General features: G+C 32.8%; 15 protein-coding genes, 1 long non-coding RNA gene and 3 other non-coding genes across 40 annotated transcripts; 10 read left to right on the plus strand and 9 right to left on the minus strand.

The window, feature by feature from the left end:
- The first annotated feature begins 3,230 nt into the window (after positions 1-3,230).
- TRNAN-GUU (transfer RNA asparagine (anticodon GUU)) lies at positions 3,231-3,304 on the plus strand. Its single transcript has one exon. It is a non-coding gene; the product is annotated as a tRNA-Asn (tRNA).
- A 795-nt stretch (positions 3,305-4,099) lies between these two features.
- LOC108487522 (uncharacterized) lies at positions 4,100-8,214 on the plus strand. Of its 12 annotated transcripts, none has more exons than XM_053029094.1 (8): positions 4,783-4,979; positions 5,138-5,334; positions 5,423-5,463; positions 5,556-5,619; positions 5,754-5,944; positions 6,246-6,317; positions 7,012-7,070; positions 7,886-8,214. In XM_053029094.1, exons 4-8 carry the CDS (start codon positions 5,595-5,597, stop codon positions 7,887-7,889), a joined length of 351 nt encoding a protein of 116 aa, XP_052885054.1. In that variant the 5' UTR covers positions 4,783-4,979; positions 5,138-5,334; positions 5,423-5,463; positions 5,556-5,594; the 3' UTR covers positions 7,890-8,214. The 12 variants fall into 12 exon arrangements, with proteins under 12 accessions (XP_017647371.1, XP_017647370.1, XP_017647375.1 ...); XM_017791880.2 differs by having other exon boundaries at positions 5,561-5,619; XM_053029095.1 differs by having other exon boundaries at positions 4,784-4,979; positions 5,811-5,944.
- Positions 8,215-11,472: 3,258 nt separating this feature from the next.
- On the plus strand, positions 11,473-11,546 carry TRNAN-GUU (transfer RNA asparagine (anticodon GUU)). The gene has a single exon. It is a non-coding gene; the product is annotated as a tRNA-Asn (tRNA).
- Positions 11,547-12,149: 603 nt separating this feature from the next.
- On the minus strand, positions 12,150-15,235 carry LOC108487959 (receptor like protein 28-like). Its single transcript, XM_017792288.2, has one exon. The coding sequence runs from the start codon at positions 15,227-15,229 to the stop codon at positions 12,407-12,409; it is 2,823 nt and encodes a 940-aa protein (XP_017647777.2). The 5' UTR covers positions 15,230-15,235; the 3' UTR covers positions 12,150-12,406.
- Positions 15,236-18,596: 3,361 nt separating this feature from the next.
- On the minus strand, positions 18,597-19,984 carry LOC108487958 (receptor-like protein 9DC3). The gene has a single exon (XM_017792287.2). It carries the CDS (start codon positions 19,878-19,880, stop codon positions 19,125-19,127), a length of 756 nt encoding a protein of 251 aa, XP_017647776.1. The 5' UTR covers positions 19,881-19,984; the 3' UTR covers positions 18,597-19,124.
- Positions 19,985-32,752: 12,768 nt separating this feature from the next.
- On the plus strand, positions 32,753-32,826 carry TRNAN-GUU (transfer RNA asparagine (anticodon GUU)). Its single transcript has one exon. It is a non-coding gene; the product is annotated as a tRNA-Asn (tRNA).
- Positions 32,827-33,393: 567 nt separating this feature from the next.
- Positions 33,394-35,576, minus strand: LOC108487589 (uncharacterized). Of its 5 annotated transcripts, none has more exons than XM_017791959.2 (4): positions 34,922-35,576; positions 34,720-34,808; positions 34,431-34,467; positions 33,394-34,285 (listed from the first exon to the last, which is right to left on the minus strand). In XM_017791959.2, exons 1-4 carry the CDS (start codon positions 35,235-35,237, stop codon positions 34,239-34,241), a joined length of 489 nt encoding a protein of 162 aa, XP_017647448.1. In that variant the 5' UTR covers positions 35,238-35,576; the 3' UTR covers positions 33,394-34,238. The 5 variants fall into 5 exon arrangements, with proteins under 5 accessions (XP_017647448.1, XP_052883992.1, XP_017647450.1 ...); XM_053028032.1 differs by having other exon boundaries at positions 33,394-33,985; positions 34,922-35,421; XM_017791961.2 differs by having other exon boundaries at positions 33,394-34,308; positions 34,922-35,410.
- A 19,554-nt stretch (positions 35,577-55,130) lies between these two features.
- Positions 55,131-60,458, minus strand: LOC108487216 (receptor-like protein 9DC1). 4 transcript variants are annotated; one of them, XR_008283019.1, is made up of 6 exons: positions 59,935-60,449; positions 59,757-59,837; positions 59,320-59,666; positions 58,869-58,919; positions 58,506-58,628; positions 58,127-58,394 (listed from the first exon to the last, which is right to left on the minus strand). XR_008283019.1 is itself a non-coding variant. In XM_017791501.2 (4 exons), exon 4 carries the CDS (start codon positions 57,281-57,283, stop codon positions 55,487-55,489), a length of 1,797 nt encoding a protein of 598 aa, XP_017646990.1. In that variant the 5' UTR covers positions 57,284-58,394; positions 58,506-58,628; positions 59,320-59,666; positions 59,935-60,458; the 3' UTR covers positions 55,330-55,486. The 4 variants fall into 4 exon arrangements, 2 of the variants coding, with proteins under 2 accessions (XP_052883990.1, XP_017646990.1); XM_017791501.2 differs by lacking the exons at positions 58,869-58,919; positions 59,757-59,837 and having other exon boundaries at positions 55,330-58,394; positions 59,935-60,458; XR_008283020.1 differs by lacking the exons at positions 58,869-58,919; positions 59,320-59,666; positions 59,757-59,837 and having other exon boundaries at positions 59,935-60,441.
- Positions 60,459-60,752: 294 nt separating this feature from the next.
- On the minus strand, positions 60,753-64,251 carry LOC108487586 (mitochondrial import inner membrane translocase subunit TIM50). Its single transcript, XM_017791957.2, has 10 exons — positions 63,803-64,251; positions 63,607-63,695; positions 63,320-63,356; positions 62,617-62,678; positions 62,410-62,523; positions 62,230-62,334; positions 62,029-62,127; positions 61,365-61,521; positions 61,154-61,256; positions 60,753-61,081 (listed from the first exon to the last, which is right to left on the minus strand). The coding sequence occupies exons 1-10, from the start codon at positions 64,083-64,085 to the stop codon at positions 61,036-61,038; spliced, it is 1,095 nt and encodes a 364-aa protein (XP_017647446.1). The 5' UTR covers positions 64,086-64,251; the 3' UTR covers positions 60,753-61,035.
- Positions 64,252-66,243: 1,992 nt separating this feature from the next.
- On the plus strand, positions 66,244-67,204 carry LOC128293014 (uncharacterized). Its single transcript, XR_008283031.1, has 2 exons — positions 66,244-66,292; positions 66,990-67,204. It is a non-coding gene; the product is annotated as an uncharacterized LOC128293014 (long non-coding RNA).
- Positions 67,205-74,054: 6,850 nt separating this feature from the next.
- On the plus strand, positions 74,055-74,666 carry LOC108488410 (uncharacterized). The gene has a single exon (XM_017792690.2). It carries the CDS (start codon positions 74,115-74,117, stop codon positions 74,460-74,462), a length of 348 nt encoding a protein of 115 aa, XP_017648179.1. The 5' UTR covers positions 74,055-74,114; the 3' UTR covers positions 74,463-74,666.
- A 5,663-nt stretch (positions 74,667-80,329) lies between these two features.
- Positions 80,330-81,028, plus strand: LOC108487955 (uncharacterized). The gene has a single exon (XM_017792285.1). The coding sequence runs from the start codon at positions 80,330-80,332 to the stop codon at positions 81,026-81,028; it is 699 nt and encodes a 232-aa protein (XP_017647774.1).
- A 6,774-nt stretch (positions 81,029-87,802) lies between these two features.
- Positions 87,803-88,526, minus strand: LOC108487954 (uncharacterized). The gene is made up of 3 exons (XM_017792284.1): positions 88,506-88,526; positions 88,349-88,424; positions 87,803-88,230 (listed from the first exon to the last, which is right to left on the minus strand). The coding sequence occupies exons 1-3, from the start codon at positions 88,524-88,526 to the stop codon at positions 87,803-87,805; spliced, it is 525 nt and encodes a 174-aa protein (XP_017647773.1).
- Positions 88,527-90,392: 1,866 nt separating this feature from the next.
- On the plus strand, positions 90,393-93,644 carry LOC108489559 (cysteine synthase 2). 2 transcript variants are annotated; one of them, XM_017794197.2, is made up of 6 exons: positions 90,393-90,749; positions 91,010-91,084; positions 92,121-92,264; positions 92,375-92,764; positions 92,850-93,085; positions 93,231-93,644. In XM_017794197.2, exons 1-6 carry the CDS (start codon positions 90,537-90,539, stop codon positions 93,451-93,453), a joined length of 1,281 nt encoding a protein of 426 aa, XP_017649686.1. In that variant the 5' UTR covers positions 90,393-90,536; the 3' UTR covers positions 93,454-93,644. The 2 variants fall into 2 exon arrangements, with proteins under 2 accessions (XP_017649686.1, XP_052884374.1); XM_053028414.1 differs by having other exon boundaries at positions 90,542-90,696.
- A 127-nt stretch (positions 93,645-93,771) lies between these two features.
- On the minus strand, positions 93,772-96,828 carry LOC108489560 (uncharacterized). The gene is made up of 3 exons (XM_017794198.2): positions 96,346-96,828; positions 94,683-94,783; positions 93,772-94,237 (listed from the first exon to the last, which is right to left on the minus strand). The coding sequence occupies exons 1-3, from the start codon at positions 96,401-96,403 to the stop codon at positions 93,956-93,958; spliced, it is 441 nt and encodes a 146-aa protein (XP_017649687.1). The 5' UTR covers positions 96,404-96,828; the 3' UTR covers positions 93,772-93,955.
- Positions 96,829-103,585: 6,757 nt separating this feature from the next.
- On the plus strand, positions 103,586-109,890 carry LOC108489230 (DEK domain-containing chromatin-associated protein 4-like). The gene is made up of 12 exons (XM_017793608.2): positions 103,586-103,755; positions 104,775-105,532; positions 105,649-105,682; positions 106,043-106,122; positions 106,336-106,395; positions 106,595-106,705; positions 107,320-107,400; positions 107,486-107,551; positions 107,817-108,312; positions 108,454-108,566; positions 109,064-109,094; positions 109,430-109,890. The coding sequence occupies exons 2-12, from the start codon at positions 104,837-104,839 to the stop codon at positions 109,588-109,590; spliced, it is 1,929 nt and encodes a 642-aa protein (XP_017649097.1). The 5' UTR covers positions 103,586-103,755; positions 104,775-104,836; the 3' UTR covers positions 109,591-109,890.
- A 1,304-nt stretch (positions 109,891-111,194) lies between these two features.
- Positions 111,195-112,036, plus strand: LOC108488447 (classical arabinogalactan protein 5-like). Its single transcript, XM_017792727.2, has one exon. The coding sequence runs from the start codon at positions 111,257-111,259 to the stop codon at positions 111,893-111,895; it is 639 nt and encodes a 212-aa protein (XP_017648216.1). The 5' UTR covers positions 111,195-111,256; the 3' UTR covers positions 111,896-112,036.
- An 8,804-nt stretch (positions 112,037-120,840) lies between these two features.
- LOC108489711 (putative pectate lyase 21) lies at positions 120,841-122,664 on the minus strand. Its single transcript, XM_017794416.2, has 4 exons — positions 122,372-122,664; positions 121,551-122,273; positions 121,331-121,469; positions 120,841-121,196 (listed from the first exon to the last, which is right to left on the minus strand). The coding sequence occupies exons 1-4, from the start codon at positions 122,533-122,535 to the stop codon at positions 120,978-120,980; spliced, it is 1,245 nt and encodes a 414-aa protein (XP_017649905.2). The 5' UTR covers positions 122,536-122,664; the 3' UTR covers positions 120,841-120,977.
- Positions 122,665-126,521: 3,857 nt separating this feature from the next.
- On the minus strand, positions 126,522-129,927 carry LOC108489712 (calcineurin B-like protein 2). Of its 3 annotated transcripts, XR_008283192.1 has the most exons (11): positions 129,699-129,825; positions 129,026-129,081; positions 128,783-128,937; positions 128,584-128,666; positions 127,895-127,954; positions 127,644-127,752; positions 127,403-127,455; positions 127,231-127,311; positions 127,036-127,148; positions 126,824-126,944; positions 126,522-126,724 (listed from the first exon to the last, which is right to left on the minus strand). XR_008283192.1 is itself a non-coding variant. In XM_017794418.2 (10 exons), the coding sequence occupies exons 3-10, from the start codon at positions 128,904-128,906 to the stop codon at positions 126,887-126,889; spliced, it is 681 nt and encodes a 226-aa protein (XP_017649907.1). In that variant the 5' UTR covers positions 128,907-128,937; positions 129,026-129,081; positions 129,804-129,927; the 3' UTR covers positions 126,522-126,886. The 3 variants fall into 3 exon arrangements, 2 of the variants coding, with proteins under 2 accessions (XP_017649907.1, XP_052884534.1); XM_017794418.2 differs by having other exon boundaries at positions 126,522-126,944; positions 129,804-129,927; XM_053028574.1 differs by having other exon boundaries at positions 126,522-126,944.
- Between the last annotated feature and the right edge of the window lie 1,168 nt (positions 129,928-131,095).

The raw sequence follows: 131,095 nt of genomic DNA on the forward strand, positions 1-131,095 counted from the left end.
TCAAATTCATATCATTGCCCGGTCGGTCAGCACAAGGATTTCTAGTTTAAATGTACTCATTTGGGAAAAAAAACTAGTTTAAATGATATTTCTCACCATCACGATGGAAAAAAATTTATATAATTTAAGTATGAATTTATGGGTTAAACTTTTGTAGTATTAATTCTTATTTCAGAATATTTATGTTTAGAACAACTCTTATTTAGAACAATTGTATTATTGTTCTAGAAGAGATATTAAGTAAAACGTGATGCTAGTTGTTTCACACTTAATAGTATAACTTCCTGACATATAATTATTTATCTCAAAAAAGAGATAAAAATGTTAATAACTAAAACCGAGTATCTACGGTGTTAAAGAAGAAATTAATCCTATATCGTCACCTTTTTGCTAGTGAGATATCTTTTCTCAAAAGATAAATTTGCGAAGATAATCTTTACCTCTAAAATAGATAATACATGGTAATGAATAGAGGTGTTCATGGGCCGATCTAGGTTCGGACTAGTCCCAACCAAAATCTTAAATATATATAACACATCAAAAATACTAAAAACATTAAAATAATTATTTCCCAACAAATTGAAAATAAATTTTTAAAAAATATATATAGTTAAGTAACACAAAGATAGATGTAACTTAGCAAACAAATGCTTTTAAAATAATAACAAAATTAACAATAAAACAAATGTTATTCAATATTCAAATAATAACAATAAAATGGTAGCAACATAATAGTAAAATGATAGCAAAATAGGGAGAAAACAAGAAAATAACATTAAAACATCACTTTTTTATCTTTTTGTGAATTCCGGCCGGGCTCGAGCAAAAGATGTCTTACTCGAGACCCGATCCGTTTAAAAAATGGGCCTTATTTTTGTGCCCAAACTCATTTTTCAAGCCTATATTTTTACCCAAACCCTCTCAATTTTTCGGCGGGCTCAATCCGGCCATGAACAATTGTTAAACTAACATTTTTTGTAATCTTTTATAATTTAAAAAATCTTAAAAATTTCAAACTAAATTCCATTCACCTTCAATTGCATCAACTTCGTGTTAAGGGCAACTGCAGCTCAAGTCAAGGGCAATAACATGAGCATTTAGGTGATGGCAAGTGACCCCATCCCATGAGCAGCAACTTGCACCCTCCTTCCATGAATTTGTCTTGGGATAAAATTTAAGACCTCTAAAATGATAGCAAGAAAAAGAAGCATCCTGTGTTATGGAAAAAGATATTGCTGTCCGTGTCAACTAAAGATAATCCACATACAATGTGGGACATTTACATTATGTAGAATTCAACATATATATGAAAATTTTGCAGTATTGACTATGTATACTTTACTCCACAAAAAAAGACTAAGACTATCAGCTGTCTATTGACTTCACTTGCTGTTGCGTCCTCCTATCACTCTCACCCAAACTTAATTTACAAGCAATGTGGAAATTTCGGAGATTTGCAGCACAATGTACAATAATTCCACACAATTTGCAGTATTGACTACATTTACTTGAGGGAAGCTACCTAAAAGCCATTAAACATTCATTATTGATTGCAATTATAATTGTAACATCATTAAAAGAAACACATTATCTCAATTTATTGCTTAAAATTCAAGGTGGATGTGGAAATATTTCATTGGTTGGCACTATATGTGTGTCATTTTCTATTAAAATAGATGGAAATGTTAATATTTATTAATTTTATTGACATGACATTCATGTGACAATCCATGTGTAGGCCACATCAGCAATTAATTAATTTTTAAAATTTAAAATATTTTTTATACTTTTATTTTAAAATTTTAAAATTAATTAATTACTAGTGTGACAATTTTGTTAAAAAATTATTTAATTGTTACAATATAATTAATTTCTGCATATTATATAAATCAATTTTGTTATATTTGAATTCTGACTTTTCATTAAATTGGAGTTTATTTCTGTTTTAGCTAACTAGAAAATTAAAATAGAAAAAAGAACTCATACCAAAAGAATATAAGACGTAAAGTTTGGTCCAACACTGTTAGCGTCTATTGACTTCAACTGCTCTTACTGGTTGTGTCAACCAAAGATAACCCATTAGGTGAGAAAATTTCACATTGATGCATTCAAGGTCGAGTTACATGCTTGGTCTTATATGTAGGCATTTCAAAGCTCAAAATTATTCTGATGGTCTTTTACGTAGGCATTTCTAATAATTATTATAGATTTTAATGATTTTTTTATTTTTTTATAATTTCGGAATGAATCTAAATCATTGTTCATATTCAATTTAATTTTGACAATCATTTGATATTCGTGTTGAAAGTATAACGGAACATATATATGAATATCCTTTTTTTTTTTTTAAAATATCATTATATGTAACAATATAAACACTTGAACATCATTTCCACTAACTACATCCTTATTCGTCCATTGCTGCGATTTCCATTCTTTGACTTTTTTCTTCTCCTCTTCTCATGTTGGTTTTCAACCAAATTCACCAACCATTTCAGCTTACCAATTTGGAAAACAACATATCCCACGACCATTCCAAACACTACTCCGCATCCATAACCTATCGACACCACTTTCCAACCTAAAGTGATGTTTGATTCTAAACCATCTTTTTCAAGCACATTTGGACAAAAACAAATTATTTTATTTAATCGGTTATAAGCTCCTTAGTCATTGTGATGTAATCATATCACATCTCACTTAGAATTAGGTATGTATATTTCTAGACTTTCACAGATTTAGTTTGTGCATTCATAATGTTACCATGATCGTCATTTCTCTGCTTTTTTTTTTTTTATCTCTAGTCCCAAATTTGAGGGTGACACAATGACATCGAAACTAAATCTATTTTTTTAAGTAAAAAATAGTTTGATTCATTCTTCACATAATTGATGTTTTTGTTGAGGAAGTATTGTATTTTCAGTATTAATCCATTAAGTATATCCAGTGTTTGATACAATAGATTTGGATTTTATTATTGTATTTTGTGGAAGGATTGTTTATTTATTTTTGTAACTACTAAGTTTTTTATCTTCATTTCTTGCTAACCTATTTTATTTTTTGCATTACTAAATTTCAGTAATTAATTGATGTTGGTTTTGCCAAACTTTGAGAGGTGTTAGTTCATCTTGAATTAAGAGATTATGAATAATCTCTGAAAGAAAATGAGCCCCTAACACCATCCCAAAAATGTATTCTGTACACATAACAATAACAAATTTTTTCTCGAAGCTGGAATAGCTCAGTTGGCTAGAGCGTGTGGCTGTTAACCACAAGGTCGGAGGTTCAAGCCCTCCTTCTAGCGTCTTACTTTTGGTTAAATTTCATCTTTGGTCCCTTTAAATTCCATTTTGCTTTAATTTGATTGCTTTCTAGCATTGCAAATTACACAACACTCTTCAAATTTCTTATTAAATTCTCACTTTTACGACTGCTATGTTACTCCACTAAAATTCCTCTTAGTTTATATTTGAATTTAAAATTTAATAAAATTAAATTTCTTAAATTATTGATATATGTTTAGACATTATTACTGCCTTTCATTGTCTAATCTTAAAATTTCTAACAAGTTTAAACATTATTAAGAAAGGAAATTGGGGACATGGGATCCACCAATTGTACCTCTCATTTCACATCAACTTTGTTACCGAACTATGTTTACTCAACATCTTGATTTCCATGTTAGCTATAAACTTAACATGTTAATTCATTAGCTTGTCAAGTGATTCATGAACAAGCCATCACTGGGAATACACCATGCACAATGCTAAAGATAAAGAAGTATGGTTAAATTGGTCAAGGCAAAACATTAGACACACCAGCAAAAAAATTTATGAAAATACAACGGAGATCACTGAGACATTTTGTTCTCCTTTAGTGAGCAGTAGCAAAGATTATTGAGACTGAATTGAAAGTCATGAAAGAAGACATAAACAACAACACATACAAAATGTTACACTCAAACAAACCATTACAGACAATACGAAATGTAATGAAAGACAGAGGAATTGGTACAATAATAAAGACAGACAGATACCAATACAACCCTTCACCATAGGCAAAACGGTCTACAAAACAAGAAATTGTGAAAATACTACGCTAATGCTTGAACATCATTTGCAGTAATTAGATCCTTCTTCGTCTATTGTTGCGATTGCCTTTCTTTGACTTTCTTCTTCGCCTCTTTTCATGTTGGTTTTCAACCAAATTCACCAACCATTTCGGCTTACCAGTTTGGAAAACAACATATCCCACCGACATTCCTAACACCACTCGGCATCCATAACCTATCAACACCACTTTCCAACCAAAAGCATTGTTTGATTTTCAGCCATCTTTTTCAAGCACATTTGGAGGTGCTGGCTCAATGATGTTGCAAACTTTCGAGACCGGAAACCCACATAGTCCCTTATTCCCTTCATATGAATCATTTCCAAATATGTTGAATTGTTGGCCTTGAGGAATCTGACCATGGAGTTGATTTTCAGAAACATTTAAGGACGAAAGAAATGGCAGATCTACCAATCTATTTGGAATCGTCCCAGACAACCTGTTTGATGATAGGTCCAACCATTCAAGACTGTCAAATTCCCTATTGAGGTGGGGATACCACCATTAAGGTTATTATGAGAAAGGTTGAGCCCTTTCAGTAAGTTAAGCTTCCCAATGACCTTCGAAATACCCCCTTCAAACTGACAGCATGTTTGGTTCAATGTAATGGCATAGCCATTACAACCCTATTCCATGGGCCCACCCTAAACACTTGTTTGGTTCAATGGAATGCCCTATTACGGGCTTATTCCATTACGTGCCTATGCAGAGAAATTGCCTTATTTCTATTCCGTTTCCTCAGCACCGATTACTGATTCGGTGTTTAAGGAAACGCTTCCTTTCAAAGACGATCCCCACTTTGCCCTCTCCCCCTCTCCCACTTTCTCACCTGAAAAAAACAGACAGACAATCCTTCATCGCAGGGTCAGGTAAAACATTTTCTCCCTTTGTTCCTTCCATATTCCTCTCTTCCAAATTTTTTGCCCTCTTTTTTCTGCTTTCTTTTTCTTTCTCTCAATAAAGTTTTTCTTTTCCTCTCTTCCGTTTCTTTTTCTTCATCTATAAAATTCCATCTATTGTTGGACAGAGCAAGAGGGTTCTGAGAGGGGGAATTGAAATCTAAATCAAAAACTGAAAATGTTGACGGTAAACTGAATGATAAACCGGGCACGATCTTCGATTTCAAATTGTCAATACCTCCTAAGACATGACCCAAAGATTTCCCCTTCACCTCCTCAACATTTTGCTTCAAAATCATCCATTCGCTTCTTCGATATTTACACGGCAATTCCTTCATCTCCCCCTTTTTAACTCTAAAATATTTGATTTTTTAAGTTATTGTTCTTTTTAACTTTTTGTCTTGTGTGTGCAGCTTGCAAGCAAGGAAAAAATCGAGAAAGAACGAGCAAGACTGTAAGTTTAAGCTTTGTTTGTTTATTGAAATTTTGTTACGTGCTCTTTTTTCCATTAAATTTAATATAAATAATTGTTTTAATTTGATTTAGGGCAGTGCTGATGAATTGAATAGAGGATAATTTGATGATATGTCTGAGCTAAAACAACATGGTGGTAAGGTATTAACTGATTTGTTCTTTTTATATACATATAGGCTATATCATTTGCAAATCTGTTCAAATGAGTTGAATTGCAATTGATTTCTGAGTAAAATTAATGTTACTTTCTGTAAATATTTTAATTGTTAGGTTTTTTTTCCTGGAAAATTGCACTGGTAAATAAGATTCTAATTCCCAGAATTGCAGCCAGGAAGTTTCATGCCGTGGATGTTATATATTCTGATGGTAGAAAATCAAAGCTGCCGATTGTTTTTGATGCTAGCAAGTTGGCGGTCCCTGAAGCATCTTTAGTCTGTTTATCATTTAGAGTAAACTCTCAGGTATGATTTCTTTTTTCTATGTTTGTTTTGGATTAAATTAATGTATTTCTTAATGATGTTATAAATCTTCCATTTTTATCATGATAAGAGAATGTTGAATAGATAGTGCATTGCTTTAAAATTGTGATAAGAGGCATATCAGCAACTCCATGGCAATGGAGGAGTTAGCACTAAATTGCAATCATGAAAACAGCAAAAACATGAGAAACAAAAGATGTTGTTGGTTGCTAACTTTTCTTTTCTCTTGTTTCTGGTTATTGTTGTTGATGATGCATTTTAACTCCTTTTCCTGACTTGTCAGGCTATCGTCGATTCTTGGGGCAAGCCTTTTTATGACACCTTTAGTGAGTCTAAGAGCGTGCAACTATATGAGGTTCTATATTTTTGCGATTTAACTTTTCATTCCTTTTTGGCATGTGTGGTGAATCAACTATTCTCAATTTTCTGTTGCTAGAAAGAACTTATAGTTACATGCATCTGTAGTCAATAATAATAAGAAACAAATAAAATAGCGAACAAGAATAGAAGATAACCATGCTACTATGATAAATCATATTACTTGGGACACAAATATGTCTGAACCAGTTTTAGAGGTTGATGTGAAGTTGAATCTATGTCTTGAGGTTGTTATCTTATTGGCTTCAAAGATCATGATAGTTACCTGGATATTTAACTTCAATTCTGCCCTGTGACAAAATATTGTTCTTTTGGGTTGTCCAGAATATCCATCTGTATATGTTTTTGCATTCCAAAATAATATGAAATTGTTAAGTTTTGCAGTTCCTTTTAGGTTTATTGGATTTCAAAATTTTCAGGCTTTTGGTGCGTTACTTAAATTTGAGAGCCCCTTTGACTAGACAGTTCTGGCTCATATGATTCGATTTATATTTTACTTCTGTAGAATCTTGATTCTAGTCATATTTTTTAGAATGTCAGCATGATAATGTGATTGTATTTCTGTTCTAGTATGCTAACGTGTTTAATTATCTCATCTTTCTAGCTGTTTAAGCAATGGTTTTTTATTTTACTTTGACAACATTATGGATGAGGTTGATTTTTGTAAACAGACTTACACGCGACCTTTTATTTTACTGCCAACTTCAGCCGTTGAGGGTCCGGGAAATATGTAAGTATATCATGTTTAATTGCAGCATACAAATGCTAGGGTTATGTTTATGTATCCTATCTTATCCATTTTCACATTTATCTTTTGGGGCTTGCAAGATTTAAGGAGCCTCTCTAACTATACTATTATTTCATTCATTACTTTAGTATATTCATTTAATATATATTGAAGGATAATTAGTATGGTTGATTAAATCGCATTACATAGTGTCTGACACAAACTTAATCCTCTACCTCAAATATTGTTATTAGTACGGGAGGGGGGATTTTCATTTTCACTTTCTAATTTTTCCATGCATATATTATAAAATGGATTTGTTATTAATACGGAATGATATAAGCTCTACTGGATAGACTTGTTCCTTTGCTTCTTCAGCAACTAGTGCAAGATTACAGCAACTGGGTTCAACTCCAAAAGCAACTGATAAATTAGCTTCTTTGTTCTTATCGGCTAGTTTCACCTGTTAACTGTTTTATTTTCCCTAATTTGTGTTTCTTTGTCTTAGTTAAGTCCATGATGATAAACCATATTCTTTTTAATCTGAATCAATGGCAACCGGTTTTAATCTGAGAAAAAAATAGGGAGGGGAGGGGGGAATAGCATTTTCAGATATATTGGCTAGGGCTGGCTATTTAACAAATTAATGATCTTATTCGCCAAAGGTAGCTGTATTTTGTTCTGTCAGATTAAAGTGATATAATGAAGGATGTTAACCTCTCACTGCTAGCAATAGTATTCGTTTTAATTACCTTAAATAGTGATTTTCTTTTCTTGGATGTTCTAACCTTGCCTTTGTGTTAAATTACTAATAACAGGTAAACTAGCAAAGGCAAGGCCGAGTAACTCAATAAATTTGATATTTCAGCAGAGAAGGCATTGTTGAGATTCGCAAACTCAATAAATTTTGACATCTTTGGTTAGAAAGAGTTGGAATCTTTATCGCAATATGGGTTAAGTTTTGACATCATTTTATTATGATTTCGGATTGTCCCCAATTGGTCTCTTTGGAAATAGAAGAGATATTGCAACTTGATGACAAGATTTCGAGTGTTGAATATATAGAAATAAAATGTTTTTGCCTTTTCTTTTCGATGCTGCAGTGATCCTAATACCAATGGATAAGTAGAAAATTAAAAATTTCAAACTATTTATATAAATTTATTATGTTGGTACCATATTTCAGACTATTTATACAAATGTTTCAGGAATACTAATACCAATGGTGGACAAGTAGAAAATAAAAAGATAACACTTTTTCTTTTCAGTGCTTTGTGCCTTTTTCTTTTAATAAAAATTTCATGTTTAATACAATTTATCAATTTTAGATAATAACACAGATAAAATAATTATATAAAAATTATGTAAATAACAAATGAAACTTTAGTTGAAACTATAAATTTGGGATTAATTTATAGGAAGATAATGACATAAGTTATTATAGTCTAAATGAAACTTTAGATGATACCATAAAATTGAGATTAATTTATAGGAAGATTAATTTATAGAAGATAATTAAATTATTTGTTTCGCTAATGATATTCTAACACATTAAATATGCATTGTAGTTTAAAAATAATAAAATAATTATATATTATTTTTAATATTATATATTATGATTTTTATTCATTCATATTTTAATAATAATTATATTAAGAATGTTATTAAATTATATATTATTATCTTTATTAAATTATATTTAATAATAATTATATTAAAGTATAATTAAATTATTTATTATTTATTATTAAATTATATTTAATAATAATCCTATTATAAATTAATAACAATAACAATAATCATTTACCTAAAAAATTCTGCTAAGAGTATTCTAGTCATTTTAGTTTTTCTCCTTATGCTATTACAATATCATTCCATTCAACCAAACACAAGAATACTATTACAGTACTATTCCATTCCATTCAACCAAACAGTTGAATTACTGATTAAAGCTCTATTCCATTACAGCCCTATTCTATTACAGTCAACCAAACGTACCCTTACATTGAAAAGCTATGGATATTAGATTTTCAAAATTTTTGTATTTTTCACAATCATCAACAACCACTTCCTTTTTACCGTATATTTTTCATTCTTTAAATTGGATGTTTTTTTTTTAGCAAAATCTTGTATTTTATTTGAACTCTCTAAACAAACAAAAAAATTAAGATTGATGAGATTAGAAAGTAAATTGACTTAGTCTACTTCTCTATAACACGTAAAGAATGTGAGTGTTTATTTACTTGGCTGTCAACCAAAGCTACTTAATGTGGAAATTATTTTCCACACAAAAGAACAAAATTGTGCTCTATTCACTACGTTTGAGGAAGAAGACTGCTGGAAATTTAATCCACCGATTCCATAAAAACGTGTTTACTTATATATATATACCTCATAATTCAAATCTAAAATCTCATTTGTTATAAATTTTGATAAATTTATTTGGGAATAGTTATTTTTCATTCGTTAATTATTTCTCTGTTAATCAAGTAAAAAAATTAAAACAAAAAAGACAATGATTTATTTGGCATTTTTTAACTTTACGAACAAAAAGTTATTTTAGCTTTCCGTATAATTTTTTTTTTTGTCTCATTCAGCCTTGAAATTTGTATGATTTGTTAAATCACCCAAAAAAAATGATGAAAAAGTTAACATTTGTTAAATAACAAAACTAGCACCAATATGGCTGATGTTAACGATTAGTAGTTAATGGCAACACCTACGTGGTTGTTAACAGATACCACACCAACACTGTTTGTTGACGTGACAATGCCATATGATCAATAATCGTTGACATGGTAGCGCCACACGATCGCCCATTGGTGACATATTAAGAGTATAACTAGTTTTGATGGGAATGGTTACTTTCATTAACTCAGTTTAAAGGACTTAACACGTAAAGTTTTGTTCTATTGCAGAATTCACATCCAATGTGGGATATTTATATTATGCAAAATTCAACACATATATGAGAATTTTTGTATTTCCACAATCATCGTGTTGTTAGTGATCACCAACCACTTCCTTTTTACCATATATTTTTCATTCATAAAATTGATTACTTTTTTTACTAAAATTTTGTATTTCATTTGAACTCCCCAAAGAAGTAAAATAATTAACATTCATGAGATTACAAAGTCTTCTTCCCTATAACACCTCAAGTTTGGTCCCAAATTGTTTTCCACACAAAAGGACAAAGAGGAAGAAGACTGCTATAAATTTAACTATCAATTGTCTATTCACTGTAACTCCACAAAAAAAGACTAAGACTAAGACTATCAATTGTCTATTTACTAAGACTATCAATTGTCTATTGACTGTACTTTACTCGACAAAAAAAGACTAAGACTATCAATTGTCCATTGACTACACTTTAACTCGATAAAAACAGACTAAGACTAAGACTATCAATTGTCTTTTGACTAAGACTATCAATTGTCTATTGACTATACTTTAACTCCACAAAAAATGACTAAGACTATCTATTGACTTCACACTTGCTGTCGCTTCCTCCTATCTCTCTCACCCAAACTTAATTTATGAGCAATGAGGAAATTTCGGACATTTGCGGCACAATGTACAATAATTCCACACCATTTGCAGTATTGACTACGTTTACTGGAGGGAGAACAAAGACATGAATGCTGGAAATTTTAACTAGTTTGTACCGTCAATGAAGCTACCTCAATTCCTGTAATTGGATTAATCTCATGGTTGCTGCAATGTTTTGACAGTGTAATCGAATGTTAAATATGTTACTCTGCAATGCCATTGTAAATATTACTGTTAAATTTGTTGATTGATATATAGGTTTGGCACAAAATTAAGAATACACAGGCAGGTTGAACTATTCCATGTATGAACCTCTGCAACGTAAATGCATATGGCACAAAGGCTCAAACCATACCTTATGTTCTTGAATTCTCATCATCACATGCTTATAAATGCAATTCAAACTTACCTAATTGAATCTTTTTGTAATTCAAAATGTATTTTTTCTTTTATGGTGAGCAGTATAAGGACATTAGATCCACCAATTTATGTTTGAATCCATTACATCATTCAGCTCTGCTATGTACTATTATTTCCAAAAATCTTGAAAGGAGACATCCTCCAATTTAAAGACAAGAAATGAGAAAGAACATGCACCAACAAAGAATCGATTATTGTTTTGTATTTGGTAAATACAATTTGAATTAAATAATCAAGAATGGCAGTGAATAAATATGGAAAAACAATCTATATTCAGTAATTAATTGATGTTGTTTTTGCCAAACTTTGAGAAGTGTTAGTTCATCTTGAATTAAGAGATTATGAATAATCTCTGAATGAAAGTGAGCCCCCAACACCATATTTCCCCAAAAATGTATTCTATTCAAATAATAATAACAAAACTATTCTCGAAGCTGGAATAGCTCAGGTGGCTAGAGCGTGTGGCTGTTAACCACAAGGTAGGAGGTTCAAGCCCTCCTTCTAGCGTTTTACTTTTGGTTAAATTTCATCTTTGGTCCCTTTAAATTCCTTTTTGCTTTAATTTGATTGCTTTCTAGCGTTGCAATTTACACAACAGTCTTCAAATGTCTTATTAAATTCTCACTTTTACGAGTGATATGTTACTCCAATAAAATTCCTCACAGTTTATATTTGAAATTCAAACTTAATAAAATTAAATTTCTTAAATTATTGATAGATGTTTAGACATTATTACTGCCTTGATTGTCAAATCTTAAAATTTCAAACATTAAATATAAAATAGTTAAATTTCAATTAAGCCTACTTAAAGGAAATTAGGGACATGGGATCCACCAATTGTACATCAATTCACATCAACTTTGTTACCGAACTACGTTTACTCTAGAAATAAAAGGGAAAAAGAGACATGAACGCTTGAAATTATAACTTTGTCTGCACCATCTACATCTTGATTTCCATGTTAGCTATAAACTTAACCTGTTAATTCGTTAGCTTGTCAAATATTTCATGAACATGCCATCACTGGGAATACACCATGCACAATGCTAAAGATAAAAGACATATGGTTAAATTGGTCAATGCAAAACATTAGACACACTTGTAAAAAGATTATAAAAATACAATAGAGATTATTGAGACTGAATTGAAAGCCATGAAAGAAGACATAAACAACACCACCATACAAAATGTTACACTCAAACAAACAATTACTGATAGTACAAAATGCAATAAAAGACAGAGGAATTGGTACAATAATAACAACATACACATACCAATGCAACCCTCCACCATAGGCAAAATGGTCTACAATTAAAACAAGAAATTATGAAAATACAACACTAATTCTTCAACATCATTTGCAGTAATTAGATCCTTCTTCGTCTATTGTTGCGATTTCCTTTCTTTGACTTTCTTCTTCGCTTCTTCTCATGTTGGTTTTCAACCAAATTCACCAACCATCTCAGCTTACCAGTTTGGAAAACAACATATCCCATGGCCATTCCGAACACTACTCCGCATCCATAACCTATCAACACCACTTTCCAACCACAAGCAATGTTTGATTTTGAGCCATCTTTTTCAAGCACATTTGGAGGGGCTGGCTCAATGATTTTGCAACCTTTCGAGACCGGAAACCCACATAGTCCCTTATTTCCTTCATATGAATCATTTCCAAATGTGTTGAATTGTTTTCCTTGAGGAATCTGACCATGGAGTTGATTTTCAGAAACATTTAAGGACGAAAGAAATGGCAGATCTGCCAATCTATTTGGAATCGTCCCAGACAACCTGTTTGAAGATAGGTCCAACCATTCCAGACTTGTCAAATTCCCTATTGAGGTGGGGATACCACCATTAAGGTTATTATGAGAAAGGTTGAGCCCTTTCAGTAAGTTAAGCTTCCCAATAACCTTTGGAATCTCCCCTTCAAACTGATTGTTTGATAGATCAATGATCATCCACATGGTGAAAATTTTCACCAAATCCACATCTCGTCCTTTCAGAACAATTCCAATGGAATAGGTATAGAAGGCACTACCTCCCTGAACATACACCCCCATGTACGACACTGTACTACCAATCGTCTCTAGATTTATGATAGCCTTGAAGCTGTTGATGTATCTCACTGGTAGGGGTCCAGAAAAATAATTACTTGAGAGATCAAAAATTTGGATTTTAGAGAAAACAGGGCTAGACTTGGAGCTATTGACACACAAGGAACCATGCATATGATTTGACTTCAATACAAGAACTTGTAGCTGTGGAAGACTTCCCAACCAATGAGGAAATGTATCATTGATCTTGTTGTTACCAAGATCTAGCACTTCCAGACCATTACAATTAAGGATGGATGGTGTTAAAGGCCCTTCTAACAGATTTCCATTTAAGTTCAAATTACTCAATTGGCATCCCTTTGCAAATGTTGGAGGAATCGTCCCATAAAACTTGTTCTTCTTCAGATTCAAGAATTCAAGGCTGTCGCTCAAATTTCCTAAACATCGCGGAATTGTTCCACTCAAGTTATTGTGGGACAAATCAAGAATTTGAAGAGAAGTGACATTGCAGATTAAAGAAGAGACCTCTCCATTGAAACTATTATTTGAGATCAGAAAGGTATTGATCGACGAAGCTGGAATCGGAAGATTTCCACGGATCAAATTGGAGCTTAAGTCAAGAACTGCAATATTCTTCCATGAAAATTGCTTAACTTCTGTCAAAGAGTTATGAGATACATTTAAGTAAGTCAAAGAGTCATTCCCCACCTCTTGCATCCACTGTGGAATCTTGCCTTCAATTCTGTTGTAAGAGAGGTCTAAGCTTCCCAAACTTTTAAGCCCTTTCAAAAAATGGGGGAATTCACTAAGATTGCAAGATGAAAAAAATAAGCCTGTAAGATTAGGCAATATATGGTTAACACTAGAAATGCTATTAGATGTTAAGGATAGGCTGTTATATGAAAGGCCAAGATAATTGAGATTTGAAAGGTTTGAGAACATGCTCAACTCTATGACACCATTAAGATTATTTGAGGATAAAATAAGGTCGGTAAGATTGAGAAGTTGGGATATTGAAGATGGAAGAGGACCTTGGAGTTTATTATTTGCTATATCTAAATATTCTAGTGATTTGGATTGGAATTCTTTGATATGCCCACTGAATTGATTTTGAGAGAGTTCCACTACCTTTAAGGAGGGAGCAGTATACAACCATGACGGAAGTGTTCCATTGAGTAAATTGTCATATAAGTATAAATATTTTAGATTAGGAAAAGCGGCTACCTCATCTGGAATGGAACCTTCTAATGAATTTTGAGCTATATCCAAGAATTCAAGCTGCGTTAGGTTTGGAATTGATAATGGAATTTGTCCACTTAATTGGTTGTCTGACAAGTCTAAATGAGTGAGTTGCAAGAGGTTCCCCAATGATCTTGGAATTTGTCCAGTCAATTGGTTGCCTCTTAAGTTGAGGAAATTGAGGTTTGGCAAATCAAAAATGTGTTTTTGGAATTTTCCTTGCAAATCACAATAAGCAAGACTGAGAGACCTTAGAGAAGAGGATAGATTCATAAAGACATGAGGATTAATAGAAGACATGTTGATTCTATTCAAAAACAGATGTCTGACCTCGGTTAGGTTGTGAACAAGTCCCTCCAGAGCATGTTGGTCAATTGTAAATTGCTCAGAGTCATAATTCCAAGATGAGAGATCAAGTGAAACCAATTTTGACAGAGGGGAGACTTGGGATGGGACCTCTCCTACGAAATTGGTGTGAGAAAGGTTGAGATATACTAGACTTTCAAACCGACCAAACTCAGATGGAATTTTGGAAAGATTAAAATCATTGTAGGCAAGGTTGAGTTTTTGAAGGTGAGGAAGAAGGACGAGAGTGGTATTGGAAGGGAAGTTGCCATATAGCCAACTGCAGCTCAAGTCAAGGGCAATCACATGAGCATTTAGGTGGTCACAAGTGACCCCATCCCATGAGCAGCAATCTGTACCCTCCTCCCATGAATATGTCTTGGGATAAGATTTAAGGCCAGCAATATCATCGCAATGCCAAGAAACATACTTTGTTATGGAAAAAGAGTTCTTAAACTGGATTAGTGAAGAGCAGGAATGAGATCTTGAAGAAGAAGCATAAAGATGGGGAAAGAAGAGAAATAGGCAGAGAAAGAGATAGGAGGCCATGTTATGTTTGTAGAGTAAGATGAAGGATAGGAATGGTATTTATAGGCAACAAATAATACAGTCTTTTTTGCTTTTACATTGAAAAGCTATGGATATTAGATGTTCAAAATTTTTGTATTTTTCACAATCATAAGCAACCACTTCCTTTTTACCATATATTTTTTATTCTTAAAACTGGATGCTTTTAAATTTAAAAAAAAAATTCAAAAAAAAACTAAATGCTTTCTTTTTAGTAAAATCTTGTATTTCATTTGAGCTCCCTAAACAACTAAAAAAATTAAGATTGATAGATTATAAAGTAGATTGACTTAGGGCGGGTTTGGATGGGCGATTGGGTGTCGTGCGGTACATTTAGCTTACTTTTTATTTCACGCTACAATATAGCTACAGTATCTAATCTCACTGCCATCGCTATTTTTACACTAACCGCAAGAAAACGCACCGCCAATCCAAACTCACATTTAATCTTCTTCCCTATAACACATAAAGAATATGTGTATCTCACTTGACTGTCAACCAAAGCTAATTAATGTGGAAATTATTTTTCACACAAAAGAATAAAATTGTGCTCTATTCACTACGTTTGAGGAAGAAGACTGCTGAAAATTTAATCCACATATTCCATAAGTGTATACTATATATATATATATATATATATATATATATATATAACCTCATAATTCAAATCTAAAATCTTATTTATTGTAATAAATTTATTTGGGAATAGTTATTTTTCATTCGTTAATTATTTCTTTTTAATCAAGTAAAAAATTAAAACCAAAAATACATAATGATTTATTTGGCATTTTTAACTTTACAAATAAAAAGTCATTTTAGCTTTTCATTTATTTATTTATTTATTTATTTATTTATTTGTTTGTTTGTTTGTCTCTTTTAGCCTTGAAACTTGTACGGTTTGTTAAATCATCCAAAAAAAATGATGAAAAAATTAACATTTGTTAACTAACAAAACTAGCACCTATGCGGCTGATGTTGACCGTTAATAGTTGATGGTAACACCTACGTGACTGTTAATAAATATTACACCAACACTATTTGTTGACGTGACAATGCCATATGATCAATAATTGCTAACATGGTAGCGCCATGCCATCACCCATTGGTGACATATTAACCTTTGAGTTCAACTCAAATTACTCTTTCCTTAGTTATAAATTAAGAGTATAACTAATTTTGATGGGAATGGTTACTTTCATTAACTCAATTTAAAGGATTTAACACTTAAAGTTTAGTCCTATTACAGAATTCACATGCAATATGGGACATTTACATTATGCAGAATTCAACACATATATAGGAATTTTTGTATTTTCATAATCATCGTGTTGTTAGTGATCAACAACCACTTCCTTTTCATCATATATTTTTCATTCAGAAAATTGATTACCTTTTTTTACCAAAATTTTGTATTTCATTTTGAACTCCCCAAAAAAATAAAATAATTAACATTCATGAGATTACAAAGTCTTATTCCTTATAACACGTCAAGTTTGGTCCCAAATTATCTTCCACACAAAAGAATAAAGAGGAAGAAGACTGCTACAAATTTAATTACCGATTGTCTATTGACCATACTTTAGGGCCGCAAAAAAAAGACTAAGACTATCAATTGTCTATTGACTTCACACTTGCTGTTGCTTCCTCCTATCTCTCTCACCCAATCTTAATTTACAAGCAATGTGGAAATTTCGGACATTTGCCCCACAATGTACACTACTTCCACACCATTTGCAGTATTCACTACGTTTACTTGAGGGAAAACAAAGACATGAATGCTGGAAATTTTAACTAGTTTGTACGGTCACTGAAGCTACCTCAATGCCATTAAGGATATCAATTCCTGTAATTGGATTAATCTCATCGTTGCTGCAATATTTTGACAGTATATTCGAACGTTAAATATGTTACTCTGCAATGCTATTGTAAATATTACTGTTAAATTTGTTGATAGATATATAGGTGTGGCACAAAATTAAGAATACACAAAGGCAAGTTGAATTATTCCATGTGTGAACTTCTGCAACATAAATGCATATGGCACAAAGGCTCAAACCATACCTTATGTTCATGAATTCTCATCATCACATGTTTATAAATGCAACTCAAACTTGAATAATTGAAATTCTTTTGTAATTCTAAATGTATTTTTTTTTATGGTGAGCAGTATAATGTTTACTAAAAATTGAAATTCAAGAAAGAAGACATACATAGTTGCACCATACAAGATGTTACACTCGAACTAAACCCTTACAAATAGTACGAAATGCAATGAAATACAGAGGAATTGGTACAATCATAAAAACAGACACATACCAATGCAACTTTTCACCATAGGAAAAACATTCTGACAGACTACTAAACCAGAAATTATGAAGACACAGCAGAAATGCTTTAACTTCATTTGCACCAACTAGATCCTTCTTCATCCATTGATGCGATTGCTCTATTTTGGCTTTCTTCTTCGCCTCTTCTCATGTTGGTCTTCAACCAAATTCACAAACCTTTTCGCCTTACCGGTTTGGAAAACAGCACATCCCATGGCCATTCCAAACACTACCCCGCATCCATAACCTATCAACAGTACTTTCCAACCAAAAGCAATGTTTGCTTTTGAGCCATCCTTTTCCAGCACATTTGGAGGTGGTGTCTCATTGATGCTGCAACCTTTGGAGACTGGAAACCCACATAGTCTCTGCTTCCTTCATATGAATTGTTTCCAAATGTGTTGAACTGTTTGCCTTGAGGAATCTGACCATGGAGTTGATTTTCAGAAACGTTTAAGAAGGAAAGAAATGCCAGATCTGCCAATATCTCTGGAATTAACTCAGTTCAAAAGACTATATAACTCGTAAAGTTTGGTCCAAGAGTTGCAGCGTCTATTGACTTCAACTCTTGCTATTACCTCAAGAAGAAAGACTGCTACAATTCTATCATCTTTAAACCAGCAATTTAAAAGCAATAAGGGCATCAGATCCACCAATTTATGTTTGAATTCATTCATCATGCAGGTCTGCTATGTTCTATTATTGGAAAAAATCTTGAAAGGAGACAACCTCAAATTTAAAGACAACAAATGAGAAAGAACATGCACCAACAAAGAATCGATTATTGTTTTGTATTTGGTAAATACAATTTGAGTTAAATAATCAAGAATGGTAGTGAATAAATAAGGAAATACAATGTAGATTCAGAACCACAATAAATCATATTAAGCTCATGAGTTTAAAATATATATCTCTGCAGCTTGATTGTCTTGTTAGCTATAAACATAACCTGTTAATTCCATCATTAATACCATTAGATATATTTCGATGGGGGAGATTTTTTAGTAGGAAAACAGTTGAAGTCATTCAAAAAGACATAAATAGCTGCAACTATGTAAGAGTACATTGAGAATAGATCTTTACACGTTATTGAAATACTATACTAAAAGATAAAGACATATAGCTAAACGTTAGACACACCATAAAAATATATATATGAAAATACAACAGAAATGCTTGAACATCATTTGCTCTGCCTAATCCTTCTTCCTCCATTGCTGCGATTCCCGGTCATTGGCTCTCTTCTCTGCCTCTTCTGAATATGATCTTCAACCAAACTCACTATCCACTTTGGCTTACCAGTTTGGAAAATAACATATCCCACGCCCAATCCTAACACCACTCCACATCCATAACCCAATAACCCTACTTTCCACCCAAAATCAATGTTTGATTTTGATCCACCTTCTTCTGATAAGTTTGAAGGTGGTGGTAGCTCATTATTGTTGCAATCACTTGACAATGGAAAACCATGTAATCCTTTGTTGCCTTCATAGGAAGTATTTTCAAAGGTATTGAATTGTTTTCCTTGAGGGATGCACCCAACCAATTCATTCATTGAAAGGTTTAACATAGAAAGAGCCATCAAATTTAGCAGTTCTCTTGCAATCCTTCCTCCCAGCTTGTTTGGAAACCATATAATTCTTTGACTTTTTTCTTCGCCTCTTCTCATTTTGGTTTTCAACCAAATTCACCAACCATTTCGGCTTACCAGTTTGGGAAACAACATATCCCACCGACATTCCGAGCACTATTCCGCATCCATAACCTATCAACACCACTTTCCAACCAAAAGCAATGTTTGATTTTGAGCCATCTTTTTCAAGCACATTTGGAGGTGCTGGCTCAATGATGTTGCAAACTTTCGAGACCGGAAACCCGCATAGTCCCTTATTTCCTTCATATGAATCATTTCCAAATCTATTGTATTGTTTTCCTTGAGGAATCTGACCATGGAGTTGATTTTCAGAAACATTTAAGGACGAAAGAAATGGAAGATCTGCCAATCTATTTGGAATCGTCCCAGACAACCTGTTTGAAGATAGGTCCAACCATTCAAGACTTGTCAAATTCCCTACTGATGTGGGGATCCTACCATTAAGGTTATTATGAGAAAGGCTAAGCCCTTTCAGTAAGTTAAGCTTCCCAATAACCTTTGGAATCTCTCCTTCAAACTGATTGTTTGAGAGATCAATGATCATCCACATGGTGAAAATTTTTTCCAATTCCATATGGGTTCCTTTCATAATAATTCCGATGGAATAGGTATAGAATCCACTATGGATAGAAGCATACTTCAAGCCCATGTATGACCTTGCACTACCATTTTTCTTGAGATTTATGATAGCCTTGAAGTTGTTGATGTATCTCACAGGTAGTGGCTCAATGATGTTGCACAAATATCTCAATTTGATTTGATTATAATCAATTTGATTAGATTCTAATTAAACTGATTTAAAGGCACCTTTAATGCAGATTTGTATCTTTATTCATGAAAATTTTAAAAATTTCTTTATATTGAATGCCTATAAAAGTCTCAAGAATTCTTGAGAATTTTTTCCAAAATTATTGCTGCAGTCTCCATATAACCAACCCTTTTACTGCTAACTTGTAAAAAAATTATGAAAATACAACAGAGATCATTGAGGCATTTGGTTCTCCTTTAGCGAGCAGTAGCAAAGATTATTGAGACTAAGTTCAAAGTCATGAAAGAAGATATAAACAACAGCACCATACAAAATGTTACACTCAAACAAACCATTACAGATAGTACGAAATGCAATGAAAGACGGAGGAATTGGTACAATAATAAAGACAGACAGATACCAATGCAACCCTTAACCATAGGCAAATACAACACTAATTCTTGAACATCATTTGCAGTAATTAGATCCTTCTTCGTCTATTGCTGCGATTGCCTTTCTTTGACATTCTTCTTCGCCTCTTCTCATGTTGGCTTTCAACCAAATTCACCAACCATTTTGGCTTACCGATTTGGAAAACAACATATCCCACCGACATTTCGAGCACTATTCCGTATCCATAACCTATCAACACCACTTTCCAACCACAAGCAATGTTTGATTTTGAGCCATCCTTTTCAAGCACATTTGGAGGTGCTAGCTCAATGATGTTGCAACCTTTCGAGACCGGAAACCCACATAGTTCCTTATTTCCTTCATATGAATCATTTCCAAATGTGTTGAATTGTTTTCCTTAAGGAATCTGACCATGGAGTTGATTTTTAGAAACATTTAAGGACGAAAGAAATGGCAGATCTGTCAATCTATTTGGAATCGTCCCGGACAACCTATTTGAAGATAGGTCCAACCATTCAAGACTTGTCAAATTCCCTATTGAGGTGGGGATACCACCATTTAGGTTATTATGAGAAAGGTTGAGCCCTTTTAGTAAGTTAAACTTCCCAATAACCTTTGGAATCTCCCCTTCAAACTGATTGTTTGATAGATCAATGATCATCCATGTTGAAGTTAGTTCCCATGCAGCCCATGCAGATTCAAGCACGTGAAAATTAATGCACTTATGTTATCCGGGTAAAGTATGTGCAAGAATTCATACACACAAGTTACCCGGGTAAAATACATGCAACCTGAAGGGGTTGATGCTTCTTTTTCTGTCTCGATTACATTTTGTTACCGTTTAACTATGCTTTTGTAATCTAGTTCATTTTGAACTTAGTTTAGTTTATGTTTGATGTAATTTGATGGTGATAGAGCTGATCACCAGCTTTGTTTATGTTTGCAAGCAAAATCACCTAGTCCCTATGTAACTAGAGGAGTTACGTAGTGTTTAGGTAAAGGATTTGTTAATCTTTTGACCAGCCAAATAACTGGTATATGTAATGGCTTTATGCCAATGTTTCAAATGAATGAAATCATCAGATTTTCTTCCATATGCTCCATCTTTCTTTGCCTTCTAAAATCTTCTAAGTTCTGTTCTTCATTCTTGACAGTAGCTAAAAGCTTGAACTCCAAGCATTTTTCCTTCATATTTTATCCGGGTATAACACGTTCTTCTTAGGTGCTTCTGTTTGAAATTCTTACTTTACCCGGTTAAAGTGTGTCAAAAACCTAACAATTGGTATCAAGAGCTTTCATCTTAGAGGACCTGTTAAATGGCTTCATCAGGCTTTTCTCCTGCTGCACCACCAGTCTTTAATGGTGAAGGGTTCCACATATGGCAGGTTAAGATGAGGACTTACCTGTAGGCCTTCGATCTGTGGGAAGTTGTCAACACAGATGCTGAGCCAGCTCCACTTAGAGCCAACCCAACAGTGGCTCAAATCAGAGAACATGCAGATGAGAAGACCAAAAGGCACAAGGCCATGTCATGCATTCAGAACTGTGTTTCTGATGTTATTTTCACCAAAATCATGGCTTGTGAGACTCCCAAGCAAGCCTGGGACAAGCTCAAGGAGGAGTTCCAAGGCACTGAAAGAACTAGGCAGCAGCAGTTACTAAACTTGAGAAAAGATTTTGAAAATCTCAAGATGAAGGAAGAAGAGACAGTAAAGCAGTACTCAGACAGGATAATGGCTGTGGTCAACAGCATAAGATTGCTAGGAGAATAGTTCAATGAGGCAAGAATTGTGGAGAAAGTACTCTCAACATTGCCTGAAAGATATGAGGCAAAGATCTCATCTTTAGAGGATTCGAGAGACCTGGCAACAATCTCCCTAACTGAGCTCATTAATGCCCTCTATGCTCAGGAACAAAGGAGAGCCAGTAGAATGGAGGAGCACCAGGAGGGAGCTTTTCAAGCCAAAGCTAAAGCAACCTCAAGTACCACTGCCTATAAGGGCAAGAAGAACTGGAAAAACAGGTCTAAGCCTGATGCTGCAAGTGGAGGAGATCGACTCTGCAGATTTTGCAAAAGACCTGGTCATCCAGAGGCCAGATGCTAGTTCAGACCAGATGCTGTGTGTCAACACTGCAAAAAGAAAGGCCATGTTAAAAGGGTCTGCAAAGAAAAAGGCAGACCTGGCCAAAACCAACAACACAAGGCTGAGGCTCGGGTAGCTGAAGAAGGCAGTGATAATGAGGAGCAAGTCTTTGTAGTCTCCTGTTCAGCTGCTCAGAAGAAAGACTCAAATGGTTGGCTCCTTGACAGTGGCTGCACCAACCATATGTCATCAGATGCAGCTATTTTCAAGTCCTTAGACAGAAGCTGTAAAATACAAGTTAAAGTTGGCAATGGCCACTTTATCAAGGCAGAAGAAAAGGGAGATGTGGTTATTCACACTCCAACAGGTAACAAAATCATTTCAAATGTTTTGTTAGTTCACAAATTAATGAAACACATTAAGTATAGCTCGATTAGTTGAAAAAGGCTATCTGGTGGTGTTCAAAGGAAATGAATGTCGATTAGTGATCCAAGTGGATCCATGCTCATGTCGATAGCCATGACGAGAAAAGAGCTTTGTTGTGGACTGGAATAAAGGCTTTGATAATGCCTATGCTGTTTCTTCTGAAGACTCCAAGCTTTGGCACCAAAGGCTTGGGCATGCCAACTTTAAGTCTATGGCTCAGATGGTCAGTAAGGAAATGGTTGAAAACTTCACCAAGACAGTTCAGAATGAAGATGTTTGTGAAGTCTGTCAGATGGGAAAGCAAGTTAGGCTTCCATTTCCTGCAAACACCGCCTGGAGAGCATCAAGCAAGCTGGAACTAGTGCACACTGATGTTTGTGGCCCCATGAGGACTGAATCACTTAGTGGCAACAGGTACTTTATTCTCTTCATTGATGATTTTACCAGATACTGCTGGGTTTATTTTTTGAAGCATAAGTCTGAGGTTGCTCAAGTGTTTATAAAGTTTAAAGCTACAGTGGAAATAGAAACAGGCTGCAAGATAAAGACCATTAGGTCAGATAATGGAACTGAATACACTTCAGCTCAGTTCCAATCTTTGTGCAAAGATGCTGGCATCAAACACCAGCTAACCAATGTCTACACACCCCAGCAAAATGGGGTTAGTGAAAGGAAGAACAGGAGTTTGATGGATATGGCCAGATACTTATTGTTTGAGAAAAATCTACCCAAGACAATGTGGGCTGAAGCTGTCAATACTGCTGTCTACATTCAGAATAGGCTTCCAACCAAAGCACTTGCTCACAAGACACCTTTTGAAGCCTGGTTCGGGTTCAAGCCATCATTGGCTTATATAAAAGTCTTTGGTTGCCTATGTTACAGCCAAGTACCAGCTGTTAAGAGGCACAAGTTGTCCAAAAGGGCTATTCCTGGTATTTTAACCGGGTATAGTATGGTAAAAAAGGGTTATAGGATCCTGGATCCTTTAACCAACAAAATCCAAGTGAGCAGAGATGTAGTGTTTGATGAGAAGGCTTGTTGGAATTGGGACAAGAATGAACCTGAAGCTGTCTCTGAAGAACTTGTGGTTGATCAAACAGAGCCTGAAGAAAATAGTCCTGATATGGACATTGATGACATGCCAGTCAGAGGCACTAGACCTTTGGCTGAAATTTATGAAAGGGCTCAAGTTGCCATAGTGGAGCCATGCAGTTTTGAAGAAGCTGAAGCTGATGAAGCTGAAAACAGGCAATGGTTGATGAAATTGCCATGATTGAGAAGAACCAGACATGGGAATTGGTTCCTAGACCAGCCAAGAGGATGGTTATTGGGGTAAAGTGGGTCTATCGAGCCAAGCAAAATGCTGATGGGAGCTTGAACAAACTAAAGGCCAGGCTTGTAGTCAAAGGATTCAGCCAGAAATATGGTCTGGACTACCTGGAAACATTTGCACCAGTGGCCAGGCTAGACACCATTAGATTACTGATTGCCTTGGCAGCTCAGAAGCAGTGGAAAATCTACCAGCTTGATGTGAAGTCTGCATTTCTTAATAGCTTCCTTGAAGAAGAGATCTACATGATCAGCCACAAGGATTTGTTGTGTCTGGCAAAGAACAAATGGTGTACAGGCTTAAGAAGGCATTATATGGCCTAAAACAGGCTCCCAGAGCCTGGTATGCTCGAATTGACAGCTACTTGGTCAGTTTGGGATTTAACAGAAGTGTTAATGAGCCAACACTATATGTCGAGAAGAATGAAGCTGAAATACAGCTTATTGTATCCCTCTATGTCGATGACCTTTTGGTGACTAGAGGAGATCAAAATATGTTGGCTGAATTCAAAGCCAAAATGATGAACATGTTTGAAATGTCTGACTTGGGGCTAATGACATACTTTTTGGGAATGGAGGTACGCCAAATAGAAGGAAAAATCTTCTTGGGACAGAGAACATTTGCCTTGAAGGTTTTGTCCAAGTTCTCGATGGAGAATTGTAAGCCAACAAGCACTCCTATTGCTGTTGGAATGAAGCTGTCAAGCCAAGGAGATCATGAACCAGTCAATGAGTCTACTTACAGGAGCCTAGTTGGCTGCTTGTTATATTTGACAGCAACTAGGCCAGATATCTTGTTTGCTGTGAGTATGTTATCAAGGTTTATGCATTGCTGTAATGTCCAGCATTTTCAAGCAGTAAAGAGAGTGCTAAGGTACATCAAAGGCACTCTTGACTATGGAGTGTTATTCAACAAAGCTGAAAGCTTGAAATTGAGAGACTATACTGATAGTGACTGGGCTGGTTCAAGTGATGATATGAAAAGCACCTCTGGATATGCTTTTACCCTTGGCTCAACCATGTTTTGTTGGAGCTCAAAGAAACAATCGATTGTGGCTCAATCAACAGCAGAAGCTAAATATGTTGCAGCTGCAAATGCTGTAAATCAAGCCATATGGCTGAGAAAAATTCTAGTTGATCTTAACCTACATCAAAGGGAAGCAACAGAGATCTTTTGTGACAACAAGTCTGCTGTTGCAATTGCAAAGAATCCTGTCTTCCATGGCAGAACGAAGCACTTCAGCATCAAGTTACATGTGATAAGGGAGATGGAACAAGCTCGAGAGGTGGAGCTGATTCATTGCAATTCAAAGGAACAAGTTGCTGATATCTTCACAAAGGCCCTTGGTGTGTTAAGGTTTATAAAACTGAGAAAGCAGCTAGGTGTTACAAGCATGGAAACTAAGGAGGAGTGTTGAAGTTAGTTCCCATGCAGCCTATGCAGATTCAAGCACGTGAAAATTAATGCACTTATGTTATCCGGGTAAAGTATGTGCAAGAATTCATACACACAAGTTACCCGGGTAAAATACATGCAACTGAAGGGGTTGATGCTTCTTTTCTGTCTCAGTTACATTTTGTTACCGTTTAACTATGCTTTTGTAATCTAGTTCATTTTGAACTTAGTTTAGTTTATGTTTGATGTAATTTGATGGTGATAGAGCTGATCACCAGCTTTGTTTATGTTTGCAAGCAAAATCACCTAGTCCCTATGTAACTAGTGGAGTTAGGTAGTGTTTAGGTAAAGGATTTGTTAATCTTTTGACCAGCCAAAATAACTGGTATATGTAATGGCTTTATGCCAATGTTTCAAATGAATGAAATCATCAGATTTTCTTCCATATGCTCCATCTTTCTTTGCCTTCTAAAAACTTCTAAGTTCTGTTCTTCATTCTTAACAGTAGCTAAAAGCTTGAACTCCAAGCATTTTTCCTTCATATTTTATCCAGGTATAATACGTTGCTGCCGGTGCTCTGTTTGAAATTCTTACTTTACCCGGTTAAAGTGTGTCAAAAACCTAACAATTGGTATCAAGAGCTTTCATCTTAGAGGACCTGTTAAATGGCTTCATCAGGCTTTTCTCCTGCTGCACCACCAGTCTTTAATGGTGAAGGGTTCCACATATGGCAGGTTAAGATGAGGACTTACCTGCAGGCCTTCGATCTGTGGGAAGTTGTCAACACAGATGCTGAGCCAGCTCCACTCAGAGCCAACCCAACAGTGGCTCAAATCAGAGAACATGCAGATGAGAGGACCAAAAGGCACAAGGCCATGTCATGCATTCAGAACTTTGCTAAACCCTAAAAATATATAGAAAAGTTAATGTTTATTAACTTTGCTGACGTGACATCCACATGACAGTACATGTGTATGTCACGTCAACAATCAATTAATTTTTAAAAATTAAAATATTTTTAATAATTTTAATAATTTTAAAAATTAATTAATTATTGATGTGGCTTTCATATGATAATCCTCAAAAATTAATTAATTATAGAAAGTTGTGTTACATTAAAATTAGTTTGTGTATATTATATAAATTAGTTTGTTAGACTGGGATTCTAATAAATTTATTTGGGAATGATTATTTTTCCTTAAAGTGGAGTCAATATTACTTGGTTAACTATTTTCTTTTGGCCAACTATAATATTCAAGTCTATTATAAAATTGTAAAGGGACTAAATTTTTAAAAATAAAAGTATAGAAATTAAACTTCAAATATACAAAGAGTGCAAGAAATTTGAGTATATTACAATTATTAAATATTTCCTCTATAATGTAGTTAAAATAAATAAATAATTACCTCAACGCGAAACGTGGATAATAAATATACTTTTTAATGTATATTTTTTGGTATACACTTTTTTTTTTTAGTAAGAGCATATCACTGCCATGTCAGCAATTTTATGATGATGTGGTAGTGCCACGTATTACTATTTCTCTTTTAGCAAACTAGAAAAGTAAAATAGAAAAAAAGATCTCATATCAAAAGAATATAAGACGTAAAGTTTGGTCCAACACTGTTAGCGTCTATTGACTTATACTGCTCTTACTGTTTGTGTCAACCAAAGATAACCCACAAGCGATGTGGGACATCTGCATAATGCAGAATTCTACACAAATAATATGAAAATTTTGCAATATTGACTGCATGCATTTACTCGAGAAAACCGCAATTAGGTGAGAAAATTTCACATTCATGCATTGAAGTTCGAGATACCTTTAGAATTTATTGGCAAAATGGTAATTTTTGAAAAATTTGAGGCATATTTGTGATTCGTAAAAGTAGAGGGCTTGAATCATAAAACTATGAGACATTTACAACGGTACTCTACTTGTGACTTGTGTTGAGGAAAATGAGAAGCATTAGTCCTATGTTGAATCATAAAACTATGTAGAACTTGTATATATATGTGTGTGTAAATCAACTTAATAGCTATTTAATGACTAAAGCTCAAAACCCTGTCTCGTGCGCAATGGGGGTATAGATCTAAATCCATTGAGGTTAGGGCGCACCCGCAAAACATTGGTGACACAAAATGTCTGGACATCGGGCCCAAGAAGAGGATGCTGATATTTTAGCCCAATATAAAAGATATTATACGGAATCTATTTAAAAAGACAAATATCTCAATTTGATTTGATTTTATTCAAATTGATTTTATTCATTGAAATATCTAAAATTCCTCCATATTGAATGTTTATAAAAGCCTAAAGAATTCTTCAAAATTTTTTACACACAACGAATTTATTTCACTCTCAAGAATTCTTTTATTTTTCCCTCAAAAATTTTCAAATGTTTCAGTGATAGAAGAAGGCAATGTTTGTTCGTTGATCACTACATAGGTACTATTGCTGCGATTATTTTGTTGTTCTATCCTGAGAGACAGATGACCTGCGTTTCTCCAAGTGCCATAGGAGCGACCGAATCGGTCTTTAAGGAAACTATAAAAACATGCCTCAACATCTAATAAAACTTGATTCCCTTATTCGATTGTTGGTTTTTCAAAAACTTGTTTATTTAATTATTTTCAGATTTAATGCTTTAAATTAATATAAATATTTATTTAATTTGTTTTATTTAGATCTAGTGTTTTTGCATAAATATAAATATTTGTTTATATTATTTGTTTAGATCTTATATTTAACATTTATATTTGTTCGTCAACATGTTTTGTCCAATAAAATTATCTTTATGGTAGATCCACTTTTTGAATTATATTAACACTGCAAATTATTCTGATGAGTCTTACTGAAAATTGTTCTTTTGATGAAATTGTGGGTCAATGTTATTTCGTAATTTCTCTTTTTAACCCATAATATATATATATATATATATATATATATATATATATATCTGCAATGCTATTGTATATATTATTGTTACTCAAATATGTTGATAGATATATAGGTTTAATTTGGGACAAAATTATGAACATATAAATGCAGGTAAAAAAAAACATTTAAATTTTAAGTTCCATATGACACTAAAATGGTTAGAAATTGGGTGTGTTTAAGTGTCCTCAACCACAAACATTCCGCTTGGTCTTGTTTCCGTGGAATTTCAAATTATGGAAAATTTTCAGTATTGACTATACTGGGCATTTTACAAGGAAACTCCCTTTTTTTTCTAAAATTACGGATTAGGCCGTTTTCTCCGGATTAGGCCGGATTAGGCCGTTTTACCGGATTACTTTTTAATTATTTACCGGATTAGGCCGTTTTCTCCGAAATCGCATCCACGTCAGCGACTTTATTGTCCACGTCAGCAAAACGCTCCCCCAGGGAAGCGTTTTTGCCCGTTCAACTGTCAAAAATTTGACCGTGATACTTCCAACGGTCAGGAAAAAAAAACTATAAAATGGCCCCCCTAATTCATTTTTTCACACAAACCACTTTCAAATTCTCTAATTCTCTCAAAATTTCAATCCCCTCCTTTATTTTTCACACAATTCTTTGTTTAATCTCGATTTTCTTTCAATATTCCCTTAAAAAATCTATCAATTTTTAGTGAACATTTCTTAAAATTCCATCAAAATTTTACCAAATTTCTCTGTTTAAAATTTTTTTGAATTTAATATTTTTAAATTAAAAAATTACCATCATGCTAGCAATGGCCAGAGAACTAATTCGTCTTGATAATAAGCACATCTCCGTTGAGCAAATGAATCGCATTGAATCGACATTATGCATGTGGGCTGGAGGCGAGTACGCCTTGAATCGCACATTTTCTTCTTCATCATCTGAACCCCCTTCGACATCTTCAGGTATGGTTGGAACAGTCTCTGGTTCAGAAAATAATGCAATTTCTGCACCATCGAGGCCAGCCTCTCGAGGTGGATCCGCATCGGACTCATCATCTGACCGATCATCAAGTGCAACATACGAGGTCCCCTCACCGGTAGACGTCGTGGGGAGTACATCATCCCTCCTTGTGGACGTTTCACAACGTCTCCAATCAGATGTGGATTGCCAACCACTTGAAGTTGATGTCATTCCCCAGTACGTATTTCCAGCATCAAACATCGACCCACTAAGGTGCATGTCCCATCCACTAACGGAGTGTCATGTAGGAGTCGGGTGTTCCATGCTGCTACCAAATACGGGCGCTTCCGTGTTTTGCCACCCACTAACGGAGTGCCGGGCAGGGGTCATGTATTCCTCTCCACCAGTAGTAAATGTTGAAGTTCCAAATGCATCATTTGGCAATGAAAATTGTACATATAACTCAAGATAGGGTGATCCACTATCGAGATGAGTCTACACCATTGCCTCTAAGCTCCGATCACCTTTGATGTCGAATGATTCGTATGTCACCGGATCAACAGAAGCACAAAATCGATACTTAATACACAAAACTTTCATTGGCGTCGTTCCAAAGATTTTGTGCCTAATTCTTTTACGAAGTTCTGTCAAATCTATGTTCTGGTTAAAAACCAGTCTTGCTGTGTACTCCGATAAAAAAACAACACTGTTCTCGGTGTTACAGACCTCACCATCATAGTAAATAACAATACTAATACATTCACTAATCTTAGATTTCTATTCTTGTTTATCTCTCAATTTTTTTTTTACTGTAAGTTATGCAACCTGAGAATAAAATTTGGCTCATTTATAGCCTCAGTTTTTCTACGAACTACTGTAGCAAAAGCCCGTCCACGTGGGAGTTTTTTTCCGAAATTTTGCCGTGATGCATCCTCGCTTGAAGCGTTTTGACACTATTTATTCGAAACGTCTACTCGTAATTATTTTTCACGAACTCATCAGTAGTAAAAGCGCCTCCCGTGGGAGCTTTTTTCCAAATTTTCTTGTGATTGCATCCCGCTTGAAGCGTTTTGACACTATTTGTTCGAAATGTCTACTCGTAATTATTTTTCTACGAACCATCAGAGCAAAAGCACGTCCACGTGGGAGCTTTTTTCCGAAATTTTGCTGACAGTGCATCCTGCTTGAAGCGTTTTTGACACTATTTGTTCAGAAACGTCTACTCAGAATTATTTTTCTACGAACTATTGTAGCAAAAGCGCGTCCACGTGGGAGCTTTTTTCCAAAATTTTGCTGACAGTGCATCCTGCTTGAAGCATTTTTGACACTATTTGTTCAGAAACGTCTACTCAATTAACCTAAACTAACCCTAAGTTAATCAATTAACGCTCATTTAATCAAATGATTAATCGAAACGCTGAAGTAATCGAATTATTTTTCTAATATTAAAATAGTATGTGTAAATCATTATGTATCAATTAACCCTAAATTAATCAATTAACGCTCATTTAATCGAATAACCCTAATTTAATTAACTAACCATAAACCCAAAACTCTAATTTAGCATTTAGTATTTAAAATTAATAGTTAATTTTATGAATTAACCTTAAAATCCTAAACCACTAACCATAAACCCTAAAATACTAACCCTAAACCCTAAACCACTAACCATAAACCCTAAAACAACTAATTGAAAAAAGGGGCAAAAACGCTCCCCGGGGAAGCGTTTTACTGACGTGGACAATAAGTCGCGCTGACGTGGACGCGATTTCAGGAAAAATGGCCTAATCCGGTAAATAATTAAAAAGTCGGCCTATTTCCATAATTTTAGAAAAAAAAAGGGATTTTCCTTGTAAAATGCTCGACTATACTTTTACTCCACAAAAAATGGTGATTAGGTGAGAAAGACTATGACTATCAATTGTCTATTCACTCCACACTTGCTGTTGCTTCCTCCTATCACTCTCACCCAAACTTAACTTACAAGCAATGTGGAAGTTTCGGACATTTGTGGGACAATGTACAATAATTCCACACCATTTACAGTATTGACTACGTTTACTTGAGGGAAAAGAAAGACATGAAAGCTGGAAATTTTAACTAGTTTGTACGGTCAATGAAGCTAACTAAAAGCCATTTAGGATATCAATTCCTGTAATTGGATTAATCTCATGGTTGCTGCAATGTTTTGACAGTGTAATCGAATGATAAATATGTTACTCTGCAATACTATTGTAAATATTACTCTTAAATTTGTTGATAGATATATAGGTTTGGCACGAAATTAAGAATACGCAAAGGCTTAAACCATACGTTATATTCATGAATTCTCATCATCACATGTTTATAAATGGAACTCAAACTTGAATAATTGAATCTTCTGTAATTCAAAATGTCTTTGTTGGACTACTCATTGAGTTGTTATCTGCAGGTTTAAGTATATGCTTGTAGTTCCCAACTGATTATGGTAAGGCATTGGAGGTCAATAGATAATGAAATTCAATCCTACTTTATTCATATGTGGGTTTGCTTTGTTTAGTGTTTACTACCATTTTATAGCTAACAACAATCTGCAGTGTGTTCCAATTCACTGTTTAATTTCTCATGCTTTCTTTTTCTTTTCCCCATCTTTTATGAGACATTTATGGTGAGCATTAGCAGAGATTATGAGACCAAAAAAAAAAAAATTTACTTTATTTAATTGGTTATAAGCCTAAGATTAACAATTATGAGATAACTATTGCAATTCTTTTCCTTAGGTATCGTGATGTAGTCATATCACATCTCAATTGGATATGTATATTTATAGACTTTCACAGTTTTGGTTTGTACATTAATAATGATACCATGATAGTCATTTCTTCGCTTTTTTTATTTATTTATAGCTAGTCCCAATTTTGGGCGTGACACAATTACTTAGAAACTAAATCTATTTTTGTAAGTAAAAAATAGTTTGATTCATTCTTCACATAATTAATGTTTCTGTTGTGGAAATATTGTATTTTGTGGAAGGATTGTTTATCTATTTTTTGTAACTACTAAATTTGTTATCTTCATTTCTTGCTAACCTATTTTGTTTTTTACATTACTAAGTTTCAGTAATTAATTGATGTTGTTTTTGCCAAACTTTGAGAAGTGTTAGTTCATCTTTAATTAAGAGATTATGAATAATCTCTTAATGAAAATGAGACCCTAACACCATATTTCCCCAAAACTATATTCTGTACAGATAAAAGTAGCAAAACTTCTTTCAAAGCTGGAATAGCTCAGTTGGCTAGAGCGTGTGGCTGTTAACCACAAGGTCGGAGGTTCAAGCCCTCCTTCTAGCGTCTTCCTTTTTGGTTAAATTTCATCTTTGGTCCCTTTAAATTCCTTTTTGCTTTAATTTGATTGCTTTCTAGCGTTGCAAATTACACAACAGTCTTCAAATGTCTTATTAAATTCTCACTTTTATGAGTGCTCCAATAAAATTCCTCTTAGTTTATATTTGAATTTCAAACTTAATAAAATTAAATTTCTTAAATTATTGATATATGTTTAGACATTATTACTGCCTTCTTTCTCAAATCTTAAAGTTTCTAATATAAAATGGTTAAAATTCAATTAAGCTTGAAATTAGGGACATGGGATCCACCAATTGTACCTCAATTCACATCAACTTTGTTACCGATACCTTTACTCTAGAAATAGAGGGAAAAAAGAGACATGCATGCTTGAAATTCCAACTTTTTCTGCACCATCAACATCTTGATTTCCATGTTAGCTATAAACTTAAACTGTTAATTCATTAGATTGTCAAATATTTCATGAACATGCCATCACTGGGAATACACCATGCACAATGCTAAAGATAAAAACATATGGTTAAATTGGTCAAGGCAAAACATTAGACACACTTGTAAAAAAAATTATGAAAATACAACAGAGATCACTCAAGACATTTTGTTCTCCTTTAGTGAGCAGTTGCAAAGATTATTGAGACTAAATTGAAAGCCATGAAAGAAGACATAAACAACACCGCCATACAAAATGTTACACTCAAACAAACCATTACAGATAGTACGAAATGCAATGAAAGACAGAGGAATTGGTACAATAATAAAGACAGAGACATACCAATGCAACCCTTCACCATAGGCAAAACGGTCTACAAAACAAGAAATTATGAAAATACAACACTAATTCTTCAACATCATTTGCAGTAATTAGATCCATCTTCGTCTATTGATGCGATTTCCTTTCTTTGACTTTCTTCTTCGCCTCTTCTTATGTTGGTTTTCAACCAAATTCACCAACCATTTCGGCTTACCAGTTTGGAAAACAACATATCCCATGGACATTCCGAACACTACTCCGCATCCATAACCTATCAACACTACTTTCCAGCCAAAAGCAATATTTGATTTTGAGCCGTCTTTTTCAAGCACATTTGGAGGTGCTGGCTCAATGATGTTGCAACCTTTCGAGATTGGAAACCCACATAGTCCCCTATTTCCTTCATATGAATCAGTTCCAAATGAGTTGAATTGTTTGCCTTGAGGAATCTGACCATGGAGTTGATTTTCAGAAACATTTAAGGACGAAAGAAATGGCAAATCTGCCAATCTATTTGGAATCGTCCCAGACAACCTGACTAATTTGCCAATCTAATGTACAATGACTAATTTGGAATCTGCCAATCTAATGTACAATGACTAATTTGCTCATTTTTTGGTAGAGGGGATAAAATGCAATCTGACACCTAGTGCAGGGGCCTCCATGGTATTTTTACCGGAATATCTCCAGGCACTAGACAATGCAAACCAAATGCCCTGTTATGCAAATATTGTGCTAGTAATTAAGTTGACATACAGAACAAAGACTTTAGAGACAATTGTAACCATGAACAAACAAAGAAGCAATAAGAGATAGAGAAACACAATAAGGTCATCACCTGTCATTGCAGCAGAGTAAAGCAAGCCTCCATATTTCTGAAAAATATATGAAAAAAAAAAAAAGGATCATTACTTTCATATCTAATTTCTTCATAGTATTAGGACAAACTAAACAATGGATATATCACATTATTAAGACTTAGCTAAGGTACCGCAGATTACATTCAAATGATCAATCATAAAGGATGAACTAGGAGGCCCAATGATCAATCAAAATTACACCTAAACAACTAAAATAAATAGACAAAATCCTTTAAAAAATCAATTTCTAAACAAAATCAAACTCACATCATTAGCAGAAGCATCTTCACTAGGAGTATAACTCGCCGCAGCCCGCAATGCCTTTGCTTTATGATCTACTTCCTCACATGAACACTCTGCAAATCATATTAAATTCTTTTTTTTAAAAAAAAAACCACTTTTAATCATATAAAAAAAACCAAAAATCACAAATGATCCGATCTTTTTAAAAGGGGAAAAAGAAACTTACTATAAGAGAGATAACCAGCATAGCCAGTAGTTCCAGTAACAGCTGCAATGAGTCCGTACTTAACAAAGCTCCAAATTTTCCCTCCCGAAACCTGTGGGGCAACTTCCGGCGCCGGAGGAGGAGGTGTCGACCGATCAGAGAGAATGGATTTTGAAGAAATTATTGTTCCTTTAGAAGGATCCGAAGAAGAAGAAACCACTCCTGAACATAAACCCCTTTGAGAAATAATCTTTGAACTGAAATTATTTGAAATTGTTCGAGATCTAAGAACAATGGAAGACATTTTTATTAGAGTTTTTGAAACACTACTCCGCATCCATAACCTATCGACACCACTTTCCAACCTAAAGTGATGTTTGATTCTAAACCATCTTTTTCAAGCACATTTGGACAAAAACAAATTATTTTATTTAATCGGTTATAAATTCCTTAGTCATTGTGATGTAATCATATCACATCTCACTTAGAATTAGATATGTATATTTTTAGACTTTCACAGATTTAATTTATGCATTCATAATGATATCATGATCGTCATTTCTCTATTTTTTTTTTTTATTATCCCTAGTCCCAAATTTGGGGATGACACAATGACTTAGAAACTAAATCTATTTTTTAAGCAAAAAATAGTTTGATTCATTCTTCACATAATTGATGTTTTTGTTGTGGAAGTATTGTATTTTTAGTAATCTATCAAGTATATTCAGTGTTTTATACAACAGATTTGGATTTTATTATTGTATTTTGTGGAAGGATCGTTTATTTATTTTTTGTAACTACTAAGTTTTTTTATCTTCATTTCTTGCTAACCTATTTTATTTTTTGCATTACTAAATTTCAGTAATTAATTGATGTTGTTTTTGCCAAACTTTGAGAGGTGTTGGTTCATCTTTAATTAAGAGTATGAATAATCTCTAAATGAAAATGAGCCCCTAACACCATATTTCCCCAAAAATGTATTATGTACACATAACAATAACAAAATTTTTCTCGAAGCTGGAGCGTGTGGCTGTTAACCACAAGGTCGGAGGTTCAAGCCCTCTTTCTACTGTCTTACTTTTTTTGGTAAAATTTCATCTTTGGCCACTTTAAATTCCTTTTTGCTTTAATTTGATTGCTTTCTAGCTTTGTAAATTACACAACACTCTTCAAACGTCTTATTAAATTCTCGCTTTTAGGAGTGCTATGTTACTCCAATAAAATTCTTCTTAGTTTATATTTGAATTTCAAACTTAATAAAATTAAATTTCTTAAATTATTGATATATTTTTTGTTGGGTATGGGTCCCACTATGTGGAGAACCCATAATTTCTGCTGTCTCTTTTTGGATTTGTCAAAAGCCATTTGTTTTTGCTTTTACGTGGATGTGGGCAGCATTTCTTCAGAGAGCCAAAATCTCAATTTCAAACAGAGAGAAAGAGAGAAGAGAAAAAATCAGTTTTTCAAGTTTGGTGCAGTAGTGATCAACTCTTCGATCAAAGGTCCATCCGTGGTTCGATTGAGCTGATTTTTGGGCAGCAACTAGGCGATAAGGTGTTCTTGACTTTTTACGGTCGGATTTTTCATCCGAGTCTTGTAGCGTCGGAAATAACCGTTTTTCAGCAGCTGCATTTTTGGTGATGTCCTCTCATTTTTCTCTCTTTTGCTAAAGATTACATATTGTTGGCTAGGGGTGTGCAAAATTCGGGTAAAACTGAAAAATTTTGATTAATAGACTGAATTCGGTTAATCGATCAGTTAACCGAATTAATTCGGTAGGGGGTCGATTAATAATTTTTTGACTTTTCGGTTAACGGTTAATTCGGTTCGAAACCGATCGGTTAACCGAATATTTTTGGTTAACCGAAAATATTAATAAATAAATTTATAATATATAAATAATCCACTCTTTATTCAAACTCAATTCAACATAAACTCAAATATCCAATCTAATATATATTAACCCAAGTACCCAACCCAACCTAATCATAAAAATTACAAAATATGTAACAAATAAAGATAAAAATCTAAAAATAAAAATAAAAATATAAAAATATAATTTTATACAAATAATTCGATTAATTCGGGTAATTCGGGTAATTCGATTAATTCGATTAATTTGGTTAATTCGGTTAATTTTATACTTATTTTAACCAAAAATAAAAATATATATTTTTCGGTTAATTCGGTTAACCGACCGAATTAACCGAAAAAATTTCGGTTCGGTTAATTTTTTTGAAAAAATTTTGGTTCGGTTAACGGTTAAAAATTTTAAAGGGTCGGTTAATTCGGTTAATGTTATTTCGGGTTGGTTAATTGATTGAACACCCTTATTGTTGGCCTTGTTGAAGCTGAATGCTTGTTGTAGGCTTGATATTGTGATTTTGTAGCTGAACATTTGATGATAGTGGAGCTTTTGATCACACTCTAAAGTCTCGTGGTTTTTACCCTTGATTGAGAAGGGTTTTCCACGTAAAAATACCGATGTCTCTACTTATTTTTATTGTGGTTGCATTAGTTGATTTGTGGTTGATTAAGGCTGCTAGAGAACATATTTTGTGCTATTGTGCTTGCTATAATTTTTGACAGGAGTTATAGGGAGAGAAAGAACACCGATTGTGCTTCGCTTTGTTTCGATTGTTCGGTTTCTTCCCAACAAACTGGTATCGGAGCTTGGTTTTGTGTCAGATAATTATGGAAATTAATACGAGCAAGATGATTATGTTGAATGGCACAAATTATCAACTTTGGCGGAATAAAATGAAGGATTTGTTATTTGTGAAGGCTTTGCATCTTCCTGTCTTTACTACTCAAAAACCCGATTCGAAAAGTGATGAAGAATAGGAATTTAAGCATCAACAAGTATGTGGCTTTATTCGGCAATTTGTTGAAAAAAATGTTTACAACCACATTGATTAGGAGACACATGCTCGAACATTGTGAGAGAAGCTTAAAGCTTGTATGCTTCGAGGTCAGGCAATAACAAGTTGTTTTTGCTAAAGAAAATGATGGCATTAAAATACAAAGAAGGAATGTCTATAGCTGACCACGTTAGTGAATTTCAGAGTGTGATGAATTAGTTGCTTGGTATGGGTGTCAAATTTGATGACGAGATTTTAGGGCTTTGGTTGCTTGCTACTTTACAGACTCTTGGGAGACCTTTCGAGACCCGCTCATTAATTTTGACCCACAGGGTATTATTACTTTGGATTTGGCTAAGAGTGGTGTGTTGAATGAAGATGTTAGAAGAAGATCTCAGGGTTCTATATCACAGTCCGAGGTGTTGGTTATCGAGAACAAGGGGAAGAATAGAGATAAAAATGGAAAGGGTAGAGATAAAGCCGAAGCAAGTCAAGATCGAGATACAAGAATTTTGAGTGCCATCATTGTGGTAAAAAAGGTCATATCAAGAAATATTGCTTCAAGTGGAAGAAAGAGAACAAAAGTTGTGGTGATAAACACAATCGGAATGATGATGAAAAATCCGAGCGTGTTGCTACGGTTACTCGTGAAAATCTGTTAGTTATTTGTGATGAAAATTTGGTCAACCTAGCATTTGACGAGACTAGTTGGGTGATTGATACTGGTGCATCACTTCATGTCACGTCGAGGAAGGAATTATTCACATCTTATACTCCTGGTTATTTTGGGGTATTGAAAATGGGTAATGACGGTTTGGTTTCGGTTATTGGTATGGGAGATGTTAGCCTGGTGAGTAACAATGGAACAAAGTTAACTCTCAAGGATGTCGGACATACACGGATATCCGTTTGAATTTGATTCTGCGGGAAAGATTGATGATGAGGATTACGTAACACCTTGGTGAAGGCGGTGGAAGGCGACTAAAGGCTCCTTGGTTGTGGCTCGAGAAAAAGAGCTCAAATTTGTACTTGATGCAAGCTTTGACTTCTCGAGGCGTGAATGTGACGATGAATGCGGCTCAAGCGAGTTGTGACATAAGCGACTTCGATCACATGAGTGAGAAGGGTTTAAGCTTGTTTAGCGAAGAAGAATCAACTTTCGGGTTTGAAGAATACTACTTTGAAGAATTGTGCTCATTGTCTAGCGAGGAAAAGCAGAGAAGAGTTTCATTTAGAAGCCATCCTCCTCATAAAAATCGAGTTGCTAGAGTTGGTCCATTCGGATGTTTGTGGTCAGATAAAGTAAGATCACATGGTGGTGCACTTTATTTTGTGACTTTCATTTATATTTGTTCAAGAAAGCTATGGGTTTACGTTGAAGTCTAAAATCAAGTCTATGAGGTGTTTAAACAATTTCAAGCATCGATCGAAGGAAGCAGGGAAAAAGTTAAAGTGCATTCGATAATGGTGGCGAGTGCACAGGGTCGTTTCATGAGTATTGTCTGCGACAGGGAATCAGACATCAGAGAACACCACCAAAAACTTCACAGTTAAATAGGTTAGTTGAAAGAATGAACCGAACATTGATTGAGAGAGTTAGATTTTTGTTGTCAGATGCAAAGTTGCCAATATCGTTTTAGGCTGAAGCTTTGAATACAATGACACATGTGATAAATCTGTCTCCTAGTGTTCCTATGAAAGGTGATGTGCCAGATAGAGTTTGGTTTGGTAAAGACGTGTCATATGATCACCTACGTGTGTTCAATTGTAAAACATTTGTTCATGTTCCAAAGGATAAAAGATCCAAGTTGGATGTCAAGGCTCGACAATGCATTTTTATTGGTTATGGTCTAGATGGTGAGTTTGGTTATAGACTCTATGATCCAGTTCAGAAGAAACTCGTAAGAAGCAGAGATGTTGTCTTCATTGAGGATCAAACCATTGATGACATTGATAAGACAGAGAAAGTGGATTCACAATATAGCGGTGAGTTGATCGATATGAATCTGGTTCCCCCAGATTCTTCACCAGATCCTATCTAGGATAATGTACATGGTGATGTTAGTGATGACCATCAGAATATAGGTGACTTTGATACTCCCATAGATGATGTTGTGAATGATCAACAACAACAACCTATAGTTCCACCAGCAGTTTCACTTCGAAGATCTTCCAGAGATCGACGATCTTCTGTCAAGTATTCTTCTGATGAATATGTTCTTTTGAGTGACGGGGGAGAACCTGAATGTTATGAAGAGGCTATGGAGAGTGAATGCAAAGATTAGTGGGTTGAAGCGATGAAAGACGAACTTCAATCCTTGCATGAGAACCATACCTTTGAATTGGTGAAACTACCTAAGGTAAAAGAGCTTTGAAGAATCGATGGGTTTACAGGTTCAAGCAAGAAGAGAAGTCTTCATCTCCACGATACAAGGCTAGATTGGTCGTCAAGGGTTATAGCCAGAAAAAGGGGGTTGATTTTGAAGAAATATTTTCTCCGATTGTGAAGATGTCCTCTATCAGAACTATACTGAGTTTGGCAGCTTATTATGACTTAGAGGTTGAACAAATGGATGTGAAAACTGCTTTTCTTCATGGTGACTTTGAAGAAGAGCTTTACATGGAGCAGCTATAGAGTTTTGTTGCACAAGGGAAAAAGGACTATGTGTGCAGATTGAAGAAGAGCTTGTATTGTTTGAAGTAAGCTCCAAGGCAATGGTACAAGAAGTTTGAGTCTGTTATGGGAGAGCAAGGCTACAAGAAGACTACTTATGATCATTGTGTATTTGTTAAGAGATTCTCTGGTGATGATTTTATTATCTTTTGCTCTATGTTGATGATATGCTTATTGTTGGTCAGAATGCTTCTAGAATTGAGAAGTTGAAACAAGAGTTGAGTAAATCATTTGCAATGAAAGATTTGAGGCCAGCAAAGTAAATTATTGGCATAAGATTAACACGTGATAGAAAGGCCAAGAAATTATGGTTATCACAAGAGAGTTGCATTGAGAAAGTACTTAAAAGGTTTAGTATGGACAAAGCTAAAGCGGTGAATACTCCCTTTGCTATGCACTTCAGATTGAGTGTTCAGCATAGTCTTTCCACAGAAAAGGAGAAGGAAGAGATGTAAAAAATTCCTTACTCTTCAATTTGGGTAGTTTGATGTATGCAATGGTTTGCACGAGACCAGACTTGGCTTATGCTGTTGGTACATTTAATCGATTTCTTTCTAATCCAGGCAGAGAGCATTGGAATGCAGTGAAGTGGATTATGAGATATCTTTGTAGCACTTCCAACATGAAACTTTGATTCGGCAATGAGAAACCTATTCTTGTTGGGTATACAGATCCAGACATGGCCGGAGACATTGACTCGAGGAGATCTACTTTAGGTTACTTAATCACTTATGCAGGGGGAGCTGTGGCATGGCAATCGAGACTGCAAAAGTGTGTTGCATTGTCCACCACCGAATTAGAGTTTATTGCAGCAACCAAAGCGTGTAAGGAGATGCTTTGGATGAAGAAGTTTGTGCATGAGCTTAGTTTTACTCAGGAGAAGTATGTCCTGTATTGTGATAGCCAAAGTGCTATTCATCTTAGTAAGAACTCAACTTTCCATACTAGATATAGGCATATTGATGTGAGGTACCATTGGATACGAGAAGTTCTTGAAGCTAAGCTGTTAGAGCTTGAGAAGATACACACTAATGATAATGGTGCTGATATGTTGACAAAGGCCTTACCAAGAGGAACGTTTGAAGCATGTTGTTTGACCTCCGGCATGAAGGCATTCCCCACATAGTTGGAGGGGGAGAATTGTTGGGTATAGGTCCCACTATGTGAGGAATCTATATTTTCTTCCACAATGTATTGTCTTTTTTTTGGATTTGTCAAAAGCCCTTTTTTTGGGCTCCACACACCCATAAAAGCCCCCAAAAAATGGCTTTTGACAAAACAAAAAAAAAGACAATACATTAATAAAATATAGGTTCCCATAGTGAGACCCATTTGTGAATTCACCAGTGAGGATTCAGGACATTCATTGGTGTGAGTCAGTGAAGGTGACATGAATCACATTCACCATCTCTTTAGAAATCAAAGTTTGCATCAAGTACAAATTTGAGCTCTTCTTTCCTCGAGCCACAACCAAGAGCCTTTAGTCATTTCCACCGCCTCACCGAAGGTGTTACGTAATCCTCATCATCAAACTTTCTTGCGTAAATCAAATTCAAACGGATATCCGGTGCATGTCCGACATCCTTGAGAGTTAACTTTGTCCCATTGTTACTCACCGTGCTAACATCTCCCATACCAATAATCAAACCAAACCGTCATTACCAATCTTCAATACCCCAAAATCGCCAGGAGTATAAGATGAATAATTCTTCCTCGACGTGACATGAAGTGATGCACCAAGATCAATCACCCAACTAGTCTCGCCGCATGCTAGGTTGACCAAATTCTCATCACAAATAACTAATGATCTTCACGAGTAACAAGAGTAACACGCCAATTTTTATCATCATTCGATTGTGTTTATCACCACCACTTTTGTTCTCTTTCTTCCACTTGAAGCAATATTTCTTGATATGACCTTTCTTACCACAGTGATGGCACTCAAAATTCTTGTATCTCGATCTTGACTTGCTTCGGCTTTTATCTCTACCCTTTCTATTTTTGTCTCTGTTCCTCCCCCTGTTCTCGATAACCAACACATCGGACTGTGATGTAGAACCCTGAGATCTTCTTCTAATATCTTCATTCAACACACCACTCTTAACCAAATCCAAAATAATAATACCCTGTGGGGCAGAATTAATGAGCAAGTCCCGAAAGGTCTCCCAAGAGTCTGTAAAGTAGCAAGCAACCAAAGCCCTAAGATCTCATCATCAAATTTGACAACCATACCAAGCAACTAATTCATCATACTCTTAAATTCACTAACGTGGTCAGCTATAGACATTCCTTCTTTATATTTCAATGCCATCATTTTCTTTAGCAAAAACTTGTTATTGCCCGACCTCGAAGCATACAAGCTTTCAAGCTTCTCCCATAATGTTCGAGCATGTGTCTCCTGATCAATGTGGTTGTAAATATTTTTTTCAACAAATTGTCGAATAAAGCCACACTTGTTGATGCTGAAATTCCCATTCTATATCACTTTTCGAATCGGCTTTTTGAGTAGTAAAGACCGGAAGATGCAAAGCCTTCACAAACAACAAATCCTTCATTTTATTCCGCCAAAGTTGATAATTTGTGCCATTCAACATAATCATCTTGCTCGTATTAATTTTCATGATTATCTGACACAATAACCAAGCTTCGATACCAATTTGTTGGGAAAAAACCGAACAACCGAAACAAAGCGAAAGCACAACCGGTGTTCTTTCTCTCCCTATAACTTCTGTAAAAAATTATGGTAAGCACAATATCACAAAATATGTTCTCTAGCAACCTTAATCAACCACAAATCAACTAATGCAACCACAACAAAAATAAATAGAGACACCGATATTTTTACGTGCAAAACCCCTCTAAATCAAGGGTAAAAACCACGGGACTTTAGAGTCCGATCAAAAGCTCCACTATCATCAAATGTTCAACTACAAGATCACAATTTCTAGCCTACAACAAGCATTCAACTCCAACAAGGCTAACAATATGTAATCTTTAGCAAAAGAGAGAAAAATGAGAGAACAATCACCAAAAACGCAGCTGGTGAAAAACGGTTATTTCTGACGATACAAGACTAAGATGAAAAATTCGACCGTCCAAAGTCAAAAACACCTTATCGCCTAGCTGCTGTCTAAAAATCAGCTCAATCGAACCACAGATAAACCTTCGATCGAAGAGTTGATCACTGCTGCACCAAACTTAAAAAAGTAATATTTTTTTCTCTCTGTCTCTGTTTGAAATTGAGATTTTGGCTCTCTCAAGCTTTTTGCCCACACACCTGTAAAAGCCCCAAAAAAATAGCTTTTGATAAAACAAAAAAAAAAAAGACAACACATTGTGGCAGAAAATATGGGTTCCCCACATAGTGGGACCCATACCCAACACTTGATTGTCTTGTTAGCTATAAACTTAATCTGTTAATTCAACTTTAATTTATTTTTTTTAATTCCATCATTAATACCAGTAGATATAATTTCATGGAGGAGATTTGCTTTTTCTTGATTACTTTAGGAGAGTTGTAAGATGGATTTTTTAGTAAGAAAACAACTGAAGTCATTCAAGAAGATATAAACAGCTGCAACTGTGTAAGAGTAACATTGAGAATAGATCCTTACACGTTATTGAAATACCATACTAAAGATAAAGACATATAGCTGAACATTAGACACACCATATATCTATACATACTAAAGGTAAAGACATATAGCTGAACATTAGACACACATATATATATATATATATATATATATATATATATATATATATTATGAAAATACAACAGAAATGCTTGAACATCATTTGCTCTGCCTAGATCCTTCTTCCTCCATTGCTGCGATTCCTGGTCATTGGCTTTCTTCTCCGCCTCATTTCAATATGATCTTCAACCAAACTCACAATCCACTTTGGCTTACCAGTTTGGAAAACAACACATCCCACACCCAATCCTAACACCACTCCACATCCATAACCAACAACACTATTTTCCACCCAAAATCAATGTTTGATTTTGATCCACCTTCTTCTGATAAGTTTGAAGGTGGCGGAGGTGGTGGTAGCTCATTATTGTTGCAATCACTTGACAATGGAAAACCATGTAATCCTTAGATCCCTTCATAGGAAGCATTTCCAAAGGTATTGAATTGTTTTCCTTGAGGGATGCACCCAACCAATTCATTCATTGAAAGGTTTAACATAGAAAGAGCCGTTAAATTTAGCAGTTCTCTTGGAATCCTTCCAACAGCTTGTTTGAAGAGAGGTCTAGCCATTCAAGGTTAGTCAAACTACTTATTGATGTGGGAATGTAACCATTAAGGCTATTATGAGAAAGGTATAGCCTTTTGAATGATCTAAGCTTTCCAATAACCTTGGGAAGCTCTCCATCGAACTTATTATTTGAAAGATCAATGATCGCCCACATGACGAAAATTTTATTCAATGCTATATCTTGTCCTCTCATCACAATTCCAATGGAATAGCTATAAAAGCCACCACTACCATTAACATCTTGCACGCCCATGTATGCCATCGTACTTGCATCTTTAGTGAGATTTATGATAGCCTTGAAGCTGTTGATGTATCTCCTAGGTAGGGGTCCAGAAAAATAATTACTTGAAAGGTTAAAAATTTGGAATTTAGAGAAACAAGGGCTAAACTTGGAGCTATGGTCATGCAAGGAACCATGCATTTGATTTGACTTTTGTTGCGTGGAAGCGTGTAAAAGAGTAAAATTATTGTACTAAAAAATCACACTAAGTTCAATTCCCACGAAAGAGATGTGGATCACGAGGATCACTTAAATACCAGGTCTTTTCTAATCAGAATATCCCTCTATCATAATTTAATCGCACAATAAATCACTATAATCACACTCACAAAATATACAAAAATAAATAGTAAAGAACACCAAAATTTTAACGAGGTTCAGTAAATTTTACCTACGTCCTCGGGCACTACCAAATATATTTCACTCCAAAATACAAGTGAAAATTTACAAATAGGGAGAGAGAACAATGCCTTAAGTAGAGAATGGCAAATGTTGGGGATGATTTGAATGATAAATGGTTAGGCCTATTTATCGTTGAGGTTCAAGGGCCAACTTGCAAAGTCCCTATACAATTAGGGACCAAAATTGCAATTATTCCATGCTAAATTCCAAATCAACTTTTGATGCGCATATCTTTGACTTTTTAAAGGTATGGGTAGATATGGGCAAGGTATGGGTAGATTTTAATAATCTCCACCTTGAAGATTTGATTAGGATAATCTTATTTTCACACGATTCTTTCTGCCTTTGACAACAATACTTGATAGTGCCTTCTTTAACTGTTAAACTTGCAGGATATTGATCAAGTTCAAACAATGTTTGAACTTGGTTGCTGTTACCGCCTTGGTCATCATATCTGCGGGATTATCTGCAGTCTTGATCTTCTGAAGACAAATGTTCCCCTCATCAAAAATTTCCCGCACAAAATGGAATCATACGTCGATATGCTTTGTACGTGCATTATAGACTTGATTTTTTGCTAAATGAATAGCACTTTGACTATCACAATACACGTTAATATGCTCCTAAACCAATCCCAAGGTTTTAATCATACCTTGTAGCCAAATAGCTTCCTTCTGACCTCGATTCTGACTATTTATTAAACTTACGTGATTGACAATACAAGCATGTGAGGCGTAGTGTAGACTTTCAACTTATTGGTCCTCCAGCAAGTGTAAACACATAACCAGTAGTTGATCTTCGCTTGTCCATATCATCGGCATAGTTAGAATCAACGTACCAATAACACCTTTACCAAGTGTATTATCCTGCTTGAACAGTAATCCAATATCCACGGTCTTCTGAATATACTGTAGAATCAATTTCACAGCTTGCCAATGTCCTTTTCCAAGATTATGCATATACCTACTCACTATATTAACTGCCTGTGAAATGTCAGGTCTTGTACACACCATTGCATACATCAAGCTACCCACTGCATTAGAATATGAAACTTGCAACATATATTCTCGTTCTATATTCGTCGAAGGAGATAGTTATGCAAAAAACTTGAAATGAGAAGCCAATGGGGTACTTACAAGTTTTGTCTGCTCGTTCATGCCAAATTGTTGTAGTACCTTCTTTAAATACTGCTTCTGGGAAAAGCTAACTCTATCATGAGCTCTATCTCTCCATATTTCTATGCCGAGAATCTTTTTAGCTTCACCTAGATCTTTCATCTCAAACTCGAAATTGAGTTGAGTCTTTAATCTTTCAATCTCAACTTTGCTCTTAGATGCTATTAGCATATCATCAACATATAAAGCAAGTATATGAAAGTTCCTTCTTGTAGCTTACGAAAATACGCATAATGATCAAATTTACTTCTTGTGAACCTTTGCCCTTTCATGAACTAATCAAATCGCTTGTACCACTGCCTCGGAGATTGCTTCAATCCATAAAGCGACTTTGTCAGTTTGCAGACCCAATTTTCTTTACCAATAACCTTGAATCCATCTGGCTGAGTTATATAGATTTCCTCTTCCAAATAACCGTGTAAAAACACGGTCTTCACATCAAGCTGAATTAGTTCAAGATCATATTGCGCAACCAAGGCTAGCAAAATTCGAATAGACGAATGCTTCACAACTGGAGAAAACACATCATTATAGTCTATTCCTTCTTTCTGAGAGTAACCTTTTACTACCAATCTAACCTTGTATCGAATTTCATTTTTACCAGGAAATCCTTCCTTCTTTGCATACACCCATTTGCATCCAATTGCCTTTTTTCCCTTGGGTAGTGTCACCAACTCCCAAGTCTTATTTTTACGAAGAGATTGCATTTCTTCATTCATGACTTACTTCCACTTTACACCATCAGGGTTACTTATTGCTTCTGTGTAAATAGACAGAACATCATCATCTACAATTGGAAGTGCATAGGCTATTATATCATCAAAGCGAGCATGCTTACGAATCTCTCTTCTTAGCATCCTATATGCAATTGAATCTTGTTGCTGTAGAGGTTCTTCGGTCGAAACGTCTTCATCATTTGTCCCCCCAATATTAGCTGGATTATCGTTAACCTTTTCAAGCTCCACCTGCTGCAAAGTACTACTGGTTTTATCATACTTTTGTGAATCCTTGTACTTTAACATGGTTGATTCATCAAAAGTCACATCTCTACTAAAAACAATCTTCCTTATATCAGGACACTAGAGACGGTATCTTTTTGCTCCATCAGTTATACCCAAGAATAATGTTTTCTTTGCTCTAACTTAGATTCTTTTACATGATAATATGCAGTGAAACCAAATACATGTAAAAAATCATAATCAGTAGTAGATTTACCAGTTCACATCTACATAAGATTTTTTCCATTTATTGCAACTGATGGCAAACGGTTAATTAGATGTCACGCATATGTAACTGTCTCAGCCCAAAATTCATTGCCCAATCCAGCATTGGACAACATACATCGAACTTTCTCCAGTATAGTCTGATTCATGCATTCTGCCACCCCATTCTACTGTGGTATATCCCGAATAGTGAAATGTCGCACAATACCCTCATCTTAACATACTTGTAGAAATGGATCATTTTTGTACTCAGCAGCATTACCTGATCGAAGTCGTTTGACCTTTCGACCAGTCTGAGTCTCCACCATCTTCTTCCATTTCAAAAATGCATCCAAAACTTCATTTTTTTCTTTTCATTAGATATATCTATACTTTTCTTGAATAATCATTAACAAATGTAATAAAATAGTGCATACCTCCTAAAGAAGCCACTTTGGCAAGTCCCTACACATCACTGTGAACGTTGTCCATAATTCATTTCGTATTGTGAATTACTAGACTAAATTTTACCCTCGTTTGCTTGCCCAGAACATAATGTTTACAAAATTTCAATTTGTAAGAATTTGCACCTTTCAACAAGCCTTGCTTTGCCAAAGTCTGCAAAGTTTTTTCAGCAGCATGTCCCAATCGCATATGCCATAATCTGGTAGCCTCTAAATCTACATTTTTCGCAGAAATTGTCGATGTTGATCCAATAACTGTACTTCCATTTAAAAAATACAAGTTATTTCTTCTTGTGTCGTTCATCACCGTCAATTCCCGGACTACTACCTTTAGTAAATCTCTCAAAGTGATTATGAGCCCTTTAAATTCTAGGGCCCCTAATGAGATGAGATTTTTCTTTAGGCTAGGTACGTAGCGAACATCTATCAAGACTTGGATTGAGCCGTCGTGATTCTTCAATTGGATTGTACCCACTCCCATTGTCTTACAAGCACTATCATTGCCCATAAGAACAACTTCACCTCTTTAAGATTAGAAAACCAATCCTTATTAGGACACATATGGTAAGTACATCCTGAATCCAAAATCCACTCATCCGTATGACATGCCATTGCCATGCCAACCAAGCTAAAAGTCTGACTCGTCATCATACTCCGCTACACGTGCATTAGAAATAGCCTTGCCCTTTTGTAGCTTAGGACAATTCTTTTTCCAATGCCCTTTCTCACGGTAAAAGGCACATTCATCTTTAGTGGGTATCCCTTTGGACTTTCTCCTTCTACCAGATTTGCTGTTGTGTGAACGACCTCTTACTGTTAAGACTTCTGCAGTTGTATCTTTATGATCTCTTTTATCTTTCTTTCGAGTATCAGATTTATACAATGCACTACAGACTGCATCAAATGTGATCGTGTCCTTCTCATGAAGCAATATGGTGGTAAGATGATCATATTCATCATGAAGAGAATTCAACAACAATAATGCATTGTCTTCATCTTCAAATTTCTCATCCAAATTTAACAAGTTTGCTAAAATTTTATTGAATGAGTTCACATAGTCATTCATCGACATACCGGGTGCATACGTGAATCGATAAAAAAAATTTTCATATAAAGCCTATTTTCAAGACTTTTCGTTAAAAAATTTTCTTCTAGTGTATCCTACAACTTTTTCATATAAAGCCTCTGCCATTTTTCTCCTTAATCCTAACTACTGTATACGTGGACAGTGCCGTATACGTGAGTAGTGCCGTAAATGATCGTATTCCCCAAGTACAAATCTAGCTCTGATACCAATTGTTGTGCGGAAGCGTGTAAAAAAGTAAAATTATTGTACTAAAAAATCACACTAAGCTCAATTCTCAGGAAAGAGAGGTGGATCACGAGAATCACTTAAGTACCAGGTCTTTCTTAGCCAGAATATCCCTCTATCATAATTTAATAGTACAATAAATCACTACAATCACACTCACAAAATATGTAAAAATAAATAATAAAGAACACTAGAATTTTAACGAGGTTCAACAAATTTTGCCTACGTCCTCGGGCACTACCAAATATATTTCTCCAAAATACAAGTAAAAATTTACAAATAGGGAGAGAAAACAATGCTTTAAGTAGAGAATGGCAAATGTTGGGGATGATTAGAATGAGAAATGGTTAGGCCTATTTATAGTTGAGATTCAATGGCCAACTTACAAAGTCCCTATATAATTAAGGACCAAAATTGCAATTATTCCATGCCAAATTCCAAATCAACTTTTGGTGCCCATATCTTTGACCAAATCAACTTTTGGTGCCCATATATTTGACTTTTTTAAAAGTCAAATATATGGGCACCAAAAGTTGATTTGGAATTTGGCATGGAATAATTGCAATTTTGGTCCCTAATTGTATAGGGACTTTGTAAGTTGGCCCTTGAATCTCAACTATAAATAGGCCTAATCATTTCTCATTCTAATCATCCCCAACATTTGCCATTCTCTACTTAAGGCATTGTTCTCTCTCCCTATTTGTAAATTTTCACTTGTATTTTGGAGTGAAATATATCTGGTAGTACCCGAGAACGTAGGCAAAATTTGCTGAACCTCGTTAAAATTCTAGTGTTCTTTACTATTTATTTTTGCATATTTTGTGAGTGTAATTGTAGTGATTTATTATACTATTAAATTACGATAAAGGGATATTCTGGCTAGGAAAGACCTGGTACTTAAGTGATCCTCGTGATCCACCTCTCTTTCCTGGGAATTAAACTTAGTGTGATTTTTTAGTACAATAATTTTACTTTTTTACACACTTCCGCGCAACAATTGGTATCGTAGCTAGATTCAGATTTTAGAATACGACCGCTTACAAGACTACTCACGATATCCAGACCGTCTACATATACGATGAGTTGAGATTGAGGAAAAATGATGAGGCATCGTCATCAGCAAGGACTACTGTGACCAATGCAAAATTTGAAGTAGAGAAATTTGACGGTACCAATAATTTTGGTATGTGGCAATGTGAGATACTGGATGTCTTATGTCAGCAAGAGCTAGATATAGCCCTTGAAGAAAAACTTGACAAGATGGATGACAAGGAGTGGGCCAAGATCAATAGACAGACGTGTGGTACAATCCACTTATGTTTGGCCAAAGAGCAAAAGTACTCTGTCATGAGGGAGACATCAGCGAAGAAGTTGTGGGATACACTAGAAGAAAAACTTCTAACGAAAAGTCTTGAAAATAGGCTTTATATGAAAAAGAAACTTTATCGATTCATGTATGCACCCGGTATGTCGATGTATGACCATATGAACTCATTCAATAAAATTTTAGCAGACTTGCTAAATTGGATGACAAATTTGAAGATGAAGACAAGACATTATTGTTGTTGAATTCCCTTCTTGGTAAATATGATCATCTTACCACCACATTGCTTTATGGGAAGAACACGATCACATTTGATGCAGTCTGTAGTGCGTTGTATAGATCTGAGACTCGAATGAAAGATAAAAGAGATCACAGAGATACAATTGCAGAAGTCTTAACAGTAAGAGGTCGTTCACACAACAGCAAATCTGGTAGAAGGAGAAAATCCAAAGGGAGACCCACTAAAGATGAATGTGCCTTTTGTCGTAAGAAAGGGCATTGGAAAAAGAATTGTCTTAAGCTACAAAAGGGCAAGGCTATTTCTAATGCATGTGTAGCGGAGCATAATGAGGAGTCAGACTTTAGCTTGATTGGCATGGTAGTGGCATGTCATACGGATGAGTGAATTTTAGATTCAGGATGTACTTACCATATGTGTCCTAATAAGGACTGATTTTCTAGTCTTAAAGAGCTAGAAGGTGGAGTTGTTATGGGCAATGATATTGCTTGTAAGACAATGGGAGTGGGTACAGTCCAATTGAAAAATCACGACGGCTCAATCCAAGTCTTGACAGATATTCGCTACGTACCTAACCTGAAGAAAAATCTCATCTCATTAGGGGCTCTAGAATCTAAAGGGCTCACAATCACTTTGAGAGATAGATTACTAAAGGTAGTAGCCCAAGAATTGACGGTGATGAAAGGAACAAGAAGAAATAACTTGTATTTTTTAAATAAAAGTACAGTTATTGAATCAACATCGATAATTTCTGCGAAAGATGTAGATTCAGAGGCTACCAGATTATGGCATATGCGATTGGGAACATGCTGGTGAAAAAGCTTTGCAAACTTTGGCAAAACAAGGTTTGTTGAAAGGTGCAAATTCTTGCAAATTGAAATTCTGTGAACATTGTGTTCTAGGCAAGCAAACGAGAGTAAAATTTGGTCCAACAATTCACAATACGAAATGAATTATGGACTACGTTCACAGTGATGTGTAGGGACCTACCAAAGTGGCTTCTTTGGGAGGTATGCACTATTTTGTTATTTTTATTGATGATTATTCAAGAAAAGTATAGGTGTATCTAATGAAAAGAAAAAATGAAGTTTTAGATGCACTTCTGAAATGGTAAAAGATGGTGGAGACTCAGACTAGTCGAAAGGTCAAACGACTTCGATTAGATAATGGTACTGAGTACAAAAATGATCTATTTCTACAAGTATGTCAAGATGAGGGCATTGTGCGACACTTCACTGTTCGAGATACACCACAACAGAATGGGGTGGTAGAACGCATGAATCGGACTATACTGGAGAGAGTTTGATGTATGTTGTCCAATGCTGAATTGGGTAAGGAATTTTGGGCTAAGGCAGTTACATATGCGTGACATCTAATTAACCGTTTGCCATCAGCTGCAACAAATGGAAAAACTCTTATGGAAATGTGGACTGGTAAATCTTCTACTGATTATGATTCTTTACATGTATTTGGTTCTATTGCATATTATCATGTAAAAGAATCTAAGTTAGACCCGAGAATAAAAAAAACATTATTCTTGGGTATAACTGATGGAGTAAAAAGATACCGTCTCTGGTGTCCTGATAAAAAGAAGATTGTTTTCAGTAGAGATGTGACTTTTGATGAATCAACCATGTTAAAGTACAAGGATTCACAAAAGAATGACAAAACCAGTAGTACTTTGCAGCCGGTGGAGCTTAAAAAGGTTAACGATAATCCAGCTAATATTGGAAGGACAAATGATGAAGAAGTTCTGACCGAAGAACCTCTACAGCAACAAGATTCAATTGCATATAGGATGCTAAGAAGAGAGATTCGTAAGCATGCTCGCTTTGATGATATAGTGGCCTATGCACTTCCAATTGCAGATGATGATGTTCCGTCTACTTACACAGAAGCAATAAGTAACCCTGATGGTGTAAAGTGGAAGCAAGCCATGAATGAAGAAATGCAGTCTCTTCGTAAAAATAGGACTTGAGAGTTGGTGATACTACCTAAGGGAAAGAAGGCAATTTGATGCAAATGGGTGTATGCAAATAAGAAAGGATTTCCTGGTAAAAATGAAATTTGATACAAGGCTAGATTGGTAGCAAAGGGTTACGTTCAGAAAGAAGGAATAGACTACAATGAAGTGTTTTCTCCAGTTGTGAAGCATTCGTCTATTCGAATTTTGCTAGCCTTGGTTGCGCAATATGATCTTGAACTAATTCAGCTTGATGTGAAGACCGCGTTTTTACACGGTGATTTGGAAGAGAAAATCTATATGACTTAGCCAGATGGATTCAAGGTTGCTGGTAAAGAAAATTGGGTTTACAAACTAACAAAGTCGTTTTATGGATTGAAGCAATCTCCGAGGCAGTGGTACAAGCGATTTGATTAGTTCATAAAAGGGCAAAGGTACACAAGAAGTAAATTTGATCATTACGTGTATTTTCAGAAGCTACAAGAAGAAACTTTCATATACTTGCTCTTATATGTTGATGATAGGCTAATAGCATCTAAGAGCAAAATTGAGAGTGAAAGAATGAAGACTCAACTCAATCTCGAGTTTGAGATGAAAGATCTAAGTGAAGCTAAAAAGATTCTCGGCATGGAAATATGGAGAGATAGAGCTCATGATGGAGTTAGTTTGTCCCAGAAGCGTATTTGAAGAAGGTACTACAGCAGTTTGGCATGAATGAGTAGACAAAACCTGTAAGTACCCCATTGGCTTATCATTTCAAGCTTTCTGCACAACTATCTCTTTCGACAAATACAGAACGAGAATACATGTTGCAAGTTCCGTATTCTAATGCAGTGGGCAGATTGATGTATGCAATGATGTGTACAAGACCCGATATTTCACAAGCGATTAGTATAGTGAGCCAGATATGCATAATCTCGAAAAGGACATTGGCAAGCTGTGAAATGGATTCTATGGTATATTCAGAAGACCGTGGATGTTAGATTACTGTTCAAGCAGGATAATATACTTGGTAAATGTGTTATTGGGTACGTTGATTCTGACTATGCCGGTGATTTGGACGCGAAGACCAACCACCGGTTATGTGTTTACACTTGCTAGAGGGACTAATAAGTTGGAAGTCTACACTACAGTCTACAGTTGCATTGTCAACCATAGAAGTTGAATACATAGTTGTAACCGAGGCTGTAAAGGAAGCTATTTGGCTACAAAGTATGGTTAAAACCTTGGGATTGGTTCAGGAGCATATTAACGTGCATTGTGATAGTCAAAGTACTATTCATTTAGCAAAGAATCAAGTCTATCATGCACGTACAAAGCATATCGACGTACGATTCCATTTTGTGCGGGAAATTATTGATGAGGAAAAAATTTATCTTCAGAAGATCAAGACTACAGATAATCCCGCAGATATGATGACCAAGGTGGTAACAGCAACCACGTTCGAACATTGTTTGAACTTGATCAATATCCTACAAGTTTAACAGTTGAAAAAGGCACTATCAAGTATTGTTGTCAAAGGCAGAAAGAATTGTGTGAAGATAAGATTATCCTAATCAAATCTTCAAGGTAGAGATTATTAGAAGCTATCCATACCTTGCCCATATCTACCCATACAATTCCTATATCTACCCATACCTTTAAAAAGTCAAAGATATGGTACCAAAAGTTTTAGAATTTGGCATGGAATAATTACAATTTTGGTCCCTAATTATATAGAGACTTTACAAGTTGGCCCTTGAACCTCAACTATAAATAGGCCTAACCATTTCTCATTCTAATCATCCCCAACATTTGCCATTCTCTACGTAAGGCATTGTTCTCTCTCTATTTGTAAATTTTCACTTGTATTTTAGAGTGAAATATATTTGGTAGTGCTCGAGGACGCAGGCAAAATTTGCTGAACCTCGTTAAAATTCTGGTATTCTTTACTATTTATTTTTGCATATTTTATGAGTGTAATTGTAGTGATTTATTGTGCTATTAAATTACGATAGAGGGATATTCTGGCTAAGAAAGACCTGATACTTAAGTGATCATCGTGATCCACCTATCTTTCCTGGGAATTGAACTTAGTGTGATTTTTTAGTATAATAATTTTACTCTTTTACACGCTTCCGCGCAACAATATGGATAGATATGGGCAAGGTATAGGTAGCTTCTAATAACTTTAGTACAAGAACTTGTCGCCGTGGAAGACTTCCCAACCAATGAGGAAATGTATCATTGATCTTGTTGTTCCCAAGATCTAGCATTTCCAAAGACCTACAATTAAGGATGGATGGTTACAAAGGCACTTCAAATTGATTTCCATTTAAGTTAAGATTACTCAATTGACATCCCTTGACAATGTTGGAGGAATCATTCCATAAAACTTGTTCTTTTTTAGATTCAAAAATTCAAGGTTGTTGCTCAAATTTCCAAAACATTATGGAATAGTTCCATTCAATTTATTGTGAGACAAGTCAAGAATTTGGAGAGCACTCACATTGCATATCAAAGAAGAGACCTCTCCACCTAAACTATTGTTTGAGATCAAAAACACATTGACTGTCAAAGATGGAATTGGAAGGTTTCCATGGATCAAATTGGAGCTTAAGTCAAGAATATTAATATTCTTCCATGGGAGTTGCTCAACTTCTGTCAATGAGTTGTGAGATAAATTTAAGTAACTCAAAAAGTCACAAGTCACCTCTTGCAGCCATTGTGGAATCTTTCTTTCAATTCTATTGTTAGAAAGGTCTAAAGTTTTCAACTTTTTTGACCCTCTCAAAAATGGGGAGAATTGGCTGACATTATTTGAGCTTAAGGATAGGCTGTTTAGAGAAAGGTCAAGATATTTAAGATTTGGGAGATTTGAGAACATGCCAAACTCTATAACACCACTGAGATTATTTGAGTATAAAAGGAGCCAGGTAAGGTTGAGAAATTGGAATATTAAAGATGGAAGAGGACCTTCGAGTTTATTATTCCCTAACACTATCATTTCTAGTGATTTGGATTGGAATTGTTTGATGTGTCCACTGAATTGATTTTGAGAGAGAGAGATTTCCATTAAGGAGGAAGCAACATACAACCATGACGGAAGTTTTCCATTTAGTAAATTGTTAGATAAGTCTAAAGATATTAGATTAGGGAAAGCAGCTTTTTCATCTAGAATGGGACCTTTTAAAGAATTTTCAGCTATTCTCAAATGTTGAAGCTGTGTCAGGTTTAGAATTGACAATGGAACTTCTCCACTCAATTGGTTCCATGACAAGTCTAAATAAGTGAGTTGCAAGAGGTTCCCCAATGATCTCGAAATTGATCCCTGTAAATTGGAATGAGACAGATCCAAATATTTCAGGACATGTAGGTTGTCAATCGAATCAATCAATTTTGTATAGGACATCCATGACAGATCCAAATGTTCAAGATTACTGCTCTGATTGAAGTTCAGATGATCAAGACTAAGGTTTCGGTTGTATCCTAAGTTGAGCAAATTGAGCTTTGGCAAATGAAGAATGTTACTTGGGAATTTTCCTTGCAAATCACAACCACCAAGACTGAGAGACTTTATAGAAGAGGATAGATTCATGAAAACATTAAGATTAATAGAAGGCATGATAATTCTATCAAGAAAAAGATGTCTCACCTCAGTTAGGTTGTGAACAAGTCCCTCCAAAGTATTTCTGTCAATTGTTAATTGGTCAAAAAAAACATTGTGAGAGAGATCAAGTGAAACCAATTTTGACGAGTGGGAGATTTGGGATGGGACTTTTCTTGCAAATAACGTTTCTGAGATGTTAAAATACACCAGCCTTGTAAACTGACCAAACTCAGAGGGCATCTTGGAATAATTAAAATCATTGTAGGCAATGTTGAGTTTTTGAATATGAGGAAGAAGGAAAAGTGTACTATTGGAAGGGAAGTTGCCATACAACCAACTGCAACTCAAGTCAAGGGCAATAACATGAGCATTTAGGTGATCACAAGTGACCCCATCCCATGAGCAGCAATTTGTACCCTCTTTCCATGAATTTGTCTTAGGATAAGATTTAAGGCCAGCAATATCGTCACAAAGAAAAGAAGTAAACTCTGTTTTGATGATGGAAAATGAGTTCTTGAAATGGATCAAAGCAGTAGCTTCGTGATGAGAGCACAAGTGCGTTACTGAAGAGGCAAAAAGATGAGGGAAGAAGAAAAATAGATAAAGGAAGTGATAGGGTGTGGTAAATGAGGCCATGTTATGTTTTCAAATAAGGTTAACATGGTATGAATTATGAGAACCCTATTTATAGGCAGAACAAAACTGATATGAAACTAAGAATTTTAATGGTATAGTCCATTGATAATGAAGAATCTAAGAAATTTTATGGAAATTGTGGATAACCATCATGTTTTTATTTCTGATGGAGAAAAGCTAAGAGTGTGAAGAAGACCAAAACTGTCAATTTCACCCAAACCTAATCTACAAGTCACCACAATGTACAGTAATTCCACACACACACACACGAAAAGACTAATAATTTTGTCCCCACATATTCAAAGCAGGAAAAGAAGTTCAAAGTTTCAGAGTAAATAACACTTGAATGATTGTATTATAGAAAACACTTCAATGATATATAATCCCTTATCACTTGTCTTCTATATATTCAAAGTTCACTGCTTGAAAATTCAAACCATGTGTATCCTATATATGTTGAACAATAGTATCTAACAAACATATTTTCCACAAGACTAGAAAATTTGTATGCCATTTTCTATTACTTGCAAGAAAACTACCAGGGAAATTGCATTTCTAATTCATCCATAGGCTTTAAATTCAAACAATAAAAACGAAAAAGAAACAGGAAACTTCTAGGAAAGAAATTTTATTACATCAATTTTCCAGTTATTTAATCTTTACCCAATGTTGGTTCTAGATTAAATTTGAAAAAAAAAATGAGGGCAGATATTTTTATTTTTGAAAAGTAAAGGATTATAACTCAGCCCAATAAAAAAGCCACAATGCAAAGCACACAATAAGCAAGCAGAAAAACCAACAACATTGAAAACAAAAGGCAATAACAGATCATGCACCGCACCAGGCCCAGAAAACCACGTTGCATTATTGTAGTGTCATTTATATTATCAAGTCATGATATCCATATTACTTTCCCACTAATTAATTCAGTTCAATAGACATAATTTGAATTAATGGCCTAAATTTTAAACTTTGAAGAAACATAAGGCAACTAAATGAAAATTAAAAACCTCCATCACCAGAGCTGCCCGCGCTTGTCTTCGTACATGTCCTCCAAGTAAGCAAGATAATGATTTTCTCCTTTAGAGATCATGAAGATAAAAGATTGAACCTAAACATCAGGAGAATATGTCAGTGGACGTTACATTCAGAAAAAACAGATGATAAAGTACAGCATCCAAAATCCATGCCATCATTCTTTTTCTTAGATGTCAATGCTTACTGCTTCTGAGGTCCCATTGAGGCAAAATGCTGGGAAATGTTTGAGCCTTTTACCACATGTCCATGCAGTGCCTGCTCACACAATATCTGAACTTTGTTCAGTCAAGTTCCTCAAAAGATAGCCCTGCAATATGCAACATATGAATCAGTGTCAGAAAAGGCCAAGGAAAGAGTAAGGAACTGAACTAGTAGAAAATCAAGATAGTATACCATATTATCCAGTGCTTGGGCTTTCCAAGCACTAATCTCAATCATTTCACAATCAGGAAACGTAAAGCTAGCAGCATATCATGTTTAGGTGACTCTGTCACAGAAAGTTCTATAAGAAAATGTAAATTTCAGAGATGTTTGACATGGTGCTTACTTTCCAAGGAAACATGAATTCCAAAGATCAACAACTCTGCCAAGTTTGTCGCTTCAATCAAAAATGGTAAGAACAACAAGACCAGTCAACAATAATCGATAATAACACTTTCTATAACACTAAAAATGACTTGTAGGGATTATAAATTTGAGGGGGAAATGGATGAACGATGGGATCAAGTTACAACTTACAAGCATGTGATAACTAGCAGACATACAAGACCTAGATGTATTATTGAGCTCTTATATAAAAGACAACTGAAGATGCAAAGCTTAATTTTTAAGCTTTTCTGACGCTTGATAAGCATAGTTTTAGTTCAGTTCCCAAGTCTAAACTGCTTTGCTATGGTATTATTTTTATAAGTACATTGAGACCGATGCATGCTATTGCGATTTATCATCTTTGAAGCCAAGAAAATGACAGAATTCAGACCAAAGGTTCGGTTACATACTAGATCGATCTCCCTAAAACTACTGCTTTGAGAGCATGGATGTAAGCCAATCAACAACCTCTCTCCTCAACCTCCATTTGAAACCAGCATGAATTGAATTCTCAGCACCATATACCCTCACAAACTCCTCTGCAACAACATAACATATGCCTAACACTCCTCTGAGAACCGATAACTGCACAGACAGATTACCGCGCTCCTGTGAAATAAACTCCTCCATCCACTCAAAACAATGACCATTTCCAGACATTTTGATATGCAATAAGCAATCTGCTTCACTACTTGTTCACATAGCTAAAAGATGTCCGATGAAACTGGCAAAGGGTTCTTCTAAAATCGTACATTAGCTGCCAAGAAGACAACCACCATACATTCATTCATTCAGTAAACAGCTTCAATATGGAAATAAGCTATTATCTTAAAAATGCTCTTTCTACCACAGAGGAATAAGAACTAGGCATCTCAGAAAACTTGCTAAATTAATGACTTTGCCCACTTCAAAATGAACAAATGATTAACTGCATTAACCCCAAAGAGGTCACCATCAATCTCCAGTTGAACTTTCAAGGAATAATAATAAACAATAGAAGGAAATTGGGAAAAAGAAAAACTAACCAGAACTCAGTAAAAGCTGATCCGTGAAGATCTGCAATTAGTAAGAGATAAACCCCATGACTAAAGTCCAAGCTTGAAAGAACCAAAAGGGAGCAAATATGGCTATGACTCACTAAACCAAGAGAATCACCAATGAATAAAGGAAAATGGGTACTTTCCTTTAAACCTAAACATACAATATTTAGCCTCGAAACAAGATCCTCTTTGGGAAAAATTCAGGTTTTCACAAAGGGTGAAAGTTAAAGAACTTGTCTTTGTTTTGATGTATGGAACACGAGATAGTGAAGGAAAATAGAGGCGGGGAAATAAGATGGAGTAAATGGTGAAAAAGGAGAGCCTAAAAGAGACATTTTTGAAGGGTAGTTTAGAAGTTGCAGAGGCTTTGGCATACAGCAGCTGATAATGAGAGAAGACAAACCAGAAATGTAAGTAAGACGACGACAAAAATAAAGTTGAAAATTTTTTAAGAATTGATGAAATAACATTTTGTAGCTTAGCGAATTGGGACGAAGTCCACTAGTTTGATGCCCATAGAACCATACCTGGCTTTTTCTATTTGGGATAAATTTTTCTCCCACCTAGTCCTTGAAGTTTTTTTTTTTGCATTAGTCTTGAAACATTGCACATTTTTTCAATTACATTGCAGATGTTTCAATTTGATACTTAAGCTTGAATTCCATTAAACTTAAAAAAGATTAATTTTTTTAAAATTAAAAAAAATAACGAAACTAAATTTCAAGCATGCAAAGTACAAATGAAACAACTGTTTTTATAAAAGATGCGTTGATTCACTCAGATTGGAGTACCCTTAGACAAGCTTATTCTTGTAGAGAAAGAAACTGAATTTTGATTTCATTTGCTGTGGCAAAAATTTTTAGTTTCAACAACATATTGAAAGCCTGCCTACATCTCGGCAGAAAAAAATTACAAATTGTTTCATCAGACAATTTAAATGATGCAATGCAAAGAGTCATCAATGTATGATCTTTTTATCATAAAATAGCCTTTTTACTGGAAAACTTGATATGTATTGTCTTTCACATTCTTCTATGCTAAATGATCTCCGTAAACTGCAATCATCGACTTTACGTAACCCTTTCGTCAGCGCCGCCAAAGCCGACCTTGTTGTTTCTGTTCTTGAACTCGCCTGTATCATCAAAGGCAATGAGCATTTATCAATGTTATAAAAACAATACACAAATGTATGAAGATACTTCACCTTTGATACTCTTTAGAACGCTCGAGAAACTCTTTTGCGATATCTTTTCTTTCATAGGATTGCAATACTTGTCTGATATCAGCCGGACTATTGCGGGCTACATCTGTGGACAAATCAAAACAAATGGTACTATAATCAACAAACGAATATAGGAAACATAAAATTTGAACAAAGGCACCATGCAGAGGAAAAAGCAACAACATAGACTTACATTCAAGAAATGGAATAAGGTCTAAAAGTGCGGTATCATCTGTCTCGAGCTTATATGGCTTAATAGGGACACAATTTTCTGGTTGAAGGCTAGAATCAAATGCATGAGCACTCACATATAAAATCTTGGCTGGATCCCTGTTTAGCTTTGAAAGATCCTGCCAACAGGAACTATTTGTTAACAATAAGGCCATAGATTAATACACATAGTATTGTAGAAACTAAGGAGGCGAAAACCAAAAACAAAATGTTTTGAAGGGAAGAGATTGACTATAACATGGTAAAAGTATCATGGAAACCCATATATTAGGAGTCAGATTGCATTTTGCCTCCTTCACTCAAAAACTAGACAAATTAGTACCTATATATTATATTAAAGAGCAAACTGGTCCTTTTTGTTAAAAATTTCATTCATTGCTACTGTTATTGGTGTAGTTGATAGAATAACTAGACAATTGCGCGTGATGTGTCACGTGTACCTCATGCTAGTATACAAGGACCAATTTTTAATTGTAAAAATGGATGGAATTTGTAACAGAAAGACTAGTTTACTTTTTAATCTAACATACAGAGACTAATTTGCCCATTTTTTTAGTAGAGGGGGCAAAATGCAATTTGACTCCTAGTATAGAGGCCTCCACGGTACTTTTACCACTATAACATACTCTATAATGCTTGCCATCCTGATATTTAGTAGCACCCCTTGATAGCCTATATCGTATACAATGGTTAGTGTCCAACCTTTCACAAACAGGATCAACATACTGCACAGTCGAAAACAAACTAATTATGAACTTGCAGGCAACATCAGTTATCATATACTTGTGTATTTAAAATGGTAGCCACAATGAAAAATATCAAATTACCATATTCATCTGGTCAGAATAGACGACAATTTCATAGAATTTTGCTAGATGTTCCAGAAAGGCATCAACTCCAGGTCTTTTGAAGGTACGCCAGCCTCTCTCTCGCTTTGCCAACCAAAAAGGGAAGGTTTTAGATTTCATAAAGGTGAAATGGAAAATAATTTTAAGTCAAATTCTTACCCTCCAGTCTGTATAAAGTAATGTCTCGTTCAGATCTAGGACAAGAGTAAAAACATGCTGTTCTAGAGGATGCAAATCAGGAAGAAGCTTATCTGATGTTGGTTCAGTATATTCCTGAAAATACGAGATAGAATTATAAGAACAAAACAAAAGATAGGCTGTCAGTAATAGAAAACCGGAAACAAGAGAAAAAAGAATGCTTCTCACCAGCAAATGCTCTTCCACTAACCTCCTGAGATCCAAATAAGATTCAAGTGCTTTAGCCGGAACTGAAATGTTACAAGCAAAAAAAACAAGGAATAAATTGGGGTTGAACCAGAACATGTAAATAAATCAATAATTGACCAACATAATAGACAGCAATCAGCACCAATTGAATTTTCTTTTCTGTCTCAATGAATCCATTCATAATAAAGCAGACCAAATTTTCTAAAGGAATATTTTGGTAAAAATACTATGGAGGCCCTTGTACTAAGAGCTGAATTGAATTTTGACCCCTCTACTCAAATAATTGACAAATTAGTACCTATATGTTAGATCAAAAAGTAAATTGGTCCATCTATTAAAAACTGTTCAGTTATTCTGTCAACCATGCTAGTTTTTAACAGTAGAAAATGAATGAAATTTTTAAAAGAAAGGACCATTTTGCTCTTTGATCTAATGTACAAGGACTAATTTACTCATTTTTTAGTAGAGGGGATAAAATGCAATCTGACACCTGGTACAGGGGCCTCCATGGTATTTTTACCAGAATATCTCCAAGCACTAGGCAATGCAAACCAAATGCCCGGTTATGCAAATATTGTGCTAGTAATAAGGTTGACATACAGAACAAAGACTTTAGAGATAATTGTAACCATGAACAAACAAAGAAGCAATAAGACATAGAGAAACACAATAAGGTCATCACCTGTCATTGCAGCAGAGTAGAGCAAGCCTCCATATTTCTGAAAAATATATGAAAAAAAAAAAGAATCATTTCTTTCATATCTAATTTCTTCATAGTATTAGGACAAACTAAAGAATGGATATATCACATTATTAAGACTTAGCTAAGGTACCGCAGATATACATTCAAATAATCAATCATAAAGGATGAACTAGGAGGCCATTGATCAATCAAAATTACACCTAAACAACTAAAATAAATAGAGAAAATCCTTTAAAAAATCAATTTCTAAACAAAATCAAACTCACATCAATAGCAGAAGCATCTTCACTATGAGTATAACTCGCTGCAGCCCGCAATGCCTTTGCTTTATGATCTACTTCCTCACATGAACACTCTGCAAATCATATTAAATTCTTTTTTTAAAAAACCACTTTTAATCATATAAAAAAACCCAAAATCACAAATGATCCGATCTTTTTAAAAGGGGAAAAAGAAACATACTATAAGAGAGATAACCAGCATAGCCAGTAGTTCCAGTAACACCTGCAATGAGTCCGTACTTGACAAAGCTCCAAATTTTCCCTCCCGAAACCTGTGGGGCAACTTCTGGCGCCGGAGGAGGAGGTGTCGACTGATCGGAGAGAATAGATTGTGAAGAAATTATTGTTCCTTTAGAAGGATCCGAAGAAGAAGAAACCACTCCTGAACATAAACCCCTTTGAGAAATAATCTTTGAACTGAAATTATTTGAAATTGTTCCAGATCTAAGAACAATGGAAGACATTTTTATTAGAGTTTTTGATTTTCTTTCTTTCTTTTTTTTTTTATTGATGGAGATTTTAAATTAATTAGGGTTTAGGGTTTTAGAAATCGAAAGTGAGCGATGAAATCGAAATGTTGAATTTAAGGAGAGTGTTTGGAAGTTGGTGTTGAACTATTCTATCTGAGTCTAGAATGGGGATTGTGAATTCATCGTTTGGTAGTTGACTGTTTTTCTTTTTGGGTAAACTACAGTTTTAGTCACTTACATACTGTTAAATTATAGTTTTGTCACTAACTTTTAAAAAGTTATGATATGGTCACAATAATTATCGATTTGTTACGTTTTGGTTACTAAGCCGTTAACAATGTAACAACAAGCTGACTTGGCACGTTATATCATCATTTCGAACGAAAACTTTAAGTCAAATTGGACAAGTAATCCTTATACATTTTCTTTTTGAACACTTTAATTTTTTTCTTTTATTTTCTTTGTTCCTTTTTCTTTTATTTCTTTATTTCTTTTCTTACCTTGTTCTTCACTTGTAAAATTATCAAATGAAACATCATAAAAGTATGTTTTTGTGAACTTCTCAATTTCCTTTTACTAAATTATTACAATATCTTCGTGTTTTATATTTATGCCATGTTTGACAATCATGATTAGACTCTGAAACTACTTCCGGATCATGGTATCTTCCTTCTCCTAGCAAAAAAGATATCGAAAGAAAGGATACTCACTTCATATGTGCATGTGAACAAGCAATAGGTGTAGCAAATAGAGTTGGTGGCTAGGAATTATGTAAGTGTTGATAGAAGTCAGTATTATTTGAAACTCATGTCTAGATTTACAGTTGCTAACTTAGAGGAGTTTATCGGCCCGATCGCACTCACATAAAAGCAACAAATATAATCAATAATATCAACAGTACAAGCATGACGGTATCAAATTATAACATAGCAGCTTACAATGAAACACTTTAGTAAATATTCTAAGGATCGATCTTCCATTGGGATTGGTTAATTGATTAACCCATGTAAAAGGTAATTACTAATTTAATTGACTCAAGAATTATTTGTAACGGCCTAATTTTTAGTGGAGTCGGAAATGGTGATTTGAGATCACTAAATTCGACAAATAAGATTGAACAAGATAGTAATTTAATATTTATGAGTCAAGTAAGAATTTAGAAGAATTTGTGAATGGTGAAATTAGTGAATTAAAAGAATTTATTAGGTCAAACGGGTCAAAAATGAGGTATCGAGACCTCAAAGTTGAAAATCAAGCTATAAATATTTTTATAAATATTTATGGAGTGTCATTGAGTTAGTATTAAAGTTTCGTTAGAAAATTTTAACGTTTGGATGGCTAATTAATTAAAAAGGACTAAATTGAAAATAGCACAAAATTTGTTAAATTGTGAGTAAATAGCTTAAGTATTTAAAAAGATGGATTTAAGGAGCAATTAGACCCAAAGGTTAATGGCTGGACGGTTTGGGTATGAAATAAGCAAGAAAACAATGTGAACAAGGGGCAAAATTGAAAATAGCATAAAAGTTAATAGTTAAATAATGATGTAATTGAAAAATCTAGACATTTCTTCATATTTTCTCAGCCAAAACGCCATAGAAGGTCTGGAGAAAGATGGTTTTTCATATTTTTACATCATGTGAGTTTAATTCTTACTTTTCTTGATAATTTTTATGTTTTTATGACTTTTACAATTAGGTCCACTTGTAGAATTCATTAGTTTTTGATTTTATGGGTGAAATTGGAAGTTACCCTGGATGGATAGGGAAATTTTATGATGAATTATTACGAAATTTAAGTTCTAATTTCATATTAAGGTGGTTTTATTAAGTGATTTTGATAGGAAATGATATTTAGGACCTAATTGTGAAAAAGTTGTGAATTGAAGGTTTCTGTTGAAATTAAGAATATAAAAGGTTTTGAAATAGTTTATAATGATAAAATAAAGTGTTAATTGAGAAAAATTAGTTCAATTGATGGGTGAATTGAGTAGGGACTAAATTGTGAAAACTGTAAATTTTGGGGTAAAAGTGCAATTTCAAAATTTGAACAGCATAAATTGTGAAGTGAAATAGAATTGAAATGGATGCTAATGAAGGAATGATTTTATAATTATAGATCAAGAAAACGAACTGAATCGTGGAAATGAGAAAATTCAAGAATAGTCCCTGAATTTCTACGACTTTTGCAAATTAGTCCAGGTAAGTTCATATGGCAAAGTTAAATGTTTTGATATGAAAATCTTATGATTGTTAAAGTATTTTATTGTTGATGAATACTATCAATTTGCATTAACTAATGAATAATGTGTAACTAAAAGTACAAATTAGTAGGAACAATGGATTTGAGTGCTTCTATTCTGTGACCCTGATGAATTGACGAAAAATATGTGATAAGTGTGCCCGTTTAAGACCATAGCTGGGCTATGGCATCGGTGCAATGTGATAATGTGACTCCGTATAAGACCATAGCTGGGCTATGGCAATGGTATAATGTGATAATGTGATTCCGTATAAGACCATGTCTGGGATATGGCTTCGGTATGATATGTGAACCGTGTAAGACCATGGCAAGGCTATGGCTTTGGTGTGTGATGCGTAACAATGTGAAAGTCCATAGTTTACTATGGCAATGTAATAATGAAGCACTCAATTCCCTTATTGTTCCCTAATTTGACAATGAAGTAAATGAGAAATGGGCCTAAGGGAGTTAAGTTGTGAGTAGCCATATGGAAATTATTCCAATGAGTTATTAATGAAATTGTGATTTGGAGGATGAAATAGTTAAACTAATAGATACATGATTGTGTACGATATTTGATATGATTTGTGTTTATATGCCTATGAGCTTACTAAGCTTCAATAAGCTTACTTGTGTGTGTTTAATATTTTTATGTAGATTGACTTGAAGTGAAGTGGGTAGATCGGATCAACACAACAGGGCACACTATTCAGATCAATTCTGGTAGTTTTTGTTTTATGTTTAAAGATTTATATGGCATGTATAGAGTTTGAATGAATTGAAGTAAAGATGTTATGAACTAGTTAACAATATTTGTACTAAAACAGTTTTTGGTAAGTAGCAGTAGTTTGACTTTGAAAATTCACCATAAATTGTGGAAATTGAGTTAAGGGCTAAAAAAAATGAGATCAAAGCCTAATGAGTCTAGTTTCATATAGAGGAAACGGTGCATGCAATTGGATTTTATGTTATGAGATATTTAAATTGTGGTGAGACAGAGTCTGAATGACTTCGAGTTCTCCTGTTCTGATTTTAGAAAATCATTAAAAATTGCACAAAATAAATTATGAGTCATACTGTATATGTATGGATTCCTCATTGGGTCTATTTTTAATAGAAACAAACGGCATGGTTATTTGAATTTTGTACAGAGAGAAATTTGGTTCGTAGTGCATAGGGGTCAAAGTAGCCAAACCCTGAAAAAGGGGAGGATTTAACTAATAAACTGTACTAATTGGACCAACCAAAAATTATATAAAAAAATTGGTAAGTAGATATATGAGTATAAATTCGGGGAAAATTTACGGATTTGGGTTTCGAGTTTTATAACTCAAGATATGAATTATTTAGCAACTATGACGCAGTTGGACAGCTTGTCTGAAAAGTAGGATATCAATTATCTAAATTTGGTTAAGTGCTCAAATAAGTTTAGTAGTGCCTTGTGCTCGACTCCGGCAACGGTCTCGGGTAAGGGGCGTTACATTATTAGTCCAAATTGAATGAAAATCATAAAGAAAGTAACCTAGCTTAACAATCAAACAAATTAACCAAATTTCCCTCTTTCTTGTCTTAGACTATACAAATTATCAAGGTGATGGTTGATTCGTTAACTAAATACTTATAAAGCTAATGTGCATATCGATTATTACTCCTAAATAAGTATCTTCTCTCAATCTCACCCTAACATAATCTCACCATAATGTAAGAATTACCGCCTAAGATCTCCTCTCGATCACACCATTTGCCACAATTTTATCAAAATTCTATATGATAGAATCTCATCTTGGTCTCATCTATCTAGATATTTCACTAGAGGCGTCAATTCTAATGTATCAAGCAATTTGATACCATTGAACAAGCAAATAATCAAGATCATGCATATCAGATTACCACTTATATTTAATTAACCCTATAATAGTATTAGAGAAAGTTGACTCTAACATAAAGCCTAAATGTTCCTCAATAGCATGCATCATAGCACTCATAGACTAGGTAAGCCTTTTTGGGCACTTGTTTATCATGTTAAGTTTCAAAGTCCAAAATGGGTTGCTTTTTCCTAAAATAATTATTTGAAATTAAGCCTACTCATTTGTCACATTTTTTAAAGTTACTCAACCTTACTCTATAAAAAAACTTTACCCTCTTTCCAAAAACTTTTCCTTGGACTGCTCCACCTCTAGACTAAGATTCACACTATCCATCACCTTGGCCATTTTCCATACTTCTTCCTTTAACTTATCAATGGACTCTCTAACTTTCTTTTAAGATTCCTTGAGGGATTTAGCTCTTTTTTTCTTCGAGTCTTTTAGTACAATTATATACTATTTGCCTACAACTAAATGTTGTAGCTAAAAGGGCCATTGCAAGCAACATTTGGAGGGATCTACTAATTTTGGAGGGATCTACTAATTTCACTCAAGTAGCAATTTCTCCATTTCAATTACCTTCTTACCCACATTAAATAAGAGTCCTTCAGTGTAATATGTCTAAATTTTTCCGATCTTGTAAATTGTGTAATTTTAGAAAAATATAAAAAAAATTCCAAGAATGTGTATCGAGTTAATTGTATGATATTGTTGGGATAAAATAGATATAAAAAATTAATAGTAAAGTTTAGCTTGAAATGCTAAGAATAGAGTAAGGACTAAATTGCTAAGAATTAAAAATTGAGGGACTAAAGTATAATTATAATATTTAGTAAAAATATTAGTAATTATTACAATGTACACATAATCTCATAAAATAAAGAAAAAGTGATGAAGATGGAGGACAAGTGGTCGAATTTGATTGGTTATTGAGTTAATAATTTAAAAAGGAAAAGAAATGGAAATGGAAAGGAAATTTGGCCTTTCCATGAGACACACGGAGTAGAAAGGAAAAGAAAAAACAAAAAGTTTCCTGAGAAAATTTCACATCTCTCGAGTTTAAATTGAATCTTAACTCTGTATTTAATTCTATTAAATTTTAAAATATTTTATATGAGATTATTTAACATTAATTTATTATATTTATATATGTAATTAAGATTATATGAAAATTATTATAATTGACTGTTGAATTATTTAATATAATAAAATAAATTAATTTAAATTACTCCGATAATATAATATAATGTTATGTATTTGAATTTAATGGCTAAATTAAGTATGGAGTGTCACGAAAAATTTTGTTACTATTTTAGAGGTATTATTTGTGAAATTGTAACTATTTTAGTGTTATTTAAATATAAAATTTTTAATGTATTTTTAATTTATTTTTAATTTATTGAGAAATATTTGTTTTGATGTTTTTAGTGTATTTGATGTATTTTATTTTTAATTTTGTTTTTATGCAAAATTTTAAATTAATTTTTTAATCAAATAAAACCCAAACTTAAAACGAGCCTAAAATTTTATCCTTACTCAACCCCATTATGATGTCTAATAAAAAAAAAATTCTAAGCATCACAAACTATGCCAACACATTATCTCCCTCTCGTTAGACTATAAGTTTACCTCCCAAATTAAGAGTTCACCCTGCTACAACACATTGTCTTAATCTCTCCTTTATCAACACCTCTCTCTTCTAAGTTTAGCATACGAATCATGGCTAAATCAGATCAAGATTTGTCACTAGGCCGCTCTATAGCAGGATCACAAGTCCTTCAATCTTAGCCAATACACATGCAAATAGTTTATCATGATTCAACCATCAATTTCCTTAGTAAAACATCTGTTCAGGTGACTTGCATCTGGCTAGATACTTCTCCATTGTTGAACCACACCTCTTTTAGAACCTTTCGTTTCCTCTCCAAGCTCATTAAAACCACCACAAGTGGCTTTAAAATAGAGATGGACTTAGGGGGCAGTCAAAAGAATTTTGGCAAATCAGAATTAAATTATATATTTTTATAATAATAAAAATGTAAATTTATCATATTAATAATTTATATTTTTATAATTTCTAAAGCATTAATTCAAATTTTTATCTTTTTTTGGAGGAACCAAAATGTAATTTTATTATTACTAATAGTTTTATAAATTATGAAAGAGCTTAAATGGAAAATTTTCCGTTTCAAAGGGGATCAGAAACCTACCAGTACCCAACTTTGCCACTAAGGTAAATAGAAATTAAATTGTTAAACATGATTGAGGAAAGGTCTCAAATATTGTTTTCCGTAAATAATTTTTTTTAATAATTTTATTATAGATTATGATCATCTATTTTTTCCTCATAGTACTTAAAATTCCTCATAATTTTTTCTCAATCATAAATAAGAGAATAATACACTTCAACATACTCAAACTCACGCTCTTTTTTTTTATCAATAATGTCCATATTAATCAGACTAATCCTCGATAAAAATCCAAGTTTTAAATTTTAAAATGTTGGAGGAAAGGTTTTGAATTTTGTCCTTGATTCAACATTGATGAAGATGAAATGGTTGGAGATGGCTTAATAAATCTGTGTTCCAACCTCATTAATGAATAAGAATCATAGCCACAAGCTTTTTTTCAAAGCATTGAATGCAATGCAATTTAATTTGTAATTTGTAACCTCCAAAACCCATAGAAACCCGTCATGTGGTGTTCATGATTCATCCATGCAACGCTTTAGATGGTGACACGTCTTATTTTAATATAATTGTAATAACTAAAAATATTTTTTAAAAATTAAATTAAATGATAAATGATTGTGTTAAGTATATCTTGTTTAAGGTTAAATTATAGTTACAATACTTCTATTATGTTTAAATTTTAGAGTATATATACTTTAATTTAACATGATTTGGTTCCTCTAATCAGGGGCGAAGTTAAGGGGCTGACAACGCCCAAATGAAAATTTTTCCATTTAAGCTCCTTTATAATTTTTAAATTTATAAATTAGTAATGGTAAAATTACACTTTGACCCTCTAATTGATAAAAATTTGATTTAATCATTTAAAAATTATAAAGATATAAGCTATTAAAATGGTGAAATTAAATTTTTACTAATCATAAAAATATACAATTTAATTATGCCCGTACCTCTACTTTTATAACATCATTAGTTAAGCCAATAGTTGACACCCTTAATTATTTCGGTACGCTTAAGCTAGACTTTTTCTTAAAAATATTACAACTTGTCATGTCAATATAGATCATTTTTATTTTTTTTGGGTATGTTAGAAAGGTGATTTAAATCAAATTTCACATTAACATGCCAAGTAGAATAGTTAAGGATGTTAACTATCTGGACTAACTAGTGTCATTGTAAAAGTAGAAGACCAAATTATGTCGAATTAAGACATAAAAACTAAATTCCAAATGTGAGCATAATAAGAGATCAAAATTATAATCTAATCATTATCTTATAATGAACAAAAGAAACGGAAAAAAAGATGGGTATATATGTTCATGAATCGGTAAAAGTATTATAGCAATCATTGTACTATACCCCGGATTGCATCTTGTTTCTACTGAAAATTTGGTAAATTGGTCTTTATACTATAGTAGATGTGGCAAATTGAATAAATGTGTAAAGGTTGAAGGCTAAATTTGTTATTTTATCGACACAATTTTAACAAAGGGACTATTTTACTCATTCATCTAACGTATAAAAATCAATTTGTCTATTTTTTTAGTAGAGTGACCAAACCCAATATGAAGTATAGTACAAGGACTGCTATGATACTTCTATGGTCATGAATCTCCTTTATAATGATTAATCTATATATACTATTATTTAAAGCTTCGACTTGACTAAGTTGATGTCACCCTCAATCTGCTTCCAACTCAATTATGAAATTAACAAAAAAAAAACCCAATATTTTTATAAAGCAACAAATAATTTAAGAGTATTTTGTCTTTTAGATAGAGATAAATCTCAAAACTATATATAAAGTATGGTTTAATGTGCAATTGTATACATTAAATTTTGATTTGATTCAATTCTTATAAATTATTAACACAATTATTGATATAAACATCATTTTATGTTTATATATTGCATACATAAATAATTATCTTTATCCAATATAAAGATAAACTGATGTATTTATTTCTTTAAATGTATATGATTAAATCAAAATTAAAGTTTTAAGTATACATTTGAACTATAATTAGAGTTTCACGTGTATAATTACATCAAATTAAAATTCATGTATACAATTACGCATTAAATCAAAGTTCATACATAATTTTAAGATTTATCCCTTTTAAATACAATTTAGAAAAACACATTCACATGATAGAGTTTAAACCAAAAACCTCTAAAACTTTCTTACTCCAATTTTACCATTTCAACAAAAGTTATAATTAATTTTCATATAAATTATTTTTATAAAATTCCTATATAATTTCTTTTACCCACGTCGTGAATTTCGCATGGTCTAATGTACATGGTAGGTACCTTTTATGACATTTATTAGCAATCTTTTTTTCTTTTTTTTTTTGTCAATGTTAGAGGTGAGTGTTCAATCGAGTTAAGTAGAATCAAATCGAGTAAAAAAATTTGAGTTAATCGAGTTTTTGAGTCTTATTTTATCATCCTAGCTGAATTTGAATTTATTTTTTTGAATAAAGTCAAGTGAAATGAAATTCGAGTCGAATCGAATCGAATCAAATGAAATTATTCGAGTTAAATTAAAAATTTAAACATGTCAAATAAAAATATTGTTACAATATAAATAATTCCATGTTAGAGTACATAAATTTGAAACCATATATATTTGAAATTTTTAAAAAAATGATAATAATAAGATACTTGAGTATGATAAATTTGAATCATTAATTAGATCGTAAAATTATTATTTTAGAAAATTTTAAAATTTTAGCTTTTTATATATTTTCTATAAAATTTTAAAATTTTTAAATATAAATTTTGAAATTTTTATAAATATTTTGAATTTTAAAATTATTAGAATTTTAAAAAAATTGAAATTTTTTTTAAATTTTTATTTAGAGGACCAATTTGCTTATTTTTAAAGTTGACAGGGACCGAAAGGGTATTTGAATTTCAAAATTCAAATAACTCGAATAATTTGAATAATTGAATAATTCGATTCGATTAACTCGAAATTCAGAATTATTTTCAATTTTTTCAAATCGAATCGAGTTTTGTTCACCTCTACTCAAGATATTTATCAGAGCGAACCCAGTAACTAATCCTCCACATTATGTAGACCCATTAAGGGTTAGATGCTGGCCACGAGTTTTAAAACTGCTTCATACCCAAAGTGAGAAACGAACTCTCAATCACTGGTTAAAGTAGCAGAAACCATTACCATCCAAGCTAACTCTCGTCGTTATTTATTAGCAATCCATAAACCTTAAAATCAAAATAATAATAATAATAAACCCACTAAACCCTTTAATTTACCACATAAATTATAAATTATTCATTTATCAAGTTTTAATTTCCCATTTATATATTTAAGGAATTGTAATTACTCATATCTAATTATACTTTGATACACTTAATCTTACGCAATTACTTTATAAAGACAAAACCCTGAATAGCATTGATTACTTAAAATACTAAAATAAGGTGCAAATTTTTAAAGATCAAAAGCGACATAAAACTACCACATTAATGCAAACCATGGACGTGGCCTTCATATCAGCCAATACATACAATTTCTTGCAGAACAAGGCACTATTTTTAAAACCACCCCTTAATGATGGAGTCCCCAAGATATTTCTCATGTAACTTTCTAGAAATAAATTGATACAAATAATTGAACCCTCATCATATTTACATATAAATACTAGCCCCTCCTTTGCAGTAAAGCTTTGAGTTTCCTGCTCCAAACTTCCAAAAATATGGCTCTCAAATGGTTTCTCAGTTCGGCATTTACTCAAGTTTTTGGCCATACCGATGGCGGTAACTTGCATGCCAAGGCAGTGGTATCGTGCCCAAACGAAGGACTTATCGGTTGCAAGGAAATGGAAGGAGGGATTACCAGCATCAAAACCTGCAAGGAAGACTACCCTAATGGCTTCCAAATGCCAGTTCATTATCCTCGATACTCGAAGGCTGATTACGAGAAGATGGAAGAATGGAGGATCGATATGTTGTTGAAGGAATATGGATTCAGCTTTAATGGTGGCACCGTCGATGAGAAAAGGGCTTTTGCCATGGGAGCTTTTCTTTGGCCTGACCAACTTTAAGTTACATATATACATGTATGTAGATTATGTTTGTTCGGTAGATTGTGTGATTAGGAAGTGCTTGCAAAAGGGATGCTTTTATTTATGCTTTGGTGATGTTGAGGTGTAGTAATTAACCATGCCTAAGCATGATTTGTATGGAAATTATGTGTTTAATTAGCTAATCTTAATATAGTTTTTCTATATTTTTTTTTCCTTAGAAAATCTAATCTTGGACGTGTATGGTATTTTTTTGTAGTAAAGAATCCTTAATTAACGTATCATAATACAAATTGTAAGCCTTGTTTAGAGAAAGAAACATATAAATCAACTCCATTAATTAAAACCCAAATCCAATTCAACCTAATTTAATAATAAAATAATAACAACTCGAATCCAACTGCTTCAAATCCAAAATTGATTTAAACCCAATAAAATTAACCATGCCTAAGCATGACTTGTATGGAAATTATGTGTTCAATTAGCTAATCTTAATATAGAATATATATATATATATATATATATACATGCTAAAATTTTCATGAAACAGAGAAGGGTAATATAATTTTTGTCTAATATGAGGTTGATTTTAGACTTTGTATTTTTTTATTAATTTTAACATTTGAACTTGATAACTAAATTTATTTTGGTCCCTAAACTTGAAAAATGATGGCATGAAATTTTTAATATTGTGCTACATCATCACTTGAAAACTAAAAAATTTATATAAATTTTCAGGTGATGACAGTGGTACAATCATAGAGTGTAACATATAATAATCTAATAATCGAACTAGTGGTTAAACCGATTAGACCACTAGTGTTCAATTAGATCAATTTGATCAATTCAACTACTAGACCAACAATGATTAAATAAATAATTAAAAATTCATAAAAAATAAAAAATAAAATTTTTTATTAAACATGTTCAACTATCAATTTTCAGTTTTGTCAGTTTTGAGTTGTTTTTTATTCAATCAGTTCGACCATTTTGTTTGGACCAATATATCAATCAATTCTCGATTCAATCAGTTTCGATCAGCCTATCCAGTCATGTTCCAAGAACACTAGTTACATAATCAAATATTGACGGAATCCAAGTTCAAGGATCAAAATGGATCTAGTTATTAAATTCAAGTACCAAAGTAAACAAAAAAAAAGTACAAGTATCAAAGTGAACTTAATTGCCAAGTTCAAGGCTGTTTTAGAAGAAGATATTAACATATAACAAGTAAACCATCAAGTGGTTAGGTGCAATGATTTCAAATCTTAGAGACAACATTGTTCAAAGGAGCAGTCACTAACCCGAACTCAAACTATAAAATGCAAAGTAAAAGAAAACCGTATAACAAGTAAATATGCAGAAACTGAACCCTTTGTTCTCCATTGTCAGCCATGGCTACCAACTTTGATCCCAAGTTGAAGATATTCTCATTTTGCATCACTTTCGGAGGAGACCTTTGGGGTGTTACTGAGGAGAAGAATATGAAAGCTTTTCTAAAAGCTACTTTGTTGTTAGACACTGAAATATAAAAGTATGTAAACCAAGCAAAAAGAATATTATTGTGAAACTTGGAGAATGAGAAAAAAAATTTGTTTGAAGGAAAGGTTTGGAGCCGTGCTATATATGATGAATGTTTTTTTTTTTTTTGTCGATGAAGAGGCTTATAATAATTTAAATTAGAGTTGTTCATGGGTCGGGCTATCCGGCCTGAAGGTCTGCCTGAAAATGAGAAGATTTGGATAAAAATGTAGACTCGAAAAATAGATTTTGGCAAAAAAAAAGGCCTGTTTAGAAAATGAATTAGGCCTTGGGTAAGGTTTTTCGGCCAATGCCTGACTCGGCCTGAATTTGCAATAAAACCCTGCTATTTTGTTGCTATTTTTTCATGTTTTACTGTTGTTTTTCCATTTTTTCCCACTATTTTGCTACTATTTCACTATTATGTTATTACTATTTTGTTGTTAATGTTTAGATATTGTATAACACTTGTTTTATTGTTAATTTTAGTACTATTTTAGAGGCATTTGCTTGTTAAGTTGCATTTATCTTAGTGTTATTTAAGTATAAATACTTTTTTAAAAATTTATTTTTAATTTGTTGGGAAACATTTATTTTAATATTTGTAGTGTATTTGGTGTATTATATTTTTAATTTTTATTTAAAAATAAAATTAAAAAATTAATCTGGGCAAGTTAGGTCGGGCTAGAATTTTAGCATTTTTATCTGGGTTAAGTTTGAGTAAAAATTTAGGCTCATTTTTCGAATCGAGCCTGGGCCTACCAATTGGGCCTAAAATTTTGTTAGAAGCTGATCTGGCCCATTAACAACTCTAGCCTAAACTATAAATTCAATAGCATCTTCTAAAAAAAGAGGCCAAAAATAAATTAAAGGGCTAAAATGACTTTTTTCATAAAGTTGGAAAGCCGAATAACTCATTATGCCATTAAAAAGATAAGATCATGCATAGTCTTCATATAATGCCTTAAATTTTTTGTCCAAGTCCATTTTTCAAGCCTTATATTTTTGCCCAAACCCTTTTAAATTTTAGATATACCTTTAAGTCTAAACAGATAGCCTGACCCAAGAATAGATGTATTCCCCGTTAATCTAATCAATCAACTATAAAATCAAACATTAATTCACTAACAAAGATAGCATTAATAACATAAAAACATGTATCATGGCAAATAGTAAACATTATTAACATATAAACTTTAAGTACATGACCATTAAAAGTTGACCAATAAACCATCAAAAACCAAACAAAAATAATAAAAGTATCACCAGCATCCAATTATTAATTGAATTAATCAAAATTTTAAAAATTTTATCTGTTAATTAAATTAAAAATTTTCAAAAATAATTAATTAAATTAACCAAAATTAATTCATAACATATTTCTTCCTGTCTCGAGTATAAAATACAATAAAAATTAATCTAAATGCTAAAATTAGTTCTTAAATTAATAACATGTTTCTTTTGCTAGTAATTTTTTAGTATGGAGCCTTCCAAAATCCATGAAGGCATCGAAGAATGGCGCAGTAGTGAATCAGGGTTGACGATGTTTGGCGCCTTGGAACCTTGATAAAGTTACAAAGAGTAAACACAATCTAACCAACAAGGTCCAGAAAAGCCAGTGGGTGGACAATGTATATTGGTTCACCCATACACGACGCCGATGGACACAGTGAAAAAGCTGAGGATGAAGATGTTTTTGGTATCGTTAATGGAGATCACACTGATGAAGAAGCTGGCAAAGATGATTCAATGGGGTCTGATGCTTCTTCAGGATGAAAGGGTCGATGAAAAATAAACAAGACATAGAAGTGAAGAAACAATGTATAATCTTAGTAAATGAGACTTTATCGAACTTAATAATACTTGACTCAAACGACTCATAGACTTTATCGAACTTTTAAATTTTTTATATTATTAAATTATGTTATTACCTTTAATATATATTATTAACCCTAAACTTAATTGAGTACAAAATTAATAAATGAGTTCAAGCTCGAGTAGCTTATATGATATCTTATGGTTACTATATGATATCAAGACTTTTTAGTTCCATCTATAATTGTTTTGCTTTAATGGCATTAATTTGGTATTCCATTTATGTTAATAAAATGTTAAAATTTCGTTGTTAGTCTTTATACTTTTATAAAATTTGAGATTCAGACCATATACTTTAAATGTTAATAATTTAAGTATCTTAATTTTTCAATTTAAAAATCCTCGTTCAATCACTAAAATCATTACTAGTTTTCGTCAAATTTTATCAACTAGGTATTATACGAGGGTAGCCTAATTAGCATGCCAATTTGACATTTTTTTTCCAAAAAATACAAATGATGTTAATATCTAAATTGAGATTTTTAAATTGAAAGTACAAGAACGGAAGGTATTGTAACACCCCTTATATGATTCGATGACGGACATGGATAAGCAATATCACTTAACAAGATTATTTAATACAATTTCAGACTTTTACCAAGCTTTGAACACATGTTTGAAATTATTTTGAACCATTCCCAAGGTGTTTGAATTTTCCCACAACATAAAATGGGGTTCCGAGGACCAAGAATGACCAAAAATATAAGTTTTGAAGGTGTAGTGGCTTAAGTGTAGGCAACAAATCTCAATACTGGGCCTATAGGTCTCTAGACTTTCTTCCTACTACAAATTTTTACTATTGACTTGTTAGTCTCGATATTAGAAGGGTTTAATATCTGAAGACTTAATGTTGAGGACCTCAAAACTGGTTCAAAAACACTTCGAATCATCCCCAAACATCATCATATGATACCAATAAATCTCAAATAATTTCAAAACCATTTTAAAGCTCATTCTAGCTTAATTTCAAGTTATACTCATGCTCAAATTTCAAATAAAGTATTCACATAATTTCAAATGACACATGGTAACTCAAATAAATGTAATTACAAATAGTTATACTAGCTAGCCTAAACGTTTATGTACATGTCATTACACCATCATAACTAATACATAAATTTAATTACTTTACAACCTTCAGACCTCATACACTGATGCAATTCTCCCTATATACGATCTCAAGCTCTTTGAAAAAGTTTTCACCTAGGGGTTTAAATAGTTAACGCGTTAAGCTCAAAGAGTTACGTAAGTACACTCAAGCTTCCTAGTTCCTACCTTACCTTATCGCATATAGATATTGTTAACTCTAAGTTTAATTATTGAGCTTAGTTCAAACTCAAGTAGCTCGATTATATCTCGAGCCAAGTTCAAACTTAAAAATAGATATTCAATCAAGCTCAAACAAAGTATCGAACTTCAAATTTCAAATCGAGCTTGATAATATTTAAACTCGGATCAGCTCGAATCCACCCTTACCTAATTAAACTTACCCATTTCAAATGCACATATCTATATTCTAAATCAAAATAATATTCGCTTAAAAGAGAGAAATATTCATTTCTAACCCAAACTAAATGAGTTGATGATAACCAATTAGAACTAGCGTATTGATACGGGCGGATGATAGAGAAAGGACACTCCTAGCCAAGACCTCTATGTATCTTATGGTTCCTATATGATATCATGTCTTTTTAGTTCCATCTATAATTGTTTTGTTTTAATGACATTAATTTGGTATTCCATTTATATTAACAAATGGTTAAATTTTGTCGTTAACCTCTATATTTTTATGAAATTTGAGATTTAGTCTGTATATTTTAAAAGTTGAAATTTTAAGTAAAAGTTCTAGTCCAATCACTAAAACCGTTAGTACTATTCGTCAAAATTTGTCAACTCAAAATTATATAAAGGCAGTCTAATCAACATGTCAAATTGGTATTTTTCTAAAAAATACTAACAATGTTAATGATTGGATGACTTTTTAAGTATAATGAGTAAATCTTTAAAAAAATCGCATACACTATTTACTAGTTAGTTCTTCATTTTACTTATATGAAGCGGTGATTAAAATTTTTATCAAACACCCATTTGATACAAGTTCAAGTTATGTTATCCTATTCCAATATTTATTAAGAAAAGTTTTTTAACATATATTTACAAACAAGTCCTTGTTGAAAGATGGTAATTGCTAAGGACTTAGACATTAGATATAAAGAGAATTTTTTTTATAAAAAATCCTAATTTAATTATTATAAAAGAAGTTGTATTTGGAAATTTAAACCCAACTTTGGTAATTACAATGTTAAATAAAATTTTTAAAAAATCAAATAAAAACTCAATTCAATTTGATTCCTCTATAAAAAGGGCATACCCCTTTAGTTTCTTAGCCTTACAAATTACCAAACATAGACATCCCAGTGCATCTTCCAATTTCAAGCCATTTCCAATTTCAAGTCTCCAACAACCAAAAGGAAAGTTTGAAGGGATAAAAAATGGATCAAACAGGAAACCAGAAGCAGAAGCAATCACTGAGTCAGTTCATAGAAACTCAGTTCCATAGAAAGCTGACTCAGTTGCTTCTTTCAGTTTCTGTTTTTTCCTTGTTTTTTTCTCACTTATATTGCCTTTCCTTGTTCCATTCCTTTAGCTTCACTTTCCATAACACACTTGCTTTCAAGTTTATTAGCCATAACATAGATAAAAACTTCATATTCCTTCTTTGCAATGGCCTCCTTGTTTTCGTTGCAAAATTTTCTGGACTCGTTAGTTCTTCATCACAGCATAGTAATCTTAGTGATTATCACTATAATCATCAGTCTTTCAAAAGCTATACATACATCCCTCAAACTGAGTCGACCCACTTGGACACCTCAACACCATTGTTGGACTTGGAGAAGGAAGAAAATGCTGGTTTTGTTGAAGAAGAGGCAAAAGGGTCATCAATTGATGAACCTTTTGTTGAAGACAATGAAGAAAGTGAAACTTATGAACCAGAAGAAGAAGAAGAAGAAGAAGATATTGAAGAAAGTGAAAACTATCAACCAGAAGAAGAAGAAGAAGAAGAAGAAGAATTAATGGAAGGAAACAATGTGTTAAGTACTGAAGAGATGAACAAAAGATTTGAAGAATTTATCAGAAAAATGAAGGAAGGATTAAGGATCGAAGCTCAACAACAATTAGTCATGGTTTAATCATCATCAAAGGATCAAAATCTCCATACTGATCATATAGTTTCCATGTTTGTATAATATATATTTTTCTGTTCTTCTCCTTTTCACTATAATTTTGTACATAAATGTAGTAGTTTTAGTAGTCTGAAGCATTAACCAGACCTGTTGATAGGATGGGATGATTCGGGTTGATTCTTGGTCGGGTCGGTCTAAAATTTTTATGGTTGGGTTAGTTTCCAGTTTGAGGTGGTTCGGGTTCAAATCATTTTTATTTAGTTCTTTTCCGAGTTTAGTATTAAACAGATTTAAACTGTTGATTTTTATGATAAAATTGTGTTGAATCAAATTTGAATTAGAATTAATCACATTAAATTTTCGTACTAAGGTCGAAATTAGTAGGTCTAGTCATAGCTCATTTGCAATAAAAATCCTTATTGTTTTAAAGGATTAATGTCGTAGTTTCACCTCATGTAAATAATGTGTTTAATAATACAATATTAGCTCCTTTAGTTTTTGCTTTTAACTCATGTTGGACTCTTATTTTATTTTGAAATATTTCGTATTTAATATATATCCGAATATTTATAAGCGGGGTGAAATTAGAACAATTTGTTAGGGCAGATAAAATTTTAATTTTTATAGTTTATATCTTTATGATTTTACCTTTACTAATTTAAAATTTTTTAAAAAATTAATGGCCTAAATAGTAATTTTACATTTTAGGAGATCCGAGCTCTGCCATACCCTAGATTCGCCACTTGATTATAAGAATATATTTTTTCAAAAGAAAATGCACACGTTCTTATATTTAAAAGATAAAATAATTTATTTGACCCTTTAATTTTACAAAAAAAATATTTAACACTCCATTTAATTTCTTGTCTCTTTTAGCATTTAAACTTGCGTTATTAGTCAAATCACCTCAAAATAAATGAAAAAATTAACGTTTGTTAACTTTGCTAACATGACATTCACATGGAATGGCACGATGCCACATCAACAACTAATTAATTTTTTAAATTTAAAAATTCAATAAAATTATTAAAAAAGTATAAATTTATAAAAAAATATTTTTATTTTTATTTTTTAAAAATTAATTAATTACTAACATGGCATCCACGTGGACTGCCATGTGAATGCCACATCAGCAAAGTTAACAGACAGTAATTTCTTTCATCTATTTTAGCGTAATTTGACAAACAATACAAACCCAAAAGCTAAAAAGATAAAAAAAAATTAATTGAAAATTTAAAATAATTTTTATAAAGTTGATGGATCAAATAAATCATTATACGTATTTAAAACTCAAATCTAAATCCAAGTAACACTATCATTATAGGTAATTTTTTTAACACAATACTTAGAACTATCAATAACATATAGCCCATAGTCCCTCCTTAACCTATAAATAAAAAGACAATACTCTTCAACGCGCTCGAATCCATATCTTTTTACATTGATAATAATGCCCATACAATATAACTATAAGACTCCATCCACAAATTTTGTTTAAAGTAATTTAATTACTTAAAACTTTCAAATTTAAAGAGAAAAAGAAAATTCATGGTGGCATTTCAATTTCATGAACTTATATAGGATCTAATCAACCAATTAGAATTAATTTATTGATACAGGTGGATGATAGAGAAAATAAAATATTAAATGGGATACTCCTATTCCTCTATGTATCTTATGGTTCGTATCTCATATCAGGTCTTTTCAATTTCACTTCAATTGTTTTAATCACATTAATATTTTATTTTTTATCAATTTTTAACATATAATTGATAATTTTATTATGAAATTATAACATAATAATATATATGTTTAATTTTAAATTTTATTTTTAAGGAAAATACTATTTTTACGGAAAAATATAAAAAATCGATACAATAATTTTTTGATCAATTTCAGTTCTGTTCATATTTGTTCTTTTTAGCACGATGCCTAGAACTAGTCATAATCCATTTTCAACCATAGCCCCTAAAATTATAATCAACCTTTCAAAAAGAGTCAAATTGTTTTATTTTTAACGAAAACATTAACTAAAACATTAAATTTTTAAGCATGGCATTTCGTATGGCATTTCATGTGTACTTCATGCTCTTTTTTTAATATTTTATAATTTTAAATTATTTGTTGATATGGTTTATAGATAAATAGTGTCATGTTAGCATGGAGTATACATGGACCACTATATAGGTTGTCGCGCCAACATCGCTAAAAAAATAATGTTTTAATTAGCATTTTTATTAAAAAAGTGATTTGTCTCTTTTCAATAGGTTAATGATCAAATTTAGCAAAAAAAAAGAGAGAATAACAGTTAAATTGATAAAAAATGTAAATGTTGAAGGCTAAATTTATCATTATAAATGACTTAATTTTTAAAATTTTAAATATAGAAATTAGATTTTAAATTTTGTGTATATTTAAACATAAAAAGAAAAAAATGTGATTAAACCCAGAAGTTTTAAAAGATGAGATGAAATTGAATGTGGTGCAAATACTAAGATTTGAACATGATGGCGATTAGGACTAGTTTTGATAATCAAAAGCCCTTACTCTAGCTGTAGTTTTACTTTTGATTCAATCCAGGGGGTTATTAAGTCAATTGATTGATTTGTTGATATTGTGTTTTGCTTTTGTAAGACTGACTATGATGATTTTTCAACACTTTGGGATGTCTTTTTGGAAATAGACAAATTATAGTTTGGTAGGAGCAAAAATTAGTGATTTTACAACACATCACCATAGTAATAAATGTAAATTAATCTAACAACTAATCCCCTTTTGACAGCTTTCAAGATATTTTGAATTGCATTTACACATAATGTCACCATGAAGTTTCATCTATGTTATGAGAAGAAGATCAACACTAATACTTAAGAAAAAAAAAATTTGGGAGGTAAAAATATTATGGAGGTCTCTATCTTAAATGTTGGATTGCATTTTGCTCTCTTTACTAAAAAAATAGGCAAATTAGTCTCTATAACTTAGATCAAAGAGCAAACTGGTCTTTTTGTTAAAAAATTCATCTATTTCTACTATTAAAAACTAGTTCATGTACATTAGAATGAGGTACACGGGGCATGTTAAGTGTAACTGTTTGGTTATTCTGTCAATCACATTAATTTTTAACAATAGAAATGGATGAATTTTGTAATAGAAATGATCAATTTGCTCTTTGATCTAATGTATAGGGATTAATTTACCTATTTTTTAGGGAGAGGATCAGGAGGACAGTAGGTAGTTGGTTATTGGCGAAATATAGGTGTAAGTTCAATCTTAGACTTTGAGCTTCAAACGATTGCTGATGGTCTAAAAACGATTTGGAATAAAAGGGTGTGGCTGTTGTTGATCAAGTGTGATTGCAAAACAAGAGTAGATTTTGATATTTGGGCCAAAGAGGGTAGGGTTACCGAAACTGAGCTCCGAAATTCAAAATTGGATGAAGAGGAATTGAAAGGTAGAAATAAGACAAGTTCCAAGAATGGAAAATATAGTTGTTGATGCGATGACTAAATGGGTTCGATGCTGCGCGATTGGATTTCATATTCTTGACAACCCGCCTCAAGTGGTTCTAGATGTTATGGCATGAGACAAAGGGTAAAGAAACTAAGGTCGGTGATCTGGTTGAGCATTAAGTCTCAACTTCCTATATTGTAACCAAAAGAAAAAAAATTCGAGAAGTAAAAGTATCATGGAGGTCACTGTCTTCGGGGTTAGATTGCATTTTGCCATTTTTACTAAACAAAAAATGGGCAACTTAGTCCATGTAAGTTAGATAAAAGAGCAAACCGGTTTTTCTATTAAAACCAGTCCATGTACATCAAAATACATGACACGTTAAGTGTAATTGTTTGATTATTATGTTAATCACACTAATTTTTAACAATAGAAATTGATTAAATTTTTAATAGAAATGACAAATTTACTCTTTAATCTAATGTACAGATACTAATTTACCCATTTTTTAATAAAAGGAGAAAAATACAATCTAACTCCTAATATAAGAGCCATCATGATACTTTTACCAAAATTGAGATAATTGTAGTTGTTATTTGTCCCTAACATATATTAATGCCTTCCTAGCTTTGCACTAAAGCAACTTGGAACAAAATAACTGGCCTAAATATAAGCATTTATGGCAATCAACTGACTTAACCCCAAGCATAAGGCAATCTTGGATAACGATACTTCGAAACTCAAAAATTATGTCAAAATAATAAATTAGCCCTTAAGATTTAATTTTTTTTTAATTTAGTCATTTTTCTTTTTTTAAATTAAACTTGATCATTAATCTTTTAAAAAGAGTTAAGTCGTTTTTTCTTAAGGGAAATGCTGATTAAACTTAATAATGTTGGCGTGACAATTTACATGTACTTCATTCTAACATAGCTCTTTTGTCTTATATGGCATATCAACAAATAATTTAAAAATTATTAAAATATTAAAGTCATGCAGGCCGTATTTAAAAATTTAACTTTTTAATCAATATTTCCATACCTTTACTAAAAGATTGATGGTTAAATTTAACTTTTTTAAAAGTTTAAAACAAAATTCAGTTAAAAGGGACTAAATTGATAAAAATATAAATATTAAAAATTAAATTTATCATTATACCAAAATTTAAAAGGTTTAAGACACTTGTAAACACCTATTCCCATTCATCTATTCATATTCTTTTCAAAGTTCTTGATTGTCATGATTTTGAAAACTACAAATAATGCCATCTGGCAAATCTTTTGTGTCCAAAACTAGGGTTACATTTGTTCCAATTATTTGCTTTTTCTTCACAGTTGCAACAATGATTCCATGTCTAAATCCAAAGCTTAAAATATGCCATAGAAGAATTTAGAATATACTTTTATTTTCATAAATTAGTTTTTCTATTAGTTAGATTTTAAAATTTAAATTTAATTTGTTGGTGCTACATTTTAAAATAAAATAAATATTCACTTGATAGTAATGTAATTAAAAGAATGATATTGTAATGAACTTAAATTTAACAAAATAATTTTAACACTGTCAATAGTTAAACTTAAATTTTGAAATTTGAAAAAAAAGAGACTAAATTTCTAAAATAAAAATCTAACCTTACGAAAAGTATAAAGACTTATGACATATTTTAAATTAATTTAAACCCGCAAAAAAAAAGGTATTTCACAGCAAAAATAGATTGAAATTTGAAAAAGTGACCAAATGAATCTATGGTTCCTTTACACCTATGTGGCTACAAATTCAAGAGCTTTCATTTTCAATCACATAAAATCATTGAGTAAATTGGATCAACAAGAATTTGATTCCCAAAACATATGTAGAAGTGAATGTGAAAAGCTCTAGAAAGTACCCTTTTGAACTATTTGAAATTTAAAAAATATAATGATAAATTTAATCCTCAATGTTTACATTTTTATCAATTTAATCCTTATTATTTTTAACTAAATTTTACTGTTAACATTTAAAAAGAATAAGGTTTAAAATTGTTAAAAATCCAAAATAATGATAAAAAAAGTTAATAAAATTCAAAAAGAAAAATGTACAAATGGATTGTCATATTAGCTACCATGTTTGAAAATATAACGCTTTAGTCAATATTTCCATTAAAGAAACAATAATTTGATTCGTTTTTAAAGATTGATGATCAAATTAACAAAAAATTATAAATATTAAGAGCTTAATTTATCATTATGCCTAAAAACTCTTTACTTGTTTCTCAGTTCTAATTAAGATTCCAACACTCACGTGAAAAATATTATACATTCAAGACTAGACCAGAATGACCCTTGAATGAAAATGGCATAGATTTTTGGTTGAATGAAGAGAATGAATTATAGAGTAGGGTCTAAAAAATTTGACCTATTCTAATGTGCTTATATAAAAGGAGCAAAAAGAATATGTACATATATAGATATATACATACACACATAAGAACAAACATATTAATGAGATTTTGAAGATCAATCATTTACATTGATTGAGAAAAGTTTATCTAAATACAAGACAAAGCTTCACTTCTCAATACCTATTTGTTGTACTAATTGTAGAATATATAGACAAGAAATCAATTCAATACCAAATCTTCCTTGCCATGTTATTAGACAGAAAAAGTATTACGGAGGCTTTTGTATTAAGAGTCGAATTACATTTTACCTCCTCTACCAAAAACAGTGAGTAAATTAGTCATTGTATGTTAAATAAAAAAGCAAAATGGTTCTTTTGTTAAAAATTTCATCTATTTCTACTAGAGACGAAGCCAGAATTTTTGTTTAGAGAGACTGAGATAAATTATAAATTTTGAGGGCGAAAGCTAAAAAATTGTAGTAAAAAACTTAAATTGAATTATTAATTTTTCAAAAGTGCTAAAATTATAATGTTTTTTTTATTTAATCAAACATGATTTCTACGGTTAAAAACTGTCAAATATAACTATCTGGTTATTCCATCAGCTACACCAGTTTTCAACAATAGAAATTGATAAACTTTAACAAAAAGGACCAGTTTGCTTTTTGATCTATCGTACAGGGACTAATTTGCTTATTTTTTAATAAATAATGCAAAATGCAATTTAACTCTTAATATATAAGACCTTCTATAGTACTTTTATCATTACTAGACACAAAAAACGAGGTAACATCAATTATGCATGATCCATATGAGTACTCCTAGATTCTAAAACTACTTGTTACATACATCATCCCCAAATACCGATAGGTACATCCCCGGATTCATCACACTAAACTTTAAAATATAAATAAATCCAGTGTCCAATAATTTTATCAATATAGCATCATTTTACATTATATTGCACCTATCTGGATTCATCTCCTCAGGGAGTTCAAATTCAACTGCTGGTGGTGCTTTAGGTGGAAAATAGTTAATCACCGGTTGCAACGGTGGTGGAGGTGGAGGCGGCAGGGGTGGTGGCGGTGGTGGAAAAGGTGTTGGGGCATAGTGATGACTATCATACCATGGAAAGTAAGGGTCTGGCCCTTGCATAAATGGATATGGGTGAATTGATCCATAAGGAATGAACCCATTTCCACCATAATAGTTACAAGAGTGATGGTAAAATGGGTCCCTAGTTTCCCCCTCAAATTTAACACAAGAGATTTCACCATGTTTCCCATATTTTTCAAAGACGTTCAAAATTAGATTTGGGTTTACATTCCCTGAAACTTTCATTGTCCCTTTCTCTGCATCAATAACAACTGAATATACCCCTAAATCCAAAAAAAAAAAAAAGAAAATTACTTTCTAGGAAAACATTTTCTAGGAAAAAAAAGGGTTTTTTTTTCTTCTTTTTAAATCACTACAATATGAGAAAAGGAAATGAATTACCATGGAGATTTTGTAACACATCCATCACCTTCCTTCTGCATGTATCACAGTTGATATTCACTTTCAAAACACAAGACTGCATGCAAAAAAAAAAAAATCCAAGAAAATAAATTAATTTAAAGAAGAAGTGATAGAAAATAAAAATAAAATCATCTACCATTTCTGCACGAGATTCCATTGAAGCAATTTTTTGAAGAAATTTCTTGGTGGAGCAAATTAGAATAATTTGTATATATGTGAGAAAGGAGAAATTAAGTCAGTGAAATAAGGTAAGTAATAAATTAATGGATTTTGTATCTTCTAATATGTAAACAAAAATTTCAACCCAAAGCTGACATGATTCCTGAAATCATTTCTTTTTTGATATATTTTAATTATTTTTATATATATTTTTGAAGAGTTGTTTAATTGTAATTATAATTTTTATAATAAATAATAAATAAAATTGTTATTGTTTTTATCAAATTCGGGTTCAATAAATTGAATTCAGATCGTTGACTTTTCATGATTAAATCAAATTAAATTAAGTTTAAATTAATCCGATTAGATTTCATTATAACCCTCAAATTTACTTAGGGACAGAGATTAGTCTGAGGTCGTGATTGAGGGAGATTCTATATGGTTAACATGCTCTGAATGAGATGCACAAACTTATCATTGCTTGGTATGCACCTATCGAAGGCTCGTAGTATTATCAACATTTCTTTTTTTTGTTTCTTTTTCTTATGTTAGTTTAGTATTGCACTAGTAGCTAGGGACACGTGAGTATTTGGAGCTTTTTTTGATACAATGTCTAAAATTACTTATAGTCCTTCCTCAACCCTTAAATAGTAGAATAATGCATTTCAACGTACTTGAACTCACGTTCTTCTTCACCGACAATAATACAGATATTAATCAAGCTAAAACTCAATCGACTATTTAGATTTTTCTTAAATTTTGATTATCTTGAAGTAATTAATGACACAATTATACGTTATGCTTTGATTATTTAATGAATTGTTTTTTTCTATTTATCTAAAAACCTCTATTATCATAAAGTTTTAATTTCTTTTTTCATAAAACAATTTTGAACATTACAAATTTGTGAACCCAAACTCAAACAACTTTCTTCTTTGATCCTCGAGACTAACCGTTAAATCAACTTGGATCTAAGGTATGTTCTTCTATTTGCCGATTGGTATTGATTCATCATACTGATCATTAAATATTCTATTAGAATTAAGTGACCCGAATTCTTATTTAATAAAATACGATGGCAAATAAAATAAAAGGAAAATCCATATAGAACTAGACTTCTTTTATTTTATTTTAGAATAATGTTTTTAAACCTTATTAAACTCCATCTATTTTATATTGATTAGGATAAAGTGTTTCAATCCTACTAGTGAATTTTCTTCTCCTCTGCCCGTGGTTTTTTCCCGAAAGGGTTTCCACGTAAAATTTGTGTGTTCTTTATTTTTTTATTTTTCTTATTTTTCACATCTTCATTTGGAGCTCGCTGACCGAACCTTTTTTAAAAAAAAAACCCTTAACAACTCATTGCCTTTTGAATAGTTCAGTTACTTAAATGAAAACTTTTGAATAATTCATTGTCTATTTTATAACTTTTTGAAGTTAAATTAAATGACTAAAACATAAACTTACAAATAATTTAGTGATGTTGGGTGTAATTTACCCTTAAAAATTATATTAAACTTTTATAATTATTAAAATAATTATTTTCATTAATTTGTCATTTTAAAACCATTTTTAAAGAAAATATTTGGTTGAATTTCGATATTAAGCAAAAGAATAATTTAATCCCGATCAATTTCAAAAGTAAACAACTAGAGATAATTAATCACAATATTAATATTTTTGATTAACTGTACATATTTTTACCAAAATTTTTCATGTTATTATTAATCTTACTAATAGGACAATTAAATTATACTGAATTAAAATATAGGGATTAGTTCATAAAAGAAAAGGATTAAATTTTAAAGTTGAATGCAGTGAAAGGATTAAAACCAAAATTTACCCTAAAATTAAACATGAGAAATTGAAACTAGGCCTGAAATCAAACTCGAACTCCAAAGCAGCAAATTCTGGAAACAACCAAACGAAGCAAAAACTCGTGTCATCAATTAACTGGTCTTTGTTTCAAGCTTTCTTCAATTTGAAGTCCTGTAATCAAGCCGCCACAATGGCGCCTGTAAGAACCACAGGCGCTATTGTTGCTTCCACTGCCGCCATCTCCATTTCCATGGTGATCTTCTCTTACTTCCTCTTCTTCAAAAAGACCAATTCGACCCTTCATTCCAACAAGAAGAAAAAACCCAGAAATGGAGTCGTCGATGCCATTGGTAACACCCCTTTGATCCGCATCAATAGCCTCTCTGAAGCCACTGGCTGTGAGGTTACTTTCATGTCTCTTTTTCTTTTTTCAAATCTGATCACTGGGTTTTCGATAATATACCTCTTTGAACTCAAAGCTTCTTTTTTTTTTTCTTTTTGGATTTTATTGATGTTTAGCCTTGAAGTTACTTTTTTTGGCTGATTTTGAGATTTGGGTCTTTCATGTTTTCTTTTATTAATCAATGGTTTTTATGGACTTGATTTCCTGAAAATGAAGGAAAATGATCATTTAAATTGCTTGTTGGTGTGATTTTGTTTCAGATTCTGGGCAAGTGTGAGTTCCTGAATCCTGGAGGAAGTGTGAAAGATAGGGTTGCTTTGAAAGTCATTGAGGAGGTAATTTATATTTGGTCAAATTATGGTTTTGGTCCTTCTGCTATGCTGAAATTTGTAATTTAGCCTATACTTTGATTTTGGTATAATTTGGTGCTCATACTTTTATAGTTTTATTTGTATCCAAATTATCAACACTCCTAATGTTAAATTGCTTATGACGAATTTTTTATATTTAGTTAGGTCGACAAGTAATTTAAAAAAAAATTCTACATCAGCACTTTAACTTGAATTGTAACAATATTAACAAAATTTGACTAATTAATAACATTCTAAAAGTATGAGGACCAAATTATGCCAAATTAATAGAAGGTTATATCTTAAATTTTAGGATAGTAGAGGGATCAAAACCATAAATTTTACATTTATATTCAATAAATTTTCAATTCAAATTGGTTACAGATAGAAGAAATGAGAAAATTTCAAGCTATAATGCACTGTATATGATAGTTCGTGTTTCAGATTAAAAAGCTTGCATTTGAAATATAGCACTTTTAGCCATGGAGTGAGAATTGAAGCCTTATTATGTTATTATCATGGATAAATGTATCTTTGTATGTTTTTTCAGAATTTGGGGATTTAATATTCATAATTGTAAATATCCCTGTACTAGGAGTTAGATTGCATTTTACCCCCTCTACTTAAAGCATGGGCAAATTAGTCCCTGTACATCAAGTTAAAGAACAAATTGGTCCTTCTTCTATTACAAATTTCAATCCATTTGTACATTTTAAAACCTGGCGTGGTTAACAGAATAACCAGATAATGACATGTGGTGTGCCATGTGTTTCAGTTTTTAATCGTAGAAATGAATGGAATTTTTAACAGAAAGACTATCTTGCTATTTGATCTAACTTACAAGGATTAAATTGCCCATTTTTTAGTAGAAAGGGAAAAACACAATCTCACTCCAAGGACAAGTGCCTCCAGGGTACTTTTACCGCTTCTGTAACTCTGTTATGTTTATAGCATTGGCAGTTCTGTTTGTTAATCCGCACGTTTTCTTCCTTGTGCTTTCCAATTTTCTGGCGCAATATAGGCTCTTGAATCAGGTGATCTAGCTCCCGGGGGGGTAGTTACTGAAGGAAGTGCTGGGAGTACTGCGATTAGCCTCGCTACAGTAGCTCCTGCCTTTGGATGCAAATGTCATGTAGTCATCCCGGATGATGCTGCTATCGAGAAGGTTGTGTAAAATGTACTATGGATGAGCATATTCTGAATTTTCTTGTAAATATTTACTTTGAATTCACAACACTAACTCGAAAATTATTGTCTGTTGCAAACATATGTTAGTCTCAAATACTCGAAGCATTGGGAGCTACTGTTGAAAGGGTAAGACCAGTATCGATTACACACAAAGACCATTTTGTCAATATTGCTAGGAGGCGTGCGCTAGAGGCAAATGAATTAGCGGCAAAGGATAAAAAGGTCAGCCAAGTTGATGGCAAAGACCGGGAGCCAATGGATGGTTTCGTAACTGACCAGGAGAAAGAAAATCCGGGTTTATTGAGCCATTGTAATGGTGGTTTCTTTGCGGATCAATTTGAAAATTTGGCAAACTTCAGGGCTCACTATGAGGGTACTGGGCCTGAGATTTGGGAGCAGACTGATGGCAATGTGGATGCATTTGTTGCAGCAGCAGGCACTGGTGGTACCGTGGCTGGTGTTTCTACATTTCTTCAGGTAGAAGTAATAACGTCGTTAGTTCGTTTTAACTGCCTGTACATATTTATAGGAGGGGCTAACTTAATTCATGAATGTTAAACAGGAGAAGAGTCCGAAAATCAAGTGTTTCTTGATAGATCCTCCCGGTTCTGGTTTGTTCAATAAGGTAACTCGGGGAGTCATGTACACTAAAGAGGAAGCCGAAGGGCGAAGGTTGAAGAATCCGTTTGACACCATAACAGAAGGGATTGGAATCAACAGATTGACTAAAAATTTTATGATGGCAAAGCTCGATGGAGCTTTTCAAGGCACGGATAAGGAAGCTGTTGAAATGTCGAGGTCTGTCTATCACCTTAGAAATATATATTACTTCTGTATTTGTCTCCTTAAACTTCCTATTTCTGTCAAATCCAATATAAAATCACATGAAAGCCGTCTTGCTCGGCTTCTTAGCTGTAATCTTTTTATCTGCTCAATATTTCAGGTTCCTTTTGAAGAACGACGGGCTCTTTCTTGGGAGTTCTTCAGCCATGAACTGTGTTGGAGCTGTTCGAGTGGCAAAGGGTCTTGGCCCTGGCCACACTATTGTAACCATTCTATGCGACAACGGGATGAGACATCTAAGCAAATTCTATGATCCCAAATATTTGGCGCAGTACGGATTGACGCCCACGGCAACCGGATTAGAGTTCATGAGCATCAAATGAACCCTGCAAAGGTTTATACTCCGAGACAAACATTATCCATCAAATCAGGTGGCATATCGAGTCAATTTTTGGTGGTCGGAATCTTCAGATTTTTATTTTTATTTTGTCTTACAGTTAGAAAACATTAGTTCTATGTATACTGCTTTTAGCAGACAATTTTGGAGACCCAATTTATAATGAAAATTTACACATATAGTTAGGTGTTATTACTTTTCTCTTCAGAATTTAGGTTCTGCTCAGAACTGCAAAATTCCGAGTATTTGCAAGTTTTCACAATATACAAAAGTGTGTATGTGAAGAAAATTGTAGTAAAGGAGCTTTATAAATATATCTTTCAATGTCTTCTCATTAGTACTAAAACCAAATGGCTTGGTTGATAGATTATTGTCAAAATACATAAGCTCGATAATTCGCTTGCATACAAGATAAAGACTTATAATAAGTGGTGCTGGTATGTCGAACTTTGCACCGATAAATATCTTAAGCTAAGGAAAGCTCTGATTCACTGAGGGTATGGCTTCTCAAATTCTGATTCATTGCAATGTGGGTCTAGCCAATCCCTAGGGGAACCCTTGGACATGTTGGGGCTTGCTTTCCCACCACCAACAAGCTCTTTCAAATTTTCCACCTTGTTCTCCCGCCCTGTCCCGCCGACCCTTTTATCAGCTTCCTTTAGTTTCTGTTTGAAACGTTGCTTACGAGTGGACGGATTCAGCTCCTGCTGCCTGGATTGTGATGGCGGTGCACCATGCGGTCCCAAGTAGATGTACTCTTCTTTTTTGGCCTGCACAAGACAAGAAAAAAGTTTCAAACAAATAAGGATTGACTCGGTAAAAGTATCATGAAGGCCCCCCTGTACTAGGAGTCAGATTGCATTTTGCCTCCTTTACTCGAAAAATAAGTTAAATAATCCTTATAGGTTAGATCAAAGAGTAAATTGATCATTTCTGTTAAAATTTTTATTCAATTCTATTGTTAAAAACTAGCATAGCTATCAAACCACATGTACTTCATTTTGAGGTATAGAGACCAATTTTTAACGATAGAAATAGACGAAATTTTCAATAGAAAGATCAGTTTACTCTTTGATCTAATATACAGGGGCTAATTTGCCCATTCATTGAGTAGAGGAAGCAAAATGCAATCTTACTCTTCATACAAGGGTCTCCATGATACTTTTACCGTATTGACTCTTGACATCTATAGTGGTATAGATATTTGCAAATGACCTGATGCGAATGCGGTTTCGATGTTTCTACATCTGAAGTATCAGCTTTAGTTTTATATGGTTCTTCAATTCCCAAGCTCGGAATCACGAATCCATCAGTGTCTAACGAAACACAAAAGAATGAACAGACATCAACATAAGAAAAACCTTTTTTAAAAAAGTTATAGACAATATTTCAACATACCAACAGTATAAAACTCTCTAACTCTACTGATAACAATCTGCAAAATAATGACAACAAGTCTCTCTCCAACCATAAGACCGACCCCTTTACAAAAGGCCACTTAGCACATCCATCTTTGAAACTGTGTGCCAATATTGTGTTCATTGTCAAAAGGGCAAGTACTAAACAGTTTCATTCCATAGTTAGAGATGCTAGACTTGACCGAATACAATGATGAAATTAACAGCTTACAAATGACGGAATTGAATAAACTTGAACACCAAAAGAAGAGAAATGGTACAATGGGAAAACCAAAAAACAAACTAATAGAAGCCACAAAAGACCAGCAATTGCAATAGGAATAAATGAACAAGCCAAAATGTAAGTGCATCCGTGTTTACTATCATCTTGCTAAAGAATTGGCTCGTTTAACATACCAAAAGAAATCAAAGACCAACAAACAACTATGGAACAAATGTTTTGAAGTGAGAAGTTTGAACTGAGAACTTCAAGATATGCATATAAGTTACATCTACAGAAAATGAATGCAAAAAGTGTAAGTGGTAGAAAAGATCTCAAAAATAGGGGCACCAAAATTGATGCAAGGCAAACAGCTACAAATATAAGGACTAGTTCAATTCTCTAACTTCTCCCTTGGTGAAAGTACCTATCAGATCTTTCTATTATAAGGACTAGTGCAAATTAGTCCTTGAATTAATAAAAAGAATCAAATGAAGCAAACTTTTAACAGAGTTGACTCTTACTATTTAAAAGATGACATGAAATTTATTCTTTTCATTTGCAGCTCAACTCCAAACAAAAGATTTCATTTGCAAAACCATAAAAGCTTTAAAAATACTAACTTTGTTAAACAATAAATGTTAACTGTCACAATTTGACCTTATTCAATTCTTTTTACTAGTTAAGGACTAAATTGATCCATTTAATAATACAATGACTAATTTGAAGCAGTCACTATAATAGAGGGACCTCTTGTTACTTTCACCCTTCTTCCTCACTAAGATCTCCTACACAAAGTAAAGCTTCATAAACTCAAATTCTAGTTTACTACAAGTATGTAACCTTCAAATGCTTCTTAATTAGCCAAACAGATGAACTTGTTCATAAGATCATCACTTCCATACAAGAGGCAATCAGATATCAACTAAAGCAATAAAGAATGATGAAGGAAATGCATAAATCTCACCATCCCCCAATCAAAACAAAATCATCAAAGAAATAGAATTGAAACAGATAATCATAAATACCAAATTTTCCATATCAAATGATGCCAACAAAGCAATTTTCCAGTGAAAATCAATTCAAACACCCAGTTTTCTCCCATATATCACTACAATCTAAAAAACCCATATCTTACAAAGTAAATATTAATAAAAACTCACTAATAAAAACAAAACGATATTTTTGATATGGATCCAAATTTCTCCCATTTATCAGAATTTTCCCAACAAACAAACAGAGAGAGAGAGAGTTAATATACCCCACTCATCTTCTTGTTCATGAAGTGAAGAAGTGGTGTGCACTGGAGATGAGTCCATGGGATGCTGAAGATCATGGATTTCAAAGGCGAAAGGGCAACAAAGCCCAGAGATCAACAAAAACTCAGCAGCAACGAAACGAATCCAAAACAAATTTTTTTTAAAAGGAAGAAAGTTCTGCAATATGTAAATAAAAACCAAAAAGAATCTTCAAAATTGGAACCTTATTCTCTCTCTCTCTCTTAGGAAAAGATGGTTGGCTTTTTAAATGATTTATGAAGAATTTATAGACACAAATTTTCAAAAGAAAAAGACCCTAACCCTAAAAATTTTCTTTGTAGAATTTCATATACTATAACAATAATTGCATTAATTCTAGAAAACATTTATTATTTATCAAAAGAAAATTTTAGTATTTATCAAAATTTTTGTTTGAATTATTTTTCGAAATATCTCGACATCCAAGAATGTTAATGTTTCTTTATTTATGGGAATCCTCCTGATAGAATCTTGTACGAATCTCGTAATTGAATCGATAATTCAGTTATTTATTAATAATGATATGATTCTATTATAATTTTGTCACTTACAACTGTCGAAGTTAGTGTTAATTTTATAAATGACATTCATAAGTGTCGAGTTGACTTCATCATAAGTCAAGCTAGACTTGGTCGATGCAAAATTTTAGGCTTATTTTCTAGGCTCGGGTTCGAACCAAAAAATAAGTTTAAATTTTTTCTCTAAGCCCGACCCAGGCAGAAAATGCTAAAATCAAGTTAGCTCGCCTATATTAAATTTTTTATATAAAAATAAATTTTAAAAAATATAATACATCAAATGTAACAGCCCAAATTTTCAGTGGTTTTGAAAATGATGATTTCAGAATCTCTTTGTAAATCGAGTCGTAAATATTAATATTTAATATTTATGAGTCTATTATAGAAATATATTAAAATTTGGACCAATAATTTTATCTAATTGATAGTTAATTAATGTACGAAGCTAAATTGTATGCCTTATCATTATAGATTTTTAAATAGTTGAAGAATTAAAGTGGTAAATTGACCATTATAATTTTTTCAAGCAATGTGGAAAGGTATTAAAATCCACTTGTTAATTGCAATTAACTTTTAATTAATTAAAATTTAATTAAATAATTATGATTAATTATATTTTAATTACAAGTACATAAGTTAAAACATAAAGATGTCATATTTATTTTCTTCATCTTCTTCAACCTTTTCATGAAAAAGAAAAGAAAACCTAAGAAAAAGTTTCAAACATTTGGCCCCTCAAATTGGTAAGCTATACTAGTTCCTTTCTTATAATTTTTATGTTTTTAAAGTCATGGGAGTTTGATTTGGCTAGCCCATTTATCAATTTGAAAATGTTTTTAAAGTTTTTGAATGTTTCCATTGATGGTTTCTTGAAGAAATATATGTTAAATTGATAGATTTTAAGCTTAGGTGTGAAAAGGACTAGATTATAAAGTTTAATTGTTAGTTTTGTACAAAAGGACTAAAGTGTATAAATTGCAAATTTGATATAAATTTTTATAATAATAGCTAATAAAGGGTCCTAAAAGGATGTGATTGAGATTGGTTTTGAAATCAAAGCTCAAAATTGAAAGTTATGGCAATGTCGTTTTTAGGGACTAAATTGAATAAAAAGAAAAAAATTTAGAGGCATCCAAAAAATAGAATTAAACAGATTCATGCATATCATGAGATAATATAAAAATGTTTGGTATTGATAAATTGTTTAAAATAATTGTTTAGATCATGAATTGAATCAAACCAGGGATAATTGAAAGTAAGGCAAAATTATGGAATAGTCATTGAAGATTCAATTTGTTTGTTGTTTTGACCAAATGTGACGTGAGTTATAAATTGATTCAGGAAAAAGTTAGAAAGGATTCGTAAATTACTTGGTTGTAAATGTTGAGTGGCTTAGGTTGATGATAGATTAAAAATGTGATAAATGAGTCTCGAAGTCTTATAGGGTATATCAGTGTTAGATAAGTTTGGAGGTGTTTTATTACCCAGAAATTGACTTTAGATAGGTTTTTAAGGTCTCATTGCACCTAGGTTTCAATACCTTAGGCATTGGTATTGATACTTGTAAAGCTAGTAGCTAATTGAACTTTTGAGAGCACTATAGATACCTCACTTTTCGGTATTGATGCATTTAGTCAATAGATTTATACTTATGAAAAAAGTATCGATACATGGTAACTCAGTAGCCAGTTAAGGATTTTAAGGAAAACAAGCATTGATAACTAAACTCTTGGTATTGATACCTTTTGTTACCCTCCTTAAGGTATCGATATCTTTTGACTTAGTTTCATGCTTTACCTAGCTTAATGAGTCGCAACTCAGGTTTTTGAATTTGGATTATTAATACCTGACAATTAAGGATTAGTAAAGTTTTTTAATCAATGTTCGAGGTTGGTTTTAGTCATGAGATGTCGTTGGGCTCCTATTTTAAAACCTTTTGATCAAGGATCGTTGTCAGTTCGAGTTAGATGTGGTTTTTATATGTGACACTATGACGTGTTATCGATGGATTAATCTTGGTGGACCAGTGGCATTTTATTAAAAATCATCTGTCATTTGCTGATTATTGCATTAGTTAAAATAAGGTACCATAAGACCAATTAACTTTGGTTCAAATGGGAGAAGCAACAAGGTAACATTAGAGGAACCGAACACACTTCTTACCACAAAGTGTATTTAGCTCCTATGTGTAATAGAATTCTCCCGTTCACAACACATGTTTAAGGTTAATGATCTATTGATCTGGTATGGGGGTGTCACCAAGTTTATTTAAAGTCGATCTTGATAAGAGGTGGTGTGACTGTGGGCATTTGTAAGCAGAAAGGTGCCCATGTTCGCATGTGATCATTGCATGCAATACGATGCATTCGAACTGCATGGAATAACATTTTCTAACTTAATCGTGTAATCAATATTTATCAGTATGTATTTCAATCACCTTTTGTAAAAACTATTATTCAATAAACATGATAACTTATCAATTGTGTTTGAGTCCATAATGTTGCAAGCCCCCAAAGAGGTGCCTTTAATAAACCTAAATACCAACCAAAATGGACAATAAGGAGTTAGGCTATCTAAAACATTGTTCATGATGTAGAACTAAAGGATACGACAAACACAAGTCTACACATGATGCAAAGGAGTCAAACATTAGATAAGGAGAGCAATGCATAAATTGTACTCCAATAAACTTGTTTAAGGTTAAAAACTTGTTATGTAGACTTAACATATTTTCAATTGTATGTTTTCTTTAGTATTTTGTTATGAAGTAATATACTTAACTTACTGTAGTTGTAAATTGAGGTCTAGACTTCAAATTATACAAGTTCTATTCTTTTCTTACCTAGATTCGTGTATATATTCAACTTGGTGTGTATTCACGTGGAACTTCACTTTCGGAATTGCTTTGAAATTTCACTTTTGGATTATTTTTAATGTTTTCATTGGTATTTCAATTTATAGATATATTTATATGTTGTATATAGATATTTATAAATTCATAAACTAATAATACAAAATAGGAACCTAATTAAAAATTTAAAAATTATTACATAAGTTTATCTAATTAAACTAATAAAAATCATTAAATTATCTAAACTCACTAACAATAAAGCCTATAACCCAGTTACAGAGTTATCTAATTAAAATCATTATAAAACATATACAACCATTATTTGGTGGTTGCATTGAATTTTGAACCTCAAACAAGTTATTAACATTAAAAGGCACTACAGTTATGGACGAGCTCGTTATATTGGCCCTAAATTACAGAAAAGCAAGTTTGATACTTGACCAATCTAGTATAGGCATCCTTATCAGATCAAGACTTAGATTTGGAGGACCAACAAGTTCGCTTAGTTTTTTAATATTCAATCACATTAATGCCACTTGATATAAGAGAAGTGCATAAGTGTCGTGCACACATTAAAAATATGATTGTGCAAGCATACATTCCCCAATAGTATGGTAGTAATCTTTGAAGCTTGATAGTACTTCTACACAAACTACAAAAATAAATAAATAAATGAACTTAAGTTCAATTATGATAATAATTATATTAAGTAAATATCAATGTAGCAAATAAATTACCTTTTCATATGATTGAATAACAATTTGCAATCGCATCTATACAAGATCATCCTTCCAATAAGTTGTATGGTCACGATGCCCAATCCATCTATTAAAATATTAAAAGTCAATACCAATATAAAACCATTAATAATGCAATACATTTTATAACACATGCTTACAATTTTACTTTATAATAAAAGAAAAGCATGTAAAGTATAAGGGGTAGACACTATCCATGGAAGTTGATACCATACTCATGATTGGGAAATAACAAGACAATAATACTTTTTCACGTTTCTCACTCTTCATGCCTTGCATAGAACTTTTTATAGACATACTAAAACAACAGACCCCAAATTGTATGTTTTTATCTATGGAAATAATCTAACAATGGATTATGTTTGGGCTAAACTTTGTTGCTAGACTTTTCTAGCTACAGTACACCACTGATTAGCTAATGGGTGCAAGCTCTTGCATGTTGAATAATCTCAAATAGAAGGTTTCTTTAGGAGAGTTTCGAAGTGCCTTTTCAGCCATGTAAAATTAATAAAAAAACATCATAATAAGACTTATAGTTGGTGGATTTTGGGATGGCAGAATTTGAATCGTGTAATGGATTTTGAACAACTCCAATCTGAATGAAGCAAGTTATATTTTGAAAAGTGGATTTAGAGTGAGATAAGGCCTGTAGATTTTTTTTTAAAAAAAATCATTATTTAAACCTGTCAGGATGTAGTACCCTAAATGTAGTGTATTCGTTATTTTCTACTTGTAATCTTTCAAACAAATTATTTTATATAAAATTTCATTATACATTAATATCATTTGCACTTTTCTTAACGATTTTTGCTCATAAAGCAAAATGTAAACAAATATTGACTCATTGATTATCTAATATTTAACTAATATTAAGTTGCATTATGTGATTGGATCACAATGCGAGAAAATAACTTATATTAGTAAATAATCTAAATAGTTATAGTCTAATCGAAATTGAGAAAATTGATAGAAAGGCTATTATGTCATCTATCAAATCCAATTGGGGGATGTCTTATTTTAAGTATCGAAACAAATCACTCTCAGAAGATAGATAAATAGATGTTATTGTTCGGACTGGCAATACATTGGATAATACCCAAGTTGAATTTATCCTAAATTCGTTTATAGATTTATTCACTTATGACATTCATAGTATGGTATACCTTAATTCTATGTGGACGATGGGCAATGTATGTGTGACTTGTATACTTTGATGTATTAAAATTCTGAGTTCGAATAGGCAAGGAACCGAAAGCTAGTGCGTTGGGTATACAACTTTTGCAACATGCAGCATCATTCAAAATAGTGGAATTCATAACCCAACTAATGGATAAATGATATCCTATCATCGATATTACATGATTGATGAAAAGTAAATGAGGTCACGAGTCATTTGTCTTTGTCACAAGATAAATGCTTTAATTATGATGTGTTAGTAATTGGTTTTTTTCATTGCAAGATGTAATAGATACTATGAGATAAAGTAAGATTATATCGAGATAATAGATTTTATCCCAAAGAGATTAAATATATCTTATGAGAGTAACACACTTATGAGGTTATTGGACGAGCACTTTTAGAGTTAGTTTCATAATGGTATATAATAAGGAAGGTACCATAGTGGAATGACTACATGATTAAATAATGTTTTATTAATAGACGAAGAGTAGAAACTAAATTTCAAATTATTTGAGCTCTAATTATATATTTCCAATTGCCCCTCGACTAGCTCAAGATGGCTTGAAACGAATTGCATATAGAACTAATAATATCAAATGAATGAAAACGACAACTAAAAGAAATGGATCGCACATATTTCTATTTGCAATGGATGTGTTTTCTCGCTAAGTATACAAAATGACGTAGAAAAAAAATTAATTTCTTCAAATTATTATTTAACCAGTGTAATTAAATAATTAAACTTTGAAGTTAGAAAGAATTAAATTAATTAGTCATTGTAGATTTGTTGAATGAGACAATCAAATTAATTTTCTCATGGATTCCAATACGGTAGAGTTGTCATGACTTTAACAAAATTAGAATTACATTGAGAAAATAATTTAATTGAAATAATTAATTTAATTAATTAGCATTTTGGGAATGAAAAATAGTTATTGGTAGATATTAACCCACGTAGATGCCATGTTAGCATTTAATTAATCTTTTTAATTTTAAAATATTAAAAAATAATTTGTATAATTAATATAATTTTAAAATAATTTAAATGGTTATTAATTTTAAAAATAGCTTGTATTAATTTTTGATTTTTAAAATTTGAAAAATTATTTAAATGCTAACGTGTCATCCATGTGTATGCAAAGTTAGCAAAGTTAAAAAAGGTTAATTTTTCTATTTATTTTGGTTGATTTGACAAAAATATAATTTTAAGGGTTAAAAAGGTGAAAAATTAAATTAAAGGCTAAATTGACATTTTTGTAAAGGTGAAGGGCCAAATATGGCAACCAATATGACAATCCACTTATATTTTATGTTGACATAACACTATTTGTCTCATATGTCACACACCAATAATATAATTTAAAAGTTACAAAAAAATTCAAAATTTTAAAAATATAAAAATTCAAAAAATCAATATGGATTGTCATGCGGGCTACTGTGTTAAAAATTTAATATTTCAATGAATATTTTCTTTAAAAAACAATAATTTGACTCTTTTTGAAACGTTATGGTTAAATTTAACGCTTTTTAAAAGATAGACAATCAAATTTAACTCAAAAAAGAATAAAATTGAAAAGAATTATAAACATTAAGGACTAATTTTAGCATTATACCTTTGTATTCAAAAATTAAGTTTTTAAAAACTAATAATTACTTTGAATAAAATAAAAATAGGAAAAACCGCTCCCACTATCAGCCCACAATTTACCTCACAAAATAGGGGCCCACCAGCAAACCCCAAAATGTGGGGCCCGCAACTTCCAAGATGCCTCCATAACAAAATCTCAACCCTTGGATTTACATTACGTAGAATGAACAAGATCACAGCCGTCCATTACCTCCCATCTCGAGTTTCGCCCATTTTCTGACAAGATCCCGTCCGACGTGTCACTTAACTGCATTTAAAATCCGGGTTTCAAGTCCGCACTTTGAAAAAATTGAAAGCTTAAAATTTGTTTCCCCCAAAAAACAAAAACAAAAAATTTAATTAAAAAAATTTTCTCACTTTAAAACACTCTCTGCTCTCTGTCGAGCTTTTGAATGATTATAAACAGTCCGTAACTCGCTGTAAGTTTTCTGCTTTTATTTTTTTTCGATTTTCAGCTTATATTTGGTTTTATTTTCGTTGGAATTTTGTTTGCTTTTTTTGGGTGTGCTAAAAAGTTAGGGTTTTAGATTTCAACGTTTTTGAAAATTGCAAAAATTTGGGTTCTTTTACTAACTGTTTTGTGGGAAAATCTTCGGTGTTAGTTTGGTTGCTTTAAAATTTGAGAATTGACGAGTTTTCAATTTTTAGATTTGGGTTTTTTTTCTTTGTCTAAATTGAAAATCTATTTAATTAAGCTTTAATAGACTCTGGTTTTTGCTTTGTTAAACTGTGATTTAGGATTTATATTGGGTAGAGAGACGAAAGGGAAAAAAACTTGTGAGATTTAAAATTTCCCCCTTATTTTTACCCTTAGGAACCAACAAGGTGACTTTGTTATGAATTTTGAATTCTTACTTCTTGTGGGTCAAGTTTGGGTTTTTCTTTGCTTTTTAACATGTCAAACTCATCTGGATCTCTATTAATGCAATTCAAGTCTGGAATGCTGTACTTCTCTTTTGGAGTATGAGGCTTTTCAGTTAGAGGATATTTTTTTCTTACATTAAGTTGAATGTTTCTTATAGTTTGTTTTTCCTCCTTATATGGAGAGTAACATTTTTTTGTTGGTTACAGCTTTTTGCTCATTGTATTTCATGAAAGACTTAGAAGAACTTTATTCTGTGATGAACAGAAATTTTGTTTTGTTATGTGAAAAGATTGCAAGGGAAAATTCGCCTGCAAAACTAATATGGCCGTGAATTTTGGAAGCGTTTAAAGAGCCTATTGTTTCGTAATGTATGGATTATTACTTCAGTTTTCATGGAGATTTTTTCAATGGCGGTGTCTTTAGTGGGGTTATGGTGCTTGTTGCTGAGTGTTGTAGTGTCTGTTTAATGGTTCTTTTGTCTTGAGTGTAATTAATCGATTTATTTTTCATTATTATTATTATTATACCTTTTTTTTTTTGTTTCTTCATCTCTTTTGATATCCTATCCTACAGATTCGGAGGGCAAGAGAAACAAGCGTTGCTGTTTGAAGCATTTATTTTGAATTGGTTTGATTATGGGTGAAGAAGAAACAAAGACCAAAGTCCCTGACCCAGTGGCTAACGGGACTTCTCTTCCAGAAAAATCCAGTGAAGTTGTAGCAGAGAAAAAAGAGGAAGAAGATAATGGGGTAAAGGAAATGGAAGAAGATAAGAAAAATGATGAGAAAGCTGAGACTGAGAAGATGGATGAAGACCAACCGGCCGAGGATGACACAGAAAGCAAAGAGACGGAAAAAGAAGAAAAGGAGGAACCTAAAACGGAAGCAATGGAAGAAGAAACTAACGCAAAAGAAGATGTTAAGAAAGTTGCGGATGATGAAAACAAAGATGAGGAGGAGGAGAAAGTGGATGAGATGAAAGAAGAAGATGAAGAAGAGCAGGAAGAGAAGGCTGAAGAAGAGTCGAAAGAAGAAGAAGATGAGGAGGAGCATGAAGAAAAGGATGGAGATGATGAAGAGAAGGATGGGGATGATGAAGAGGAGCAAGAAGAGAAGGCTGAAGAAAGCGAGGAGGAAAAAGGTTCAAAGAAGCGTGGGAAAGGTAAAAAAACTGAGGAGAAAGTTAAGGGGAAGACAAAAAAGTTGGAGGAGAAGAAGGAGCCAGAGCAAAGAACTCCTCTCACTGATCGACCTGTGCGTGAGCGGAAATCTGTTGAAAGACTTGTTGCTTCTATTGAAAAAGATTCTTCTAGGGAATTCCAAATCGAAAAGGTTTTTTTTTTCCCTCTCTTTATTGGTTATATATATATATGTTTTGACAAGTTAGATGTTTAGATCTCTATTTTGAAGGTGCATTAGAAATTAATTGGTTACTTTGGCAATTGCAGGGCAAGGGTACTCCACTTAAAGATATTCCTAATGGTGTGTTCCTTAGTACTTTTTATATCACTCAAATTTTTGTGTTGTTATAGACAATATCCTACAATGGCTTTGTTTGGTGTTATGTTTGTAAATCTTAACAGTGCATTTTTAATAATGTTGTTCATCATTGATTTCATACCGTTTGCATTGTTAAGAAAACATCTGAGGATGCTGCTTCTTTAGTTTAACTTCACTTGTCTCCTTTCCATATTTCTACTAAGTTCCTTTAATGTGTATTTGAATTCCTTTTCCTTTAAAATTAAATATGTTCTAGTATTTGATATTAGTCCAGAACCATGAATTGAGTGAAATGGCCTCTCAAATTGAGTGAAATGGCTTCTCATATGTCATTTTTTGCAGTGGCATTCAAGTTGTCTAGACGGAAGACTGATGACACTTTCAAACTTCTTCATAATGTTCTCTATGGAAGGAGAGGGAAGGTAATATGATTCCTTTTGAATATTTTATATGTTTCTATCTAGCATTCCAAATATGTTGTTTCATCCTCTTGCTTTGATGATAAGGGCTTATTGGCTTGCAAATACACATAAACAGAGTCCAGGCACGAGTCTTTGAAAAGAAATAATTCTTGGATGGTGTGGATTGCTGCAGTAATAATTTGCTTATTTTACTCACGCTCCTTGCTATTGCAGGCTACGCAGATTAAGAGTAATATTTCCCGATTTTCTGGTTTTGTGTGGCATGATAATGAGGTAAGACGATTATAAAATCATGAAGCTGTATTTCTGTTGGATATAACCAATATCCTTCAGTAGTTGGACTTTTGGATTCCAAAACTTTTAGGACATTTGTAGTTGTTCTATTAGTTTAAGTTTCCTATATGGTTGATATTACTGCACTATAGTAGGTGTTTCTTGTGCTTATTTCATTCAAATGTTGTGATAATCGCAGGAAAAGCAAAAAGGTAAAGTAAAAGAGAAGCTTGACAAGTACAATAAAGAGAAGTTATTGGAGTTTTGTGACGTGCTTGACATACCAGTTATAAAGGCTACTACAAGGAAGGTTTGTCGTACTGCTGTAATTTGTGCTTTAGTTCTTCCTATATTTCAAGAAAATGGTGGCTAGTATGTTTGTTTGATTAGTTAAAAGCACTTTCCTGGTAGTTGGTTATTCAACATTCATGCAAATTGATTAATAGGAACCCTACTAAGATAGACTTGTCCGTTGGGTTCTTTTTCTCACCTTGTACCCACTACGCAGTAAAGTGGTGAGTAGTCAAACAATGTACATATGCATGTATGTAAAGTTACAGAACTATGGGTATTCTTTTTCCTTTACTATTCTTTTTAGAAAGCTTATTTTTTTTGTTATTTTAAGCTGAGAAACCCTCATTTATATGACTAATTTTATCTAGGAATGCAGCAGTTATAATTTAATAGGATTGTGATTCACTAGACAGGTAAGGGTAAATTCTGGAGTTCTTGAAAACTATGGTTCTGGTGGTGTAGTTAGTACTTAGTAGTATAAAAATCAGTATCACTGCCCAAGTTGAGTGTCATTTATGTGAGAACTTGTTAATAATCCCACTTCCGCAATCCTGAATGGAATGCTAATTTTGATAATAAAGAAATTGAATTTCATTAATGGGTGTTAATAAGCCGAAAATGGACATGCAGGAAGATATCATTATAAAGCTGATGGACTTTTTGATGGCTCCTCATGCTACAACCACTGTTCTACTTGCTGAACAAGAAAAGGTTTCCTAATTTTTGTCTGCTTCTTTTGCCTAAGTTCCATTTTTACATGCTTTTTTCTAACCTATAGCGTTTATTTTTTATCCAGTCAAGTAAGGGTAAAAAGCGCAAAAGGGCTACGAAGTCTGGGACCACAGCTAAGCGATCAACAAAGGTATTAATTTTTCCTTCTTGACATCAGAAATATTATACTTGATTAACCTTTGGAACTTTTCGTTAGGACAGTCACCTGTACCGTGTTTAGGGAAATTGTAGCATACCATTCAGTTAGGTCTCCTATGTGAATAACTTCTATATGAATGTTTTGTATTATGGTTTTGGTCAAGGATTTAGGGGTCATATGGTTTTACTTCTTTTTACATTAATCTTCCTAGTTATTTTCTTAGAATTTTTTCCCCTTTGTTCTATGTATTATGCAGAGTCGAAGAAAGAGTGAGGATACTCCAAAATCTAGGAAAAAGAGTATGCCTGATTCGGAGGATGAGTCTGAAGAAGAAGAAGAGGAGGAAGAAGAAGAAAAGGAAGAAGAAGAGAAGGAAGAGGAACAGAATGAAGAAGAGAAAAATGAAAATGGAGTTGCAGAAAAATCTGAGGACGAGATGCCTGAGGATTCTGAAAGTGAGGAGAAAAATGAAACTGAAGATGAATCTGAAGAAGATGTGGGAAAGAAGAAAAAGAGTAGAAAAGTATCATCTGGAAAGAAGGAATCTGCTGGAAAAGCTAAAACGAAGAAAGTGTCGATTCCCAAAAAGTCTACTCCACAGAAAAGAACCCCAAAAACAACAGCACCTAAAAGTTCAAAGGCAGATGATGATAGTGACAAAAGTCCAAAGGTGTCTTCGAGGAAGAAACCAGAGAAGGTCACTAAGGAAAAGTCCTCTACACCGAGTACATCTGCGTCCAAGGAGAAAACCAGTAAGATAGTAATCTCCTTTCTTTTTTTGTCTGTACTTTTTTTCAAGGAAACTGAATAATTGTTTCTTATGGTGGCCTAATTTGTAAGATTGGCTTTTGCTTCTGATTGCCTATGGTTCTATCTTTTCCTTATTTTTTAAGGCAAAAGGGCTGGAAAGGGGAAGGACAAAGCTAAAGAGCAAAAACTGAAGCCAAGTGATCATGAACTAAGGGATACAATTTGTAAAATTCTTAAGGAAGTGGACTTCAATACGGTAAGATCTTTATACTAATATAATGACTGCAGCCTTTACTGGACTTTTCTTCACAGCATTTTTGGTCTGGTCCGACTGCTAAGACTATATTGGTTGTGAGGACTTGTTTCAGTGCTAATTAGGCTACCATTGATAACAATTGTAATATTGTTCACATTCATTGATTGGAAAGTTAGTATAAACTCCGAGGATTGTTACTATTTAGTCTAATTTTGTCATCATGCATCCAAACATTCTGCTTAAACATGCCAGTGTGAAAATGGGCTCTTTGGAATGTTTATTGACAACAGAATTGCTTTTTATACTCAATTTTCTGAAACACAGTCCTTAATTCTTGTTACCATTTAGTCTAATTTTGTCATCGTGAATCCAAACATTTTTGAGTATTTTTAAGTTTTTATCTAGATTCATTTCTTAATCTCACTCGTGTTTTCATTTCATCATTAATATTTATTTCGATGTACTTGCTAACTAAATTGTATTACTTTATTCTGCAGGCTACATTCACTGACATTCTGAAGCTTCTTGGTATGCATCTTTCCCTTTTTACTCGGCTCTTTTAACAGTGTTATATAATAAACACTTTTGGGGCACAAGCGTTTAATTATGAAAATTGACAATGAAAGCCATAGTTTTCAATGGTTAGTTTCATACTTTGTCCGATAAGAAGTCTCAGTAATGGTTTGCCTTCTAAATTTCATTGTAAACTTTGATGGTTTCGGGATTAACTCAGTTAGTGCTCAACGGTGAATCATGAAAACCGACCGTGAAAGCCATCTATTTCAATGGCTAATTATGTACTTTTCTAGGATGTTAACTTTTCTGATATGCAATGTTCTAATGGAGAATTGACGTCCTTTCAGCTCAACATTTCAATACTGACCTCACCCCGAGGAAGTCATCAATCAAGCTCATGATCCAGGAAGAACTTACCAAACTAGCTGATGAAGCCGATGACGAAGACGACGAAGGAGATGCCGAGAAAGATGAAACCCAATCTGCTGGTCAAGAGGTTCAAGCCTGACCCTACAAGATGGATAATAACTACATGCAAAAATGACAAAAAGGAAATGTAGGTATTCATGTCTTGTGCCAATATGTACTTTTTAGTTGTTATTTAGAAGGGTTTGGTTGTAAACTATTGTTGCTTTTTCCGATGAGCAAATTAGCATTTATGAAAAATACTAGAGGGGGAAACTGCAGTTGCACCCATCTGTGTTGCAGGATATGTACAAACCATTAACATAATCTGTAGGAACTTTACTATCTGAAAAACCAAGTACTTTTGAGTTATAGAACACAGCTGCATGTGGTTTTTTCTTAATTTCTTTTTCCATATATTCTCTTCTAGTCTCGAGAAGCTAGTTTTTACATGGTTGTGGTTGGTCAAAATGTTGGGTGCTGATTTGGCCAATACCTGCTTATATTGGATGGTACACTATTTTGATTTTTTTTAAATTAATAAATTATAATCATTAGAATTTAATTAATAATTTTAATTGAGGTAATATTGATTTATTATACAATATTTTGTTAAACAATTATAAATTAAAATTTATATGTATGAAAAATGTTTTAAAATATTTATAAGCATCATGGGGTTTTTATTAGAATTTAAATTGTATATTGTTTTTTTACTTAAAAATGAGTAAATTAATTTTGTTCATTACACTAATAAGTAAATTAATTTTTATTAAAATTTTATCTATTTTATTATTAAAATTAGTATGGTAAACTGAATAACTTGACTAATTAACATACTTTACATAGTTTTTGCAAGGTATTTACTAAAATTTGTATTCTATAGGCTCATTAATAGGTAAATATTAGTTCTTAATTTTAAAACTGTTTTAAATCTAATGTGAGAATTGAATTTTCGACCACTAATTAAGATAATAAAAATTATTATCGTCTGACCAATTTTTAATAATAGTATATAAAATTTGGAACGGTATATAAAAATTTAGTGCTATGCCGGTACATGTCAGTATTAAAAATGGAAACAGTAGAGTATTAATAGGTTTTGCAGTCTGCAGATATGCTTCAGGTAGTTTAAATGCCAAGTTTCAGCTAATATAAACTGAAATTGTAAAGCCCATATAGCTCCCCTTCAAGACCTTCAAGACCTTGGTAATGCCCAAAATACTTATTATGGACATGATAAAATTATATATAAAAAATAATTTAAATACGATATAAATACGAGTGAGACTTTGCTCATGGTCCGAACAATCACGAACCCTTTTATTATAATATTTATTAAGATATTTAAAAAATTTAAAATCAACGATACAGTATTGTCCGTAAATATATGAACGATGTATGTATCATTTTTTTATAAATTTATAACGTGATAGACTAATTATTTAGTATACCGATGAAAAATTTGAACTTCACAGACGAAGTTGAAAATTTACCAAAATTGTTGGAATTTAATAATTGAAAGAAAATAATTTAAATTGTTTTGGGAAATTAAAATAAATAAATTGAGAAAGATTTAATCATTAAAATTCAGTCAACAGAAAAATAATTGGGATTTGAGATTTGACGGCTGGTAAGTGGTAACGGCTATTTCTTAAATCAATTTTAAATTTTGTTACAACGGTCAAATTTTCTTTGATCAAACCGTTCTATAAATTCCTCCACTGACCTTTCAATCTCAAAGAACATCTCATAAACGGAAATCAAAGATGTGTGTAGTCAAAGAGCTTTCCATTTTTGTTCTCTTTGTTTTGATTTTTGGAAATGTAATTCAAGCCCAAAATTCACCTTCTCCATCTCCTAAATCCACTCCAACCACAGCTGCTCCCTCCAAATCTCCTTCATCATCGCCTCCTGCGAGTTCTCCAACAACAGCATCGCCTCCTGCGAGTTCTCCAACAACATCATCGCCTCCCGCGAGTTCTCCAAAAACATCATCGCCGCCTGCAAAATCTCCGACTACTACTCCTCCTCCACATATCCAACCACCGGCTGCGACTCCGCCTTCTTCTTCTAGCCCATCGATTTCTCCCCCAACTGCTTCTCCTCCGGCGTCGACTCCTTCAAGTTCTCCACTTTCATTGACTCCAACTAGTTCACCTCCATCAATGACACCGGCCGGGGCTCCACCTGTTTCGGCTGATATTCCTTCGAGTTCAACGACGCCGGCGGAAAGTCCCCGGATTTTCCCGTCGAGCAGTAGCCCATCGAGTCCTACTCCAATCGGTTCGTCCCCTGAGAGTGCAGCGGGTCCGGCTGCTAATGATGATTCGGGTTCAAGATCCGGATACGAAGTCGGGTTCGTTCTAAGCTTTGGTTTGGTTTTTGGGGCCGCATTGGCTATTTAGATTTTGATATTTTTTGGATAGTAATTTTTTTGAAATTTTTATTTTCTAAGCAGCACTTCATTTTATTATTTTGGATTTTAATTTCTTGTATAAAGTGAAAGTAAATAAAGTAAGGTAGGATCTTCATTATTTTTATAAAAATATTTAATTTTCAATTTATGATTATTTTATTCACTTTAATATTTATTATTTTTCAGTTGATATTAAATTTTGGGGTAAATTGAAACAAAATAATAGTTTTGTTTAATCGAATCCTAAGCAATCGATTTAATTGATGGATATAGAAAATAACTTCTATTAATTAAGTTCAAGAATGTAATGACCCAAATTTTAGTTATGTTAAAAATACACATTTGTGTTTGTGCGTGTGCTATGTGTGAGTTTTTTTATTATTATTTTTTATATTGAATTGATTTTACATGTTATTCTAATTGGTCGGACATATATTTGTACTTGTAATTACATTTTATACTTTTGTATTGTGCTTGTAATTGTATGTCTCGTTTTAATAACAATTAAAAAAAATTCAAGAGCATAGCTGCAAAATTTCCCACAAAAAATTGAAGAAAAAGAAAAAAATTGTGTCTAAGTTACCAAGTTCTTTGGGAAGTTCTATCCAAGTCTGATCTTGGTCAGGCAATCAAAAAAGCTCATCGACGGGAGGATGACCCTTCGAGTTCGGATGATCTAATGGTGGATGAATCAGAGGTGGCTGTGGGTGCAGGTACTAGTACTGGTACTGGTCACCGGACATCCTTTTAGGAGACGTTGCTGGGAGTGAATCCAGCTAATCCCACTGTTCCAGTGTTGGAAGGCTTCCATTACCTTTTCAAGTAGGGTGCATGGCCTTACAGAGGAGAACATGGCACTCGCAGTCATCACCAAATTACTTTGGTTTAGGCATTGTAATCGAAACTCTTCAGAATAGAGTCTATGTGCTTTGGAAGCCTAGGCAACTGATCGAATTGATGGATTTAGAAAATGATTTCTATTTGGTAAGTTCAAGAATGAAGACTATTTGAAAATGTTGACGGATGGCCCCTAGATTATTTTTGGTTAGTATCTTAACGATTCTCCTATGATCTCCGTTTTATGTTTCGTTGTAAGAGTATCTCTCTCGATTGGTGGTTTGGATATGGTTGTTGGGTATGTCGATTGAATTATATAAGAAGTGTCGGTTGGGAAATTTTGGTTATGAAAACGCTTTACTATTACAACAAAAGTTTAAAAATTTTTAAAATCGACCCGGTTTATGATATTTATAGTAATAAACATTCTACCAAAAATTACATGTGTTTGTGTGAAACAGATTCGAAATGCTCCTAGCTTTCAATCGAATGGTTTTATCCACTATCCTCATACCTCTAATTGCATTGAGTGTAGACTCGAACAATAAAAACCAAACACAAAACCAAAAACAATCTATTATTTTCAGTAAAAAAGTAATTCTTTCAATAGAAATCGGTAAAAATTATTATTCTTAAAAATAAAATTTATTTTAAAAAAATAAATTTTCACTACTTTTTTGGTAGAATAACAATATATGAAAACTTATGCGTGAAAACTCTACTAGTGTCATTTATTTATAGGGAGAGATAAGAGAATCCTAGTTGAATAAGTATAACACAAATAATATTTATTTAATGAAAAAATATTTTTCTAATCCAACTAGGGGCGGGAGGGCAGTACACTCTAAATAAAAACACTAGGGATGACAATCCTCACATGTAAAATGAGGGGAATTGGGTCTACATACAATTCTTAAGTTATTCTATACTCAACAAGAAAACGTATTCATTTGTGAATCTGACTCATTTCTTTAATTTCATCATTTCTATTAATTTTTATTCATTTTGTTCTACATACAATTCATTTTTAGTTTCAACAAGCTAGTGAAGGGACCGATTAGATATATAATTAAGACTCAAATAATTTACAATTAAGATCTAATTTTTTGCCTATTAATTATATATAAACTTTTACAATCATGAGCTAGTAAAAGCATAGTGGAATCCACGGTTCATGTAGTGCGAGACTGTTTTTTCAAGAGAAGGGCCTAGTGTTCTATTTTTCCTTTTTATTCACATAATGCCTTCTTTGCACACTCACTTGGTCCATGGCTTTGTGCTAATTCGTAGAATATGGTTATCGTTGTGTTGTCTGATGGTAAGTAGCCCATTGTGTTCTCTTATTTGCTAGCGCCTATGGAAGAGCCGAAATGTGTTTGTTTTTACAAGTGTGAGTAGTACCGGTGCGGAGATAGTTTCATTGAGCCTTGGGTGGGTGAGATGTTTAATGTAAGGATAAAGCGGGGACCAAGTTGTTAGTGGTGGTTTTAACGTCATTTAATGGTAGCCACTTGCGGTTGGTTGGATAAGGTAAATACGGACAACGCTTGTACAAGCATCGGCGTTTGTCTATTGAAGGAGTCATGCGGGGCTTAGATGGGGGTTAGCAGCTTGGATTTGCGATGGATATAAGGAATGCGTTAGTTTTTAAATCGAAGGCAAGGGCCTTGTATTAAGGCTTCTAGCTAGCTTGGGCGAACGAGTATCAACAAGTTGAGCTAGAGAGTGACAATGGTGTTATAGTCAAAGTTATTTGGGTCGATTGTGGTGTGGACAACAACCTTTCTAAATTACAATTAGGGGCACAACTGCTCTGTCAGTATTGGGTGTGTCACACCTAGTTTCCTTTAAATCCAAAAATTAGGAACAATTGAGAGTTTAATTGAAAGAAGCTATAAGTTGGCGATTTTTACTGGAAAATCAGAAAAAGTTAGTAACTAATTTGGACATGGTTGAAATCCACTGCTAGTTCGGTTGAATTCAAACCAACTGGTTCTTTAGTAAGAGGTACAATGATTGTCAAAGAATGAATTTTATACGGTTGAAGATCGTGCGAGAAAAGTTATAAATAGTTAAGAGGTGACTTCCAGGAAAGGATTCATACTACAAGAAAATAGAAGCGCCGCCGCAAAAAAAGCCGCTATAGGTAAAAGTCAAGGCTTTTAGCGGCGTTTGTGGGAAAAGCGCCGCTAAAAGTCATGTCTTTTAGCTGCGCTTTTTCTACAAACGCCGCTAATTTTGGCATATTTGCAATATTTTTTTCACCAATATCCAGCCCTTCCTGCATTAAAATCCAACCAAATACAACAAATATAATATAAAATGCAGCCAAAAACAACAAATTTAGCATAAAAATACAACCAAAAACATTAATTCTAAATGATACTTCAAATTTAACTAAAGATATATGATATAAATAATAAATAAAGTATAATTTAAAATATTTTTACAATAATGTTAAACGTGACAAAACTTAAAACATTCTTACAATAAGAAAACTAATGTCTAAGATGGCGACTTTTGCGATTCTTTGAAACATATGCATCATCTCTTTGAAGTCAGGTGGAGGTCATCGTACTTTTTTTGCTCGTTACGCTACCATCGCTCGTGCCTCTGCCTCTCTCGCTACAGCCGCTGCCTCTCTCTCTGCTGCCTCCGCTCTAAGTTGTTGCTGGAGTTCTTCATATTTTCGTTGAACCTCGACAATTTGCTCAACCGTGTTCACTTGCATCTGAGCTATCTGGTCTTTTAACCTCTGAACTTCAGCTTGAGCTTGACTTCCGGAAGGCATGTATTGTTGGGAGCTGGATCCAAAATATTGGGTCGGGGTAACACCAGATCTTTGAAATCGAACCCGACCGTACCTTTCAGGACCCAAAACTTGATGATAATTACATTATCAATGTTCTCAAGATTAACAGAACTATCACCAAGCAATCGCTTCATATTCGCCTTCTTCTCCTTTAGTTTCTTCTAAAAATCAATTAAAAAGTTAGAAACGAAATATATAATAAAAATGAATGCAACATAACTTAACATTATTTAAAACTACTAATGATGAATTGAATTAAACAATCATAATTAAAGATTATAAATATTTAGAATAAATCAAATATTATTAAGTAAATATACCATAATTTCTCCAGCTTCGGATGTCATAGGAGATCTATCTTTCTTCCTATGCGTAATCTCAAAAAGTTGAAGGCGTCCAACTTTTTGTCCGGATTTGACTTCCTACAATATAGTAGTAAGAATATTATTTAATAATAGAAAGTTATTAATATTTGAAAGAATTAATAAATTCATAATACCTCGGCCTCAGTTACAGAAGCAAAACTTCTCGACCTGCTGGTAATGCGTGAATTTTTGTTTTTGCCTACTGCTTGTTCCAACTCGCTCACGGTCCTACATAATAAAATTATTATTACATATATAGTAAACACTATATATAAGAGTTTGGAAATACGTTGAAATCCAAAATCTAACCGCATCTTCCCATTGATACCTTAGCATTCCCGGCGGAACATTTCTCAGTTTTTCCTCGAGGCTTATGTCTTTCTTAAAATATTGTTTCTTTAAAGTGCTTTTATTGTCTCTCCATCTTTTACCTAATGCCTTCTTGATATAATCATCGGAGACTTCTAAAGCAAATCTCTCCTAAAAAAACATAAGTTTAGAATGTAAATATAAATGAAACTTAAACCAAAGTATTATAAATTGCATTCACATTTTGTTACCTTAATATTAGCGAGAGCCTGATTTTTGTTGCTATCAGGCATGTGATGCCATGATTCGTAGTTGATGGGCAACATATTTGCATTTCGTGCTAAAATGCCCAAATAGCCTGCTAAAAGTCGAGCTTCAGATCCAACAGGCTGACCATGAGTATTTCTACTTACTTTAACACGCTCGACAAGATCTAAGTCGTATAAATCTCTAAGTAGCGTACGTCCTCGAACTCTGCTCGTCCCACCACTTTCAGCTGAAAAATGATATACTATTATTATATTAAAATTGACAAATAATTCAATAATAAAAGTCAACACATGTAAAATGAACATAACATTACTTTGAAATTCTTCAGGCTCATCAAGTGTCTCCGGCACATTCGAAGATCCAACAACTATCTTCTGTTCACTATTTCTTTCTTCCAAATTTGGAGTATTCTGGACAATACTTAAATCTCGTAATCTTTTTCTACGTATTTTTCCTCCAATACACATAAAATAGTTAAAGTTTTAGTAACAAATTACAACAATAGTAGTACATATAAAATAGTTAAATTATATAACATGACAAAGATTAAAATTATAATATTACATATAATTAAAAATTGTAAAATCTTACTACATCATTATTAAGTAAATATCTTCATCCACATCATGTCGAACCCATTGATGTTGTGTATTAGTACTAGGGATATTTTCATCTAAGTTTTGTTCTGGAAAAGGTAATGTTTCTGATCTTTCGACGATGTCATCTCTACTTCCATTACCCATTTCAAACAAGTCTCTAGGGGTGTTCCGGAGTACAACATACCAACCCTCATCAGTTGGATCTTTCGAATAAAAAACTTGTTTCACTTGAGAGGAAAATACATATGGCTCGTCCATCAATTGTTGTACAGTGTGAATCAAGCGAGAGAAATTCAACATTGTAAAACCAAATTGATCTTCTTTAATTCCTCGAGTAGTAATAACATCAGCTCAATCACACCGAAATAAGACAACTTTCCATCTGCCATAGTAATCCAACTCAATAATGTCGGTAAGAAGTCCATAATACTCCACATTACCCTCAACCGAATTACTGTCCCTAGCACTAGCATAACTTGTAATTGAAGAATTAACAACAACTCCACAATTTTGAGTTCTCCTCATTCTCTCACGATACTTTTTATGAAATCTGTATCCATTGATGAGGAAGGCACTATATCTTTTTATTATTCTGTTCGGACCTTGGGAAAGCCATTTAACTTCGTCATTGACGTCCTTTCCACTCCAAACCTATTGAATCGAAAGTAAATTGAATAATTAACTAAAAATCATTAACCTTAAACCATAATCGTAGACATATTTTTGGGAATTCGTGTGGCCAATGTTAGTATAGTACAAATTAAAACACATATATACGTTTATATTCTTATATTAAATAATATGAGTATATATATACAAATTAAATGGCATGAATCTCAGTAAAATCCAAATGTTCTTCAGTTTCTAGCTAATATTATCCTTTCCTTAAACCCTAAATTAATCTAAACTTACACCCTAAAATATAGAATCTTAATATATATAACAAGGGACAAAAGTAATTAGTATAGAATCTTAATGCTTACCAAAACCCTAAAATAAATTAATTTTTTTTATCATTAATCATAACCTCTAATCCCTAATAACATAACCCCTAAAACCATGAACATTAAAATTAATTCGACCCTAGCTAATACCTAAAACACAGTAAACCCTAAACTTACACTCTAAAACATAAATCCATAACCCAAAATAATAAACATTATATCATAAACCCTAAAACTCTAAATTAACCTAAAATTCATAACCTTAAACCTTAAAATAACATAATTTATTTGCGGCGTTTTCTAAAAAACGCCACTAATGATTCACATTTTGCGGTGTTTTTAAAAAAACGCCGCTAATTCCTCTATAGCTAACTAAGGGATGGCACTGTTTTGCTCAAAACTTCTGCGGCGTTTTCAGAAAACCGCCACTAATACGTCACTTATTGTGGCATTTTCAAAAAACGCCGCTATTGCTTGAATTTTTTGTGGCGTTTTTGGTAAAACGCCGTTAATGCCTCAACAGCTCACCATCAAAACGACGCCGTTTTGGTCAACACATTTGGGGCGTTTTTCGACAACCGCCGCTAATGCGTCACCTATTGCAGTGTTTTTAAGAAAATGCCGCTAATTCTCACTTTTTTGTGGCGTTTTCTATATAAGCGCCGCTAATATTGATATTTTGCGGCGTTTTTTTTGCAAGCGCCACTATAACTCTGACCTATAGCGGCGTTTTTATACAAATGCCACTAATGTGTAAATTTTGCAGCGTTTTTCGTCCAAACGCCGCTGAAAGCGCCGCTAGAAGTCTATTCTACTGTAGTGTCATCTCGATGTTATTTCATTTTCCTCTCTTCTTTATCTTTATCGCTGCTCAAAACAAGAGATAGTTATGATAAGCTCTACATGGAGCAGTGATCATGAAAGTAGAAAAAGTAAAGAACCTAACAAGCTGGTAAAGTTCTTAGTCCTTTTGTATACGTAAGATCAAAAAAATGAAGTTAAGAAATTTCAAAAAACCTTTTTAAGGGTTCTACATGTTTCAGGAAAAATGAGTTTTAAGTTGAAAATGTTGGGTTTGACTTATGACCTTGGTTGTTATGCTTAGCTACTAGGAGAATGACAACTTTGACATTTGAAAAAGCTAAGTTGAGGAGGTCAAGAAGCATCAAGTGAGTTTCAGTACCCCATTTTCGGGAATGTTGAGTAGCTGGCTTAATTTTGTGCTAAGTTCTCTGATGGTGAATGAACTCTGTTGATTGTGAATGATAAACTTGTATAAAAATTTCTTGCTATATGAGTATCCACCAATGTAGTAAAGTGTGTGAAATATTTAGGATTTCATGTTTAAAAATATAGCGTACTCTATGCTAGTATGTGAGTGAAATGCATGTATTGTATGATTATAACGATGACAAATTAATTGATGAGATAGATGAAGCTAGGTTTGGGAATGAAAATTTCTGTTAGATACCACCATACGAGATTGCTGAGTGCACCTGTGATGTGTGAAGCTCCGGGCCTTGTGGATGAGACACTATAGTGTTCGAACATCAATGTTAGGAATGACGAAATGGAGGAACGGACAAAAGAATAAGAAAAATAGAATTCCTGTTAGATATCGTCATACAGAGTTGCTAAGTGCACCCGTGATATGCAAAGCTCCTGGTGTTAGGGGGGGATGCTTTAATGTTTAACCATCAATGTTAGATATGAGATGAGTCAATATCGATGCATATTAGGTTCCATAAAGCAACACTATGATGGTGGTTAGCAGGCTTTATGGGGTGACATCGCGACGACAGTAAGGTCCTACAGGGTAACATTTTAAAAGAAATCTAACGTGTAAGACCATAGCTTGACTATGGCAGCATATGGAGTCTAGCAGGAGAGTAAATATGGGGGAGTTCGTCAGGACAATAAACACGGGGTAGTCTGCTAAGACGTTAAACATGGAGTTGTATTGTATAAGACAATAGCTCGACTATGACAGTATATAGAGTCCGCCAGGACAGTAAACATGGGATAGTCCACCAAGATGTTAAACAAAAGTTTGTATTGTGTAAGACCATAGCTCAGTTAAGTTTTAACATTTAAGATCATTGTAGATATTCAGTCATATTTCTTTTATCATTTTCATTTCTTTTAACTTTCCCTGCAGCTGCTCGGTGAAAGCCCACCAACATATCTTTGCAGTCCCCAAGGATTACTGAAACTGGCATGGATTACCTCCCTTATTGGAAAAATCTTCTTTTCTATTGGTATGCAACATTTGAAGAAACAATTCTGTTTTCACCACCTGTACAGCTATATGGTTGCCTCTTATCAGGAAGTTCGACAGAGTCTGTTTAGACCGTATAGTGTATGAGGTGCGATTTAACGGCTAAAGAGTATGAATACGAAGTGCTACTTGTCCCCTTCTGATTTCTATAGCGTATATGGTCTGTGTCTGGTCCTGTCTTTTCTTTTTTCTCTTCAACTTTTCCGGTATATTCTTTACAAACATAACTCATATTGCTCTGCAACTGTGTTAAATTCTTGCAGACTGGACCACGGAAAATTCATTTAAACTGTCACAATCCTCAGCCAGAAGTTATAAGATCATTTTACCTATTTTAGAATAAGTGTATATTTAAGGCTGAAAATTGGGAATAACTTAATGAGCTGTGATTTTTAATATACTGTTTCAACTGTGTAACCATTTGATTAAAGCTAGTTAAGATCTGTCTGCCCCTACCTTATTTTTTTCCCTAACTGGGGGACAGAAGTTGAATTACAAAAGCTTTTGTAGCATTATCGTATAATCTACAACCTTTTTAACCCCTGCTTTGTCATTTTTTGTTAATGTTGGAAACTAAATCCAAAAATAACAACAAAAGGTTCATCTGAATTCGGATAATGAAAATGTACAGAAAATAGAAACTTGGTTGGCTAGATATTAGCAGCCGTAGCCTTTTCGGCAACGTAGGGAACCAGCAAACTGAGCTGTCTTTGTTAGAAGTGAAGATGGTCTTGCCACCATGCTTGATGCTTTTATGTAGCTTTCTGAAGCTTCTTCTCCAGAAGGTGTGAAAAAAGCACCATTAAGCATCATATCTCCTTCTGATCTCCAATTCCAGTTCTTCCACTCATCAAAGTAGCTTTCACGTTTCGTCACCTGATTAAAAAAATAAATAAATTGTTGACAGAAATATGGTAACCTATGGAGTAATTTTTTGCTTAAGTCTTTTAGCTCTTTTATTTTATGTTAGGATGGAGTTAGTATAGGTACATTCGGGTGGAGAAACTTGCCTCCTTTGAATAATTGCTATCTGATGCTACGAATACATTCCCTTGGCTATTGATTGTCGGGTTGGCACTTCCTCCGATTGCATACATCTGCCAACCGGTGTATACATTGTTAACAATGTGAAAATATCCATGCCTGCACCTGAAACATTTTGACTACGTGTTTAGATATCCATTTATATTGTGCTACTTGTGTGTGCATATTGCTGCAGGCGAATGCTACCTCGGCATTCTCTGAACCAGGCCTTCCCCAAAGTAGTTGAAAGCTATTGTTACTTGCATGTTCTTGTCATCAAGGAACTCATCACTATGACCCATAAGCATGACTTCATTGTGATGTAGCATATAGTTGTTAGAGATTGTTATGGATGTTGAACCATACGTGGCATCAATGAGCCCGTCATAACAATTTGCTAGTGTGCAGTGATCAATCCACACATCCCGCGAGCCAAATATCGAGATCCCATCTCCATCAGATCCACTGTGAGGAAACGGGTCCCACACCATTGCATACCCTGACGGTAAGCACTTATGTATGTAGATGTTATGTATGATTACATTACTCACATTGTGTAACGTTATGCACGGTCCACTTGTGATTTGGATGTCGTGTCCTCTTCCATCGATGGTCTTGTACGAGTTGATCAGCAGTTGTTCTCTTAGGTTTATGACCATGTCATGATCAAAGATGATCCACAGAGGTTCAGTTTGAATAACTGCATGACGTAATGTACCTGGAGTTGGATTTAGGGGATCATCATTACCTGAATCCGTGACTACATAAACATCACCATCTCGACCCCCAATGGCATTTTTCCCGAACCCAACCGCACAATCAGCTAGCTTTCTCCGGTTGGCTTCCCATTCAGGGTCACACCTCCAGCAATCATCTATAGGATTACCAGTTCTACATTGTTCCATATCCAACTGCCTTCTTGTTGAGTACCTATTTAGATGCCATGTCACATTATCGAAACTTCATTAGAAAAATACGAGAAAATCATTAGGTCGAGAATGAAGCTCCGGAGAACCGGAGCAACTCACCTAGGTACTGGTTCTGATATTTGCTGAGGAACATGTCTAGAGAATGTTAAGGTAGCATGTAAGCATATGAGTAGGGAAACTAGATAGAACCTTGCCATCTCAAGGAAGCTTTTAGCTACAATGGAGAGATGACTATTTTTTATATTAACGTTTACACATTGCATGATTTTATATATATTATCATGAACAATATATTCATTATACTAAAAAAATGTCCTCAATGCATTAATTAGCAAAATTCGTATAAGAAAAAACATAGGAATTGAATGATGCTGTGAAAAGCTGGTTAGATTTCCCACTTGGATAGCTGCACATTGAAGGAGGTGATTTATAGTGTAAAATCTTTGCTCCATTTTAAGGACTTGGCCAGTAATGGCGACCGAATAGTTAGGTTCACAGGGACTAGCAAGCTAGCTGGATGGCTGGCTGGTTGGCTTGCCTTTTCTTTTTTCCCTTTTTTGGTTTTAAGATTGGTTAAAATATGCCATAAGTCCATGTACTCTTCATTAATTTAGAATTTAGTCCCCCAATCTTTTTAATTTTAAAATTTAAGTCCAACTGTTAATCATTGTTAAAACTATTTTATTAAATTCAAGTTCATTACAATGGGTAAAAGTAACATGGAGGCCCTTGTAGTAAGAGTAGAATTGTATTTTGCCCCCTTTGCTAAAAAAAATGAACAAATTAGTCTACATATGTTAGATCAAAGAGCAAATTAAACCTTATATTAAAAATTTTATTCATTTCTATAATTAAAAACTGATCCATATACGTTAAAATGATGTACATATAACATGCCACGTGTAACTTTTTGTTTATCATGTCAATTGCATCGGTTTTTAACAGTAAAAATAGGTGAAATTTTCAACATAAAGAACTAATTTGCACTTTGAATTATTCTACAATGACTAATTTTTTCATTTTTGAGTAAAAGGACCTTCATGGTACTTTTACCCATTACAATGTCATTTTTTTATTATAAAATGCCACCCTAATTAAATTCAACCGTGTTAACAGTTGAACCTAAAAATTAAAACTAAAAAAGTAAGATTAAATTCCAGGAAATAAAAGTATTAGGATTAAATTGTAAATTTATGAATAGTACAAGTACTTATATATAGCATATTTTAAGCTTTAGGATTTTGTAGGCTTTATATCCTTGAAAATCATAGAAGATGGTCTATGGGTGAGGAAATGTCGGGTGCAAAGGAGTCAGAAATTTGAATCATTTAAAGTCATTACGGCTATAATCTAATGTCTAAATCCATTCGAAATTTCACATGCTTTATACGTAATTGTGTTGCTAAGTTCTTAATCCAGTGACAGTTGATGTTGCCGGTTGGTCGATGTTGCCGGTTGGTCAAGTGGCACCACCCTTTTTTCAGCACAGTCAATCATCACCTTTTAAAAAAAAAATGGTGTCTTCACTATGTCAGGCGGCACTCATATTATTCGAAATACCTGTGAAAATACGGATATTCACGATGGAAGTCAGCAAAAATTATTTAGCGAAAAAAGAAAAAAAAATTGTATATTTTATAAAAAAAGTGGCTTGAAAAAATAGAAAGAAAACCATAGGTGATTTGAAAGATTTGATCATTGTTTTAAATGATTTGGAGTAGACTATTGGGAGATCTAAACCATAACGAGAAGGAAATCTCTTTTTTTTTTTTGTTTTTGTGTGTGTCGAAATAGGCAAGAAAAGCCACCATAAATGGAGTCGGCTATTGTTTTAATGATTTATATTAATTAAAATTTAAAATATTAAAATATTCGTCTCCTATATTTTTTCTAGTATTTATCTTTCGCAACAAAGAAGAAAAAACTTATCAAAATCCAATGCAAAATTAATTCGAGAAAGATTAAAATATGTTGTTAGTCCGATAAAATTTGAGATTTAACATCTATACATTAAAATTCAATCTTTTTATCTTTTCAATTAAAGAAACCCGGTTCAATCATTATTATAGTTAGTTGTTTCAATCAAACATATTTACTTTCCATTCATTATATGTCGCGTCATATAAGGGTAACTTAATCAATATGCTAAATTGATAAATTTTGATTGAAAATACTTACGATTTTAATTATTGGGCTGAGATTTTTAAATCGAGAAAATAAGAGTTAATTTTAACATTTTAAATACAAGGATTAAATATTAAAATTTGTCAAACTATAAGGACTAATGGCATATTTTAACCTTTGAGAATATATATATATATTATAAATTCAAAGAGTTGATACAACCACTTTTTCTAGCTATTAAAGTGTTGAAAAGCTTTCCATGTTTAGCTGTGTATTTATTGGTGTCGTTTGTGGTGAAGTTTAGAAAAGGACTGTACAACGTGACCCTCATTTTAAACACAATCCAATCCATAGGGTTTAGGGTTTGGATTCTGTCTTTTTGTCCTTTTCCTTTTTTTGTAGGTTTCTTTTAGGATTACAAATTAAATTATTCGAATTTGAAATAAAAAAAATTAAGGATAAACTATTAAAATTGTTAATTTTATTTGTTTTGGGTTATATTTTAGTAATTTATGCTTAAAATGTTATGTTTTAGTCATTTTTGTTATCGTGTTGTAACATTTTAGTCATCGAGTAATTAATTATCGTTAATGGTGTAACGGTAAGTTGATCTGGCACGTTAAATCATCATTTCAAACGAAAATTTTAGGTTAAATTCTAGCCTTTTATTTTTTTCATTTTGAATAATTTAATTTTTTTCTTTTATGTTCTTTTTAAATTTTTTTTCCATTCTTTTGCTTCTCCCTTTATTTTCCTCCTTCATTTTCTTTAACGTAGTTTTTCTATGTTTTCTATTTGTTAAAACTAGTTCATAAGCTCGCATTGCTTAAAAAAAATTAAATTGTTCAAAAAATAAAAGTATAGGGATAAATTTTAACAAATGAAAAATATAAAAAATGCATTAAAAAATGGAGAAGAGAGGAAAATAGAGAGTGAAGCAGAAGAGAATAGAAAAAATGTTAAAAGAATATAAAAGAAAAATTAAATTATTCAGAACAAAAAAATATAAGGACCAATTGTAGAATTAAACCTAAAATTTTTGTTTGAAATAATGATTTAACTTGTCTCGTGAGCTTACCGTTAACAACAATTAATAGTTTAGTGGCTAAAATGTTACAATGCGATAACGTAAGTGACTAAAACGTAATATTTCAAACATAAATGATTAAAATGTAACCTGAGCTAAATAAAAGTGACAATTTTGGGAGTTTACCCAAATTTAAATTATTGAGTTTGAGTTAAAATACCAACAAATCAAATTTGAAAATATTAATAATTTAATATTATCAGCGCAATTTAATTTTTTTCTGAGAAAAAAAAGTTATGGTAGAATTTCATTCTTGGTACTTGCAAATCTATTGATATCACTTTTCAACTTTTATTAGGTCTGTTTTCATTGCTTTTAGAAAATATTTTTAAAATATGCTGTAAAAAGTGCTTATGAAAATTTATATGTTTCAGATTGCGTTGTTAAAAATATTTTTGTAGAAATAAAATATTTATTTTAAATATTATGTTGTGAAATAAAATATGACTTCAAATAATATTCAAATTAATTAATATTATGATATCTTAATAAGAATATTAAATAGATAATTAACTACAACTCATTATTAATATTTTAATATATGCAATAAAAATTTTAAATATTAGTAAACAATTAATATTAATTATTTGTGCATTTTAATTTTAATATATAATCTACATTTTAATATTATTAAAATATAATAATAACTACAAATCATTTACAAAAAATAATAATTACATAATTAAAATGTGTTATAAATTCTTATATTCTTTATAAATTAAAATTCAATTGCTAATATCATTATTTTTTGTTATTAAATTTACTAATTACTATTATGATATTTTTAAAATTAAAAAATTCATAAACATGTAACTAACAAAAATAATATTGTAATAAAAATAATTTTAACGGTGTTAACAATTAAACTTATATTTTACTTGATTATAATAAATAATAATTACTTGATTTTAATCTCATATTTATCAAATAAGTTAATGAGCTAAACTCGAATTTACATTTTCCGTAAAACCTTTTCAAAGTTCAAACTTGTATTCTCACCTGCGACCACTTCAATAATTCAACCTTTGTTTTTACACATTTGTGATGGTGAAAAGTAATTTATTTGCCACATCCAAGTTTATTTACATCCACTACTAAGTGGTTCCATATCCATTACTAGAAAATAAAAATGAAAAGAATCCTTTTGAAAAAAGAAGAAAATTTACATTGTAACACCATTGAGGGGAGAAAAAACACTGGATTCCAGCATGTCCGAGACTCGAACGTCGAACGGCAGACGGCCAGTTGACGAAAACAAGAATGTTCAACAGTTGAATATGAACACACATAAGAAAGATAAATTTTAAACCAATGAACCAAAACAACATCATAGGAACTCACTCTTTTGGCCATTTTGATTTGAAACCTCCATGGATAGGAACAAGCTTTGAATCCAGTTGCATTCAGGTATCATCAACTTGTGAATGAAAAACGAAGCTCGGGAATGTTGTTGTGATGTCCCTGTTTTGAGGATATAGAAGAAAAATCGTTGAAGGTGAGAGCAGACATGGGATGAAACCAAAGTGTTTATCAGGGAATGTTCGGAACTTACTTGAGGTATTGCAGGGTCATGTTTTTCAGAAGGGACGGATGTCGTAAAACAAGGCTTCTCCACTCTTCCTTGTCAATCCTTCCATCGTGTTTCGTATCAGCTTCCTCAAAGGTCTGTTGGAAAATGTAAAAAACAAAGGAAAATGAAAGTTACAAGATATGACATCAAATAAATCAGATTTAAGAGATCAATCACCTTGTCGATTATACTTTCTATAACATCATCCGAAAGGTTCATGCCTGATTCAGCAAGCGTAGCCACTACCATTTGCTTCACCTATATGTAAAAATATAGGTATGAATGACGGAAAGAAGGATCCAAGAAATATAGAATACAAAAGATCAAAACTGGGTAACATACTACTTACTTCCTGCCTCTCAATGAAACCTTGTTGCTTGAGATCGTATAGTTGAAAAGAGACTGCAAAAAGGCACAAAAGAATTACGAGACAACAAAGTACTCGGTGGATTGATAATTGGAAAATGAACTGGTACTTGAGTTCATAGTTCCATTTCCATGGCAGTCATTTACATCCGATCCCCAAGTTTATGAACGATGGCCAGAGATGCAAATAAAGATCTCGATGTAGACAAATATTAGACACATACACTCAATCTTATCGTCAATGGGTGCATTCGGATGGAAGACAGAGAGAGCACGAGCAAACTCTTCAAAACCTAGAATTCCATTATGCTTTGTATCAAACAAGTCAAATACCTGCAGCAAAGTACGAAACATGTTCAAAACGGCTCAGACAAGATGCTAATAACTGCAAAGATTGGTATGATGAGATTTAGGAGCATTATTTTATCGAGGACGGAAACAAAAACAATATCAGTTAACATTAGACTAAAAATACCCGATCTGCAAACAAGCTCTCCTTTTTGTTTGTTTTGAATAATGCCAATTGAAACTCCTCCTGCCAAATGGTAACATGAAATAAAACTCAGATACGAAAAAGCATTTCGAGTGATCATCAAGTCCCAAAACTTGTCAAATATAACAAAACAGCATCGGTTTAATAAAACGTGAAGTAAAAATAATAATAGAACAAATACCTTGTGAAGTAAAAGATAATAGAAAAAAGGTTAAATTCGGCAATTAGTCCCTGTACTTTATGAAAGTTGTGGATTTAGTCATTGTACTTTAATTTGGTCATTTTAGTCCCTAAACTTTTTAAATTTTAAAATTTCAATCCACATCAAAACAAAAAATGTTAAATTTATTAAGTTAAGTTTAGCTATATCCACATATTACTCACTAAAAACCTAGTTAACATATTAGCGACCATCATTTATGTCAAGATTGAAATTTCAAAATTCAAAAAGTATAGAGACTTTAAATGATTTAGTTTCAGAATATGAACTAAATCTACACCTGTATGCATAGTACAAAGCTAGTGATCGAATTTAACCAAACAGATTTAACGATTACTGTTTGGGTTAGGACTAAAAGTTTAAAATTCAAAAAGTATAACGAGTTAAATTAAAATATACGGACTAGATCCACAATAGGGACTAATAGAAGGATTTAATCTAGAAAAAATACCTTGTTAATCAGCCCATCATCTATCACCGCGCTACTTATCTTCTTGAAGAGCTCATAAAGAGCTTCTATTTCACTTACACTAACTGCAACAAGGTGCGAAATAAGCGAAAGCTCGAATAAGACATTAATTTGTTCAAAAGCTTAACAATTTAAGAAAAAAACAAAAACAAAAAGAAAAGAAAAGAAAACAATAACATACACACAGTCTCTCGTGCAAGAAGTTCAGGATCATCGAGACCTCTAGATTGTTTGTACAAATCAATATCACAACATTGCAGTACAGAAGCAAATAAATGCTTCACACCAGCTACGCACTGCAACATGATATCTTCCACACGTCAAAACACTCCATACCTACAAAACACAACCAGGGTTAGAAAAAAATCCCCAGTCACAACATTCTTTTCAATAATCTGTCTCGGGACGAATATACACGACAAACCTTTTAACCATTTCCTGATTCTGCTGACTGAAGCTCAAAATGTAAGAATCTGAATTCTGAAGACAGGAAGGAAAAAAAATCCTCAAAATCAAATCAATATCTGTTTAATAAATGAAACCAATATCCCAATTCTTTTTTGTCCTAACAGTCTTAAATGCATTCCATGATGTTCTCCCTGATCTTTGTACATGCATATACATATACATATATATATATGTATATATGTGTGTATATATATGATAATAATTCCTTCGTGTTCATTTTTCATGCATTGGATAATAATTGAAAACAAGAAGGCAATGCATAACAGATGAATGATGAAATGCCAAACAGAAAAAACCAAAAAAAGAACAAAGAAAAAAAATGATCAAAAATTACAGTGGTTGATCACAAATCACCAGGCTTTATTACACCCATTAATATCAAGAATCTATGATTACACCAGACATTGTTATTGTTAAAAGGATGTGTGAACAGAATTTTCTAATAAAAGAAACAGTTCAAAACCATATACCCATCAAATCAAACACATTAAGAACGCCAATTCAACCCCCCAAGCAGATCCAATCTAACCAATTCAACACAAAATTAACAACAAATGATTGAAAAATAGAAAAAAACATAACTATAATAGATCTACCAAAGACTGGAAATCTAGACAGAAGATACTCACTTTTAAGCTCACGTAGATTTTCAAAAAAAGAAAAAAGTTAGGTAATTTTCTCGAGAAACAAACAGAGAAAAGAAAACAGAATTGAAGGGAAAATTATAGTAATACCTGGAGAGAGTAATGTTGGGGTAGTATAGAAAATCTATGAAACTGGGTGTGAGTTAATTGGGGAATGAAAACGATTGCGATAAGGGTTGTGGAGGAACTGTAGAGTCCAATCATTTATTATATATATGCAGACATAAAATTGAAAAATAAAAATAATAAAAAATAAATAAATAATTTTCTAAAAATAGAAATTGATAAATATGAATAAATAAATGAAAAATAGATAATTACGAAATTTTATTTGTATAAGTTGTGAGTTTAAATTCTATCGTAATATTGTTTTAATAAAAAATGAAAAGACAAAAATATCATCCTATTAAATATTGTTACTTTATATATAAAATGATATTTTAGTAATATTTTAATAAAATTAGTGTTTGGTTAACTCGTAACATTAATTCAATTAATGACATAATATAGTATTAGATTATATCACACTCACGAGTGGAAAAGAAAAATTAAAAAATGGTTTAAGGATCAAATAGAACTTTACTTAAAAGGGTAAAGATGTTGAAAATCATGGTTGTCTTAATTCTCCGTTTAATTTCCTTTTTAAGTTTTTAAATTTGTATTATTTATTAAATTATCTCAAAATAGATAAGAAGTTATTTTGTTCTGTTAATTTTATAAAAAATATTTTAATCCTTAATTTAATTTTTCATTTTTTAGCCTTTAAACCTACATTGTTAACTCGCATACATATGCAACTTCATTTAAATCTAAAAATATAAAAATAATTAAATATGTATAAATATTAAAATATCTTAAAATTAAAATTAATTTTTTTAAGCTAATGCAAATTTTATTATTTAAAAATCTTAAAAATTTCAAATTAAATTTCATTTGTTTTCCATCGTTGAAGAACACCTTCAATCACATCAACGACTTCATGCTGTTTTGCCTATAAATTATTAGATTGTTTAGGGTTTTGAGTAACTTTCAATTTTGAAATTTTAGATTTTTTAAATTTAAATATGAAGTGCTCTTCTTCTTCTCCAAACTCACAATTTTTCATTAAGTTTGAACTTAAGGTTTTATTTTCAGCTATAAATAAAACATTTAATATATTTATAATGATCTAAGAATAGTATAGTCGACGCCGATTTACATGAAAAAGGAGGAAAAAAAACAAGCAAAGAAAGATAATATGAACAGAGCATAAATTAATAAAACAAATGAAAAACGAGTAGGATTAAAGTGGAAAAATTAGTTGGAAAATTATTATTTTCTCTCACCAATTGATTTTTATATAAAATTTTATTTATTTTAAGATTTCTAAATTTTGTTACAAT

Source organism: Gossypium arboreum, chromosome 5, assembly GCF_025698485.1.
Source record: "Gossypium arboreum isolate Shixiya-1 chromosome 5, ASM2569848v2, whole genome shotgun sequence".
NCBI lineage: Eukaryota > Viridiplantae > Streptophyta > Magnoliopsida > Malvales > Malvaceae > Gossypium > Gossypium arboreum.

Bases quoted from the DNA above. Each gene is read 5' to 3' on its own strand.
- LOC108487586 (XM_017791957.2), bottom strand. From the start codon at position 64,085: ATGTCTTCCATTGTTCTTAGATCTGGAACAATTTCAAATAATTTCAGT. The intron at 61,257-61,364 runs GTAAGTCTATGT...ATTTGTCCACAG, and splicing joins CCTTATTCCATTTCTTGAAT to ATGTAGCCCGCAATAGTCCG. The intron at 61,082-61,153 runs GTGAAGTATCTT...TTGATGATACAG, and splicing joins CGTTCTAAAGAGTATCAAAG to GCGAGTTCAAGAACAGAAAC.
- LOC108487216 (XM_017791501.2), bottom strand. From the start codon at position 57,283: ATGGCCTCATTTACCACACCCTATCACTTCCTTTATCTATTTTTCTTC.
- LOC108489711 (XM_017794416.2), bottom strand. From the start codon at position 122,535: ATGCAATGTGTAAACGTTAATATAAAAAATAGTCATCTCTCCATTGTA. The intron at 121,470-121,550 runs GTAGCATTCGCC...AAAATGTTTCAG, and splicing joins CTGGTTCAGAGAATGCCGAG to GTGCAGGCATGGATATTTTC. The intron at 121,197-121,330 runs GCAAGTTTCTCC...TTTTTTAATCAG, and splicing joins ATAGCAATTATTCAAAGGAG to GTGACGAAACGTGAAAGCTA.
- LOC108487954 (XM_017792284.1), bottom strand. From the start codon at position 88,526: ATGGAATCTCGTGCAGAAATG. The intron at 88,425-88,505 runs GTAGATGATTTT...TTTTGCATGCAG, and splicing joins TGGAATCTCGTGCAGAAATG to TCTTGTGTTTTGAAAGTGAA. The intron at 88,231-88,348 runs GTAATTCATTTC...TTTTGGATTTAG, and splicing joins TGTGTTACAAAATCTCCATG to GGGTATATTCAGTTGTTATT.
- LOC108489560 (XM_017794198.2), bottom strand. From the start codon at position 96,403: ATGGACTCATCTCCAGTGCACACCACTTCTTCACTTCATGAACAAGAA. The intron at 94,784-96,345 runs GTATATTAACTC...GTGTTTCGTTAG, and splicing joins TGAACAAGAAGATGAGTGGG to ACACTGATGGATTCGTGATT. The intron at 94,238-94,682 runs GTCATTTGCAAA...TGTCTTGTGCAG, and splicing joins CGAAACCGCATTCGCATCAG to GCCAAAAAAGAAGAGTACAT.
- LOC108487589 (XM_017791958.2), bottom strand. From the start codon at position 35,237: ATGCGGAGTAGTGTTTCAAAAACTCTAATAAAAATGTCTTCCATTGTT. The intron at 34,809-34,921 runs GTAAGTTTCTTT...TATGATTTGCAG, and splicing joins TGCTGGTTATCTCTCTTATA to AGTGTTCATGTGAGGAAGTA. The intron at 33,993-34,430 runs GTGATGACCTTA...ATTCATATGAAG, and splicing joins TTACTCTGCTGCAATGACAG to GAAATAGGGGACTATGTGGG.
- LOC108489712 (XM_017794418.2), bottom strand. From the start codon at position 128,906: ATGTTGCAGTGCGTAGCTGGTGTGAAGCATTTATTTGCTTCTGTACTG. The intron at 127,456-127,643 runs GTATGTGTCTAA...GCCTTTTTGCAG, and splicing joins CATTGACGATAAGATTGAGT to TCTCTTTTCAACTATACGAT. The intron at 127,149-127,230 runs GTGATTGATCTC...ATTTTCCAACAG, and splicing joins TAGAAAGTATAATCGACAAG to ACCTTTGAGGAAGCTGATAC.
- LOC108489559 (XM_017794197.2), top strand. From the start codon at position 90,537: ATGGCGCCTGTAAGAACCACAGGCGCTATTGTTGCTTCCACTGCCGCC. The intron at 90,750-91,009 runs GTTACTTTCATG...ATTTTGTTTCAG, and splicing joins CTGAAGCCACTGGCTGTGAG to ATTCTGGGCAAGTGTGAGTT. The intron at 92,765-92,849 runs GTAGAAGTAATA...AATGTTAAACAG, and splicing joins GTGTTTCTACATTTCTTCAG to GAGAAGAGTCCGAAAATCAA.
- LOC108488447 (XM_017792727.2), top strand. From the start codon at position 111,257: ATGTGTGTAGTCAAAGAGCTTTCCATTTTTGTTCTCTTTGTTTTGATT.
- LOC108489230 (XM_017793608.2), top strand. From the start codon at position 104,837: ATGGGTGAAGAAGAAACAAAGACCAAAGTCCCTGACCCAGTGGCTAAC. The intron at 105,533-105,648 runs GTTTTTTTTTTC...TGGCAATTGCAG, and splicing joins GGGAATTCCAAATCGAAAAG to GGCAAGGGTACTCCACTTAA. The intron at 109,095-109,429 runs GTATGCATCTTT...ACGTCCTTTCAG, and splicing joins TGACATTCTGAAGCTTCTTG to CTCAACATTTCAATACTGAC.
- LOC108488410 (XM_017792690.2), top strand. From the start codon at position 74,115: ATGGCTCTCAAATGGTTTCTCAGTTCGGCATTTACTCAAGTTTTTGGC.
- LOC108487959 (XM_017792288.2), bottom strand. From the start codon at position 15,229: ATGGCCTCCTATCTCTTTCTCTGCCTATTTCTCTTCTTTCCCCATCTT.
- LOC108487522 (XM_017791882.2), top strand. From the start codon at position 5,595: ATGTCTGAGCTAAAACAACATGGTG. The intron at 5,620-5,753 runs GTAAGGTATTAA...TTTAATTGTTAG, and splicing joins TGAGCTAAAACAACATGGTG to GTTTTTTTTCCTGGAAAATT. The intron at 6,318-7,011 runs GTTCTATATTTT...TTTTGTAAACAG, and splicing joins AGAGCGTGCAACTATATGAG to ACTTACACGCGACCTTTTAT.
- LOC108487955 (XM_017792285.1), top strand. From the start codon at position 80,330: ATGGATCAAACAGGAAACCAGAAGCAGAAGCAATCACTGAGTCAGTTC.
- LOC108487958 (XM_017792287.2), bottom strand. From the start codon at position 19,880: ATGGGCTTGAAGTATGCTTCTATCCATAGTGGATTCTATACCTATTCC.